Source organism: Spodoptera frugiperda, chromosome 11, assembly GCF_023101765.2.
Source record: "Spodoptera frugiperda isolate SF20-4 chromosome 11, AGI-APGP_CSIRO_Sfru_2.0, whole genome shotgun sequence".
Classification (NCBI taxonomy): Eukaryota; Metazoa; Arthropoda; class Insecta; order Lepidoptera; family Noctuidae; genus Spodoptera; species Spodoptera frugiperda.
In genome coordinates, this window is record NC_064222.1 from 5145964 (window position 1) to 5256345 (window position 110382).

Here is a 110382-nt window from a genome sequence, read left to right on the forward strand (position 1 = left end):
AGGTTGAATAAAACGAAATGTGGAAAACTGGAAATAAATTCAATTTTAACAGTTTATGGCTATAATTCTAGGCTTTTGTCTAAAAACTTTGTAACCTTACGTTACGGCTGACCGCGCTATAAATGCGAATTAGTTTTATAGACGTAAACATACGAACTCCACAAATTGAGTGCGCATACTGAATTAGTTTTTCTACGTCAAATCGACTACTAATTTGTAGTTCGATTACACCGCTATTAGTAATGTCCTTTTTAGTGCTAGTGTGTGCTGCGTAATCTGTCTTCAATTAAGTCAGACTATTTTTTCTGAGTTTATGTATTCACGCTCGGTCAATCGTCACAAAAATGTCTAATGGGAGTAATGGGTATTTACTTGTTTAAAATATTCTATGTACTTAGTAGGTACTATGTGTACCCTACCCGCAGAATCCCACAATCCAGAATACAGTCCCTACGCACTCAAACACCCATAACTCATACTCTCTATAGTAAACACTCACACAGGCGCAATGTACAGCTGATCTCGCCCGATCACTTTGAGACGGGTAGCGAAATATGGCTGTGCGGCGTTGCCAGACCGTGCGCGCGACGTTGCCGCTCCATACTCCACACAAGTAAATATTCGAAATTCGAACTTGGATGGCATTGCGAATTGGATAACGTGGAAACTGGTGTATGTACCTACGTGTATACTAAGTAGGTATTCAATAACGGTTCCCTGCCAATTAAATGGGCCGAAACTGGTTTTAATTTCGGCGTTTGTTAATTGGACGGTAAAGAGAAAAACATTGAACGTGAATGCGTTTTAATGAGGTTTTTTTATTCGGTTGCAGTATCTCTTGTAAGTCTGGTAAGAGATTCGGTACTTTCAAGTCTTAAAAAGTTAAAATGCAAGATCATTAAATTGTGATCAGTTTTATGGGAGAACAAGTTTACAAGTTTGGACCACCTCGACAGAATTTGGATTTTTTTAGCAATCTGTGGTTTTCAGTTTTGTTTATGGTCTTTTATTTTTTTAAATAGTGATTAAATAAAATGCTCTGTTACACGAAATTGAGCTTGTTTGCTTTGTCTATGCGAGTCTGGATTACGTAGTTACAGATTCAAACTCCGTTTGTTTAATGTTGTACCCTTGAGCATATCCAGTGTAGAGCTTCATGTTAGCTTTTAGAAACATCGTATTCTGCCAAAACTTTTGGCTTTAATGTCTGTTCGGATCGCTTTTACAATTTAACTTGGGATCTTAAAATTGATCCGTGGAACAGGTTCCGAAATTGTAAGCTTGTTACTACAAAGTTGGGGTTTTGATTCTATGTAACATGTATACTTAGCATGATTTCAAGGAAAATTTGAATTACCTACATTGATTTTAATTCTGAACAATTCTATCCGAGTTTATGATCACGTCAGGAGTATGACCATTGCGAAAATATTAAACAAAATCTCTTCTAAAATTGTATTTGCTGTGGAAAACTATTCGCACCTATCAGCCTACAAGATGGAGTAGATAGTTATTTGACATTACTATTGAAAGTGACATAAGTAGAATATAAATAGTACAAAATTGGTAATAAATTATTTATCCATAACCAAGAATGTTCTCGTCCTCTTTCAATCAAGAACATTAAAGTACTGAAGAACATTAAGGCAATTATAACTACATACACAAGTTAGTTTATGGAAACGGCTTGAATTCCTTCATTCTCGTTATTGACGACATAAATAGGTCTTTTAACGTTTAGAAAGTGCGCAGAACTTGGTTCAAGGTTGGTGTTAATTCGTAATAACAACCATTTTGGTCACGTGGTCTCCAGCAGCTGCGGATAATCGTGACTTTGAGGTTATAGCATTAGTAGTATTGTATTGTCCTTTATTATTAGCAAATTATACAAAAATCTAGTTTATTTCGTACAAAACTTTTCAAATGATACAAACTTTGATTTTATTAACATTTCTTTAAAATCTATTAATTAACGAATAGCTTACCAGATAAATTTTATTTTTTAGCTGGCAACCCTATTTTCTCAAGAAACTTTCAAATTTCGAAACAAAATTAAACTAAAATTAACCTACCCGTGATTATGCGTTTCACGCAAGTTTTCAAAATGGCTGCCTAACTACGCCTATTGTACTTTGTGCCTTGTTTGTACTGATTGCTAAGTAAATTGCCTACGTAGGAAATAATACTTAGGTATAATAGGTACATTAGGTAGAACTGAGTAGCTAACAATAATGATTTCGATGTTCAACGTGTTTAGCAGTCTCGTGTCGGTTTAGCTAGGCTACCTAAATAAATACATAAAAGTATCTGTCTATTATGTTTCTAACTTAGAACATTCTAGAATGTCCAAAATAGAAGTGGAACTAGCGATTGGAAAGATTCGTAGACCATAGACAAACTGATTTAGAAAGGCAACACGCATGCTCCACTCTCAGCAAAAAAAATATACAAAATAATTTCAGTCACGAATCTGGACGGTGTTTATTGTGAAAATAAAATTCAAGGCCGCAAGAGAAATAAACAAAATCTAGGTGTCCATAGTGCCTGAGCTATCTAAATCTAAAGTGTGTCTGTCTACAGATGCATTTAGAAATTAAATATAGAACGATTGTAAATAAGTAGGTAGTAAGTAGCTCACTCACTCACTCAACTCGTAAAAGTCGACGGAAATAAAATTGCTCGTTTACAATCACTATTTATTGCAATCGAATTAGAATGAAAATAGTCTACTTTCTCGTAACTGTCGCGTATTATGTTTGACTTAGTCTATTTTCTGCGAAACCACAAAAGATATTTGTTGTAAAAAGGAGTTGGAGGCTGGAGCGTGTGATAGTGTTCGCAGTCGGGCAGGCCGGGCCGGGGCCGACAAAACAAAGTTGGAGCCCGCCGATAAACGTGGCGCGGCATCGATCGGCGACGTTGCCGCTCCGCAGCGGGTCGCGCGTTGCCGCTCCGCGCGCCTATTATTATTTATTATGTTACGCGCGGCCGCTGCACGGCTTGCGTCACTCGTGCAATGCCCGGACTCGAGTGGTTTTATGCCAGAGTGTCTTCTGGTGGGATGAGGACTCTAGCTTTACTGTACCGTACTTTACTGTACAAGCGGGAAGGATTTACTAAAGGATATTTCTCCTCTCTGGCTTAATCGCGTTCCATAGTGTTTGAAATAAGATACAACAAAGCTGTAGCAGCCTAATGCTAATGAAGTGCGAGCAGGCAATCAAGCAACAAAATAAAAGAACCACTAAAATTAATTTAAATCTTATCTACCTTTTATACAAAAGCCGCAAGTTTATTTTTATGTTTAAAAGGCTATTTATAACATTATGTGTGTAGTGTGTACCTAAGTGCCACATTGAACGATGCCCCCAGACCAGACAAACCGCGAAACTGGTTTAGTTGGAAAAAAATTGCTAGTGTATCTGCAGTATTCAATAAAAGTAACACAAATTAATAATATTTCTATCCAGATACTAAACTAAAACAAAAGAATTCTGTAGATAAACCGTCAAAACTTAAAATACACATTTTAAATCGCGAATGTGATTCTCGATTTCACAAAATGATATTGCCATCCAGGTAAAACTATGTTTCAACTCAATGCAAAAAAGTAATAATAATAGCATCAGCTGGTAACATAAGGCACCCCATTCAATGCCTCTATTATTATAGGTACCTGCGATAAAAAAAACAACCCTCCTTTTGACGCAGACGAAAAAAAAGTGGAACTATAGGACTATTCATTGCTAAAGTTGCAAGGTGATATGTTAAAAGATAGGTAGAAATATGTATTGGCAAATATAATAAAAATATTCTTGGAAATAGTTCTCAATTTTCATCATTCAGTTTCATCTGGTGTATCATAAACCTGTCACACTTATGTCAGCGCAGCGTTTTTTTTTTTCTCGCTCGGAATTTGACAGTTCGGCTTTTTTAAGTGAAAAATATGGCAATTCAATGCGACCTTGCATACCACGGGTCCTAGCTTTTGTCTAATAATTTAATTTAGTAGCTATTCTGTGCGTGTACCTAGGTACCTAGATTTTTAGAGACGAAATTTTAAAATTACCTATCATTTTAGTTTTACTTTTGGGAGTAAAATTATAATATTCTGCGCACGTCTCTCAAGGTGAACTTGAAAATGTTGTTACGTTTAAAAAAGGAATCGAGGTTTCGTAGCCTTATTTCGACGTAAAAACCTACGACGGTTAAGACTTTTTGAATAAAAAGCTATAATTGATCTAGCGGTTTCACCCGCTCTACTCGGTTCCTACCGATAGCAGCGTAATGTTTTATAGCCTTATAGCTTTCCTCGATAAATGTCCAATCTACTAAACAAAAATAATTTTACAAATCGCACCCAGTAGTTCCAGAGATTAGCGCGTTCAAACATACATATCTATATATTAGTATATAAGTATGTAAAGTAAATAATTGAGTAAAGGATAAAGGTGGTTGTACTAAAAATAAATAAATGATCTCAACGCTTCATTGATAATTTGGCAATTTATAATACCTAGGCACTCCGCAATTACCTACAACATGGCGGCGGATCACATTTTTTGTATAAAAAACAAATATCAGACATAAACGTGAGTTCAGGTTTAAGTATTATTTTTCCCGTTACTTATAGGTAATCTAATCAAAACTGACATTTGATCCAAAAGATAAGAGGATAAACTTTGAATGAATTTTAATTCCGAATAGTTTTGTTTATCGCAAAAAAAACGATAATAGGAATCTGGCGGATAAAGCTAAATTGGAAATAATAAGAATAAACTTAAGCTGTATATAACATTAATCTTACTTTAGTTCCAATCCTAGCTGACACTAGTTCACTGGCATTAACGATTAGCAGTTGGTTATATTGATCCGGATAGATCCAGATCGTTAATTTAACTTAGATTACAATAGAACAAAAATAAATCAACAAAAACCCAGAACGAACATTCTAGATGTTTCTATAAAATCAGTTCCATTGAACATTTTCTTCAAAAGAGTAACGATGGAGTTTCTTGCTCGTTCTTCTACATTTCAAGCTACACTTTGGAACGAGCACCTAGCTTCAGTAACAGACAGACTGACAGACAATTCAATTTGACGTTTCAAAAGTGCCTAATTAAGGATTAATTGAAATAAATGCTTTGACTTTCATTTAGATTGATTCCTAAATCGGAGTCAAAACACAAATGAGAGAAATTAGCTTCAAAAAACGTCATAACTTTTCTTTCACCATTTTGCTGTAGACATAAATAATATAAAACCTACTTTGTTATAACATTTGCTACTTGTACACCAGTGTTTCCTTAATTATTCGGTTCACATATGGTTTGGAATTGCGCCCCAGACGTAGAACGAATCGACTACTTAAAATTCTCCATTGAAAACACATGACACGGGTATAAAATACTAATATGTAAATATGGCACTGACTCCCATTAGCTGTTAAGAAAATATTTGCATGTCGCCATGCATTTACCGGCGTTTGAAAAAATATACTACATTTATTCAGTAATAAGTGTTTAACTCCCGTATTCAGAGTCATTTAATGATTACTTAAACTATTCCTTAGTAACGATTTTGTATGGAAAGCAGTTGCTAAGGACTGGGTTAAGTGACCATTAAATGATTCTGAGTATGACGGTAAGAGCAGTAATGTAAGAAAACGAGAGCCCATAAGCAACCATTTTGCAAAAACTATGATATTTCTCTCAACTCATGTGGAACGGGTTAATTACGCCGCAGTATCTAGTCTCTAATCCCGCACTAGCCGCGGTAACTGTAAAGTCTTCCATCAGCTTCACCTGTTCGCAACGTTTCATTAGAGAACTCAGAAACCGGATGTTCTACTACTGCGGGTAAGCACAAAAAGTCTAGGGCGATCTCTGCACAAAAAATCCATGGTACTTATACCGCAGCTGTGCTGAACACCCTGCCGGGCCTGTTGTGAGCCGAACAAAGCGCTAAGTGGCAGGTACTGTCTCCGCAGAGGGTGACGGACGCCCAGCGTACTATAAACATTATAGATTTTCTGCCGAGAACTAGTTCAGGCGCACCCAGCTTGTTTCACTCGTGGCTCGACGCTCGGGGCTGCGTCCGTATCCGTACTCAGTGCAGCTCGAAATTTACTTTGTATTTCTATAAAATAGGTCTTGTTTACCGTATACAGTGAAATATAAGCTGCTCACTACTTTAACAAACAAAAACAAATGCAAACTCCAACATTTGCGAAGCGAGTAAAAAATCTATAGTAACTAACTATAATTTTATTAACATTTCGAACACCTGCGCCATATAGTCGTGTAATTAGCTGAACCCGTTAAAGCACGTACAGTGTAATCAGCTGTGCTGTGCAATGTTTCACGGGAAAATGCTTTATTAACTATAAGCAAACTTATTGATTGAGAACTGTCACGCGATACTGACATTAAGTTTTATGTGGCTCGTGGGCTACATTAGTCCATTGAAATGTTACATGAGCTTTACATTTTTTAGAGGACGCAATTTTATTTTTTGATCATGTAGGGGGGGTCAATAGAAGCTTAACTTGAAGTTTGTGGGGTCGCCGCCCTTGTCCCTCGGCCGCCATCTTGGAAAAAGGGATGGAAACACTTTTTTTGCTATATCTCGGAAACTATGCATCGTAATAAAATTTTTAAAATCATAATTTGTAGAAAATTATTTTGCCTACAAATATGTTTATATACCTTTTTGCCCTAAATTAACAATTAAAGAAGTTATAAGTAAAAAAGTGAAAAATTTTTAATAAAATTTTCTTTTTTGCTCTATAACTTTTTTTTTACATTTTATAAATAAATGACTTCAGACCAATCTTGTAGAATATTTTTCGAGAAAAATTTTTCCCTACAACTGTTTTCAATTTCATTCATTAGAAACTCAGTTACAGCGCTCCGAAGTTAACCGGGTTCGTCAAATTAGTCCAGTCAAATAAGCTTAAATTAGGTAAGAATCTCGGAATGCGAGATACCCAGCTGTAAGTTTGTATATACTTGTATATTGACCCCCTAAAGCTTGTCTCAAAACCATGGTACATATGGTAGGGTGTAAGCAACTCTTAAAATTCAGGGTCAAAGGTCCCAAAAATCGTTTTTTTGCGGTTTTTTGGAAATTCATTATTAATATTGTAGAATACAAAATTCTCTACAAATTTGACTAAGTTTTTTTTTATACGGTGAAGCGTTTTCGAGATAGAGGACGGAGAACGCGCGGTCACTGCATCACATCAGACATTTTTTTTTCAGCTAACCTATCCGTGATGGTTGGTTATGGATAGGACATTAAAAAAAACGTTATAGTTTCTAAAACCATTTTTCGTCAAAATCAATTCTTTGAAAGATAGACGCTTCCAAAGTGGAAAATTAACCGTGCGTTCTCCGCCCTCTAACTCGACAACGGTTCACCATATAAAAAATAAATTTAGACAAAAGTTGTAGAGAATTTTGTGTACTACAATATTGATAATGAATACAAATACCAAAAACCCATAGGAAATGAGTTATTTTCAAAAAACCGCAAAAAAACGATTTTTGGGACCTTTGACCCTGAATTTTAAGAGTTGCTTACACCCTACCATATATACCATGGTTTTGAGACAAGCTTTAGGGGTCAATATACAAGTATATACAAACTTACAGCTGGGTATCTCGCATTCCGAGATTCTTACCTAATTTAAGCTTATTTGACTGGACTAATTTGACGAACCCGGTTAACTTCGGAGCGCTGTAACTGAGTTTCTAATGAATGAAATTGAAAACAGTTGTAGGGAAAAATTTTTCTCGAAAAATATTCTACAAGATTGGTCTGAAGTCATTTATTTATAAAATGTAAAAAAAAGTTATAGAGCAAAAAAGAAAATTTTATTAAAAAGTTTTCACTTTTTTACTTATAACTTCTTTAATTGTTAATTTAGGGCAAAAAGGTATATAAACATATTTGTAGGCAAAATAATTTTCTACAAATTATGATTTTTAAAATTTTATTACGATGCATAGTTTCCGAGATATAGCAAAAAAAGTGTTTCCATCCCTTTTTCCAAGATGGCGGCCGAGGGACAAGGGTGGCGACCCCACAAACTTCAAGTTAAGCTTCTATTGACCCCCCCTATATGATCAAAAAATAAAATTGCGTCCTCTAAAAAATGCATTATTCGGCCCTCAAATTGTAACATTTCAATGGACTACATGGAGTTCTTTGGCACTGCAACACAGGCTAGGCCGCCTTGTCCCGGGAGTCTCACGTGGGTTAAGAACTAGATTAGCGTAAGGGCAAAATGACAACTTCTCAGGAGAGCCGAAAAACAACTCAAATTTACCTACCGTCAACTTGTAGGTCTTTTATGGCAAAATCTATAGTATCTGTATATCTGGTTTTTACTTAAAATAAAGCTTTATTTATTGGCTACAGAATACTGTAAATTTATGGTAAAAAAACGGTTAAATTTAAAAAATATATATATATTTTTCTAAAACTGGTTGACATACGTCATAATAACGGACTGCATTACTTTAATTATTTAGTGCCATAGTAGCGTAACCCACCCTTACGTTTTTTTGGCACGGAGAAAAATTACAGACGCGTACAAAACAAGGACCCATAAGCAGTAACGGCTCCTTACGTTTATTTGGCACGAAACAAATTAAGGCTACAACATCATAATTCGGTGTCCTATCCGCTCGTAAGTCAAGTTACGATCGTTGTGCTCATAATTTTATTGACAAAATAATGTCAAGATTATTGTAAGTAGAAACACTTCCTTTTGGCAATAAACAAACATCTCTTTTTTTTGTGCGCTATTATTGTACTAAGCAATCTACACACTACATCGTTCCAGTTTTTCGGCACATACAAATAATATGGGGATTGAAAAAGCGAATGGTGAAAAAAAAAATTTTTGAGATTTTGCCCTTACGCTACTCTAGTTCTTAACCCACGCTCATATAACGTCATTTGGGCTTTAATTTAATGTGTGTTTGTGTCACACGACCTTTTTAACAAACAAAACAATATTGTGTCTATCTCCATTGGCTTATATTCTGGCTACATCATTCTATCCGCGGCACTGATTGCTCTGATGAAACGAATTAGTAGTTAGTAGGGCAATTCATTAGCAGCTCTTAACCTGATTGGTGATTAGTTCACAGTTCCAACTAACTTCTGTACGACCGTCAAGTTTCCGGACGGTAGGTATACTCGGAATAATCCGTGATTACTCTCCTAATTGTCTCGTAAACTACGTCATTTAGTTCCTTACTTTTGTTCTCGTTTGTCTACCATTAAATACAATTCAACGATCATTAAGTTGGTATCAATTTCGAAGGAATAACGAAGTTTAGTTATACTGTATTTAAGATCTGTTTTGTATCTAACCCATCTGTATCCATCCCAAAACAAAAAGATTTAATTTAAAAAACTCAAAACGTAAGTCTTCTTTGTAGCATATCCAAAAATACGCATTTTGAATGTAAAATCGAACTGCTAAATGTTCCCATTAACAATAGAATACAGCGTTCTAAAACGTTTAATTCCACAAAAAACGTATTTTCCAAGTCTTTTTAAACAAAAATAAGAGGCGAGTAAGTAAAATTAATTATGTGTATTCAGATTAACTGTTGTTTCAAGTTTAGCGTACTTGGAAGCGATTCAGGCAGCCGTGACATTGGTAAAGTTTGCAAGTTAAACATTGCTACGCTACGTATAGTAGCAGCTAAGATTTGGAATCTTCCATCTTGTTAAAGAGAAAGTACCTGTATTTGAATAGATTGTAGAGTAATTTAGTGGACGATTTATTTGTTCTTTATAATTTATAAATACTGCAGTTTGTTTGTTGTGCTTTTATTGCACTGTGTTCTTTAGCAGAACAGTTTTTTGGACTAATTTCAGTGTGAGTCAAGACTTGGCTACCGATAAGCGGTATTGTTTTCACACATCTATCCAGATACTACAGAAAATTCGTCGGATAAACGAATTTATCTCTGAAAAAAAATGTAGCGTGAAATTCAAAATGTCGCATTTCGCTAGCATGATAACCCGTTGGCTGCACGTTCGGTGTCACCCAACACGTGCTTGAGTACGCTGAATGATATACGCAGTAGGTATACGTATAATATATGTGGCTGTCGGAAGGGTCAGCCGCCCCGCGCCACGCCGCTCCCCTCATTCTATCGATCGCGCCACGTTGCCGCCCCGCTACTTTCCCCGCGACGTTGCCAGCTCGCGGCTACTATTTAGACAGATTATTGTAACAAGAGTGACTGGTGTATCATTACTTGTTGCCTCTTGCCGACGCTCGATGTGATCCCAAGTTAGAACCGAGCCTGCTATTGCCAGCCCTCGGATGTTTACCATGTTCAAATTAGCTATACTTTGTAAGCTAGACTCCATCCTAACATTTTATCAGACCGTGTTTGTTTAAAATTCTCTCTAGACCTGGATGACTATGTTTTTCTTTTATACCAATTTATATCAAAAGGCGTGTTTAGTTTTGCAGCGTAAAAGCGACTAACGGCAACGTTATTTCAGTTGCTTTAAATATTTAGGTATCGTCAGTGCTCTATTTATAAATTGTGATGTTTATAAACTGGCTTCATTCATCTTTCTCTATACTTTCCTATTGGACTGTATACAGACATACGCGTGTATCTATTTTAGCATTTCTATTCGACGCTTTTTGTTCTGGGAAATTACAAGCAGTATCTTTTATTACGATCATTTTCATAAAATCATTTTTATAATTTCAAGGTGTAATTCTATGTTCTATGCAGTATTTCTAACTTTTAAATGTGAGTTCTTAGTACTTACGTGTCTTTTAGGTATATTATTTCGCAAGATAGTCTGAAGACTTGAGGTCCTAAGTCTCAGTGCGTAGCTAACTTACCAGACTAATATACTAGTGTTTTCAAAATCTATGTCTCATTTCAATAAGCAATTGGCATTAACAATTTAGGCATCTTTTGGGCATTAGAACATATCCTAACTTATCATTCTCTCCATATCTTCGTTAGCTAAAATGTCATAAATGAGATCATCATTTCAAGGAGTGGGACAATTACAATAAATACAACACGAAGTTCAAGTATCAAAAATTTATTACAAAAAATGGAATGGTCTGGCACAATGGTTGCGTTATGAGAAGTCACCTGTAGCCGGGTCTAACTTAATAAAGTTCCGTTTGCCGTTAGACGACCTTAAACCCTTAATTAAGCACAACACTTCACTTCTAAATTCTAATTTTTGGTCCATATTAAACTCCCTAACGGCTGGTAACAAGGACTCGAAGAACGATCTGTCTTCGTCCTCAGTCGGGGTCGTGTAACTAACTGAGGGGTCTGGGAATGGGGTCTCTACGTACTCTATGTCATTACTATCTTGCTTTGAAGTCCTTTTTCTTTTTAAATTGTCTATAGTTGAATGTGAGTCCTCCGCGTCACTACCCCAAAGACTAGAATCATTTAACAAATCGAACTTTTTACATTTTGAACCTATTTTTTTCAATTTGTTCTCATCTTCTTCGCTTTGGTCGTCGTTGTCGCATTCCAAGTCGCTCCCTGACTGACTGTTCTTAGTATTATACAAGTCGGTCAAAAACGTTAAATATTTCGCGTACACATATCCCCTTTTGCCGTATTTCCTTTTACGGTGACGCACGAATGAGTCCCTTATATTTCTCCATTTTCCGTGCAGTTTACGATCTGGAAATGCGTAATATTTGTTTTATATTAATCTTTATTCTTCTTTCAATCATGAAATCGAAGGTGGATTTTATAAGTCTACGTCTAATTCGCGTGGTATTTTATGCAAAGCTGCGTGAATCTTCTGTTGCATGAAGACTAAAGTAAAACTACATTTTTATCTGAAATTACCTATCTCCCACCTACCTACCTACCTCTCCTAACAAAACCCAAATATGCTGTTTATCCTATCCAATCCTTCGATGATAAAAATAAAATAAAATTTGGTTTAGTGAAATCGAGTAACAATCGATTTAAAACTACCTGCACAAATACCAAGTGCCTACCGTGCATTGAAGCTACAGAGTATCTTGGTTATAATGCATTCATGCGTCGATGTTGCACGGCGAAAGGCGAGCCGAGCCGCTGCCGCTGTGGTGCGACAGCTAGCCCGATCAGTCCGGCGACTGGTTGCCCAACCACGAGCCGCGACCTCTGGTTTCAAGGTGACGCATTTCGCAGGTATACGCGCGCCGGCCCGAGCACGTTGTTTTTATGTAAATAAAATATCGAGATTGCCTATTCACTGTACCTTTCCTGAGCTACATCGGTTGTTGATGATTTGTAAATGTTAGTTTTATGAATGTTACGTCAATCTGGAACGTTCTCGAATATAGTTTCTCCGTCCTAAGTTTCAAGTTCAAAGAAACTTACCTAACTTCCTACCTATTTGTTTACTTTGGAATCCAGTTTGGTACCAAGACCTAAACCTACATAGTGTAGCTTATCTTATCAGCCTGCTGGACATTTGTACCACTTCTTCAAGTGCCGATTGAACGCTGTATCTAATTTATATGCGCATGATTCGTGGAAAGTGTCGGCCATACTTACAAACATCGATTTTTTCCTTATTTGGTATTTCGTCAAAGTCTGTTATGAATACACGTGCTATCTCGGCCCACGCGTTCTGTTTCTTACTTTTGAACCGATGGTCTTCACAGTTAGTGTCCCATATTTCTGGATACTTCTTCACTTCACTTATAAAAGTTTCCACGTCGAGGCTATAAGAACTCATGGTAACGCACTTTGGAAACGCCGCGATTTCGCTGCGACAAACAAACACACGGCAGCCGGTACGGACGTTCGACGCGGAATGACGCAGCGGGGTCGCAGCGGCCCGCCGCCCCTCAGCTGCGTTTCGTGCACGGTCTGGCAACAGCGCATTCGCGTCGCACCGTGCACGCCGATCGCCGGCGCGGCGTCGCGTCGTGCCGTCACTTTTTGTTTTAATTTGTTGTAATACATTTGTTTACAGCATTGTCTAGTAGTAATCTGAATGACGTAGGTTGTTTCAATGCCTACACATTATTATTACATGATATAATCAAATGAATCAATTAGCTCGGAAGGGTTTATTTTTATCTCCTTGATTGTAATTCCGCGTGTGTCGGTCTTATGATTATCTGTTTCCATATTAGTAATGTTATGTACAGTTATTCTACTTCTACTGTCAATGCCGACACTGTCGTTAGGCTTGACTATATTTATTATGCGTACTGTTTATTTCATTGCATTCGTTCTACGTTTATGGAATCCACGAGTTGTTACAAACGCTCATATTCTTAAAAAATGTGAAAGGAGACTCGTCTCATGAACACATTTTGTCCTCAAAAGAAAACCTTATTTTTTAGGCTATTTTGCAAGACAGCAAAGTAGGCGTACCACAGGGATCTATTTTGGGGCTAATGTTATTTTCTTGTTGTATTTAAAGAGACCTTTGGGCATCACTCGACCTTATCTCCCTTACTTTGACGATACTGCTATTTTTTAGGTAGAATAGGGGTGTACAAGAATTCTGTTTTAGGTACCTATACAAAATATTTTTGCGTGGCTGCTATAAATCTGTATAAAATGGAAACTAAGATCGATAGGCATAGGGGTTGGAATTTAAATTTAACATTCCATAGCTTAGCAGCATATTATTTTTGTCTCACATCACAGATTTGACTCTTAAAACAGCACAGAAAACAGCACAGGGACAGATAATATGTTATTGAAAAGACGATAAAGACTGGAAACATGAAATTAAAGAATTGCTTTTACCCTTAACGGACGAGCATGCATGAAAAGACTGTTGATGAAACGAAAGAAGTATGTTAGATTCGTAGCAATTGACGTTTCATTGTCTCTGCCATTCTACCTCCATGGACGACAGCCGTGAGGTTATGTATGTATGTACTATGTATGCTTATTTATAACGCGAAGCGGTTTTGTCCCAATAAGTTATTTCTAAAGCATACTTCAATCTGTCCGTTAGACACAGGTGTTTTTAGCCAGTAAATCTTAAATTACCTAGGTTTAAATCTTAGTTAAAGATTTAAAGTTCGTGACTAGCATTTCTTAGGCCACTCCTAAATCCGTGGGTGGTCCTTTACAATTTAATAGGTGTGTGAATTATTGTAATACTGTTATTTATTTAACACTATTATTTAATGAAGGATTTATAGTTGACATGTCATATAAGATTAAACGTTGCAACGCAAATTAATATTCTTGTTTTTTTTCCTTGAAACCGGTTCAGACTCCATAGTCCACGGTCCTACGCAGTGTTCATTATTCATTCATTACATAAGCCATTTTGATTAAAATTTTGATGTTTAATAGTTCTACTGGGTAACTAATTTCACACTAAAATTGTATCTACTTAATATAGTTTTAATTTCAAAATTGATCGTTGTTGATGCTGTTGTTGTAAATAAGCGTTTTCTGGCTATCCGTATCGAAAAACATATATGTATGTGATAAAAGAAGAAAACAGAAAATAAACTATTGCACAATTTAAATGAACAGGTTAATTATAGTTATCTATTGTTATTATAATTTCTATATTAATCTATTTAACCTCTTTCGGAATTTGTTACCCTACCGCATGTGGCTATGTATGCAAAAACAGGGTAATTTAGCGGCCGAGTTAGCAATAACGTTAGCCGCAGATGTAGCGTGAAGGAAATGAGAATATCCCGCTAATGCATAAAGGCAAAGCGTGCAAACTCCCAAGAATTATTGCGAAACTTCAGAATAATCGCATAACTTTACAATTTAGGGCGCAAACTCCCCCCAACTGTGTTCCTAGCGCAGACTCTCAAGTTTTGCATTTCAACCAAAGATATGGCGGAAGCCAGAAAAATTCTGGCACGTTTTTATAACTTTTTCCTGCTTAAAAGTGCCAGCCAAGTTCGCATTGTTCGAAGGTTTTGTCCGACTTTTTCTTAGTTCCGTTTTGCATTTTTTAAATTGCCTTGAAATTGTCACCTTTAACTTGTAAGTAAGGTACCTATTCCAAAAACATTTGAATCGGTCGAGTCTTTCTCGAGTTGTGCGAGTTCCATCAATATCATCATTGATCTTTTTCGATGTCTTTGACTGAATATTGGTGTTACATTGTTTTCACATAGTTAATTGAACCTACGAAACAATTTAACTAAGAATTATATTGCGAATCTGATTGAAAAAGAACCTATGGAGTTTCTTGCTCGTTCTTCTCCATACGATCTACACTTTGAACGAGCAAATAGCTTCACTAGAGGATTGATCGACTGACCTTTTTTTATATTGCAATATTTGGTTTGAATTCAAAAGTGCCTTTCCGGTCTTTTCAAATAAATAACTTTGACTTTGATTTGATTCTTATAACACCAACTGTTAGTATACATTATTTGGGGTTTTCTAGTGTAAATCGTTTTCAAAAGCGAAGTAAATTAACCAATTCTAATTTTGTTACAGGTATAAATCATCACTTGAGATCCGTCAGTCATGTCGTGTGAGGTAAAATAATACAAAATGGAGTTAAAAAGGGAAGGAATAACATTTATTACCTTAAACAAACAGGAAACAATGACATTACAGAGTATAATGGTACTTATTGCAAATGTACCAACGTCTAATTTAACTGAAAACAAGGATTCTGTAACTGAAATGATAACAATTCTTCGAAATAGGTGATGAGGTGACAAGTCCACCAAAGAATAGGTATTATCCAATTTATATCTTAAAAGACTAATTAAAAAAAGAAGTAACAAGACATATAAGATTTATGACGGTAAAACACTAATATGGAAGGCATTTAAAGAGATCAAAATAACCAATGAGAAATAGGCTTGACTTTATGTTTTACTTTTTTACTACTCAATGATCGAAATCTGAAGACTCAAGCTAAGCAGTTGCACTTGCCACAACTGAATCAAAGAAACCATAAAATAACGCAATATCTTCCGTTTAAACGTTTTATAATAATTCAAATATACTATTTATATTTAATTACGCTTATCTAGACTAGAAAAATACAATAATCATCAAGTGATCAGAATTTTTGTAACAAAATCAATATTTATTTTAACGGCAACATTGGTAACACAGATTAAACAAAATATTTATTATCTATGTATTTACAAAACAAGATGGCGGTTGGTAAACTCGTAACAACAACTTATTTCAGTCAGCACTGTAATAGTCGAAATATTTAGAAATACCGCAGTACTAAATAAAGCAAAACAACTTTTTTTTCTTGTTTCTTGACCCCTTGCCAAAAACGGTTCTGATTATATTAGTGTAACTAATAACAAAACAAAAGTAACAATCGTAAACTCTGTTTTTGCCAACGGACTTGGATATAGTCCATATTTTAGATGTATTCTTTTATTTTGATCTTGGCGACTGTTATGGGAGTAAGTCATGTTGCTTACATAAAACATACTATGTATGATCTTACATAAGTTACCAAGAACACATATTCTTCTTGTATTTACTTGTACCATGCGTTTGTATAAAAGCAATCCCCATTTTGAAACGAACCGAACAAACATTTTTATCATCTTAACACAACACCAGGTCAATATTAAATCTTACTTAAAATAGGCTACATATCCGATCATTTATTATCTCCTACGAGTAAATCAACAACAAAATATAATTAATAATCTTTGAAACAAACATAAGTAAATCTTTCTTTCTAAGAGCACCAATAAAACTATATTGAAGTATTAGCTATCTTATTCAGTACTGTCATGCCTTTGTCGTTTGATGTCCATGCAGTTCTTGTCTCCTGAAGACCCTGGTCTTGTGTTATTGTAGTGGCAGGACACGGCCTCCTGCATCACATTAGCTATTTGTGCCCTAACCCACATCTTTATATTAATCGGCAACTGCCTCATTTCAGGGAGGAAAGAAAGAAGGAAGAGTCTATCACTGTCCGTCTCACTTTCCGCCATCTCTACTGGAAACATTGGCATTTCCAGTTCTTCTGGAGGCTGGTGACTGCCTTCACTGGACTCCTGTTTCCTCTTCTTCCGTTTATTTTTCTTTACTTTAATCGGTTCCATTTTGCATTGCATTTCTTCATCAGGATTGTGTGCCTCTAGCATCATATTATCTTCATCCATTTCCCTAGTGGAAAAAATAAACACTTTATAGTAATTTGCTATAAACATCTTGAATATAGTTTTAATATTCAATCATTTAAATACATACTCTTCTTCGCTGAGAGTGCCATCGAACCCTCCGAGGAAGCTCATCCTCTTGAAGTAGCGATACACTCGCCTGTTGATCCTGACCCCCGACCGGCGCGCGCGCAGCTCCCTGTTGTACGCGTCCCTCAACGACCGCCATTTCCTTTGCAACTGTAACACTTTATTGAAGAAAATTGACAGGATCAGTAGTCGTTCGTTTTTGAGAATCATTTCTTAAGATAAACTCTTTTAGAAGCTTTACGGACGAACTAATGTACATTTATTCAGATTGGTCCATTTTAACACAAACATTGTAAACGATACTCCAAAAATGAGATAATCGATAACCCATAACATAACTTTTCTACATCTGTGCTCTAAACCTAAGAAGCCTAAAATTTCAATAAATTCATCTAAAGACTGCGTCTCTGTGCTTGTCATATGACGCAGTGTGTCTGGCGCTTTGTCGCAAGTTCGTTCTGCGTGACTACAAAGACTAGTTCCCCTTGTTTTTAACTGGACTTGCTGACAAAGTTTTGTCGCTAGTTGCCACTTTGATGTGAACCAGTTCTTATGTATTATACAGTTTTGTATTGATATGTATGAAGATGCTCACAGGTTTATAAGTTGTACTTTGGCATTGTAAACTGGCTCTATACGTTCAAGTTCATTTATTGGTTGGACGACCTTATCTCACTAACTTCAATACCCATGCCTAATTAAACTTGTTTTTGAGAAGCTAAAAAATATGATTAAATCAGTGAACCGGCTATAACTAGAAATTACCGCCGTCATCTGGTTGTAATGAACGTTATGATTCATAGTAAATGGCATAACATACTGCGTTCATATTTAACGAACTTAGCTAGTTTCGCACACACGTTACGGTATGCAAATTACATTACACGTATGTTGTAGCACCCATTATTAAAATGTACGCCAGACTAATTTAATGCGGTCAAATACCTGCACATAAATAATGTTTAATTTTCCATTATGAAAATGGAAAAAATAAGCTTCACGGCGCGGCAGATAGGTACTTAAATGTCAAATGACTATGACTAATTGAATCTTGATTTTATTTGATGTCGCCATCAGCGTGCATAAATTACCTAGTTACCTACCTATTATTATATTTATTCTCATGAACCTCATCGCAACAGTGTTAACAGGAATTGTTTTTATAACGATGTCGGTATGTGCCGTTTCCTTACTGAGCTGTTATTAAATCGTAAACTATGTAGCCATGCCATAACCACGCGTCCAACATGGGCGCAAAAGGGCGGGAAACGGATAGCGCGCCACGTTTATCATCAATCGCACCGCTGCGCTGCATCCGAGTCGCAGGACCGACAGACCGACAGACTGACTACAAATCGAGCGCCAATGTTGTTGTGCGCAGTGCGAACTACACGACGAAGTTATTGTCAAAAATATAGTTGGATGAATATTATAAACATTACCTACGCATTCTACTGATTACTCAAATACAAAAGTTCGAGTTATAAGCGAATTAGAACATGTGGTAAGTTATGTGAGTCATGTACAGAAACAGAGGTTAGGTTCGTGTGATACTAACCTCTGTCGTAAGCTGTCGCCTTGTTGAAATTTTCCCAACCATGGTATATGACTGATCCTATTTCCTTCCATAACGCCAATTTCTCTTCCCGATCGGCAGGATGGTCAGGTGTGTACAGCCCGGGCCGTTTTTTTACTTCATCTATCAATTGAACTGGATTAAACATTGACATTTTGACAAATCACTTCAATCGACGACATAAAGGCGTAGTTATAATTGCGACGAAAAAAACGCCACCTCCGCAGCGGGGCGCGATGCGACTGACGCATTATCGCACGTTTGTGCGCACGCTCGACTCTCGTGATTGGTCGCGTTGCGACTCCGCTGACTGAATGCCCGCCCACTGCGACTGGCGTGTCGCCGTGTCGTAAACTTTATCGAATCGATTCATTTGAACACGATAAGAATGTACTTACATACCTGTGTTATTTTCGTTTATTGTTATTGACAAATTACTTGTAATATTGTTTCATACTTCGCATCGCAATCGACAGTCGACAACAAGTCGGAAAAACGTAAAAACGTCCTCAAAAACTCAAAAGCAACCTGTGAAATGACCTTTAGTTTTAATTTGCTATTTTGAGTTTGAACACTTGTGTTTTTATCCTATTTAAAAAACGTTACGAGAATTCGATATTTAACTATAAATCTAGGCCCAACTGCTCTGAATTTGATGTTGTAAACATGTTTACTACGACTAGAAAGTATTAAAATTATTTAAAGTGTTTTTGCGGCTCCGTACGACTGCGCCGTGCGACCGCAGCCACAGGGTAAAACGTAGACACCGCGAACCACGAATGTTCTGCGATCACTATCCTTTGATTAGTAAAAGTCACTTTTTAAAAAATAACATTAAAGTTTTCGGGAGCATCGTCTGTTCAAAGTTTTAAGTTTTTATCGATTTAAACGCCATTCCACGAGATTTTCGTTTTTATGTTCTACATTTTTGCAATCGCAATGCTGTAAAATAAACAACTTAGGTTTCGTTTAACTAAAATCTACTAGAACACTAGTAAATCTAGCTACATGAAGAGAGAGGAGAGGTCTGCCTGCCGCGTCTTGTATTTTGTAGCCAGCGAGCGTCGAGCGTGCGGCCAACCGCGCTCGGTCATGCGACGTTGCCAAACCGTGCACGCACAGACCGCTTTGACTTTTTTTTTAGTTTGATGCACTTTTCATGTTTTCACGCTAAACCTTCGTTGTGCTAAATTTTAATATTAAACACAAAAAGGTGTTTTGGAGCCTATAAATATTTATTAATTAAATAATCAGTGGTTTGGCGTCAGTAATTAAATTAAAAATTATTTTATTTTCCTTTGGCTTTACTTTCTTGTATTTTGAATCTAGCCACAATGTTTAATAGAAATGAAAGTTTATTATATTGAAAACCACTCTCAAATGTAACAATTTCTGTCTATATCAATAGATGTGGAGTGGAGATCTAAACTAAAAGCACTCAGCGTTGAAATTCTGTTCAGTTTGCGTAGCTGTCGAACCAACACTTCTCACCTACAAACTACTATCGATTCGGTCGACTTTGCCGACGCGCGAACGGACAAGCTGCAGACATTCCTTGCTTCTACCATTCTATTTATTACGTGTTCCTCTTTTAACACTTGAAAGAGTAATACGAAAATAGAATGTTTATGTGATGTAACGATACTATTCTTCTATGGATTTATATTCTGTGGAACGTGATTTCCATTTTTGAATCGTACCATAGAGATTTCGGAGATGCGGACTGCTATAGCGGGTTTACTGGGGTTCTGGATCGAAAAGCAGGAATAGGAACGGGGTGTTTTAGTCAGTAAGAATCTGACACTACAAACTACTATCTCGCCTCACCCTAGGCGGGAGAAGTCAATGGATGATTGTCTCCTCTTTTAACAAAAAAAACCATAGAGATTTATTGCACGGTTTAGTTTCTATCGAAGTAGATAGGTACGCCATTTTCATTGTACAGAGAAGATTGCGTTACATTTTCTGTACAAGACACAATGCCTCTTTGGCATAATTCAGGCTCCAATCAGTATGTTTTTTTTTCGAAAGACCGGGTTAAACCCCAGTTTTGAAAAATCGAAACCCAAAACCGAGTCGTTTCATTTACGAATCACATTCTACGTACAATGAAACGCTTTAGACACCTAAGTATTTTGACTACAAAGAATCTAAACCTTTGAATTATACGAGTATTCAAGTGTGATTTAGCATATCATTAAATAAGTACCACAAATATTACGTTCCTAAACGATAATCTGATGTTTGGTTGTACCAAATGTTTATTTGATCGTTTTTCATGCCAGTAGATGCATAACGGGCTTACATTCTAATGATTTGTGGCGACGTAAATCGCTCAAGTAATTTATAGGCTGTGTGTATTTGTTGAGCTGTATATCTATTATGCAGGCATACATTTATGCTTTGTATGTAGATATCTATACAAAATACTACATTTCGTTTCGATAATTCTTGTTGTTATCCATGGTAGGATTTCCAATTGACATTGAATCGATTGTATCGAATGTTCGATAAGAATTTGCAATATTGTTAATGAATGAGTCTTTCATTTCAATGTTTCGAGTCCGAATTTATTGAAGAGACATGTGGCAGGCTGGCTGCACCACGGCGCGGCGCGACGTTGCCGCTCCGCCACCGGTACCGCTATGCGACGTTGCCGCCTCGACCCACTTACAAGGCGGCGGCAACAGGCGCACTTTTTTCACTCGCCAAAATTGTGTACCTATTACATTATAGAGCTCCATCTTTAATTGCTTCCAATTTTTAGATATTCAAACTTCATTTTGGCAATAAACGCGTTGATATTCATGACCTTTACTTTTCCTTTTGTTGTTTACGTCGAGCGCTACATAGAGTGTGTATATGTAGAATAGTGGTTTAGATTTAAATTAAAATGCAGCACGAGTTTATGGTATAAAGATTGCTTCTAATAAAATGTATTTCTTAATAAAGACTCGCTACACTAACTACATTAAATTACAAGTCCTTTCAGTTTAAAACTGTAGGTACCTACTAGCACTTCAATGTAACACCGCATAGAGAAATAATGCAGTATGTATTTAGCATTAGTAGGTACTAGTTAGAAGTACGTATTTTCCCAAAGGAATTAACGCGAAATCTCGACCTAAAATTTTGTGATTTCAATAACGTCAGCAAAAACATGTTCTCAATTTTGAAGTGTTTATGCAAGCATGGGATAAATTACATAAAATCAGACAAGCATTTACCTATTACTTAATGAATAACTAATATAGTATTACAACCTCCCTAGTCTACCTACCCTTGTTCAATGTCTCAAAAATCTGTCTCGCTCGAGTCTCGGGATACCTTATAAAGTTTCAACATCCTTTGAAATGAATCTGACGTGATATGGATTCGAGTAGTAAGACAAGATGGCGTGGTCCCGTCATCGCCCGAGGACTGCCCCTCCTCGTATGACGTGCTAAAGATACAGGTACAACCTCCAAGCACATTAAAGTACCTCAAGCTATCCAATTTCTTTTTAACTTATTAGCATAAGTTTAAAATCTATTTTATTTTGGGAAGGTTTTCTTTCGTCTTTCTTTGATCTACTTGTTCCCTTTCTTTTAATTGTTCTTGTGGATTATTTTATGTAGACAGATACCTATTTTAAACCAAACACTAGTCTTAATTCTTCACACCTCATGCTTTTATTACTTAGTTCCCACTAACCAACGAGTACGATTGTCGGTTCTAGCATAAAATTTCAAGATTATATCTGAAATTAACGTCTGCAAAATCCCATAGTAAATTACGTACATTGCGCTGCGGAATAAATTGCCCGCTGCAAAAAAACTCGGCGGTGTCATTAGGCTAGGCAAATGATAAGCGTAACTGTTCATTACTGATTTAAGTATCCGCATGTACTGTGTAGTATGACATTATGATAAACTGGCCTCTGTCCGTGGTTTCACATGCCAGTGGCACTGTTAATGAGCCTACCAAAAAATAAGGCGTAGAAAGAATTAGCAAATACGACTCCTTGCTTCCTGTACACCACAACTTCTCCAAAACTGTAAACGAATTAATCAATACCAAGAAGAAAAACACAAAAAAGATACAAATATTAATGTAAAATCATTCTTTGAATCTAAATTTTTCTATTTTCCATGCAAACCTCGTATCGAAATCCCGGGAAATGGGCATAACTGACGCAAAGTGTAGTGGCACACAAGACCACAAGACTGTACACTATACAGCCGGATACGAATCGTTCCGAGAATCGATATGCAGATATTAACAGCTCAAGTATTTGTTCAGACAACTCGAGTTGAACTTTGATTCATGCCTGTCTAAATATACGTAACTATCGATAAAGATAAACAAATTAAATTGTGTATTAAGTTTTTATGTTGCTCTTTTTGGAAGGAAATTGAAATCTTAGTTATTGGGATCGTTTATTCTGTCTGTAACTATTCTGTTAATTTAAGTGTTGCTTTTGGCCAGATTATCATCAACGACGGTTAAGTTAAAGTAAAATGTTATTGTGATTTCTTGTCTACTTCGTTTTAAACAGCTAGGACTCTAGTCAATGTTTTTGTTCAAAATATCTGTCTACAATTTAATGCACACTTACATTACATGTATGCAAACGTTCACTAACGCAGCAAAGTGCATAATGGGCGTGTGTGCAATGTTTTTGTGAGCAGTTGCGACCACAATGCACATCCGGTGCATTGTCGGTACCTCATGGCTCTCAGATCTTGCATCTTTATGCTCCCCCACACGGACAGCGCGCCATGAAACAACGTTATTTTTAGAACTTAGATTTTATGGTCCTGTGAATACATTGTCTTTCGCTCTTAAATCTTACCACCTAAAGTTCTGTGAATAATCTGACTAAGTTACGTGAAGTTTCTCTTTGTCTGCCACTTTGAATACGTTTGAGGTATATAACAATCGTAAGATTATTGTGGAAAATTCTCAAACGACGAGAACATTCGAGAAACTCGAAAATCTTTTTCCGCCCACCTCTGGTTTGTCCGTCTTGAAAAATAGACGCAATAATCTTTATCTAGAAGTAAGCAGGCAGTAGCTAGCCACTAATCCTCGCCCATTTCCCCATAATCTTGGTCGTGTGTCGTGGCTGGACGCAGGTTAATGCGGTCGGCTGGCAGCGTCCTCATCACGCCTAGTAATTGGATTCGTGAACGTGCCGTAATTGGATTACGTAAGTCCACAGACTTTTAAAAAGCATTCGAGGACTTGTGAAGCTTCAGCTCGTCTAAATGCAAACTTTATTTCTGGATACGTCGTTAAATCGTGCATATAAGTGTTTATTTAAGAATAATTACGGTGAAATGCTTTTAAATTCATCCAATCTTTCATTACAACTTTGCAATGCATATTTCCATTTATTTAACCAAGCATTTCTTCTAAAAGTCTCACTTTGAAACTTGATTTTTGCATGCGATTGCATTTAGTTTGTTTCGTGTCGAAAAAACTTGTAATAACCGCGCCATTAATTGCTATCTCGGCTCTATCATAATTGTAGACGTCATTAATCAAATTTTATGACTTTTCTACGCCCAAAATATGTTATCTTTGAAGTTGGCGAGCGTGTTTACTCGTCAAACGACAATGACCTTGGATAGTTAAATGTCTGTCTTCCACCGTGTAGATAGATGATGATATTTTATGCATATTTTATCTGACCATTCATTAAATACCGATGATACTGATTTTATTGACTTTTTCATGCGTAGTTTGATCTTCTAAGGACACGCGGTGTAGGTTTTGGGTTACATGGTTTATCTATCATATCTGTAGGGAATTAAAAACGTCACTCCTGCAACATGGATGTGTTTACCAACGCTACTCAACAGACGTGATGAAAAGTAAAGAAATCTTACGAAAAGTGGCTGAAGTAAAACTGCCTATTGTAAGGAAATGTGAATGCTTTTTTAATGTACAATAATCATTACAAAATAGGTATAGGTAATGGCTATTTAAAGAAAACAACATCATTAGGTAACCGGCAATAACGCATGCCGGTGTAGAAATCAATGTTCCACGCGAATGTGACTCACATTGAGAACAATAGTTTAAAATTAAAAAGGAATTGCGATTACTAATAACTCGATAAACAAGTTATTGATAATGTCGCCTACTTTTATAATGCTACGCTAAATCAGAAGTCTCTATATTTATCGAATGATATTTTTAACATAACCTCAAAAGTGCCTACAGAGAACGTGGATGGCAAAAAACTGCTTTAGACTAGTATAATCCGCTTAAATCAGTGTACCGCATGCTTGGTTTGTCTATTTAGTCAACTGTGGTCACAAACACACCTAGGTTTCTCGTCGAATGGCTTCTAAATGTTTTCTTTTACGTAAATGGAGTTACCTACTCTACTACCGTATTACACACACAAAATAAGAACATCAATTACTCAGCTATCAATAACCTTCAATTCCCTTGAAATTAAAACAACAACTTCTATATAAATCGATGCTATCTCTCCGTTGAATGTTAACTGCTGAATCAGTGCGAGACGTTGCCGTTCCGTTCACAGCGACGTTGCCGCTCTGACGGATACGAGGCGCCATGTTGCCAGGTCGCGCGGTGCGGGCGGGCGCCACGCGCCGTTGCCGTTCAGCATAGTATAAACCGTAAAATACCATTCATTCAATTAGTGTGTAGCAACATCAAACTTTTAATGAATTCGCAAAACTTACATGCGAATGTCAGGACGCATTATGTTAATGTAATCAAATGCGTTTTATAACATTTAGTTGTGCGTACTGTTTGAAAAAAGTTAATTTCTTATTCGTCCTACAAGTTCAAGTGCAGGGCGAAGTCCATTGCAAATCATCGATAGCAGTAAACAAACATTACCATTTTAATAACACGCGATTTGTATCTCTGAATTAAGTTAGCTGAAAGAGTTAAATGCCTGACTGTGACTTTCGCTTCCATCAAATTGCCAACTGCATACGAAATACAGAACGCCAAGTGTTGAATACCAGTAGCAGGCTTGGTAGAGTTTAAAAACGCGACGTATCTTCGTGCAGAAAATATCGTCTTTCTCTGCTCTACCCGCGCCCGTATCGATTGGTACAATTCTAAAAACTTTTCAAGAGTATTTCCAGCTCTCGTGTAGCTAGCTGGCTGGTGATTGGAGAATCGGGACCGATCGCAGCGTTAATGGCCCGGAATTTCGTTGATTGTGCGATTTCCGTACCCCTTCGTCCCGTTTTATCTCCGCTCTAAATCCTTTCGTCGTTACATAGGACGCTAGCCGCTCAAAACCCGTTTTTAGCTGGATTATTCCTATTTGTGTCGGCGGAAGGGTTATGTCCATTCCCAAAATCCATTCACCCGACCCTCGGCGTTCCATATCGTCGCAAAATCATTTCACTACCGACTTGCAGTACATAAAACTTTATTTTTGGGCATCAAACCAAAATGGAATTATTTCGACATAGAATCGTACATTGTTCGAGTTTCCAAGAAGGACACCATACCTCCAGTGTTTTACGGCGTCACGGCATACATATTTCATTACTTGCGCTGATACACGATACAACTATGCGAGAGCGAGCATAAAATCTTAATAACGCTGGAGTACCCAGCGGTAGCAATTTATGGCGCAAATCTAAATATCCCTTGCCGCGCTGGCAGCAGGGGTTGAATTTATTCACATATTGCGGTATTTTTGCGTTGAATTCAGACTATTAGCCAAACTGAGGGCGCTGCAACTGCAGCAACACTCGCTAAACATAGCACGCAAGGCTTACACCCATCTATTTTAACCGGGCGAACGAAACCGACGCGCGCACTGAATACCTATTCTTTTTCAGGACAATGTCAAGGTAAAATATTTTCAAATCACCTCGATGCCTGTATGAGAGTCGATAACATAGTTTTTGTACAAATATTACCTAGAAAACGTTTTGTATTTACGATTACATGAAGTTTTTTAAACATATCTGTCTGCGCTATTATAAAATAAGGTCACATCTTCGATATCTGTGCTCCGTGAGCACGTGGTGTGTCCGTTATACATAACACTATGTACGTAGGTATACAATGTTTATTTCAGTTACTGCGGCTATGCCAGAATATATAAAGATCAGTTCAGATCGCTGTTGGCAGAGACTCGCATGTTTATAACAAATATCTGAAGCACTTATTCCTGGCACACATCCACCATGCGGCTTACTATGCCATGGCTTGTTACAATATTTCCGTTTCATTCATTTTTACTGAGTCTGCCTTTTTAAACGGGAGTTCTTTGCCAAAGGGAAGAAATGAAAGTATTCGTTCAGAACATAAAGCTTTTCCAACACACTTTTTGCGATTCTTTCTTTTTTTGTAGTGGCAATTTTCTGCCAGTACGTTCTTTTATTTCGTTCGCTCGTTCGTGGCTTATGCTTTGAATTTAAATTTCAATCGCTTCTAATAGCAGTTCTGGAATTGAATGGATGAGGAAATTGGTTTTATCGTTGCAAAATATGAATATGAAAAATTGTTACATAGCCAGCTACAGATGTGTGAATTTCGCATGGCTTCGTGAAAGTCTATACCTGCGTCCGTCGGGCAGAAACCTGATCTGATGGTGGCGACTAGAATGACATGGAACAAGTTGCTTGTATCTTGTCTTTAGACTGCATTACACCCATAGCAGACCTACCTACAATGTGAGAAAACATTTAAACATTTTTAATCAACAACAACGACTAGATAAAATAACCTAAGAACTAATGTTATTCATAAATCATAACGGATTTAATAACTTATAAATAACACATATTTCTTTGATTAAATAAACACAGAGTAGAGTAGATAGAAATATATAAATAAGTAATTCTGCCCTAGATAATGGAACAAATATTTAGACTTCTGTTACTGCGTAGTTAGGTATCTGGTTAGATCAAGAACTTGGCCTTGTTTCGCTGCCACGCCTCTTAAAATGGATACTTGGATAATAAACACAAGAATTTTAGTACGTTCCCAATCTGACATTTGAATAAGATTAAAAATAAAACCATATATTTAGATGACTAACACTAATTAATGGGATTTTAGCTAATAGAGTACCAGTATCAACCTAATTCATTAATGTTTTTGTCATTAAAAAAGTAGATGTTTATGATGATTTAAGTTTGGTAGTGCCCATCTTACGACAGGGCTGATAGTAGTTCTGCCTAACTAAATAATTAACGAACTACTTTCCTAATCTCCTCACAATGTCAACGAAACAGTTTATAAGTGTAGCATACGCTTATGTCGTTAGTACTCTGTAGGCATTAATTATTTCATTATTCAAACATGAGTGCAATGACGCGAAGCAGATGATATTAGCAACACACATTAGATCCGCCATAATTTATTACTAAAACAATGTTTTTATTTTGAGAGTGTGGCTGTGGCGTAACAAGTTAACAACTGACTAGCTCTCATCTGAATTGCAAATGGCCGCCAACGTGGAGATGCGGCAACGTCGCACGGGTGGTTGCGGAGCGGCAACGCTGTCTCGTGCGTATTTTTATCAAAGTAACAATCGTGGGGAACTTATCTGTTATCAAAAGGTATTGTGGTGTTCGTCTCGGTCGGATGGTGACTGCCTGAGCGTAGACTGGGTTCCTTTGTGACCATTATTCATCAGTACTTGCGAATAACTAGTCTTTTGGCTCTTAGTACAGTTGTATGTCATTTCATTTTAGTGGAAAATAACAACAAAGTAGCCGGGCCGAGCTGACTCAGTTACATAAATGATAAAACGGATGTCTGTAGATTTATGCGAGTTTTACGACCATGTTTAGGATTCAGAATAGAAAGTAGCCTAGCCTAGCGTCATGTGAATGTAGCTACAAACAGTCGCTGGTCCATTTGCTTAGTTTTTAATATGGGATTCAGTGGGATGACGTCTGATATGAAATTTATAACGTTTATAAATAAGAATCGCTGGCGAAAATCATAATCAATTACTAAGAGATTAGTCTCTACTTACTGGTTGCCTAGGTACCTAATTACCTATCAACTTGAATACCTACCAATTTCCTTTCATTACTACCTACTAAAACCAGGATTAGAAAGGTATTTAGATAGCTCGCTATCTCTACACACTCTACGTAGATATAAAAAGTATCTCTATATCTATAACGTGCTAACATCAAAACAAAATCCACACGCACACAGCTTCGAGTAGGTAGCTTTCCATCAGCGAAGTAGTGTTCATAACATTGATTTCTACAAAGTTTGTCGACGAACACGGTCGGTTTTGAGCGGGGGGTGAAGGGGCGGGGTGCGGGGTGCGAGGGAGCTAAATTAGATTTCTCCCGGGGGGTGCTGTCCCGGGACCTTGAGCCGGGCCACGCCGCAGAATCAGCTGTTCTCCCGGTTGTTTCACCTTATTGATAGTTAAATATCAACGTCGCACGTGTTTCGGATTGTGAACTTGTCAATATTTAGTTTGTTTACTTGTTCTACACTTGGAAACTGTTGCTCTTATGCGGTGTAGTGATGTGATCGTTTCACATCGATGTTTGAGATGCAAGGCTTTTTACTTCTACGCGGTAATTCAGCTAATTACCTTCAGTTCACAGATTAACATTGTTAGCACCTTGCTGCTTTGTAAAAGAAATAAAAAGAGAAGGTAGATTCCCAGCAACGAACGACTCATCTCAAACTAGATACAGAGTTATGATAAAACCATAATGAGATGCAAATTCACTCTACTTATCCAGTTTTTAGGTATTCGCCATTTAATTTGAATTAACCACGAAACAGGTTCGCATTGTATTCGAAACATTTTATTTCTCAACATTTATTTCATTGAATAACACGACCTATGTGTAGTCGCCTTTTAAAAAAATATAACCTATTCATAAAACATTAAAGGAATGAATAAAAATCCTCGCCTACGTTGGGTTCGCATTTATAAGTCCTAAATTATTGGCTGGCAACCGGCGTTGCTAGGCGACGGCCGCCCCCGGAGGACGCGCCCTCCCAACGCAATTAATTTCGAACCCTCCAGGAATATAGTCGACCTTGCTTGCCCTGCTGATTTCATTTCGACCGTTATTTTGCGTCCGAATGGCTGTAGATGAAGCATTTTTCATTATTTCGTGACTTAATTGTACATGGCGTGGCGTGTGTAGGTGTAAAAGCCTACAATGTTCGATTAGGGTTACAATGGAACAGAGAAAGGGTTACATAGCTCTTCGAAACCCTTTCTGAATACTTTTGTACTTTTTTTAAACCTTCAGGCTAATTGGTACATATAAATCGTGTATTATTTTATACAAATCAACCCTGAATGTTTTAAACATAATGAATGAAACCTTTGAATGAATCTGATTGTTAAGTATAAAAATAATTGGATACTTATGAACCCTCTTTCACAAAACATTAAAAGGAAATAAACCCACTCCAAACGAAACAAAATAGATAACAATTAAATATTTTGATTTTATCCTTTTACGAGCGTTTACGTAACTTGTTTTTACTCCACAGATACAAAAGAGAAAACGAGGAAATTATTACAATATTAATATTTCATTAAAATTGGTTCATTCTGGTAGAGCTACATAAATAACTCGAGGAGTTACCTTTAGGCAATTATTTCATAACCTTATATAATTTAGGGCGCGCCGTAATATACATATAGAGGTAGATATATAAGGACTTATGTTATATATGTGGTTACCTCTCCCTACTTTATGCGACCCAGGTTTCATCTTGTTGAAAATGTTGAAGTTGTTATACTCATTTTATACATTTGCGCAGTCTAGATGTTAAACATAGTGTCGTGCTAATAAGTCATTACAAACTCCAATTAGAGTTATAAGTAGAAAAAGCAGTAAAACAGAAAATGACGTTTTGTTTGTTGCAAGAAACACGTGCTTATAATATTTTTTTATGGCGCTGGACTCTTGTGTAATGGCGACCGCGTCCAGAAAGTTCTATATTCATAAAATCACAAATCCAAATCTAACGGCAGCATAAAAACTGTAGAGCTCGCATATTTACCGCAGCTAATATACCAGATATTGAATAATGCAAATGTGCCGCATAATTGCAGATAGCCAGCCGGCAAGGAAAACGTCATTAACTGAGAGCGATGCCTTAAACAGGAAAAGTTTGTTTTGCATCGTATACAGACTGATGCCCATGTGTGTGTGGTGCGCACTTTCGTTTTGCGCGTGTGTTCGTAAGTGCGCAACGCCCTCATGCGCCCGCGCTCGCCAGACGCTCACGTTATCTCGCATTCCACAGATACTATACACCTACATTGTAGCCACCCACACATGCATACATAATTGTAACCTAAATAGATATAGCCAGTCCGTTTTGACATTTATTCGTGTGTCGTGGTGTTGCTCGTCAAGGGCGTGCTTCGGAGTCTCGGAGGCTTGGTGCACGTACCAGATTAAAATGGTCATGCAATGCATGTTTTATCGTTTTCATCTCAACATATTCTGGCTAGATGCCAGCCCTTGCTTTGTTGAGGAACTGCGCTTATTAAAGCACATGGCTAGTTTGTTTTGCTAGCCAGATACTTACACTTTTAGTATATATTATGTATCTGGAGTATCTATATGCCTGCTTTACGTTATTGACTCTGAAATAAGATCATAATTATGTTCCTTGGGTTTGCTGTTAGTTATAGTTAATCGAAGGTTCTCTTAATGCTCTACATATCTCCCACAGAGTACCTTTTTGCGTTCTTTTCCACTGCAGTTTTAAATATCACCTATTTTTAACAAGAATCGCGATCACGACTTAAATGTTGTCAAGTGCATGATTATTTTGGCATTCAACCTGAAGAGTTTTTAATTCTTATTTTGGTAACTAACACTGCGAGACTGATTTGAAATGAGAAATTAAAACTAATTCGACGATTCTTAAATCATCGAATTAGTTTTAATGTCTCATTTTTTATTTGTTTGATACTCTTTGTCTGGTGATTGCATCACTTTCAGTGGCCGTCATACGTATTCAGTCAAATTAGTATAGATGGGATTTTTTTGTGACATCATTTTAGGGAATTTTACAAATTCTGGAATTTCTTTGTCAGATTTGCTGTTATTTACTCGTAGCTAGAGTCAGAGAAATATACATAGAATCTGAAGAGCAAAAGTTGTTTTTTTTTTCATAATTTCGAGGTGTTTCTCACTATGGATATTTTTAAGGTCTGATGTTATTGTCTTTATTTATTGTACACCTTACACAAAATTGGGGAAAACGTAATATTTATTGTAATTCTAAACACATTAAGATATAATTTGAGATACAATCGAACCTTTATGGCGGTCTAAATTGGTTATTTTTATATTTGGTGACGATAAGACTGTTTTAATAGATAACGGTATTCGAGTATCTTACGCAAGAGGACGGCGAATAGTTGTGGAAGATTTTCTAGAGCTTTGAGTGTCCAGTTTGTTTTTTTAAAACAATGTGTTCTTTAAAATATCTTTCATCTTTATAACTCTTTCTTGCTACTCTTATTATTGTTCTTTGGTGATAAAAAATATCTGATCTCGTCTTGTTAGGGACCTCTTTAGAGTTTGAGAGACCAGAACCAGAGAACAGATGTTTAATTTTTTTCCATTTCTCATATTTTATTGAGATCTTATGATTCATTACTGCAGTAACTGGTGTAGCAAGACGTTACGTTATCTAAAAGTTACGTCACCACGCCTCCTTTGTTCTCTAAAACATGAAAACAGTTCTTATTTCATTTCATAGGTTTTTTAGAAGTACCTATCATGTTATAAGACATGAGTCTATATTCCCATACATTCCAGATACGTTAAAACATATCTAAAGTAAAGCGTTGACTGAACACTAGAATCAAAAATCCATCCTAATCAAATAACTATGACGTCATCATGATACTCAAAACGATATTGGTCTTATATCTGAAAATATCTCAAGACGTAAGTAGATAGTATAAATTATTTTCGCACGTATCAACATCCGATGCTCATCAATCAGATAAAGATATACAGATAAAGAATTCAATGTTGCTATGCTAAAATATTGTCGTATAAAGTCTCACTAGAGTACATAATTTGCACATTGGCAACACCGTATAACTGGATATTAATTGTCTGCATTAAAACGTAAAATGCTGCATTGTATCTGATTTTCTAGTACCTATTAAATTAATCTATTAAGTCTAGTTTAAAATCGAAATTAAGTCTCGTTCTAAAGAAACATCGAATTTTCGTAAACGTGAAATGGCAAATGTGAAACGTTGGTAAACTTCTGGTACAAAGCATTGAGATGACACTGACAAAATAATTAGTATGCCACACCGGTTAGTCAGGAAAAATTGGTAAATTATTGCAATGTTTCAGTTTAAAATTCACTGTTGTTATATTGTATGCCAGCTCTAATGTTTTTGTTTAATTTGTTGCAGGTATAACGAGTTCAAAATCGCTCATGTCACTGATTCCTTGACGGAGAGGTAATTGCATGTTCACGTCAATCTTACGATTTACTAGACTTGTATTCTCGACAATTTCTACAATAAACATTGCTTACACACGTTACCAACACATGTAAACTCACTAATTATATATTTCATCTAATTTTCACCTTATTTTCTTGTATTTTTTAAACGCCATCTAAACTTTATTTTTATGTTACTTTTCGATTAGTTTTACCTAGAATAAGCACACTACATTATTCGTAGCGACTTCATCGATGCTATTGTACAGTTTAGCTTCAAGAGGTCACTGGACACTCCGAACACATTCTCGATAGCTTCAATCATTCTATTGTACAAGTTGAATCGAACACTTTCAACACGTTCGACATCCGCAGCACGACTGCCGCGAAATCCATTCAACAGGCCGACAGGATGTGGGCGGGGCGTGCGGGACGCGGCGTCATTGGGCGAACGCGCGACTCGCAGTGATGGCCGCCGTCACATTCAACCAATGAGCGGCGCGCGAGCCGAACGCGCGTCCGTCCGGCGAACGTGCGACGTTGCCAGCTTTTACCAGAAAAAAAAATACCAGATTCGACCTTCTTAGGACCCCCGGTTTTTTTTTGTTTGGCCGCGTTATCATTCGGGAACGTGTATTGAGGTCCTTATCCGTTTGTGAGATGGTTCTGCGCAGGTGGATGTGTTGTGTTGTGTTATAGTTTATTATGGTGTGGTCCACGCAAACTGGCGAAGTGTTGATTGACATCGTAACGAGGTACTGTACATAGAACATAGTATACATATTTCGTTATATTTTTATTGTGTACATAAAACACGGCTGAGTCATGTGACATTACAATTACCTCATTGAGTGAACTGCGTGAGCATTATCACGGCTAGTGACTGTTTATCGCTTAATTCGATGTTTTGAATAAATAAAGTTGGTGATATCGTGTATTCGGTGTGGTTACGTGTAGGTATCAAAGGTTATTGACGTGGTTTCACAACCGCATCTTGCGAGCTGGAGTTTGGTGCTGATGCATGCTTGCAACTACATAGAGGTCATTGACACTTGTCTGTGCATATGTCATAGTGTTACATGGACTATGAACCTTGCTTTCCTTGTTGGAACATGCCTAGGTACCTAGTTACAATCTAATTATCTCCTGTCTGTCTGTCTGAACCGTACTACTGAACCGTAATGGTATCACCATCAACTTGCACTGATTGTCTCTATTGCATTAGGTACATAGGTTACCTATACCTACGTGTCTCATATACCATACCAATGTAGGTATGGTGTACCTATATGTATACATATGTAGGTATGGTACCATAACATACCTTTACATAGGTAGACATTAAGTACTGTGACAGAACCTCAACTTACCTACATAATAGCTTTCATTCTGATTCCCACTTGTTTATTACCAACTCTGATTTAGTTTCAAATTAGTCTAACCGTACTCAGAATCATTTAATGGTTACTTAACTCACAGCTTAGCAATTGTTTTCAGAACAAAATCGTTACTAAGGAATAGTTTAAGTATACATTAAATGTCTCTGAGTAAGGCAGCAACTTAAAAGAAAACTTGATTTAAATTTAGATTGTATCAGATATGTTGATGGAAACCAATCAGAATGGCTGAAATAAGACCTTAAGATGTGGAGTCAGTATATACCTATGTTGTATGTTAGTATATTGTTGTACTTCATGATTATTGAAACAGAGACTAGCTAAAGTAACTCAAGGGTCAAGAGATACTTAGGTAGGTTACTAAGCTATACCTATACCTTTACATAGAGGTATATTTATGTAAAACAAACCTTTTACCCTTATATATAGACTTCAGACTTAAATCTGAAACACATGGTACGATGAAACACGCTCATAATACATTTTCCAAGTAAACCCAACTTGGGTTTACAAAGATAGAACTTCAAAGTAACAACTTAAATACACGGTTAACGTTAACTAACACGTTTACGTTCAACTAACGAGATCAAAGTTTCACTGAAACTTTACGTTTTAGACTAGCTTTTGTTTACCGTCTTCGCCTGTATTTTCTTGGGATAAAAGTAGCCTATGTCTTATTCCATACTCTAATCTACCACTGTTCCAAATTTCATCCTGATCCCTTCAGCCGTTTTGACGTGATTGAGTAACAAACATACACACAAACTCATAAACTTTCGCATTTATAATATTAGTAAGAAGTTAGGTTTACCAGCAACACTAGATGAATATATTTAACCGATCAGGAAATGGTGCTTAGTTTGACATGTATGTATGTTTGTCTGCGAATATCTCGCGATTAGCTGAATCGATTTTGATGCGGTTTTCAGAAAAAAAATGTTCTAATTTTAATCAATAATAATACTATCACATTGGTGACTTGTTATTATGATGTGAGCAGATTACTATCTAGTAGCTATGCTTAAGTAGGTAGGTAGATCGTGACCTACTATTGCGATATTTACGTGATATCACAGTGCAACAATTTTGACAGAATTCCAAGAATCACTTGATTAATTACTACATAGTCTTTCTAATATAACAAATCATATACAAGTCTGTCTGTAGATTTGCTTTCTAGAGACAGAATTTTAACATAAGCTAAGCGCCATACAAAATGTACCATAAAAAAACAAAACTTATCTATAGTAGTTACCTAGAAAATTTATCGAATCTAATATAGGTTATAGAATGTCTGTCCCTATAGAAAAAAAAAACTATTTCTAGTACCTAGAACATCTATCTACTAATATAGGTTATAGAATATCTAGCCTTATAGAAAATGCAAAATGCACACATAACAAATAAATATACCAACTTAGATCATCTTTGTATTATTTACTCTGTGACCAAATGGCTGGGACATTACACAAAAATATAGGTTACTGTATTACGTCACCACTTCAGTCTGCTCTCTAACGAGAGCAGACTGAAGTGGTGATTCACTTCGCATGCACAGAGAAGTCATTGTGTTGAGATGAGCAGAGGTCTATTTAAAGGTAGACCAAATTGTACCTATTTATAGTAAGTGAAGATATTTCTATGATACGCGTAAACATTTTTGCCCTATTTCGTTTTTGTGACATAAAATGCGATTAATTTGATGTGTGTTAAATGCATGATGTTACTCTACAACATCTTTTTTTGTTCATCCAATGGCTTCTCCCATCTTAGGTGTTGCGAGAGGGAGTATCAGACTCTTACTGACTAAAAACCACCCCGTTTCTACGCCTTTTCAACCAGAGCCCCGGTAACTAGCTAGGTAGTCCGCAGGCTCGGGTCGGCATCAGCACTACTGGGGCTCGTATGTGGTGGTGTGTTGGCACATTGATGCGATATGTTACAATATCTAGGTATATATGTACCTACATAATATCTAGGTTATATGTTTACGTATACATGTTTCTCATTGGTTTCTATTTACTCAGATGTTATTATGACCTCAAAATGTTTACATCCTTATTGTAATTCATGCTGTGTGCCAGTCTACTATGTTATGTAGGTACAGACATGATTAATAGACTTCTTGCTTTGCAAATTATGCGGGTTTTATACATTATCCAACCAAGTACCTAGATGGAAGTAATCATAACATCATAAATACTAAAAATCAGTTCTAGAACGAGACCTTGGCTTTTAACTTCGATTACCAGATTTTGTATTTATTATTATTATCCGTTATTTTAGTAGGTATCCGTGCCATCCACGCGAGATAACGCCACAATCAGCTAACTTACTTATCTGATAATTTCAACGAAAATATAAGATATGGATTAAGGTCTCATTAGACCAAACAATACTGGAGACTAAAGCATAATGACTCCGCTGTTAGATAATAGACTAGCTCTCAAACTTGCGACATAATGGCTTCATTAAATTCTCTCCCAGACTCGAGCAGATCGGTCATTAAATCGATGCATTGTGGAGTTTGAAACAAACACGAACCTAATTACGTATTGCATTAATTACCAATCTTTATTTACATAAATTACGACAGAAAAGTGAAAAACATTGTGTTGATAAATGAATGCTCGAGTGTTGTGTTCACTCGTAATCGCTAATCAGCATTTGGTCGTACTAATTAAAATATTGTTTCTTTCGATAAAAGGAAGGTGACCCCAGCCACTTCTACCTGTTTATGAAGTCTAGGCAGTCTGTGAAGGTTATTTCGGGCTGGTCGAATCGACCGTCACGTTACACGTTACACCGACATTACGCCCTTGGTAGAACGCGATAAACTAGCTGAATAAAATGTTATGTGCATTGCGCATGCACGTTTGCGCAGCACGGATTTAGCATAAATAAGGCCCATCTATTTTTAGTGTGGCACGTATTTCATATAGCATTTATATTATAACCTGGTTCCTTTAGGTTAGTCCACAGATTTTTAACGCCGTGGTGGTCACAGGTGACCGACGTTAGCGGAGGATTTGCCTTCAACAGTTTTCTATTAGCAGTCAAAGACATACTGCCACACTCAAAGACATTTAATGATTACTTAAAATATTCCTTAGTAACGATTTTGTATCGAAAACAATTGCTAAGGACTGGGTTAAGTAACCATTAAATAACTCTGAGTACGGCGGTTAATGCGTGGAATTAACCGGACACTTTAATATAACCATAGCTTATGGGGTTTTACAAAACCTATAGCACAGTTTTCCGCATGTCTACGTGACTTATGTTATTATTAACGACGCACCTGTTAGTCACACAAATATCCTTAACAATATATTATAGCAAGGAAGGAGTACGACTTTATATGATCCATCGTAGGCCGCATCATCACTTACCATCAGGTGAGATAGCGGCGAAACGTCGACCCATCAAACGTAAAACAAAATATACCCAATTGGAAATTCATTGTGTCTCGCATAGACCACTGGTTAAGTTTTGTATATAGAAAAGCCTAATAATTTCTTATTTGACCTTGTAAATTCTAGTCTTAATCTAATGAAATTAGGAGAATAACGTAGCAGAATAAACAAGTTTCTGAACGATAAAAACCTTTTTGGTGGGTAGCCATTTTAGAAGACTATAAGTCATAAGAACGTGTGTCTGATCTTTTGGAGATAATGCAGATAATAATATGTATATAATGTATTTGGGTATATTAAGGTTTTCCTTACGTGTACTTTTGAACTGGTTTTGATATATAAATGGATAGTTAATTATGTATTTATTTATTGTTGTACCTAATGATCGATTTATTCATTGAAATTTCCATTTAGTGGTTTACAGACAATAACTAGGTGTTAAGTCGAAAATGTTTAATTAGGTATTTAATTTGTAATACATATGATGCCGGCTCGAATAAACCAACCAATTAGAGTGAAGAACGCGCTCTCGTTTCGATTACTTTAAACGTAAAGCAAACTCACACTAAGGGTACTGATTGGCCGGCTCGAATAAACAAACCTCAAGTAAGGTCCTTATTTTGCTTTAATTTTAATAAGAAAAATACCATAAGTAGGTACTTTACACAACCTTTCATTGAGCTGTACACACACTCTTTCTCACACACACGCATGAGGTACACATTATTAAAATAATAATAATTTTCAGTCACCAACGAAAAATTTTAAAACCGCTTTCAACGAGTCCGGTCGAAAAGAGCCGTAATATTTTCGCAATTCGAAATGTCTCTGGAGAAATTTCTGGAAAATGGAATTGAATTGCGCTAGGCTATATGTGTCCTAGGCTGCATTTTATGGCCTTATAGCATACACGCGTGCTATATAATCTGAGTACTAAAAGGGGGGAGGGGGGAGATTACACCCTGTATAATATGTGGGGGAGGGAGCACCCTGTATAAGTGTGTATGTATAATATTTCTGCGTTGTAATTGGACGGGTAATGTGAGGCTGGAATGTTAGATGCGTCTCGTATTTCTCCGTAGGTAGGTAACACAATACGTAATATCAATATTTTTTCCTTTTAATTACGTATTAAAGGTTGTTTTTAATACGTATCTATTGGTAGTATAATAGTACAAACTCATTTTCCAAGATAATATGATAATTTTAATTAATCCTGCTCTTTCAGTGTCGTAATACCCGAAAAAAAAATCCTGATCTACTCATACCTTTAAACTACGGTGGCCTGGCTCTACCCCTTTTTTTGATGGGCAAAATCATCCAATGACTCACCTCGGGTGACTAAAAACAACCTCGTTCCTACCCATAAGCATAATATACCTAATGCAATTCTACCCTCTATATACATATAGGTTTAAGCTGTATACTTTATGTAATACGTAAGTAAAGTACATATAACTACGCAACGTGCATTTCACTGATAACGGCGTCTTCCAGACATTAGCGGATTGGAACTTGACACCATATTACCAAGACTGAGTGGTTGGTTGCTGTAGGTATACCTAGCTAGTAGCTACCTATGTTTGTACACTAGCATGCTATGGTATTATAGAAAGGGTAGGCAGCTTTAAACAGCAACTTAGGAAGTCACTATGATTTGCTATTAGGGTTCTGGCCCTAAAAAAAGTAAAGCATCATTATTATCCTCCAAAGGCCAAAAGAATCATTCAAAGTCTTCTCTCGCATTGAAGTAAGAGCACAATAAGAGCCTGAACTTTTATTGGCTAAAAATCACCGCATACCTGTTCCTTCTTTGAGCCGAAATCCATAAGGTTGCCCGGATAGTCCAAAATCTCTGAATTGCATAAAGCACTAATTTCCTATATATCCAACTATCTCTCATTGACTGCAAATACAAATCATGCTCCTAAATCTGAGGAAATTAGTTTTTTTCCAATCCCCAACTCCAATATCAAACCAGAATCGGCCATACCTTTTGATCCTCAATCTTTACCAACTAGAATATAAACTGCATCATAAATATTCATAAAAATGGACGATTAAAGAACAGTTACTATGTACTAATGGAGATATAATAAACCGATATAAAGTCTACACACGCGTGGTGTCGATGACACATCAATACTTATTGACCTGACCTCGTAAGCCACCTTTAGTGGGCAGGAGTCCATTTGTATCCTGGATAATAGGCGGTAGGATTGACGATGACCTTAATTTGGTCATGACATAACTATAAGTGGGGCCTTGAAAGAAACAACAATAAATAACTAGGAATGCTCTTAGTAAAAGAACTTTGTAAAAACTAACAGTCATCAGACCACCACAGATGGGGCCCAATAGGACTGATGCCTGATCCGGAACTGCGAACTGTCTAGTGGGTTTACCGGGACTTAGGAACGGAGTGGTTTTAGTCAGTAAGAAAGACTTCTCTCTCCTTGAGCAAAGCGAGAGGTAGTGTCAGACTCTTATTGACTAAAAACTACCCTGTTCCTACTCCCACCCACTAGGTAAACCCACTAGGTAGTCCGTAGCTACGGATCAAGTATTTCATAGGTAGAAGAGTCAACCACTCTTTAGTATTCCCAAAATACTATTCACTCCTTCGTTATAAGCCGTAATCTTACGCATATCTCTTTTAATTCCAGACCCTATAAAGTTTTTAAAGACTTTCCTTATGTCTTCCTGGAAATAAGTTGTTATAAAACGTCGTATTTCTCAGAATAAACGTAGTTTAGTTTCAAGAACTGTGTTATAGTAACGAGCGGATTAATTGACGTTTCGTTTCATGTTGAATCACCATCGTGAAGTTACGATTACTGTACCATGAAACTCTTTTACCTACTGGAAAATGAATCATATAGAGTACTACCTACTTTTGCGCGGTTTCACCTGCTCTTCTTGGCTCCTAATGTCGTGATGTTTTATAGCCTATAGTCTTCCTCGATAAATGCACTACCCAACACAAAAAGAATTATTCAAATCGGACCAGTGGTTCTTGAGATTAGCGCGTTTAAACAAACTCTTTAGCTTTATAATATTAGTATAGATTTAACCTACCTATTAACTTATAAATAGGGCCAAGCCTTTAAATTCTGATATATCACACACGTTTTCCTTATATAGAACACGAGAACGGCATAACCGGTTAATTTACATCAGCTAAAAATTTTACGATAGTAACTAATGGCAATAAAATGCTAAACTTCTGTTAGTTGCCACTCAATGTGACGTGTGTGATGAGATTGAATTATTTAGTCAACTATTGTATTGTTAACTGACTATGTTTTAGTTATCGTGCAATTTTATTGTATAATATAATAGGATCGATACAAAATATAAATAGTCTTTGATTGGACATGGAAAGGTATTTTAAATCTTTATGTACTTGTTTATTTATTTATTTGTTTGTTTGAACGTCTATATCTGAGGAACGACTGGTTCGATTTGGAAAGATCTTTCTATGTTGGATAGACAATTTATCAAAGAACGCTATAGGCTATAAAATGAAGCCAGGGATAGCTAGTATTAAGTAAGTTTCGAAAGTATCGTATGCTGTTAGTCTGGTGTACATGAACGAATTAAAATATACAGGTTGTATATAATCTGTATATATTTGTTATATGTGTGGGGTGCTTGATAAATAGTATAAACGAAAGTAAAATCAGTCAGGATGCGCCAACCACCGTTTCTCCGAACCGTTCAATATTGACCGGTCGGTCTTCCTGTAAACACCGGCTATGCGTTGCTATGCAACCACTATTAAATCTAGATATCAATAACGTAGTAAGTATGTATAGCTACGTCGATTGACTGAGAGTCTGTCTCGCGTCCAGGAATCATAATATTTACAAAAAACTCGTTATTGTTAAGAAGAATAGACTTTGTGACGTAGTGATGTGATGAACATTGTTATGAAAAAAAATACTGTTTTGTTTTTTTCTTCTTTGATTGTTTTGCAGTACATTATTGTCGGTATGATAGAAAAGGGATATTTTCCACGGTATACGCCCACGAATGTTTTGCTTACGCGTTACGTGTTTCCTGCGAAAGTTGATTAGTTGGTTAGATTATATCTATTGCAGACTGGCTACTTATCATATCTGTCACTTGACAAGCTTACTAGTTTTACCAGGAAACTCTGGACGTCAAAACATTGGCTTCTATTACAAATGCAAAGTTTATGATAACAGGACAAGTTGCGTAAAAACTAGAAATGGATTTCTGTAATCAGAATTTTCTATCTGTCCTTTCTTTTACGCCTTTTATCCCCTAACACGTAGGGAGAGGTGCACATTACGGCATTTATTACAGTCGGCTCGAAAAGCAAGAGTAGGAACGGGGAGATTTTTAGTCAGTAAGAGTTTAACACTCCCTCTCGCCTCGCCCAAGGCGGGAGAAATCAATGGATGATTATCCCCCCTCAAAAAAAAAGTATTCTAATTCGCAATAAAATGGCTGTTTAAACACGTTTAAAATACACCTCTACAGTGTGGGCCACGGATGTTATTGAAAGAACTGAAACGGCTATGAAAACCACGGTTACATGCCCCCAATACTGAACATTTTCGCATGCATTTGCATAGAACCGTTAACCACATGAAATCGGCACAAAACCTAAGCTATTGACTTTTAAAACGGTTTGTCAGGGTTGCCAATCCGGTTTAGCTCTTTAGCTATTGTTTGTGATTATTTTATTCGGTCTTACAACACTAGCTACTTTTTTTTGGTATAGCTTTTGATGTAACTAACGATGTTCTTTTTTTGTTTTTGATATTATTTAGACTTGACAAACTCACCGCACGAGTGGCAACGAAGTTTTTTTTTTATCTTAGATTACGTAGAAATTGTGCACTTTGCTATATGGATATTTTAAGACAGTAGGTAATTGACATTTGTAGAGATTGACTGGAAATATTTTTGTATGTAATAAACTGTTGAAAATACACCTATCATTTATTCTTTGAAACGCATCACTTAATGTATTCTGGAGTGGTTATTGTGATAAAAAACTGGTTTACAGGAATCTTCACATCTTTTACTTCAACCAACCCTGTACAAAACACAATTTTCAGGCAACAAAACAAACCAAAATATAAGAGCTCAGCTAACTGTCCAAGATGGCGGTACCGATAACCGTTTTGGCAGTTTTGGCAAGAAACACCAATTATATCGAACTCCGCAATAAAAGTAAAGGAAAACAGGTTTAATGAGAAAAGTAACGACTAACAAAAGGGGTCAAGATTATAACCAATAATATTGTACAAGGAACATAATGAAGGAGCATTCAATTCTGATATTGCGTTCCAATTTTTTCTTTTTTGATCTTAGGTCGTTTCCCTTCCCAGTCGTAACCGTTAGCGGTCCATAATAATTTCAAATTTTGTTCCCAATTCCAGACTTCGCACTCTGGAAGCATTTGTAAATGAAAAACAGTAAAACATTTTTGTAGACCCGAGGATTTAAAAGGAAAACTAATGCTTTCTTATCTAGGTATACCATGATCTCTTTCTATGTCAGATTAGCTGATGAGAAGACCCTTTTAAAATGCAAAAAACCCTCTAATTCTTCTGTAAAGATTCTCATAGCTTAGCTATTTAATCCGCCATCCTTCTTTAGATGTCTTGACTGCGATGCTTAAGGTTAAAATCCTCTTAATACCAGTTGGTATTTCTGCTGACAATTCCAACTAGAAATTGCTTGAATAATGCGCAAATACTCGAGACGTTTTTCATCTTGACTTTAGGGTTATGTTAAAAGTATTTCTGTCTTCTCAGTTAAATTAAAGAAGTAAAGGCGGAGACTTTATAGCAGTTAAAAATTTCGTAGGATTGCAGTGTTCTGGGTTAATAGCTCCAGTATGACTAAAAAATAGTAAATACTGCAGTACCTTCGTGTCTATCAGATTCTAAGTTAGGTTTGGCAATGTTTAAAACTTTAATGGGAGTTGCATATGTTGTTTTTTATCCGAAAACTAGCTTTTTGCGTAAAGGAAAAGCAGCCTGTTTAAAAATAGCTAGCTTTGGACAATCTCCTTTATCAGTAGTAGCAACGTTTGTTTGGGAAATGAGTCTAGAATTGTGTTCGGTATATTGCAATAGGATCATCTTATTACATGGGACTTATTGTAACACAAATGGTGAACATAGTAACACGATGACTTGTTTTTTACATAGGTACTAAATCAGGTTTTTTAGGTGCTGCTATTTTTCACTTCAGAAAGAATCGCCTAGCTGAAATCTCTTCTTTATAAGCAATTGTAAACATCATTGGTGGAAAATTTACTCGTACATTTAACAGTTAGAGCAATCTTTGCGTCACCAAATGAGTGGGCTGGTAAGAATTGATACGCCGTATGGGCTGCACATTTTTGTGGTGAATCACGGTAGCAAACATTTTTTGCATTAGGTACACGTCACTGGTTTCTGGGGAAGCTACAATCTACACGAGGACATGATGTGTTTATCTATTTAAAAAATGATACGATACAAGCAGAATTTTCGGGTTTGCTTTATAAATGATAAATGATATTGCAATAATCTTTTACAGGTCACTCTCTTAAATAACTAGATGAGGCCGATATTTCCTAACGGACTACTCTGAGAAGAATTGCCGAAACAAACTCAGAGGTCATAGTCTCTTTTAAAAGTCCAGACAAAATCAAATAAAGATGCTGACATCTTTATTTGATTTATCGGACTTTTTTGCCGAAACAAATCAGACAGAGTCCAGAGACATTTTTGTTACTATTGTATGTCATTAGTTAGTTTCCTATTTGCGAACTGCTACAAAAACACCCATAAAATTTGATGACTTTATGGGGCATTTTAACCGATAATGACTTTATGGTAACTCCAAAAAATCTATTTTCTATGTATTAGAGAAAAATATTATAATATCAATCTGTTTTATCACCATTATGAATAACTTATTGACAGTACGAGTATTGATTTAACACAAGGACAGGTCGTTATCTGTGGTTGTGACAGCAGTAGCAAACGGAGCTATATTTAGAAAAATCTATAACTATCCGGATTCCGCATTAGTAAGTAGGTAGTAGGTAGGTACACAACGATATAGAAATGATATCATCACACCACCAAGGACAAAAGTAGATTCTCAGAACCTATTTGTTTAACCATTAAATCGTAAACAAGAAAGACTGGGTGGATTAATAAATTCCATTATATGCTAATTAACGTTTCGTAATAGCATTTTAATTGACATGTTATTCAAATCAAGAGTCGAACGGAAGACATTTGCTCCATATTACTTAACAATTGATCAATGCGGGTTACAAATCGGTTTTTTTTTCTTTACAAAACTAAAACTTACGAATGTAGGGAAAGATTAATTGAGACATTTGGGCTTCCGTCGAGTAGATTTATTGATTACATTTTGTAGGGAATGGGGACATCATACGAAAATTCATGTGACAAGGGCCGTAAATTAATCGCAATTACTCGTTTAATCGGAGGTACACAGCTCACTGTGTCATTGGGTTTGGGCTTTATTTATAAATGCTTTGAAGAAAACTATACAACTCAGTTTTTTACGTATGAGAAGCGAATAATAACTGTGTAAGTAAGTACATATCTTTAAGATTTATACGTGGAAGATTCCATGTAATCGTAATCAAATTACAGTACGACCTAAAAAAGTTAAGAATTGTTCGAACTACGCTCGTTTAGTTCGAATCGCATTCGATAAATTCCAGCCTATCCTACAAATGGTACTTTAATTTGTAGCTACACGATAATTACGAGGACGACAGACGGCCAGCTGCATTTCGCAGCACTTCTAAACTCGAACCGGCAGTATCTGTTTTCGTTTACTCGGTACACTGCACTTGCGTTGCGCTGCTACAAAAATAAAAAATACTCAACGCTTTCCCGCCGCTTTGCACTTCAATTGCAACTTAACCTACAAACGGTGCCTATTCTAATATGAATCTTATGCCTTCGAGCTAAGATTGGATGTCTTTTATACGAGGGAGCAGTTGTGACCTTTCGTTGTGTGTGAATGCATGCGTCACACATTAAATGGCGGGCGCGCGGGCGGGCGGCGCGCAGGTCATCGCGCTTGTACGACTATATATAACCACTCTAACGTCCATGGATACTATAGTATCCAAAGTGACGATTTCTGTTTAACTCCCTCTAGTTTAAAATACGGTCTTGTTTGGTGAGTTTTGACTGATTATCTATACAGCTGAATAAATTGTTCGACGAAAAAATAAGACATGGCGTTGTAATATGCTTTGACAAACAAAATATAAATTTTTAAAGTTAGTTGACTCGTTTTAGAAGTGTTTTTGTGAGTTCCAACAATTATGTCGTAAATACTACAGTTTTGTTTAATTTATCTTGCAAGTGTTATACATCAAAATAAACTAGAAGATTTGTGCTTTACGATGATGTACAAATATCACAGTTTTAGCTGATAAATCTAGTCTAATTTTAACTTCAAACGATTGTTGTTTCGAAAAAAATGGCCGGTCTGGTGTTGGCCACTTTTAGTTTTGTTTATACATATTTTACATACTTTGCATTACAATAGTATATAAAATATCGAAATACATTTCGTAATAAGCAAAATAATACATTTTTCAAAGAGAAATATACTAAATTCATTGAAGATTCCATAATAATGTCAATGTGTTCCTCAGGTTTTTTGATATGTAAAATTACGAGTAGTGTTTTCTTTCGATTTAATTACAATACTTAGAGTTAACCGAATATAATCATATATACATCAAAAGAAAGGGTAATGAGTCTAGTTTGTTGTAAAAATATTTTATTGATAAAATATGCAATAGTTGTGCCGTATATTCTAAAAAGGTAGAAATAATTCTGTTTTTTTTTCTGTGTTTCATGTTTAACCCGTTTTATTGTATTTTAAAGATTAACTAAAGATTTTAAAAAATCGTTAAGATTGATCAGTATTCTTCAATCTTTTTTTTGGTATTCTTTTCTTTATTCTAGGCATTACGGTTCAGTAGCTATATAGGTTTTTTGTTACGACGAACTTGCGAGTCGCGCGCGGTTCGGATGCCGTGGCTGGTCGTTAGAGTGGTTATATACAGTGTATAGCGTTGTTTGATCCGATCTCTATACAATGTATATGTATGTGTACGGACGTCGGTTTTACGTTACGCTGCGTTGCCAGCCGGCTGTTTGTTAGCGAACGAAGGTCACTCGACTCGAGAGGTGATTTCGCTGTCTTGACATACACACAGACATGTCGGTGATGGCGGTACGGCCCGGACTTTTTTGTCGCCTCTTGATGATATTTCTTTTACGTGCAAGAATGAAGCTCGTCCTTTTGACTTAACTGGCTCATCGTTTTGAGAATTGTAAAAAGTTTAGTACTGCATACGCAGCACAGTAGCTCGAAAAATACTGGGGTTTTTGTTGATGTTTTCTAACATTAAATTGTTTAGTAAAAGTCGAATTTATTTAATAGTTTTATTTACGCAGTAAGAAATATGTACCCACATACAACATACTACGTATTCTACATTCACAATCGCGTATCACGCAGTTATTATTATGAAAGAGAAACAGCGACATGTGAGCATGTGACCATTTATTTGCATTTTCAGCATAGCAACATTGAATTGTTGAGTAAATACAATTGTTGTTTGTACATGAAATTGCATCAGTCATCAAGTGAGGCGGACGTATAATAACAGTGATTCAACTATAGTTATTTTCTGACTAATTCTACCTACGGCTACAGGCGATGGGCTCAGAAAACGAGGAAATAACAGACTTGCGTGTATCATACTTGAATATGTTCAAGTCATTATGTAAATAGATCCACAGCGGGCGTAATGTTTGACACTTGACATCAGGGTCCTTACAGCCAAGAATAGTTAGCTTCTAGCCTTTCTACATATGAAACTAGTCTCAAGATATCAAGTTAAACAACAATTACAACGTGTGAGAGTTCGAGATAAGACTTGAATACGCGTTGAAAATGCTCCCGCGCTCTGCGGAGACAAAAGTGTATACAACTTTAGGACCAAGTCTAGAGCTACACGATGTAAGCTAGACAACCTTTTGTTTGCACAAACAGACATAACATAGCAACGCTAATATATGTGCATGGTTAATTCAAATTCCGTTTCGTTTTAAAGGTTATTTCCCGTCGAAAACATTGCACAATGTAAATGTTATCATGTTATAAGTACCACGTGGCCCGTTGTTTATGAACGTCCGTTGTTAATTTACTGTTTATAGTATAGTTAAACCGCTAATTAACTCTTTCAGTCAGGCAACAAAGTGGCAATTTTTCCTTATCGATGTTATTTTGCCTCCCTGAATTAAAACTGCCATAAAATTACCTTGCCAAGTCGGTTCTCGAAAAGATTTCTTGCTTTCTTTCAGATTTTGAAATGTGTGCCAGTAGTTTTTAAAGTTAATTTTGGTCGGGAGTGTGCGTGATATGTCAAAAGGTGACAGTTGCAGCGTCAAGGTTAGGGCGACACGTGGGTGGCGCTCGCGCAGGTTTTGGCGTGCGGCGTGCGTGTGTGTGCGCACCAGGATGTCGGCAGTTAGCTCGTCGAGTTAATTGAGTTTTTGTACTTGAAGCACAATTATTATTCTTCAATATATCTGTAATTAGTTGGCCTTGACTTCTTTCCGATCTTTGAAGGGCGTGTCGGAGAGTCATTTATTTAGATTTCGTGTGTCAGAACACGAACAAAGTCTGGATTATTTCATAACTAGAAAAAATACTAAGCAACTCTAATATCGTGCTATTTTTCGCTTCGGAAAATATGTCTCTTGTTTGAAATACGTCATAAGTGCAAACCCTGCAACAATTATATCGACATGTGTGACACGACGAAAATATCGCAACCATCGAATAAAGCAGAATCTTACTGTACCTAATACAAATAGCAAAATTCGTTGAAACGAGCATCGTGCAAACGTTTCGTAATCGTTGGCAGGTTCCTCCACATTTAGGTGGAACTGTGGAAGTAAGTCTACGGCGAGGGATACGTACGTGTTCACAACCGATTTGCTAGTACTCGAGTCACGCGACACACCGCTTTGGCATTTCTCTTTCACAACACAATTGCAGAAGCCAATGACTGTCTATTTTATTACTGAACAATTATTACTATTTTTTCTCTTTTTTTTTCTTAAAAAAAAAACGTTGCCCCACACTAGGATTTTCTCCTGTGTCGTGGGTGCGTTTACAAATATACAAGTTCACATACACATGACACCCAGACCCGAAACAACCATTTGTGGATCACACAAAGAGTTGCTCCGTGCGGGAATTGAAACCGCTACACGTTGCACGGCAGCCAGTTGCCCAGCCACCGCGCCAACCGTGCATTATTATAACAAGGAATAAACACATTTATAAGGAAAAACACAGGTAATATCCCTTTGAAGTTTCAACTGAACGTTTCAAGCTAAATCCTTGCAATAATTACGTTGTACTTACTTGTGTAATCTAAGTGTGTCAGCCGCAAAAGTTAGTTCAATAGCATGCAATTACTAATTAGTAGGAATTAAGTGTATAACAAACATGCAACAACTGGGGCATAGTTTACGAGCCAACATGATAACCTTAACTGTCTCCCGTCTCACATAACAGCGATATAACTAAACAAACAAAAATACATAATATATGTAGATGAAATATAAAAAGTGAGGTTATGTTACCTACATCATATGAATTTGACAATCGCCGTTCTCCGATTTCGCGCGTAAATGGGATATGTGTGCGTTCCTTAAATTGCCCATAGATTTCACCTTTTTTCTTTTTTTTCTTAGAATTGGGCAACGACAACCATAAATATATTTTATTGGCGTGTTTGTGGATTGTTGTTCGGAACTATGCGCAGTATATTGTTTTTTTTTTTAGAAGGGCGTCTTAGATGCTGGAAAATTTTTAATATGGCAATAAATGTTTCTGTCTGCTATGCATTCGGTTTCTGATCATAGAAAATAGATTGTATTGAGTGTGTTCTTTACTTTTTAAATACAATATTATAGCAATCATATAATATTAGTTAGTTACAATGGAAAGTTCCCAGTGTTTGTTGAAGATCTCTTGTTACGAACTTTATCATTTGAAAATGAGTTAGGAAGAAACAGATATATATAGTTAATACTACATAATATATAAGTAAAACATAGCTAGAAGTTCGATATAACAAAAGGGCGTTGGATATCACGAGAAGCTCTTAGATTCCTTACACCTTACTTACTTTTATTGAATCATATTTTTAAACATAAAAGAGAAGGACGTATCGGGAGAATTCGCGGTATTTTTCGAAAGTGGAACCTTTTATGCCTATTCAATAGCGAGGTCAACGTTCTGAAATGTTTCATATTTCGTTTTATTGTTGAGTTTTTTTGTATTATTAAATTATTTTTCTTCTGAAGTTTTTGTCGTATCGTAACGTTTCCGAAGACTGATTGTGTGCGAAATCTTGTAAATTGTAAGATGTTTTTTGTGCTATTGTGTGTATCATACGTTTGGATTAAGATTAAAGGATTTATAATAAGTTTTGTAAAGGTTTCTTTTATATGTACGTGTATAGGGATCACAAGCGTGGAAGTTAAGCTGTGTTCAATTTCCTGACATAAGAGAAAGAAGATTTTTGCCCAATCTATGTTTGACTAAAAAAAGAATGCTGCTAATATAATCTTTGCCATATGAAAATCACTCATTTTTTTTAAACTTTAACAACCGCACTCATATACATTTAAACTATTCATTAGTAACAATTTTCTTCCTAAAACGATTGCCAAAGACTTTGTTAAGTAACCATTAAATTACTCTTAGTGCGGGCGGCGGTAAGTTTCGTTAAAAAACCTAATACAATGCTATCTAAAGTACCATTTATTTGTAGTCATCCGTGCCCCGTAAGGTGCATGAGTCAGTCACCTGGTAACCAGACCGATGAATCATCGCGGACATCTGTCCTCAGTCCGTATTTCTGCTCATCTGCATTCTACATTGTAACCACGTATTTATTCAGGCTATGACTGTTGACTGTTGCAACAGCAGGTAAACCTATTCGAAACTTTAATACTTATGTATTTGCAACTGTAACTTTTTTGTTTTAAGGTTGAAAATGTAATGCATATTTTTGGCTGGAGAGTAGCCTGATGTGCTGTCCGTCTGTTTTATTGTGGGTACGATTGGCAGTTGTCAGTAAGAGTCGTTTTCAAGCGCCGTGTGATCGTTTAGTTATTATTTTACTATTTTTGAAGGGGAGAATATCTTCCAACGGTAAATCAGCTAGGTAGTCCGCAGCTCCGGGTAAGAAGAGTTTTTCTGTTTGGAAGGAATTTCCTTAGCTTAATATGACTGCAGATAATGAGCATATAGGTTTCCGATAGGACAATTCTATTACAACAAACATCTACTATGGCATTTTCTGCCATAAAACCGAAATAACAAATCTAAAGTTGCTACCAAAATAGATTTTATTACACACTAAATAAGGTTAACAATTGACCAAACATCCATACATACAACTTTACATACTAAAACCTATTTCTATACCGCGAAGTACAAAACTTATGTCATAAACAACAGTATCATGGGCCACGGAACCATTGTCCTACATTCTAACATTGAATTCGGTTTTGCTGACACGCAAAACAATCATTTCTACGAACCACGATCGGTTACGGTTTCAGAAAAAAGTGGAGACATTCCGAACTAGTAATATGGAATAATGTTTTATTTTTTGCAATAAAACGAATGTCTGTTGTCTAGTTAGGTTAGCTAGTTTTCTCATGGATTCTCAGATAGGTTTATGTAAGAATCTATTCGTGAGTATAAGTATAGTTACGATATTTCTCACTTAATAACTTCGAATTGATTCATTATAATCAACTCCATCATTACCAAAAGTCCAGGACAATCCGCTGCTCTTTATAAGTGGGTTTGCCATGACGTCCACACTTCATAAGTGGGTTGAATATAGGAATTGGTTTTGGTATCATTTTGGTGCTTGACATACAGAATCGAGATAGCAATTTGAGAGAATCCAGAAAGTTATACCATACAGATGTGTTGGCAAATAAAAAATTATAGCAGATAGATTTTGAATTATTCCATCTTCTAACCGAACTAACGTTTCTAAAATAACTGCAGACTATCTTAGATAGGATAAATATCAAAGGAATGAAAGATACATATCCATCTTCATATTTGGCAATAACCACCATACAATCTGAAGATTTACAAATGGTCTGCCTAGTATCTGTTACAGGTAGACTCAACCGACAGTGACACATGAGCTATTGTTTCCGAAACAGTTCAGCGTTGCGTGCAACTCATTGTACTATCTTGTGGACTACTGTATTGTGCAAATGGTTTAAATACTCCATGGTAGGGTCTTATGTGTTTGTTTTAATCATACTTTGATTACTTTCCTTAAGACTTTGACTGCCAACAAAAATCTGTTGAAGGCAAATCCTCTGCTAGCGCCGGTCACTTTTGCCCCCCATGACGTTTAATGTGTTAAGCATAAGGAATTTCCTAGACCTTGAATGAATATTTGAGCCCAAATTAACTTCTTATAATAAGCACTCAGCAACACATTCTACACATTAACGTAAAAATAATGAGTTTAAAGCACTTTTAAGGAACCTGACCTCGGTACACGAATATTCATAATCAATGATTAAAACAAATAAGTAGCGCCTTGACCAATATTCTGTCAAAACGAGCCTTATAACGCGTAGAAATAAGGACTTAACTTCCGTGCATACCTTTCACCAAATCATTGACATCGATTTGTCGTTGACTGTTCATAATATTTGGGTAGTCAGCGCATAAATATTGATTCCAATAACTACTGCGTGACTTTTACCGATAAACATGGGTGTATGGTGTCATTATTGCCGTCAGCAGACTAATGATCATCCGTACAGTCAGTGGAATGAGGTGAGATTTTTTTATGACCATCATAGAACCACCATAAACGTCAGAATAGATGAGGATATAGAGGTAACGGAGCCATGAATTTCAAATTTGAACGTCATAGCTGAACTCCTTGTGTTATCCGAATTGATTTACTAATGGCGTCTATAACTCGACGGGAAGATACCGTTCGAGCGATCGGAAGCTAAAATAGGACGTCTTCTGACCTCATTCAAGGTCAAAGAGGGAGATGTGTATCGAATAGCGATCGCTCGTACTACAGGATGGAAACACTGCATCCTATACTGCATCCCATGAATCACACGATGCGTAAATCCGCATGAAATCTAAACCAACTTTTAAATAGAATTAATGTGTTAATCAAGCGTTTTTTATGCGTATCCGGCGTGCCCGCCATCCCGAGCCTGGGTGATTGACCCGTGCGTCATGTTTATTCGCGAACGGATATCGGTCACATTATTATTATTTATTACTATTAAACACGTAACGGAACGATGTTTATGGCTATTTTGTAATTTACATACGTTTTAGTCATTATGTTCTTTGCTATTTTGTAAATTGTAAGGTTATTGAAGTTTTTTTCTAAAGTCGAGAGTGAAATGCGTGAGAGCGAAAGGTCTCGTTAACCGTCTGTCGGTGTCTGATGTCTTGTGGTTTTATTTCAACGTTACCTATTGTATTTCGTTTACGCTCACAAAAAACCGATCAGCGGACAAAAGTGCTTTGTAGATTGATTCGCTGTTCCTGGTAATTTTCACCAAGTGTACCTATGTTATTAGACTTTCTTTTGGTAGCCTGAAATTAGCCTTCTTACGGCAGATTTCACGCTGAATGCACGTAGCCAGGTCGTCGTGTAACAATATTTGTGTGCGTACCTGGCGCACCCTGGGCACTGAACCTCAGCACTTCCATTGTTGATCAATCACGCTGTTTCTTTGTGCGAATTACTCATGTCAATATGAATCGTAACCGATTTCTCTTGACATAGCATTACCTGCTGTTCAGCGGCTGCAGTCAGATGTAAAAGACATGTTTGAAACTTTTGACCATTCTGTAGCCTGTCAGATTGGTCTGGTCTATACAAATCATGTATTTAGGATATCATGCTATCTTCAAGAGGTCTGTCTTTGTCTAGTCTATTTAAGTCTATCAGGATTGTTCTATTCTCAATGTTTTCGTATTTATTTTCGTTCTCTGTTCCTGTAGACTTATGTTTGTTTTCGTGTTGTTCCAGGCCCGGGCAGACGGATCACGGGCACGGCGGCGGCGCGCTGGCGTACGGCGGGAAGCCGGCGGCGGGGGGCGTGGTGGCGCCGCCGCAACCCAGACCACCACCCGCAGCACCCTACGCCCCACAGCCTTACGCCCCAGCACAGCTGCGCCTGCACCAGCCAGGATATGGATCAGCGCCATTATCATACAGGTGGGCTTCATTTATGCGAGCAACCGCAACGCGTAGAAAGGAAAACCACAATTTTCTGTTCACAAAAACGCCGTTAATAGTTACTATGGTGGTGTAAATGATGGCCCGTATTATCACGTCCATTCTTTAGAATTTGTATCTGAACTAGTTACATTCATAATGCCATAAAAACTCCTTTACATAACCCATTTAAAGATTTTACCCATGAAAAGGTCTATCTATCTCAAGTCTTAAGTTTAACAACATTAAAACAGTTCTTGCTGTATCACGATTGCATTCAGCGGCCAGTATGCGGCTCTCATCGCCCCTAATGGACGATGACCTCCCAATAGATTAACTGCGAACTAACGATCCTGGGAGATTCCCTTAATCTAAGCTTGGCAGGCTGATTGATGAGCACATTACCAGTGAGGACGCACTTAGGGATTGTTTGGATGATGAACTTTTATATTTATATCAAGACTAGCTGATCCGGCAAACGTTGCTTTGCCTTATAATGGAAAATTTAGCCGATTCTTATACCAAAATATATATTAGAAAGTATCAGTAAAAATCTTCAACTAAATAAGAAATCGTTTTCGTAAAGGGAAACAAATATCTTAAAAATGTTCACAGACCATAAAAAACGTGAAGGTACTAACGAGTTTGATGCAATCAGCTCATGAAACAACGGAAGCAACTTAGTTCAGACCAGCACATTAGGTTATACCAAACTGGCAATAGATTTTCAACTTTAAATCAAGTGTATAAAGATAAAAGTTACCTAAAGAATTTTGGCGGTTTCGTGTAACTTGATGGGCAGTCTTTTTAGAACAGTATACTACAGTAAATAAAAGAGTTAACTATGACCCGTTAACAAGATGTGAGCGTTCCAAATTGGTAGTACGTTCAACCTGTTAGCGTTTATTTAAACTGATTGAATTGTTACCTTCAAACATGAGAGTCTTATTACGACCTACTTTTAACAAGTCTATGATATATTTAAACACTATTTATTGAAACGTACCTACTAGGTAGCCCGGAGGTTTAAGACACTTCTTACGCATGAGAGTGCGGTTTCAAAACCTACCAACGGCAAGTACCAATGTGACTTTTTCCGAGTTATATATACTTTCTATGATTATTTAGACACTGGCAAACTGTGAAGGAAACCTTTGTGAGGAAACCTGGGCTTATAATTATGAATTTGAAATCGCCAACCCGCATAGAACAAGCGTGGTGAATAATTCACAAACGTTCTCCGTGTGAGAAGAGGCCTTTGGTCAGCAGTGGCCACTTGTAGGCCGATGATGTGATGATATTATGACCTACTTGTTTATACAAGTGAAGAACCTTTAGCTTCATTGGTTTATCTATGATAAAACACTGCATACTTATAATAATTTATGCTTAATTAATGAAGTACAGCTACTAAACCTTCATATTAACCAGTTTTGGGACGGAAAGAGGAAGTGTTACAACGTAATAATTAAATTAACATCCAACCGAATATTGTCAATAGCCATAAAACGTAAGATGTTCGTTAATTTAAGATATTGAACGGTTTTATGAAATAGACACTAATGATTGACTTGAATACGTGACCAGAGACGTGCGGTTTATTTTGATAATTAACCAGATAAACAGGTTTCTGGTAGGGTACAGACCCTTACTGCCGTACAGTCGTTTAATGTTTACTTAATCCAGTCCTTAGCAATTGTTTTCGGAACAATTTCGTTACTAAGGAATAGTTAAGTAATCATTAAATGTCTCTGAGTGAGACGGTAAGTATGGGTTTGCTTTACACTGAACAAATCGAAACAAGAGTACCTTCGGTCCTCTGATTGGTCGGCTCGAATAAATCAACCAACCAACGTAAAGCAAATTCGTACTAAGGATATTGGATTTGGTACTGGTTTGGTAGTTAACCACGTATTAGTGTTTTTCTCTACACGATTTCAACTCACGTAATTTGTACAAAGACACGCTAGAAAGATGACTCCTTCGTTCTTTTATGACGCAGACCAAGTTAAAAAAAAAGTTGAAATAAAATAAAAATTTCATTCAATTCAGTTTTTCTTTTGAAAGTTACTGAATAAAGGAGGTCGTTATTCTCAGTCTGTTTCATTGCAGGATTCTTTGCTCCGTGAGATACTTTCTGAATGGACTTATTTGCGAAATAAAAGGGTTTCTCGAGGATAGAGACGTACAGCATCCAAATAGTAATGTATTCCGTAAAAACCCTTGCGAGTATGATTCATTAACATATTTAATACATCAAAGGGTTGGGGATCCATCTTTTAAAAGGTTTACTTTATGATCAGAGACCCCCAAAAATGGTCTTATAAAAGTAAATAAACTACTTTTATATAATGCTTGATAAATTGGTCCAATGTTGACAAAAGCTATAAACATTTGCCGTTTTTGCCGTTTCGGGGATTCCCAGAAGGCAAAGATTAAGGAAGGAAAGTCTCGTTGAAATGAGAAACTGTTGTTATTTAATTCTTTAAATACCAACTTTCATAAAGTAATAACCTTAAACTTGCGTTGTGTTTCGTTTTGTCTGTGAGGTTACCAAAGGCCCAATAACATCCTTCCAAATCTTCCCAATCCCCGATTACCCAAGAACCCTTAATTTTATAACCCAGTAAAGGCCAGCAACGCACTTTTAACGTCTCTGAAGTTTGACTACCCACTGATAGTTTAGAAATTGGTGCCACAAGTAGGTACTAAACAAAATTATATTAAAACCTAAATATGTAGGTACAATATAGGTACGGTATAGGTAGTATCGGTAAGTTATATTTTTATGGGACCAAATCTCACCTAATCCGCGTCGAATAAAAAAAAAGAATCAAGCGAATCGGTCCATAAACAAAAACATACCACACCTTCTCCTTTTTGCGAAGTCGGTAAAAAAAAAAGTATTTGTATTTCGTCATATTGTATCATCAAGCTTTCTCACCTCTTGGGCGGACGTGACCCGCGCCATGTAGCCCAGTCAGTAAGTCTGGTCACAAACCTAGGTCTCCAATCTATACACGTGTAAAGACTTGGATATTTACTGACTCAGGTATTGTTTAGTTTTCCTAGCTTTATCTGGGTCTATATACATAGGTTTCTTCTTATTTTGTTTACACTTATTTTTTTGGGATACTTTGTACTTATTGATTTGTATTAGACTGCCTCGTTGCCGAGTGGTCGCAACTGCGACTGCCGGACAAGATGTCTTAGTTTCGATTCCCCGGTCGGGTAAAGCATTACTAGGCTTTTTTCGGTTTTTCGAAAATGTCTCAGTAGTAGCACGGAGTAATGTGCACCTCTGCGTACCCCTTCGGAGATAAAAAGTGTGACGTTGTTTTTGAATTACATCATCAGTTTCTTCATTTGTTTTGACAGTTACCTCGAATGTTGCCACATAAAAAAAAGGTATTATTATTTACCATCATACTATAGTTCATGAATATGTATGTTTATGTACCCACTGTACCTGTTCACTTGGTAAATAATTTGGCAAAACTACCACTATAGAGCTAGAATTCTCGTAACTTTTCGTTGCCAAGGATATATTAATGGTCTGGTCACGTCTCCGCGGTGGGGGGAGGGAGGGGTCGTCACGTGCGGTCCCGTTGCGAATACCTAATGTCCTTGTTGTCATTCATAACCATTATCTGCACACTAGCATGGGAAACATTACTCTTTGTGAGTTCAAAGGTACAAGTCTGAAGGAAAACAGAGAACAGTAAACATAAAATACGGACGGACGGACAGACAGACATGACGAATCTCTAAAGGTTCCGTTTATTGCTTGGCTATGGAACCCTAAAAATTTAAATTGTTAATAACTAGTTATTAACCGTTTTTGTTATAAGTTACTAGCAAACCCAGCGAACTCCGTTTCACCACCAATGATTTTCCCTGTCTTCCTGCTTTTCTCTTTAATTTTTCCAAAATTGCTATAAACCTCACGGAGTCCGAGACCTTTCTAACGAATGCAAAACCGTGGAAATCGGTTCGTGGGTTCTGGAGTTATAGCGTCTGGAAGGACTTATTTTTATATTATATACGAAAATAGTTAATAACTAGTTATTAACCGTTTTCGTTATAAGTTATAACTGCTTTACGAAATGTCGAATATAAATGTTTTGTATGAAGTAGTAAGTTGACGTCATCGTTTGTTTACGTCATAAATTAAACGTTTCATTGTTAGTAATAGTACATTGGTATAATGTATTCAATTAAACAGTTAGGTACGATAAGTTTTGTTGAATAAGTAATTACATAATAATAATACAATGAAATGAAATAAATAAGGAGAATTATTTGCATATAGAGTTACCTAATTTTTTTAAGTAAAGTGTAGTGGAAGCCATGTTTCGGCACGAATGGGCCGGCTCGACTGCTGATCGGCACAGAAAACCGACGTGAAACAACGCTTGCGTTGTATTTCGTTGTGTGAGTGAGGTTACCGGAGGATCAATTACCCCCTTCCTAATCTTCCCAATCCCCGATTCCCCAACAACCATTAAAAAGCCGGCAACACACTTGTAACGCCTCTGGTGTTTCAAGTGTCCATGTCACCATCAGGTGATACGTCTGCTCGATTACCGGCGTGTTTCATAAAAAAAAGTAAGCATTTGTTACTAAAGTGTGTCAAAGAATTGGACTTCAAAAGAAAACTGATATTACGAAATATGGCGAAATAAATCACTACGTGAGTAAAACCATGCCTCACTAATATTGCAAGAATTGTATCAGATATCTTTCGATATGAAATTTTGTTTAAAAACATTTAAGTAGTTAAGTAACTCGGTATTTTGTTTATCTACGCGAACTTACCATTATCTGTCATTGGTTTCCAAAGAAATCGGTAACAACTGGCCTTGATTTATAACTGATAACTATTTATTGCGTTTTAAAAATAAACTGTTATTTTAGGGAAATTAATCATAATACCTAATATCATTAGAACTTGAGACGGGATATTGACCATGTTTGTTTATGTCTATGAGTCAAGTGTCTATAGGCGGCGGCGATTGCTTACCATCAGGTGATACGTCTGCTCATTTACCGGTGTGTTCCATAAAAAAATTCTTTCTGATATTTCGGCATTGTTGCAAGCGGCATGATCACGGTTGAACTATTCATTTGTCTCATCCACATGGTAAATATCCCGTCTCAAGTTCTAATGATAGTGTTAGTGACCATGTTAGTTTAAAAAAATAATCATAAATGGTTATAAGCGGATATTTATTTGAAAATGTTTATAAACTAGTATTATTTATTTATACAGTTTTATGATATATTTATTACAGTACTTATTATTTAAAATGGAGTGCTTTTTAATTATTTTTCATTAACGTCAACGTATTTTCATTATACAGAGCACTAAACTTAACTGGATAGTGCTCTAATGACAGCCTAGACGCAGTAAAATCTAAATTACTAGACTCTGGACAGGCTTCTAGTAATGGCTTCACGTTGGCTTAGGAAAAAAGTACTCTTTAATATATTATAACAAATACGGAAGGATCGATAAAAAATATTGCATTTTTTTCAATAATTTTATTCATGACCATAGTCACTGGATCTTTCAGTCGAGTACATAGTAAAATAAAAAAATAGTATTAGTTCAGTGTTACTTGAAGCAAAAAAAATAATTGTTGTCTCATAAGGTACACATACATACATAACTTCACGCCTGTCTCCCATGGGGGAAGGCAGAGGCAATGGACCGCCAATTGCAACGACTCTTACATACCTCTTTCGCTTCATCAACAGTCATCAAAATATATGATGTTTTCAATCGTATTAAAATTATTTCGAAACTTATCACAAACACTAACCGTGTATTATAATCCTAGGTATCAACTCCAGATAATTATTATTTTTCTTTATCCAAGGGTTGTCTCGCTACTTTTACGCCGATTATACCATAGACAAAACAATGTGAACCCGGCATTGTGCAGAGATAAGGAAACAAGACTATTGTACCGCCTAGGGCTGTTCAATAACAAGGGCCTTTTGTAAATATTTTGATAAAAATTATTTTAGAAGCATCCCTTAGCGTTGGGCGCCGCGGGTGTACAAATACTACGCCGAACGAACGCGGTAATTTACGAAAACACAGCCATGTTTTTCATATTTATTTTTTCTCTACCATCTATTATAAATACCATGACGTCAGACCTAATTTATGTTCTGCGCTCCGCAAGATTAAAATTTCATATAATTATTATTATACGAATCGTTAAAATTCAACATAACTTTTTTTATATCAAAATTGTTAGGTTATATAACTTTATTTAGTTAAAGTTGGGCCTTGAACTGAAGATGATGGTTTGTGGTTACATAACACACAATATATACAGTTCTTTATCTTGTCTTGAAGATTGATATTCGTCACGAGATGATCTATATGTATAGTCTTAATGATAATAGTCTAGTATTATACTTTGAGAACCACAAATAGTGTGTTTAAATACTGGTACCACAGATTTATTATATCTATGGCTGCTACAAATTATGGAGGCAAATTTAAAATAAGAACGGCGTCCATCTTTAAAATAAGTTCGTGCAACCCTGAGGTTAATGCAGTGTTCAGAGATGTAATGCCCGTCTGGCAACAATACGCGCCATGGGAAGCGATTACAATGTTTTTGCACAATACATACTCTTAATAATTGAGATTTCTTCAAGCAAAAATAAGCTAAAACACAACAATAATGAGGTACATTATTCTTCATTACAAGAAAGCGGATTCAGGTTTCACCGTGCGAACAAGAATAATTGTTTTATTTCACAAAATACCTGGTTCTGTAATCTGATTAAGTAGCGAATAAAGAATAAAGCTTAATTTCGCCTTAATCCTCCATATTAGCATTCCCCATTTGCATAGTTGTTTGTGAAAAAAAACCCACTTTTTCGTCTTTTTATTATATTTGCTTCTTTCTGTACCATGTATAACTATGATGTATGAATTAGCATTTACTTTTAAGTTTTTGTAAGAATTTTAAATAAAATAAATTGTACATTAACACTGTAATTAAAAAATAATAATTAAAAAGTCAAATACGTTCTTCTATTGTTTGTATGAACAACTTAATAAAACTTAAGTTTTTTTTCTTTACTTTTTTTTTCGAAGTAGCTAGCAGCTGATCTGTCAAAAGCAGATTTTGTTGTTCATTATTTTTGAAAACAAAACGTCTGGAGCGGGTCCAAGCAGCCTGTTATGAAAGGAGTTAGAAATAGCCCCGACAGCCGACGAGTATCATTCGATGCATTTCGTTTTACCCGGCTGTATTTTTAGCGATTCCACCTGCATTAGTCATGCAGAGGAAAATAAAACTGCGAACTTATTTTTTGGCTTCTGATTTAGTTACGGTGCTTTGGTCTGCTCCACTTTTTGTTATTTTATTTTTGTTGATGCTAAACGTAGGTATCAACAACTAAAATACCGACATGCAAATATAAATACAATGTCCTATATCCCAGTTTACGGTAAAATATAAACCAGTAACGATGAAACGTATGACACATGTTTTAACAGGAATTACCTACATCTGTTATTTGCTCGGCTGTATTGAAAATAGGATAAACATGACACTTCATGTGTGCCGATGATTAATTCGTATAAATTCATAATAAAATATCGTTTTAACGACCTGCCAATAAAACATGTTACTGTTTCATCGATACTTCCAATTTAAACAATAAAAACGTGAGAATATCTGCATTAGTTCCACCTCCTGCGAATTTTTCGTTCGCGAAACTGTAAAAATAAAATCACGCGATAGTCGAGTCGAGCTCAATCACCTTAGTCCGTGGACGTCGCCAGGCACGTGTGTGTGTGTTTTTTAATAAAATATCGTTTCTGCTTAATTTTATTGCCATTTTAGTAGCGCAGGGTACGACCCCGACCGTGCACCGTGTTGCCATGTAATCTCCGACGGAAAAATTCTTCGTCTGTTATTATTTTCGTACAAATTGCACAATAGGGTATATGCATGTATTTTTTAAATGTTTTTAAATGGTAATTTACATCATTATATAAATGTTAAAAAAACCAGCACCAAAAAAAAAGGAATTCGGGTAAAAAAAGCAGTTTTAAAATAATAGATTCGTAACAGCATTTTAAACGACCGTCATTTTGGCGCGCTCGCGTGACGTCAAAGTCTATAATAACAGTTGAAACTGCAAAGTGTTTTGGGTCATAATTTGTATATATTTCGTGTTTTACGTGAATTCACTTCAATTACATAATGCAACAGGATAGTAAACCGACTTTTAAATATTGTATCGTGCCCAAGTGTAAAAATACAAATAGAAATGCACCAAATAAAGTATTTTTTCTTGTCCCGAGAGGTGAGGACGTAAGGAGAAAGTGGTGCAAAATCATGAAAAGGGACATAAATAACAATACATAAATAAATAATAAATAATAAATAACAATAAATAAATAATAATACAATAAATAACCTTAAAATGTTCTCCCATTCGCATTTTAAGGTTATGTTATTTCCAGGCTATTTCTATTTACTTATAGGTAAAAATTATCCAAAGAAGGCGTCGAAAACCAAATAAATATAATATTTATTGTGTAATTACCTTGCTGCTTTCACTCCTTTTATTTCAGTAGACGTAAAATCCGAATTTGATGTGAAATACGCGGTCATCATAAACACATCAATTTTTGGAAGATTGTCCGATTGTGCCTTTTGTATCTGCCGTAGTCTTATCTCTCATTATGTAGTTTACTTTATAATAAGTTTTCGAATGACAACTAGAATTCGAACAAATGTTTCAAATATTTGCTAACTTAGTATACTTTATCAGGAATAACCTTGTGCAGGTCTATGTTTAACGAGATAACTCGATAAATATGCGATACAAGCGTATGAATATGACTGAGAAACAAATCTCGAAAGTCATTGGAACCTGCGGCCGGTACCTGTATTTATGTGTAGAGTACAAAGTCGTATCGTCATTTGGAATACGTGACATTCTCGTGATGTTGGCAGCCCTGTTGGCGGGCGCGTTCGGTTCAATGTTTATTTTTTATTATTATTCAGCGCGCGTCGCGGCCCGGCCACCACGTGGTGCCCAACGTGGCGCGCTAAATACAGACTCGGCCGTATTGTCGCGTATCGCCATCACTCTTACGTCATACTGTCTGTCTATAGCACAATAAAATAACTAAGCATTCCACAAGGATTTCTATAATACTTTCCAATTCAAAATAACAAATTCCAACATCCATACTAAGATCTTGTTTCTAGATTGAATACCGCAAAGTTTACGAACTAGAATATTCTCGTGTTGTAATCTAAATAAACGATTTGCGCAAATCCTTTGATCAAAGGCTAACTTGTTATGTAGAGCCAGTTGCCCACGTATTGGGAACACGAGAGCTATACTTACACTCCTTATCGTTTGTTTAATCTTTGCGATAAAACTAGTTCAAGTTCATTTTCAATTACTTTATCAAGAGTCTTAAAAACAGTATCTAGTAAAGTACTGCCACGTTTTCATGCAACAAAGTTCTTATATCGTTAAATAGGCATTTGATTGAAGAACAGTATCAAATTATGAGTGGAAATTCCATTTAGTAACTGATGACTCAAATTACTTGATACTTTTAAATATGACCCCTAGAACACGTGTTGAAAGATAGTGAATAACGGCCCATCATTGGCGCTAGTATCAAGTCATAATCGCAATACACATTGACAGCTTTATAAAGTAAAAATAGTTACAAAGTGAAGACCTAAGAAGTCACATGGTAAAATAAATGAATCGTATTTGTGTATCGGCGCGACCCTGCCACGGCTACATCACAACGCCCCCCCGCGGCCAACCTTGGCCTTCTCGCCGCGGCATGCGATCGGACGAGGATTACTAACAATACACATTATTTTCACAACTCGCCATATTTATTACGTCACCGCTTGTTTAAGGAGAAAGTTTATAAGAATTCATCTGTTTTAAATGCGTGTTCGCATATTTTTAGTTTTTGTTGTTTTGACACAGATTCTTTAGTTTTATTTTTTTAGACTTGAAGATTTTATTATCAACAGATAAACAACGATTTCTTAGCCAGTACATTAGCTGTTGACCCAAATAATGTGTATTTTTAATTTTTATTTAAAGTTTCTAACAAGGCTGTATACTTATACGATCATTGATCTTTGTCCGACAGTTTAAAAATAATGACTGTCAAATTGACTGACAATGTCAAACGCTCCAACGAAAATTTACAAAATATTTTAATAATTTTATACCAACATGTAACAGGTATTAATAATAGTGAGCTATTTTATAGTTACTTGTAATTCGGTTGTAAGCGTGTAATTGGTACCTAGATGGTAGCAATTACTGAAATGGTGAAACTGCGTCCATATTTTTGGGCAGGCGACTAACTGAGAAATAATTCAGGCAACTAACATTTACATGTGAGTATAGCCGTAACGGCTACAAAAACTGATATAGTATAATGATATAAAAATTCATGACTGGCCATGAAAGGCGATGGAGTCTAAAAATGGCGTTACGCCTGCCATCTGTTGAGCTCAGCGTGAAATAATTTCGGATTGAGGTCGTTGACGGTTGACATTTAAAGGCATCCCAACAAGGAGGTATTATTACCACACGAAAGCAGAGACGCGAAAACGGGACATGTAGATTGTGAATGCAGTCGTTGTTTCATCGAAACACATTTGTTTGTCACTACCTGCGTACCTTTAAATTATGTAGTTCATATTTCAAGGGTTCCATTCTGAAATATGGAAATTGGGCCTTTTATTTAGTAAATAACTTATACTAAACTGACACAAATTGATTATAAAACCTTCTTTGAAAATCTAGATAGAATAATATATCTACTTCTTTATAGAGGTGAAAGGAATTCTTGCTGCAACTTGTGCTATTCATCACTGAGCCCATTGTCCTAATGTACTGGATGATCACTAGTCCATTCCTTTGTGGCTCCCCCTGTAAAGGACCCCTCTTTACGCTCCCCAAGCAACACAAGGTGTGACAACAGCTGTTATTGTAACCGCTGCTCTGTGTCGTTAGAATAATTACGAAATGCAACGAAAGTTACTAGATAGGTAGGAAATATAAGAGTTTATGTTTAGGAGAAAAATGTATTAGAAAGTGACGTCATGAACCTTCCAACAAAGTTACCACAATTCTTGTGAGCTGAAGATTCACCATCCTAACCCCAAAAGACCGCCAACAATGTTTCGGTCCTCCATGAGTGGCGATAGAGATCCTCCGGTGATCCGTCAGCTCGTTTGTCATGTTAAACCCTTTTAATATTTTTAGCCAAAATTGCGAATAGAATTTGAAAAATTGCTGCAGCGTTCTCTCTCTATTGCCTTTGACTTGACTACAACCTTCAAGACAGTGCCGAGCTTAGGCAAACCTTACTTCCTTCTTGAAAGATCTTTGTTCTGATGATGATGACTAACCAGTTGCTGTATGTTTCCAGGGACAGTAGTTACGTCCGCGGCGGCGGTGCGGTGGGCTCGGTGGGGGGAGTGGGGGCGGTGGGCGCGGGCGCGGTGGGTGCGGGCGAGTACCGCGGCGGGCGAGTGTCCCTGCTCGGCGCGGCCTACCTCCCCCCGCCCGCGCCCGCAGCGCACCACCCGCCCCCCGCTGACCCACCGCCTTTCAAGAAGATCAGGCTCACAGCTGAACGGACACCGCTGCCACACCACCAACCGCTTAGGGTTGATACTAGGGTCAGTATCTTCAACATATACTGCACAATCTATAGTCACCCAAGCGTGGTCAATGTCCCTAATTTATGAGCTCAAACAAGCCCAAGTCTTATATGGAGTAAGCACTGTTAGCTTAACGCTGCCAGTTATGATAAATGAGAACAGTTCCATCAGAAAGACTTTAAGTTAACTTTGGTAAAGTTGACCCCTTATATTACTGATATCACCTTATTTTTAACATTTAAGACTGAATTAACCATCACTAACCGCATGTGATGCTGAAAGAACTATAAAACTCTGTATTTATATATGGGCAGAGTCACTAAAAGGCCTATAGTAAGAGCAGACAGGAGAATTTCATATTGTCTTCTATTAATAAAGCTATGATTGATATGATTCTTCTGTTCTCTGTTCTCCAAATATCTCAACCCTGCAGAGGAGATGGAGAATGATGAATGATGAGTTTGAACCTTCAGCCCACAGTATAGTTTAATGTGACATTAATAATAATATTTTTCTAACAATATGTCGTATAATTTCCAGGAGCCGGTGAACCAGTATAGCACAGTAGAAGTACTATCTCCAAATCCACCATCGGACACCACGATGGAAGACCAGAGCTTCAGAACCACTAAGGATGACTTATTACAACAAATATCCAAGGTAATGTCACAATAACCATTTGGAAGTACTTAAAAAGATGGTAACAGTAAAGAAATGGTACTTGAACGCTCCGAGAGCTTAGTACGAGTTTGTTTTATGTTTAACGTGATCAAAACGAGAAGAAAGCTTTCGTTGCACTAATTGGTTCTTTTATTCGCACCGTCCAGTGCCCCGAACGAGCCTTAAACGTAAAGCAAACTCGTACTAAGGGTACTAGGCACAGATTTATTGCGATTTCATAGAAAAATGATCGTGCTACTTCTTTTACAAAAGAATCTAAACATTAAGGACTAGTTTATAGATTACTATTGAGTAACAGATTTTGCATTGAAAAAGTAAATCGATCATCTGTCATGAATCTAATTCAATAGAAAATAATCGCTATGCTAAATCTGCAACATTTGACTAAACAACAGAAAGGCTATCTATAACTCTATGTTGCACATCTACAAAGCTAAAACAGCACAGCAACTAATTCATCTACTTCTCTAATTCACAGGTGGACAGAGAAATGGCGCTATCAGAGTCAACATTATCAAAATTAAAGAAGAAACAAGAAGAATTAGAACAGACAGCCTCGAAGCCAGCACGGGCGGAGGAGCCAGAAGAAACTGTACCACGACACAGAAGTTTAGCACAATGCGTATACGCAGAAAATAGGAAAAAGGTTCTTATCAATTTATTTATTAAGTAACATCTCTGTATAAAGTTTTCATAATAACCCGCCATGGAGTTTGACACCAGAATTGACCCCCATTTGTGTACAACTAACCAAAGTAACAAATTCATCGCCAGATTTAGTTTTGCGAAGGTTTTTGCTGTGTTCTTTTACTTTTTGAGAGGAAATACCATGTAATTATTGTAAGAATCCCGTTAATAGTTAATCTTTGCACTTATTAACCGATATTAGAAAGTTTACTCTGCAAAAAAGCTAAGCCGTATGGTTCCTTCTTTGAATTTCTCCACTTAAATTCTATTTCTCCTTCTAGAACTTAAAAGAACCCTAGAACACTAGTAGCTAAAGGTGACCCAGACCTACACTTCCAATATGAACTCTCTATAAATTCAGAGCAACGTATTTTTAATCCATTCAATACGTTTTTATATTGAACTTTGTCAAGCTTCCAATGTACCACCAATTTCCTTTTGTACATAATAAACAAGTGTAAAGAACTTTCTAGATAGATAAATTACTGGCTTCCAAAACAAAAAGTAAAAGAATAGCGAAATAATCCGTAGAACTGCTAGGCTATTCTGTAACTGTCAATTCAAACTATCAAAGTAAACTCGATCGCATTCTCGCACGTCATTGGTTGAGATTATTCTCACAACCAATGACATGTTGGCTACGATGAGTTCACTTCGATCTTTCAAATTGTAAGTTAAGGAATAGCCTAGCTGTAATCAAAGTATACCTCACTACTAGATCTGTTGTAAATAGCTGTTCCCATTCCATGCTCATAAAGGGATGTAAAAACTACATAGTGTATCAGTTATTCAAGAAATATATACTTTATAGTACATAGGATGAAGGATCTTAGACATTTTCTGTTGACACTGATCCTGGTAGAAAATATCTACGAGCTACGGCTCATATGGCATACTATATACGATACCGTAGGCATTATGTTGCGAAACGTGGATTTTAGTAAATTATACTACTATTTTTGAAGAATTTAGGATTGTTCGTAATAATAATTAGAAGTCTAAAAATCTATATTGATGTCCACAGGACATCCTTTTAAATCTTGACATTGAATTTTGATCAAAAGATTTAGAATGCGTAGAGGACAAACATACGATCTAGATTGATTTTTATGATAATACGCCGCAGATGTGGATTCACCTCATAGGCGCCGGTAAATTTTTTGGTGCCTCTGCCTCTCTACGAGCATTTAAATATTTCTTGCGGCGCCCTAGGTGCCTTAGGCACTTGTCTAGTTTGCCTTAATGATAATACAGCTCTGATAGCCAATAGGAGACGGCCAATTTAGTAGTATTTCGTCTATCTGCTAAATAAATGTTCTAAATCATTTGTGAATGTAATTTTCCCCACTTTTACATACATTTCGGCGGGAGAACGTCTGATACATTGTATGTTTTTTTTCTTCCCAGATCAGCATGGATAATAAGCGGCAAATGGTATTTATAATTTGTTTTATAAACTATTATAAGTACTGAGAGTTTTTCGTTTATGTAGACAATACATTTTTCATTATTTTGTAGACAATGTCTTTATATAAGTATGTAATTTGTTTCGGTGTTAGATATTGTAATATTTGGCATGCGGATTACATAGTTTCTTTATGTATAAGTATACTATTTATTTGTCTATATGTTTAGGTAGTACTCATCTAATATAACCTTAGATTATATATGTAAGTATATAGATTATAGCTCTGCAGGAATATATGTGGTTGCTACCAATAACCGACCTCTTTTTAGATTAGAAAAAAATGGTGATAGCGTGATTATTTATTCGCATGAATTAGAGATTTTAAATTTACTTTATATCAATGTTTATTATGTAGTAGACGTGATATCCATGTACCTGTATCACCCATTAGTATAAGCGGCCTTAATAAATGTAGATTTTGTTTATAATAAATATAGTATTATGTGTTTTTATTATAATATATGATATGATCACGTTAACACCAGTTTCTTATGTCAGGAAATAAATAAGCATCGCGTATATTCCTGCAGAGTTATATTTTATTATCATTTTCAATGTATTTGTAGTTGTTTTTATTTTATTTTGTGTATGCGGAATTAAAGGGTTGGTTTTAAGGCTAGTTCCAAAATGTACGCGAATTCAATATTAACATTTTTGAAACAGCCAACTGTAAAACAAAGTAAATTTGGTATTACTCGTATCTACCTACATAAAATGATCTTTGTTTAAAATTAATAATCTCAAAAGCAATAACTAGTTACTGAGCGCGAGTACTAGTTAGTAGCGTACTTTAAAATATACTAAAATCATAATTACAACATTCTTACTATGCCTCTATCTCACAAAAAAAACTTTAAACTCTTCCAAAAACCCTTTAATTCCGCCATCTTGTTTTAAAACCGTCAACAAGGCCGTCAGTTTTTGAATAATATACGTTAATTTGTATCAGCAGGCTTCGTCAGCTCACGCAGTGCTGTCCCACCTGGGCCCGCCCGTCCTATACCCACTGTACAACCAGCCCCAGGACACAGAAATATACCACGAAAACATCAGAAGACATCGAACGTTTAGGAAGCGACTAGCTGAACATATTAGGAAACTAAAACTAGAAGCTGAAAAGGTAATTTTAACTAATAATTATATCAAGTTTAATACCGTAAAACGGGGTGAATAGATATAGCAACGGGGTATAAATTTTGGCAAAATGTTCTAACATCTATTCACCCTAGTCTTATTTCTTGACGGTTCTTCTTTATTAACGGTAAAACGGAGTGAATAGATACAGATCTATTCACCCCGTTTTACCGTTATATCAAGTATGTATTAGTAAATAATTTTCTAACTACTCATCTTAATCTTGATATAAATCAAGAATCTTGATATAAATCAAGATTAAGTTCAATTATATGAGTAGTTTATATTCTAGTGTATGTAAAATACTGGCATTTTCACTCTCATGATGACTTCCTAACAGATCGCAGTGTCGACGGTCGACTCTTTCACAAGAATAGACCTCATGCTTGCAATAAGGTTTTAACTCCTGTTAACAAATAAACAAGTAACCTTTTAAGATTAGGTTAGGTTAGGTTAGTTATGTTATTTGTCCCAAGACTTAGCGAATCGAAGTCATATAACAAATCCACCAAGAAATACTGCCAAAAAATTCTGAAAATAAATAAAATAAGGTGGACCGAAAATAATTATCTAATTAAAATCTTTATTGTAATAGTTGGAGAATAGCACCCATGATAAAAACAGGGTATAAATCTAAAGTATCTTATACGTAAAGCGCTAGCCATCAGGGATACTTTCCATCTTGTGAAATTTACTTTCAATAGTCTTCTAACGTCAGTCAAATGTCCAAACAGACTTTTATGTCCCGTGATCCTATGATCCTATGATCACGGGACATAAAAGAGTATCTATATACTCTATTACCTATCCCAGAGCGTCTAAAATCTAAAAGAGTGTACAATTATTTGTCTTTAACACCATTTTCGTTTTGTATTACAGCGTGAAGATGCATTAGCGGAGGCGTACAGCAGAAGAGCAGCGGACTGGTTGAGACGAGTGGAGAGGATAGAGCAGGGACAGAAGAGGAAAGCTAAGGACGCGAGGAACAGAGAGTTCTTTGAGAAGGTTCGTTTTGGCTACACTACATATTACTTTAAGTCCTTGAGACGAGGTTCACTTTGGATATATGGGGATTCATGCCTTAAGGTGCAAGAATCTCGTATTAAAGCAGTTAAAAATCTTAATTGAATTTGCGGTTTGCAAAACTTACAAGATTTTGATTTAAATAGCCAATCCGCCTTGAGCAACTGTGGTGATCAACGCCAATTCCTTCTCCGTATGAGAACATACTTTTTCTCAGCAAAGATTGATAGTTATAAGCTGATGATTATTAACAAAATGTTTTGGTTTTAAAATGCGTAAAAATGCAAAGAATATTTCTTTTAAAAAGTCTTTGAGTTTTTATAATCTTAACAAATATATTAATATATCTTTAAGACTTTGACTGCCAATAAAAATCTGTTGAAGGCAAAACCTCCGCTAGCGCCGGGCACTTTTGCCTTCCATAGCGTGTGTTAATCAGAGCTAGCTTTACCTTGTAACCTTCAATATGCAAGTTACTTTTCTAACCTAACATCTCTATCCTCTTCCCACAGGTATTCCCCGAATTAAGAAAGCAGAGAGAAGAAAGAGAAAGGTTCAACCGGCTAGGTGCCCGAGTGAAGTCTGAGGCGGAGCTGGAGGAGATAGCTGACGGGCTGCACGAGCAGGAACACGAGGATAAGAAGATGAGGTCGTTGACCGTGGTGCCGCCGCTACTCCGGGACCCCAGCGACACCACGCCCGTCTATATTGATACTAACCGTATGTATTCGGTTTTGGATATGTATTTTTTTGGCCTCATCTAGCTATTTGAAATATTGACGTGTAAAAGTGTTATTTTATAATCTATTTACAGAAATAAATATCATTTATCATTTATTTATCATTTGTGTTTTATGCCCGAATACTCAAGCGCAATTTTAAGACGCTCTCAAATGTAGTTCTTCACTATCAATTCTTTATAAAATTACAGAGATAGCACAATATTGTGTCGAACGCTTCTCTTGCATGAGGGTGCGGGTGCGAATCCTACTAACGGCAATGTATCAATGTGACTCTTGCCGAGTTATATGTACTTTCTAAGATTATTTGGACACCACTGACTAATGGTGAGGGAAAATGTCTTGAGGAATATAACCTAATGATGATTTGATTCACTCCTTTATAACAGAAGGTGCTATAAACAGCCGTTGGTCTACCTTACAGTCATATGGTTTCTCTAACATTTCTTAATCAAAAGCTAGGGAGGCACTATTACTATGAAATCATTATTATCTTAACTTCAAACATTTAAAGATTGGACTTTTTGACTACTATTTGTAGTACATTTTCTTTGTAAATACTAATTTTACCTATATCCACAGGACGATGTATGGACATGGAGGCGGAACACAAAGAGTTACAACTACGGAACGTTTGGTCACAAGCAGAGAGGGAGCTGTTTCGTGAGAAGTATCTACAGCATCCGAAGAACTTCGGGCAGATCGCGTCGTTTCTACCGAGGAAGAGCGTCAGGGATTGTGTCAGGTATAGACGCGTTGTTTGTTGTTCATAAACATCTTATTTACCTGCTTTTCCACTAGAGATGTGCTATGTAGCTATGCTACGAAGATGTAATCTTATAGCTAAGCTGTGAAACTATGTGATACTAAGCTTTGTAGCTGTGCGAGGAACATACGCAGCTCGAGTAAGCGATGTATCAATAATAGACATTCATAGCACACATCCATAGGACCATTTCCACCAGTGCTAAGCTATGTGTACCAATGAATAACGTAGCATAGCACATTCTGGTGGAAAAGCACCCTCAAAGATGTCTAAGATGTTGCGTAAACTAGTGTAATAATTTAAAAATGAATACCATCAAAAGCTTGCATTATCTAGTATACCACAATACTTACGATCCACCTGATGGTACGCGTATATTGCCTAGTGCATCGGAGGTAATCACAGGTATCAAATGCATTACGGAATACGTAGAACATCGAAAATTTGTTTGATATCTAGATGATGAATGATTGAAGAAGAAAAAGTACTAAAGCACACATCTTCCACAGATTCTACTACCTGTCGAAAAAGGCGGAGAATTACAAACAGTTGCTAAGGAAGCCGAGACAACGGCGGTCGACGAGGAATCCCCCGCGGGCGCAGCCAGAGCCCGAACTCCCGGCTGGAGTCACCACCAGGCTACAGCGGAGTCAGGGTTAGTTTACCATCAGGTTTATATTAACCTTAGTATTAGTGTGCTAAGGGTGCTGTACCCTTAACCCGTTGTCTGTCGGAACGCAGATCTACGCGAGACACAATGTGTTTTCTATTGTGTCTCATATACCGACAGACAAGGGGTTAAGCCTTGTTCGCACAACGCTAGTATTTTAGTCAAGTAGCGAGTATTTAGTAGCTCTCGCTCGCTTAGATTTTGGGACAGAAGCGAGAGAGAGTTACTATGTACATTGATACTGGACTATAATACTAGCGTAATGCGAACAAGGCATTAGTATGAGTTTGCTTTCGAAATCGAAACGAGAGTGCATTCGGCGCTCTGATTGGTGATTGGTCGGTTCGAATGAACCAGCCAATCAGATCGCCGAACGCGCTCTCGTTAAGCGTAAAACAAACTCGTACTAAGCCCTCTGATTGAGATAGGTGCATTTATCAGATACATCTCGTTTTTATATCTTGGACAAGCCATGTATCAAAAGGCCTCAGTATTGCACCTAGCTTTACCTATATATCATGTAGAAAGAAATAAACGTTATTAAAAATAAAGAAACAAGTACAACCTGTAAAAACAAAGAAATAATTTACTATCAGTGTACTTAGTCCTAAACAGACTCTATATAAAAATTGCTTATACAACCAATGCATCGTTAGTCGAGTAGGCACGAGTACGACTGCCGGGTTGGGTAAAATATTATTGGACTTTTACCGGTTTTACGAAAAATGTGTCAGTAGTAGCACGGAGTCCGAAATAATACCCAGTTATGGCAATAGACTCACCTCCCATTACATGGGACTTAACACATTTGGTAAAAAGTGGGTGTACACTATACAGTGGCATTACATGCCGTAATGTACACCTCGACCTACCCCTTTGGGGACAAAATACTATGATATGATACTTAATATACAATCAAACAAAAATCCCTTATATTTCACAATTTCTCACTTAACATAATGTAACTGATGAATGCAGCTGTCTTTAGCTATACTGCGAATTACAGTGCTATCGATTGCTTGGCTTTCAATGTCCCCGGACCGCTGTGACCTTGGGTTGGATGCTCGCCAGGCAAATAGCATGTCTCACATTTAGTCCTGGGGCCTTAGTCTGCTATTACAATTGTGTCAGAATGGTCGATCACGGAGCAGTGCGAGAGGGACGGAGCTATGTAGGTTGTATAGCTCCATCCCTCTTTCCCAATTGTAATAGCAGACTAAGGCCCCTGGTCGAAGCTTTTGCATGATTTTAAACCCCAAGGTTCAGACGAACTCCCCCATAAATATTGTCGTAACTATGTAGTTGATTTTAGTATTTTTAATTGTTAATGAATTATGCGTGTTTTTGATTAGTTTTAAAGTGATTATTGTTGTTAATTGATTGTTTTTATAGCCTTTTTGAACACAGAATTTGTGTTAATTATAATAATAATAATACAACAATCAAAAACACGCCCCTAACTTAATAATTCAACAAACAATCACCGACGCTAGCGACATCTGGTACTTGATTCCAGAACTATAACACTAACAAAAACTTAACTTTAGTTTTAATGGCATAATGTGTGGGAATGGTATATTAATATGAACGTAAAACTATTTAGCCGTCTCCCTAGGAACGACAGCGAGGACGGAGAACAAGGAACAGAATATGGAAGAGAGTATGCCGCAGGTCACTGACCCCGTCACCTGCATACCTATACCTCCTGCAGCCCCTGCACAGCCGCCCAGGTTAGTAAACCTATTCATTTATTTAACCTATTGTCTGAATAATATTCTAATAAAATTATAAGTTTGACATCGCCAACCCGAATTGAGCAAGCGTGGTGATTAAAGCGCAAAACCTTATCCGTGGGAGAAGAGACCTTTTGTCAGCAGTGTCTTATTCAATGGTCAATAATATATTTTTGTTAATACTTAGGAAATATTACAAAGTTATATTTTGTAAATCACTACAGTACAGCTAGGCTATTCTATAAGTAACTTTCAATTCGACTATTATATAAATATATACATACATAACCTTACGCCTGTCTCCCATGGGGGTAGGCAGAGACAATGAAAATTATAAGTCCAGGTTTCCTCACTATGTTTTCCCTCACCGTTTCTTAGTGGTGTCTAGATAATCTCAGAAAGTGCATAGGTATAACTCGGAAAAGTATTTGTACTTGCCGTTGGTAGGTTTCGAACCCGCACTCTCACCTGTGAGAAGCGGGGTTCTTAAAACTCTAACATCACATTTGTTTAGTTTGTTGTTAATTGTAAATGTTAGGTTATCAAAATTGCTTTTTCCGTTTCTTTGGCGGTATAAATATGGTCTGTGTAAAAGTTTTGCTCAATATAATATCTGTTTTGTTCGTATTCTAAACAGTTTTATTTTATCATCCACCTCTTAAAATCATCATACATTATTGTCTATTTATCGCCCTACAATAATAGTTGAACAAGAATGATAACTATATCTCTAGCACGATCAAATATCAGTATTGACTATCATAGGGAAATGTACTGAAAAGTGACGTGTTTCAAACATGTTCTCGGAACACATTAAACTCTCTAACGTATGGTAAATAATAGAATGATACGCCAACATGTACTGTTTAATCTCATTCCCTTTGAACCACTTTATTTCTAGGAATTTGGTAATTTTAGTTAAATTAGCCTGTTCCCTTAGTATGAGTTTGCTTTACGTTTAAAGTAATCGAAACGAGAGGGCGTTCGGCGCTCTGATTGGTTGGCTCGAATAAACTAACCAATCAGAACGCCGAACGCGCTCTCGTTTAGCAAACTCATACTGATTAAGTTGGTACCGTATATTGAGATTGATATAACTGTTAGAAATTGGTAGATAATAATCGACTTATGATATAGGTATAGAGTCATGTCGGGAATAAAAGAGGTTATACCAAATTCATACTTTTACCAAACGGCCTAAATAGATATTTAATTAGCAGAAGTATCTATGTCGGATTAATTCATTAGAAGATAAAGTAATATTTATTAAGTGTAAATAAGACTTTGATACGAAGTCTTGATTGAAGAATAATTCGTAATCAAATTAAAATCAACCGCCTATTCTACCGTAGCAACACATAACCAATCACATTACATTTACAACACACAAAAGCCCGCGAAAGCCGCCATCTTTAAAACAAAAAACGAAATACAAAAAAAGAACGGTAGAACAAACAGCCAGCCATCATAATTTTTCCTTCAATATCTGTGGTACAGAAATTCTGTACGATTCGGTTGGAGTCGGGTCGGGCTTTTTAATTACATCGTGTCAACATTGAGCGGTTTCCCGGCCAATGAATTATTCACCGATAGCTCGGGAGAGACGGCCCAGGGTTTTTTTGCACTCGGTTAAGGCTTTTTTATTCCTTGTTTGTACTTCTAATGTGCTCTTCACGAGATGAGGAGGTTGCGCTGTGGTCCATTGTCTTGAAGTGTTTGCGATTTCATGTAGTTACTAGCTTCCGTGATACGCTGTTTGAGTCTGAACACTTTTTGGGAATAGTTGTAGTAGTAGGTAAAGATTTATGAATGTGAAATCTATTGTATTTTTTACAGTATAAATGCTCAAATAGGGTCGATTAACACATAAGCTCTACTTACGTCACATTACTATAAATAGCAGCCAAGTTTGTAAAAGAAAAGATGAGGTTACTTATTTTTTCGTTTGAATATGTTTTTCGTGGTAGTAATAGTAACATTAAAAATTCAATTTCTCCAAGTTACTTAATTCCCAAATCTAATTTTCATAAAACGATTCAAAAATTTCTTCCAAAAAGACGTATTGTTTAACCAAAGGTTCGCTTGCGATCCTCTACTCTACTCAGTACAGGGCCGGAGTTTGGTATTGGGATAAAACGGAATAACATATTTTTGGTAAGTTTTTAAAGTATTATATGGCTTAAAATGTAATTTTAAAATGTATTAAACACTTGGTGATTTGACATTTGTACATATTGAAGATAACGTAGGTCTTAAATCGTCGAAAATTCAAAAGTCGAAACAAGCTACCTGTTAAGTAGATCTACTTCCCTGTTCCCAAAACTTCCCCGATAACAAAAATCCGACAAAATTCCACCAAAAGAGCCTGCTTAACGAAAACTTCGAATCTCCTTCATTAATATATTTCCTCATATTCTCTCGGGTAGTCCGTCCCTGTGGACGTATGTTTGCACGACCACTCACTTTTATGAGCTTCAGACAATGAGAATAAGCCAATTTTTCATCGACCAGATTAATCGTTTAAAATTCATGTATTTTTATTTCAATCGAGCCGAGGGAAGAGATTTATTTTATTGCTGCTACAAACTTCGGAAGCCGGAGTTAGTTTTAAAGTGACTTCATTAGTAGTTCCAGTCTTTTATGGCACTTTGTGTTGCTTTTTATCTCGCTTAAGTATTCAAGACGAAGTTGGTCTTTGAGAAATGGGCTGAGAAACACATTTAAACAAGTATAAAGGCTCAAAATTGTTAAATGTTTTTAATTTGGTATGTTATTTTGGGCGATAGAAAGTTCAGGAATATTCCATTTTGGAAGCAGTTGTTATTTGATTTATAATTCTGATCTCAACCTCAATCGAACGAGAAAGGAAAGGGGAGTTTCGTAGAATTAATAAAAGAGAAATATGTAATAATAATGGGTGTGTGTTGTGAGTGTGTTGACAATCACTTCGGTGATTATTTGCACAAGACTCCCGCGGGAATCATGGCGGTTTCAATCAGCATACGTGACGCGATCGCGCGACTCGATTGTCGATAAACTTTTTAAGTAGGTGATTGGTGAAATTACGATTTTTATTGTTAGATTTTGTCTTTCTTGGTTGTTTAATTGTATTTTCAAAAAATGGGCGATGTTTGAGAATGGTTTTGGATTAAGTAATACTAATAAATGCCCCAACATTTAAGTGTCATTGAAAACAAAAAGTATTTTTTTATTAAACAACACATTTTTACCGAACTACACACAAATTAATCCATGTCTCTTACATTTACACTTTTTACACTTCTCGATACTCGTAACACTCGATTGTATAAATCGCTTCGATATCGATGAACAGACATCACTACCGCCACCGTTTCTCCCGACACGGTTTGTTTAGATTTTTACGCAAACACAGGGCCGACCCATCTTTCTAATTGCCTTAATTAAAAGCATCTACCAATCGAGAAAGCTAAATACAAGGGAAGAGGAGCTATGAAAAAAATAAGACAGTTTTGACTATCGTTTGATTTTGTCATATTTACACATCGATGAGATGGAAGCTTCAATTTATGAAACACTGCGCAAACATACGAGGCTTTCTCGTTTATAAGTGTACTTTGAATTTTATGTAATGAGATACTCTCTGTATCTATCGTTTTAGAGGCTAGGTTTATGTGAAGCGAAACAGATTGATTTATTAAGATAAGTGTCCACAGGCCCGCATCGTACGCATTGCCGATGATGCGGTCCGTACGATGCGGATCAGTGGAAGCAGCTGTATGAGTTTCTATACAAGACAAACTAAAATCCGTTGCGTGCGATGCGTACGATACAGTCCTGTGGACGCGTACCTTTAATGGGTTTCCATTACGAAAACACTGCAACACAGTTACAGATGAAAGTTTGCACGCGCTAAATCATCTACTGTAAACTATTGGATATTTTTTGCGGGCGTCCCAAAAATTTGTTCAAATATTGAATAAAAACGTTACCTACACATGAAAAATAGTCGCGTATCCGCACTAGTACTCGTAAAGGGATGAGATTAATTTGATTGTTAGGTTTACCGACGTCGAGCCGCTGTTTGTCCAACGGGGCGCTTCGCCCGCGGATAATTACCACCCCGCCGACTATTAATTGGGCAAAATTTAATGATGTTCAAATACCGACGAACCGTGTTAGTTGGTGTCGGCGCCGCCATGTTTTAACGATACGGATTTTTGTTTAGGTTTTAAAATTTTACTGTTGGTACTGTGAACGGTGGTGATTTTTTCTTTTTTTTTAGCTTTTAGTTGTGTTGACTGTTGATGGTTAAATTTTTATAGCGTTTGTTTAGAGACTGCGTTCTATGCTCAAGCAACAATCATGGAGTTTTCTTATATTTTCTTTATGTTATTTTCCATACTTCATTGCGTGCTATCGAGCCTGTCTCTCTCTCTCTCTTATACTTGACACAATGCGTAATAGACCTACACACCTACAGCTTACAATACATTTTAGCTTAACTTATTAATGAAGAAAATCACTCGATCAAAACTAACCCAAATCTATCCCATACAACAAAACAATAATCCGACATCATACACGGACCGATGAATTGAATTCTTCATTGGCTACGGTCACAAATACGCCCAGCCTCCCCGTGCCGCGGGGTAACCGCTGGTAATTAAAAGAGAGGCGAATTGAGCTAATTATGTTTGCCATAACTCCCCGATGCACCCCGCCCTGCCTACAACACGGTCTGATTGTGTTTTGCTTTTATAATTACTTGGTATTTTTAATTAATGATGTTAAATGTGAGATTAAAGAGGTATACCTAGTAGGGAGTTGGTTATAAGCAAAGTATTGTAAAAAAAATCAGTTTTCTGTAAGAGCAAGGTGTTTAAAATAGTGTTAGTAATCTTAAGGCGCGGTGGCGCAGTTGGCAGCGCATGAGCGACACGCTCAGGGTCGCAGGTTCAAATCCTGCCCGCGTCGATTGCTTCTTCGAGAATTCTCAAGTTAACAGTTACTCAAATGTGGTGTAGAGATCAGTTATCAGATAGTTGTTTATTCGGCATTAGCTCGTAACTAGTTACTCAACGTATCGTGATTATTTATTCCTCTTCTGACTTTAGCAAGAATCCTAGTAGACTCACCAAATATTTGCTATCCTCCATCACATTCCTAATTGTCAATAATTGAGACATTAAACATTGGATTTTAAAGGGTCTATACCTATATTAGACTTCATTTTTATGAGATTTTCAACATCTTAACATCCTTATTTCCCCACAGGTCGGAGTTAACGCGAACGCCGCCGTTACCGCCGTCCCCGCCGCCGGCGTCGTCCGCGCCGGCGCCGGTGACGTCGACTCCCACGCCGCTGTCCGTGGCCGGGAGTCCGGCGGCCGCGCCGACGCCGCCCGCCGTCGACGTGCCGCTACCGCCCGCGACAACGGCAGAAGTCACGCTTACTATTACGCCTGTTTCGGTAAGTTGAGAAGATAGAAGATAGGAGTTTAAGGCAGTTGTCCCACCGGCAACGATGAACGAGTAACGAGTAGAGCTAGAACTAGAAACGAGTGAAAACGAGTGAAAACAAAAACAAACAAGTGAAGCGAGCACTCGCCGGCAGTGTGAACAGTCAGCGATCAACTATTTGTACATATATGCATCTCTTTTGTTTACACGGAAAGTATATCTATTGTACGTTTCTTGAGCGAGAAAATAGCCGATAGTTAGTCGTTCACTCGCCGTTGGTGGGACAACTGCCTTAATAAACCATTTATATTTCCTTTTAACCAAAAAGAATAATCTACGCTTCTGTAGTAATCTTCTTCTATATTGTCTATCATGTAGTATTTGACTGTTGTTCAATTAAAAGGTTCAGTCTGAAGTGTTGAAATGAATAGCGTCTTTTCCTAAATGAAGACACGCCGTTAAACTTGCAATAAAGAAGACAGAGTAATATCATCTTGTAATAAATCAGTCCCAATCTAACTTCACAATGAATGAACATGTTTTTCATATAATAATACCTAAATAATCTTTATTGCACACCTTTACATTTGAAAACATAGCTAGATACATATAAAATTGAAGAATGGTAGGAGCAAGCGTGGTGATTATTGCTCAAACCTTCTTCGTGTGAGAAGAGGCCTTTGGTAAGCATTGGCCACCTATAGGCTGTGGATATAGGGTACAAAGGCGGCCTTATCGCTTACAACGATGTCTTCCAGGCAACCTTTTCATTTCTTATGTTCCTTTCTTAACCATATACTTTTCCTACAGACACCAATAACAACGAGTGCATCAAGCGCAGTGAGTGCAGCATCGTCTCCGGCGCCGGTGACGTGTATAACGTCGACGGCGGCGGTGGCGGCCACGCTGTCGGCGCCGGCGGTGTCCGGCGTTGCCAGTGGGACCGGCAGTGCCAGTGGTAGTGGCAGTGGTAGTGCACCACCCACGCCGCAGCCCGCGCAACCACCCACTCCTACACAACCTCCGCCCACGCCAGAGACTGGTAAGTTTTTTATGACTAAGTACATTGTAACTTTATCTTCATGTTGGTTAACACATTCACTGCCAACGCGGTCAATACTGACCGATACTAGTGGAGGATTTGCCTTTAACAGTATTCAGTTGGCAGTTAAAGACTTTATGCGTTTACTGTTTCCTAAAGCGTCAGTTACTGCTCTCGGTTACTGAAGCTGTCTACATTTTTACGCTTTTTAGAGATAAATATAACAATTGAATAATAATGTTATCTATAGTTTGTTAAGATTCTATAAAACATCGCAAACATGTGAAAATATTTTTAATTTCATTTTAGAAATTGTTAGTAATGTTTGTGTCGTGAAGTCTAGTAGGTCACTTTCTTAAGTATCCAGCATCTTGTGTGTCTATCTTTCCAGATCAAGTATTAAGCGTAAAGTTATGACCTAATTTCTTTTTACATGTGTTCCTGTAGTATTGTTAATTTCAAAAACACTGTTTTGCAATCACTTTGCCCTAAAGCCATGCATGATTATCAAGAATAAACGGTTTTAGTTGTAATTTTCTTTAAACACAACAACTCTAATACTTTGTATCTCGGTTGAAATCTTTCAAACTAAACACTGCCACATAGATTAGGGGTTGATACGATTTAAGTAATTCTCATTGATCACTAAAAATGTCTGTTTGCTATTTCAAATAAGTTAGGTGCGGACATTTCTATCCCATTTTCGTATTTAATATTCACAACGTATTCACAACAAATTAAAAGTTTTCAAATAGAAAGTGCTTTTATAAAACTTTATCACATTAAAGTAAAACTTGTATCATAGAATATTATCGCCAAATATTACGCCTGGGTATCACATTCGTAATTCCTTTAAAAACTTTGTCTTTTGAAAAGTTGAATTCATTCGGGACGTGAAATGAAACACTCGAGCGACGTACCTTTAAACATTTATTATAACAATAGTACATTTAAACCGAAACATGGTATAACCAAGTTGGTAAGCTCGCTTGAGATCACTCCATAATACTGATATGTACGGATTCACTGCGCGGGTGGTTCACTTGGCGGTGGAGGTGGAGGGCTCGGGCTCCGGCTCCGCGGCGGCGGGCTCCTCGGCGTGGCAGCGCTTGCGGTGCTTGTGCACGAAGTAGTAGGACGGGAACTTGCAGCCGCACGTCTTGCACGGGTAGTAGTGCAGCGTGGCGCGCGCCGCCTTGCGCGCCCGGCACGGCCAGCCGCGCTCCGGCGAGCTCTCGCGCCACGCCACGTTCAGCACGCGGCTGAACTGCACCGGCCCGTCGCACGACGCGATGTCCAGCACTGTGTTGCTTTGGCGCTTCGGAGGCTCCGGAGCTTCGATGCGCTCCACGTCCAACTCGCTGGATGTAGTGGAGGATGGTGATGGTGGCGGTGGTGACGCCGGTGGCGAGGGCACCCTGGCCCGGCGCGGCACGGGGCGGTGTGCCCCCGGGGGCGGCGCAGGCCTGGCGACGCAGGGGCTCGGCCCCAGCCACGCGCGGTACAGAGACAACATACTCGCTCGCGGCCGCTCGACGACTGCGAGCCGCCGCCACGCGACTCTCTTTATATACACCGCGATACGGTACAACTTCGCGTACAAAGTTTGATGTTCAGCAGCGAATATTCAATCATTTCACGGGATTATAGGATTTATAGGAAGGTTTGGAGGATTGATATTTCAACATTTGATTCAAAATGGCAATAAAGCAGTAGTTAATACACATTGTAACGTTACTTCTTATAACTACAACTTTAAAGAAAAACACAATTCCTAGAATTAGCATATACCTTAGCCAGACCACATTTCAATCCCTTACCCATCTTTTGGGAGTATTATTTACACAAAGTGAAATATGAAGCGTACCAGAGACGTTCCCAAGACGATAGTGACTATCCAGGCGAGTGTCTGTGACTTTACAAACAGTTAATCCACTTACAACTCCCTTGACGTAGCCATTGACTTTGTAAAACGTCATCTTTTCAAAAATATTAACTGACAAGACGAGCGTTCATAGGATTTTTTGAGGAGAGACGTTATGTCTTTGTGTTAATATATTTAAAATTCAAAATGGTTTGCTTTAAACTAATTAAGATTGCGTTGGAATATGATTTTCGTAAATAAATTCTACAATACAAACGTACTTGAGATAAGTTTCAGTATTTAAAAGATAGTTAAATACGAAAACCCGTATCTAAAATTATATCTACGACTGGCTACAATCGTCAATTTACGAAATCTCGTTCGGTAGCTAATTTACCAACACATTTGAAGGAGTGAGTTCAAACATTGAGGTACCGTGTCTTAGCAGAGGGGAAGCTTTAAACCACGATTCCCAAGTGACCGACATCAGGTTTAATTTCAATGATGCTATCGCTTTGTGAGCTGCGACAAAAACTCCTTTATTCCAATACCTTTGTATTACTACAGCGGTTAATTAAAAATAAATGACTTTAAAAATTTACGAATTTTCGTAAAGATGAGTTGATTATGTAAATATCGTGCATCTTTGATAAACTTAATCCTTTTAGAATGCGATCTCTAACTTGATTGTACGGCGTAGGGGATTATAGCAAATCTCTCATTAGTATAGGAGACCTGTCTCCCAAAACTTGTCAATGATGTACAAAACAGTGACATTGCAAAGCAATTATGCAAATGAAGATTGAATATTCAATAACACTAACTCATTACATTATTTTTAATCCCTGAAATTCCCGATCGAAACGTAAGTTAATCCGTGGTACATTAGTATATGACGGCTGTAATCCTCGGCACGGTTGACAGTGTAAACCGTAGCAGCTCACCACACACGGAATACTAAATGTAACATCAGCCAATGTCGCCCGTGCGGCCGTACCGCCTTTTGTAAGATTAACAGATTAAACGGTCCATGAGACTGTGAACATCGCTTTGTCTTCACACCAATCATTTTCATAATTACACACATCACATAATTTGACGAGCAATCTAGTTGAAAGTTTTATTATAATTTTCGTGAGATATACTAAGTTAATTATTATGTTATCGGCTTACTCACGTAACTGTTTGACGAGGAAGTCGACTAGTTTCAAGCCATGCTAGAGGAGCCATATTCATGTGTCGTGGAATGTTGTTCATGAATCTGAGCTTGAGTCACCTATCTTAGTTTAGGGGTTACTTAAGATTTAAGAGAGGTTCCTGAAAATTAATATATATGCTGGTATTTAATATAGTTTTCTAATATAACTTCAAAGAGAAATGAAACAGTATATAGTTATTTTTTGTGTTATTAAAGAGAATTGACAAATTGTATAATAAAATCAACACACAGCATACAGAAGGCATTTAATCTACAAAATGTCTGCCGCTGTTTGCGCTGTAAATAAACAGATAGCCGGACTCGTTAAATTCTCGCGCTTCACGGAACATCGGTGCGCAAACAGAGGTGACATCCCGCTCCACAGTTTGCCCACCCGTGGGATATCGAGTGTAGGAAAATTGTGTATACACATGTCTCGTTGTGTACAAATGAATAGGGGCTTAAAAATTTTCCGTTGGCGTTGGTCCCTGTTGGGCGCCAATAATTTTCACTGTATTTATACTTGCATTTCCAACATCAATTATTATATCATTGGTTCTAGGAATAACACACGATTAACATCAATATAGTTTACATGGTAATCAGTATATAAAACAGTACGTAATTGGTAATTATGTTAGTACCACGTTGGGCGCCATTCAATCAAAACGCTGAGTTAGCTTTGAGTTGAATAAAACGTTGAATCGAGATCCAATTAGCGCTTGTGCAAATATCAGTAATTGGTGAGATACTGAGATTAATTGACGGTGCTCGACGCGGGTTTTGTGTCTCTAGGGTAACTTTGTGTAGCTTTATCGGTGGTTTATTAAAAGGTTAGTAGATATTATTTAATAATAACCTCTTTTTTATGGTATAAGCCGGTAAACGAGCAGACGGATCACCTGATTTTAAGCAATCGGCGCCGCCCATGGACGCTCGAAACACCAGAGGCGTTACAAGGGCGTTGCCGGCCTTTTGGTGGTTAGGAATTTAAGGGTTATTGGAGAAACGGGGATTGGGAAGATTGGAAAGGACTGAAAGCTGAAAGATCGTATACATATTATTTAAAATTTTAATCGAATCATGGGACAACCTATTAAACTAGCTTCATACATATACTATTATTTAATGACAATCTGTACATAGATTAGCTCATTAAACCCCCTTACCTTAGCCTAACCTTACAATTTTCAAGTCGTTTCTAGCACTATCAATTCTATGCCCTATTCACTTAGTAATAGTCTGGTGGTAGCAAGACAAACGTCGTTCGTTTGCTCAGGGATCGCAGACACTAATTAGCACTCCGAGCCATGGATGTACAGACAGGCGAACTGATCGTGTATTTATGTATCTGTTGTATTTACGGTACCTATGTTTAATTCGTTTTGGTTAGATTCGTCTTTAGGGAATTTGGGGTTGGCCATTATAGTATAAATGAGGTGTTCGATACAGATTTAAGAAATAAAGCATTTTTGGTTTATGCTAGTGTTTTGTGGTTTGAATATTTTATTGATATAAAAAATATTAGCTATCGTTCTGCTCGGCTCCTAACGCTATAACGTTCCTCGAATTTATCATCCCGTCCATTGGTCCATTTCTACTATCTAACACAAAAATAATTATTCTATTTGGACATATACTGGAGATTAGTGCGTTCAAACAAACAAACTCTTCAGGTTATAATATACAAGTATATATTTAGATTAGATTACAACACATTGATCAAAACGTTTAAGACTGAATTCATATATTTTTAATCTAGAAGAGTTATGAGGAATATATGTACGTATACCAAGGACCCTAAAATGGGCTATAGCCACAAGCAGTTAGCAAAACCTATCCAAAAAATATGAATTCACGAATCCTTACTCCGAATACTCAAACAAGAGCTCGCCTCTGTTCACAACTAAACTGCACAAATGTAATTAGCCAGCAGTTGGCGAGTTAATACGAGCGAGCACAAATCTGTTCGTCTAATAGTTAATTATTTAACTTGCACCGATGCAGTTTAACCGCCTCCGCTGCTGTGTAAACTTGCTAAACTGTTTCCATGTCCGTTCTTATTTGGTGGCTAATAATAATAATTATTATAGAGAACGTTTAAAGGTTTTAATCGTTTGTGCAGAAATCTATGTTTTTTATTTCTTATACTAAGCGTCCACAGACCCGCATCGTACGCAACGGGTTTTAGTTTGTCTTGTATAGAAACTCATACTACTGCGTCGACGGCAATGCCTACATGCGATGCGTACTGATGACGTCATACGGAATGCGTACGGTGCGTGTGTTGCGTACGATGCGGCCCTGTGGCCGCTTACATTAAAACAGTAAAAGGATAGATATTTGTTATTTCTACTAATAAAAGTGCTATTTGTATATCTAAAAGCGTTACTCAAACATGTCGGCAAACGTTTCATTTTATCAAATTCACACACGAAACAAACTAAATAATAAATTCGCATAGATATTAATTGGAACGCACGCGTGTATGACTCGACTGTAATTCAATTTGTATAACAAACAGCGATAAATAATTAAACAAACAGTGCATCGGTATCGGAACTAAATTGACGCTAATCTGCTTTTGCTACAAATTGGCGCCCAACGCGGGCCCGCTGAATATTGCACGAGACCCGTTCCACTGTGCCGTGATTTACGGATCATCTCGCGTTGTTCTGAATAAACTTGTTAATATGCAACTGAAGCTTGAATAATGAACTATATGGAAACTAGATTCGCGTTTGTTGTTCCCTAAATGCTTTTAACTGTTTTGATTTTGGCTGGTTTCGTTTGTAGGTGAGGTGGAGTTTGGTTTACGTGATTTATTTTTTTATTATTATAGACCATTTGTATATTAGGTATTTGTCACAAACGTATATTTTCTGTCGTCGTCTTAGATCCTATCTTATTCATACTTGTATAGACAAACATTCAAAAATTCACACTTTTTAGCCTAAAAGAGAAAGTTCTACAATGCTTACATGATCAAACCACCTCAGCACACATTTCAGACAACCACCATTGTACTAACAACAAGAAATTTGTCTACAGCCGTAACAGAACGCATCGGAACACCATCATCCACAGCCACGATCACCACAACGACGATAACCACAACATCATCCAATTGTGCCGTCTGCAATAACTCCGGAGCCAACCACCTGGTTTCAAGGTCACAGGCTGTCCACTACGGTCTCAAGGAAGAGGCCGTAGGGGCCAGGGTCTGTGAGCCCTGCCACAGTAGGTGCGTTAGGTCCCGATACACCAGGTGTCCGGTCCCAACGTGCCCTGGCCCGAAGGTCAGCCCCAAAAGACTGAGGCATCTACCTCCGCGGTGGCACGACTTGAGTTTAGAACAGAAAAGGCCACTTATGGAAGAGTTCGGTGAGTTTGTTTTTTGGTTTTGCCTTTTTAACTAGTCAATTGTTTATTAAATCTGTTGTCTTGTATTTTGAGATAATTGATACTTATATTCTTATAGAAGACCCGGCAGATTCTAATAAAAAGACGTTGATGATTTTTACGACTAAGACATTTTCAATAGCAACTAAAGTTTGAGTCAGAGAGTGGAGTCAGATTAGTTTTTTTGTCTGTCTTGGGAGAATTTGAAACCTAATGATTAATGTTTTCCTTTGAACTAATCATCACCTTCTTTCACAGAAATCCCGAGCGAGTTAAGCAAGTGTTGTTTCGTTTGCCACAAGACTATAACGAAGAGGTTAGAAGCGTTAGTGGAGGGAGGGTCGGCGCCTGAACCTACGGAGGAGGAGGCGGCGCGGTTCCGGGCGCTACTGAGGGAACACGGCACCGCATGGGACCGGATAGCTGCCGTCAGCGGCAGGACTCCGGCCAGTTTGAAGGCGTTCTACTTTACTTATAGGTATGATGATGGATTTTGTTGTGATTTGGTGATAATGTGTTTTGTTGTATCGTGTGTGCCGGTTGTTCGTAATTTAATGATCTAAAATGTATTATAATAACATGCAGCGTTAGGTTTTAAAATTTATTTATCAGGAATATACCAAATAAACTAAGTTCAGAATGGAACCGTGTGACAACAATGTTTTACTAATTTCGCTTGCTGATAAAGGGTTAGCTTATTGAAAACGCCTATAGATAGTGGTACTGCGATAATAAGATTATGATAAATCATGCTATGTTTAGTAACTTTACTAATCATTGTCAACAGGAGAAAGTTACAACTAGACACGTTAGTGGCGGACCGTCCGGCGTCGGCGCGGTGTAGCTCGAGCGAGGACAGCGCGCTGTCGTCGGCCGACACGGACACGGCCAGCGGCGGGTCCCCGGCGCGCGCCCCGCCCGCGCAGCCCGCGCCCGCGCCGCGCACCGACGCCGTCGCCCCCGCCGCCCGCGCCGCGACGAGTACGACTCCTCCGCCACCGAAACTGCCGACGAGGAGAACGATGCGCCAAGCGCTAAGGTACGTTCAATATCATTATTCTTACCAATTTTCTGTACCCTTAGGCCGCGAACGCACAGGCAGGTGGCTTGCTTAGCGCCTAGTGTCTAGCGCGTCACCTAGCGAGTAGCCCAGTAAAACGAACGTTCTAAAATGAACATGGATGCACGCCAAGCGACTAGCTAGGCGCTAAGCGCGCAGTGCAGCCGGTCGCGTTTATTTTAGAACGTTCGTTTTACTGGGCTACTCGCTAGGTGACGCGCTAGACACTAGGCGCTAAGCAAGCCACCTGCCTGTGCGTTCGCGGCCTTAGTACGAGTTTGCTTTACGTTTAAAGTAATCGAAACGAAACGTTCGGCGCTCTGATTGGTTGATTTATTTCAGCTGGCCAATCAAAGCGCCGAACGCGCTCTCATTTCGATTACGTTTAACGTTAAGCAAACTCATACTAAGGGTACTGTTCACGACTTTAATCCAGATCTCCCCTCTTTAATAATGTCATCTTTTAAATTCTTACTCGTTCATAAAGACTTGACCATTTTATATGTTTTGTTTTTGAAACAATTTCATTCATATCAAGCTTGGTTATAAACTTCTCAAGTAAAGATCCAGTTCGTTCATTTGTATCGAATTTAATCGACTTCTGATATAATTGTTTGGTTCGTTAATTGGTATTAAACACTTTTACTTCAATTATTGCTGTATGCAGCAGATCTTCTGAATAACGACTTTTTGTACGTTCTAACCTGCTTTAATTATATGTATTGCGGCACATTGCGTGCAATAATCTTTACACAAGGGGCTAAAATGTCTAACAGCTTTATAATCTTTCCTTCTAGCTTTGCATAGCTTACTATATTCAATATATATGTGTGTAAACTATAATAATTTGACCTTCAAACAATCGCCTTCTTATGTGTCAAAAATACTCCTAATAGGAGGAGATCAGGATTACATCCAGTCGTTTATTACTATATTATTTTATTAACAAAATTCACTTTTATGTTCCTAAACAATTGGCAAATTTCATTTCATTTCTTTTCATTTATTTATTTATACTAACACTATATGCATGTAACATTTCATATTTCGAGAAGGCTTCCTACTATTCATACCATCATTTCATCTCTGCATCACCCTAAATTCTAAATTTGTTAGGCAATGCTTACTAAGCTAATACAAGTCTACCTTTATAATACAAAATATGTGTCTGAAGTGTGCGAATTGTATATAAAACATATATTTTTATATATTCAATGTGTAATTAAGTTTATTTGGGGAAACAAAACTGATATAAACAGTTTGGACCCCATCAGGGGTTAATTTAGAGCAGGGAGGCCGATATTATGTAGTTCAGCGTCTCCGGTCACCAACCGCTACCAAGTGGGCGACCTATGGGAAAAAGTCCACACAAAAGCCCTTCTTATAGTCGGGTGAAAATAGCCTAAAATAGTTCCTGAAGGCTCTAATAGAGGTCGTGATGACGACGGGGCCGAGAAGGAGATGACAACCAACAATCACTTTATCTACCAATAAAATTATCAAAATAATGTGTTAAGTGGAACACAAAGTCCAAACCTTTGTCTGAGACTCTTGAAGTATCCATGTGTTCGATTTCGTCAGAACTTCGATCTCTGAACAAGCTGGTAAAGAAGATAGATATGCCCTGCACTGTTCATACGCTGGCGATATACCTAAGCACTGCTATGATCAAAAGGGTCTAATGTCTTCATACAGCTTGGGAGAAGTTCTTTGACGAAATTGCAGTATCATGTGGATGCTAACCGGTAAACTAGAGTTAAAACCAAAATGATATAATACCGAACTACATCTCTTTAAAAAAAATTACCGACTAACAGAACTGAGCGGTCTTCTTCGAGTCTTCTTGTTGTCTAAAGCAGAGGGGCAGATAAAACAAATGTTTTGTAATAATAAACGTTTTCAAAGCATAATCGACAATAGTCAACAACAAAACAACAGCGAGCTATGAACGTACTTCTAAAGATTCTAAATTAGAGAATCTTAAAGAGAACTAAAGTTACCGACATAGCTCAGAATCAGTAAGCTGATAGCATGGCCCATATCTACCAAAGGATCCATTCGGAGTCCATGACATCAGTAACTTGGTGCGCCCATGCTATTGATGTATCAACGACTTTATAAGGGTGGCCGGAGATAGCTAGATACGAAACATGGGGGATCGGGCGTTGTACGCCAATGAAGAGGCTTAAGTCCAAAGGACCTAAAGCTGATACGATACGATGATGACGATGATGCTAGCTAGGATCATACATTAAAAGGATCACTCCTCGAGCCATTTGTAACATCATCGTATCATCTCGCAGATCGTTCCCCCCACGTCGCTCCCGACGGCGGTGTCCGCGGCCGCGTCCTGTAGCCCGGTGACCGTGGTCTCCTCCGGCACGACCACGGTCGTCAACCGCATGACGGGCGCGCCGCAGACCGTGCGGGACGTGGTCCTCAACCTCATAGAGATCAGCCTCACCAAGGACATGCCGAGCCAGCACCCCAGTATCAAGCATCAGATCAAGGTAGGAACTCTATATAGTAACACACGGACACATGCACGCACGGTAACAAGGTGGATGTACTGCGGACGCGAGGCAGTAGGCAGCCTTAGTTGTTTGTTAATGATGATGCATAAGCAACGTCCGAACAAGAGGCCTCAGGTTCGATTCCTGTATCGAGCAGAGTGTTATTGGGTTTCTCTATTGAATAGAAGTGTATCCGTTAGGGAGGTAAAAGGTGTGATGTTAGGTGATGTTATGATGATGGAATTAAAAGAATCGTACACTCGAAGTGAACCTTCTCGTCATGTTGATGTGTACGGCGGAATGTATAAGTGTTATGTTGAGTTGTCGCATTCAGTATATTAATTAACGTGTGTATAACAGTCCCGTATCCAACAGGTGACGTCGGCGTGCGCCAGCGGGCGCGAGGCGCTGGCGACCTTGAGCGTGGTGAACAGTTCCCACGTGGGGGCCGCGGGCGCCGCCGGGGCCGCCAGCCCGCAGCGCGCCGCCACCATCACGCCCGTCGCGCACGTCGCGCCCTCCAACGACAAGGACGTCATGCTCCTCCACATAGAACCGCGCCCGGAGCGACCCGAGCGGCCCGAACGACCCGATCGGCCCGAGCGACACGAACAGCTCCTTATACGGCATGAAAGACATGAGCCCTTACTTGATCTTAGCGTCAAACGGCCGAGGCATGATCAGCCGTTCTCACATCCTAATAAGTCGGTTAGTATACGATATTGATTTACTTACTCAGAAAGTATTAAGTTGCGCAACGGTTTGTAGTTACTTGCGCAAAAAATATGATCTTTTATTATTGTATATTGTTCTCCCGCAGGTATATCGAAACTCAACAGAATACCGGCCACAGCAGGAAAGGGAATCTCCTAATCAGTACAATTCCAAGCCTAAAACGGTCGGAGCGCCGCCAAGACCTCAAGTTAAGGCGTCACCCAACCCCAAAGGTTCAATAACTCTTGGGACCCCAGTAGAAACGAGGTTTGAGCCTCACAGAAACCCTCCCGAGCCCAAAACGGGGTCAATTACAGCCGGGACCCCGGTACATCCTCATCACTTACCTGACAAGCGAACCCTGGAGTTCTACAAGAGAAGAAGTCCAGGTGGACCTGCGGCGTACTACGCGGCCGCCAGTAGTCAGCCCAGGCCGCAATCCCCTTCGTTTTCACCTGTGAGTATTTTTGTAGAAAGTTGTTAAACTGTTTTTATTACGTCGACCAAGATCTGACCTAAAAATATCTCTTAGGAGGATGTAAAGGGCAGATGACAGCCTCACAAGATCACTATGGTGTTAAAGTGAACGACATTAATGTCTGATAAGAAATCCCCAAAAGCCCGACAACGCACTTGTAATTTTCTTCTGGTTTTTGCGTTTACCATCAGGTGATCCATATCGTTTACCGACCCTAGAAGATAACAATTATAATTTTCATTTATTTGTTCACAGACCGGCTACACTCGTAACCCTTACGGGCCGGAACAGCGTCAGATAATCATGGCGGACTTCATAACGTCGCAGCAGATGCATGGCGGGGCGCGACGCGAGCGGGAGCGGGCCGCCAGTCCTCAGTACCGCAGGGATGCGAGGGATGCACGGGATGCAAGGGATGCAAGGGACGCCAGGGATGCCTCCGTCATACAGAGGCATACACCCCATGCATACCACGCGCATCCACATCCACCACCTGGTAAGTTTGCAATTCCTTTACACAAGGGTAGCTTTATATTGTGTTAAAGACAAGATAGTTAATTATGTAGGCGGTTTTTCAGTGTTTCTATAATAATAAACATAAAAAAGAAGATATTCACTTTGCGTGTACTACATAACGTAAGAAAGTCAATTTACCACGCATGTTTGGTACAAATCATGAGCCAGTTCTAAACTGAATATGTTTGTGTTTATACAGAAGAACGTGCAGCATCCCCGCAGTACCGACAACGAGACGCTTTATCCGTAATACAGCGCCACTCCCCGCAACACGTCTATCCTCACCAGCATCCGCAGCCGCCGCCAGGTAACAAACAAACAAACATACAGATACATAACATATATACAAGAAAATATCATGATTAACTTGTAATTGCCTCACTGTAGGGTAAACACCTCTTCTCATTCAGAGAAGGGATGAACATTAATCGCTACGCTTAACATATAGTCGTATCATATAATATTTCCACCAAAAGAAACAAAAGAAAACATTTATTTAACACAGATACACCTTAACTTTAATTTTACAATTTTCGAGCACGCTCGATTAGTTTCGAGCAACGTCTATGTAAGGCTCCGGTGAGGCTCGAAACCAATCAAACATTTTTTATCTTTTATTCATGAGTTAAATGTAAACTCTATTTATATCGTAGGTCACGAAGCATTCACCTCGCTAGTGGACGTGGCGTCGGCGGCGACAGCTCTGCCGGTCCCCCGAGGGTCACAGGCTGACGGTAAGCAGGACAACAAGCAACAACAGCAACAACAACAACAGCAACAGCAGCAACAGCAACAACATCATGACCTCAGGTGAGAGGAGATTTGATTAAATATTGCAAGAGTTAACAACACTTTTTGTGTAACAAATGTTTCTTTACATAGATTTCAAATACATATTTGATAGTATAAGAATATGTCATTACATCATTAATTTACAAAAAATATTTTCTTTCTACAGGTTTATGCCGCAAAAATTCCCTATCGGCTCTCAATTCACGGTGAGTTACTTTAATAATACACGTTTCTAAACAATATTTATTTTTATCTATCCTTAAGATATTAAAAATACTTTTAATATGATCGGATAAAAAAACGTCATGCCTTTTATCCCCAAAGGGGTAGGCAGAGGTGCAATATTACGGCTTGTAATGCTACTGTATAATGTACATTGTACACCCACTTTTCACCATTTGTGTTATAAGTCCCATGTAATAGGGGGTGAGTCTATTGCCACATACTGGACACAATTCCAGACTCCGTGCTACGACTGAGAAATTTTCAAAAAACCGAAAAAAGCCCAGTAATACTTTGCCCGACCCGGGAAATTATCGGATATTTACAATCCTATGAAAAATAAACTCGATTCATAAAACTAAACGATGATTGTAATATTTCAGCAGATGATGGACAGAAGAGTACAATCCCAGCCGCAGTACATAGAGCGAGACAGACAGCTACAGATGCAGAGACGAGACGCGTAAGTATACCATCTATACATGTCTAAAAGCGTTCTGCATCTGCCGTACCCAGAGACATTCAATGATTACTTAAACCGTTCCTTAGTAACGATTTTGTTTCAAAAACAATGGCTAAGGACGAGTACGGCAGTTTGTGACTAGGGCAGCCCTGTGTATTTGACCCGGAGCTGCGGACTTTTCAAGCGGGTTATCGGGGCTCCGGCTCTAAAAGCAGGAGTAAGAACGGAGTGATTTTTAGTCAGTAACAGTCTGATACTCACTCTCGCCTTACACAAGGCGGAAGAAGTCATTGGATATATTTTTTTTAAATATTGAACAATAAACTAATTTCCCCTTTATCTTTACCAGCGAAAGGGCAATACACGCGATACAGGAGCGACAACACGCGCTGGAGCAACAACACCAACAACACCAACAGCACCAACAACACCAGCAACACCAGCAACACCAGCAGAGCCAGCACCAGTCCCACCAGCAACACCACCAACCCCACCACTCCTCGCCCGCGCAGATACTGCACGACAGACATCACATGCAACACTCCATCGTAAGTACTCGATTTTACTTAGCTAGCACTCTGCGAGAATCTACTTTATAGGTTTTCCTGTCTCAATAAAATGAAGAATGTTTTTGGGAAAGTTGTTTGTAATCATGAGTACAATCACGTGTTTAAATATCGTTCACTATACCTAATGCGCTGTAACAAGGTGCGGCTGACAGATTCAGTAACGTTTCGTATCACTCTTGAAAGTTGCTGCGATTTAAAAATTATGCCTTAGTATTTTAGCTGTATCACATTCGTATTATGTTAAATCATTCGGATGCGTAGTTAATTAAATTAAAACCAACCGGAATGTTCTAGTATTCAATTAAAATCTAATGAAATGAAAAATAAAGTAAAGTGTTATGCGTATAACGTAAAGCCATAGTCGTGTTTAGTGATGGGAGTACGGCTACGATGGATAGGTAGTCGATGTTTTTTTAGAATAAAAAACGAAAATCGTGCGTCGTTCAATTATCATTCTTAAAAACCCTTTAATTATGTGGGTAAATCCACTGTAGACGCGGCTCTCTCTGCCCAAACCACAGTGACATTATCTGAGCAGAAATATGTAGTAGGCATTTTTCTAGACATTTCCGGCGCCATTGATAATGCGTGGTGGTACTTAATCTAACATATACAAACTAATATACCCTTGTTTACTTCACGGTTCTGTAAAACTGAAACCCTGAAACACCTCAGGGCTCGGTCATAAAATATTTATTTTGACAGGTGTAACCTTTACTGATGATCTACTTACCTTTTTTCTCAATAAAATGAAGAATGTTTTTAGGAAAGTTGTTAGTGATAATGAGTATAATCACGTGTTTAAATATCGTTCACTAATTACCAGTCATGCTATATATACATGACATGCATTCAGTTTATCGATTTCGACTTTTATTAGTTTTGTGAAGATGTTATTGTCTACTTTTTTTGTACTATAATTAAATGTAAATTATAGACAAAGTTGATTAAAATAATATAAGTTTCAACTACTAAACGTACAAACAAATAAGACATGATAGACAATGTTTAGGCTTGACAATAGTAAATGAACGTTTCATTTGATTAAATTCTTAACTATAAATTGCTCAGCGATTTCCAAAAAATCTACGCTTTTAATACATGCGTCGTACGTTACACCGTATAGCACGCGATGCAGGAGCGACAAGCCGAGCAACAGCAACAGCAACAGAAGCAACAACAAATGATACAGGACAGGCATCAACACATTATGGTCAGTTTACTTTACTGACTATATTCGCTTATTTTATTTTAATATTGTTTTTTTTTTTGATGTTGTAAAAGCAACTTTATGTTGAATGTCTTAAGAGCAACAGAAGCAACAATATGTGATACATCAACATTATTAGGTTACTTTACTGACTAAACTAGCTTGTTTTCTTTAATTATTGCTGTTGTAAATGCAATTCTGTGTGTACTGTCTTATGATTTAGATTGTTTCGATGACTCTACGGACGAGTTCTAATAATTATGTTTAAGCCGGTGCATTAAAGAAAGAAATCTTAAATGGTGACATGTCTCTGGGTTGACAGATAGACTTTTTTTTAATTATAAATAGTCACAACTAAACTGGATCCTCTCTTTAACGAATCGAGCTATAGTCAGATTGAGACCTTCTTAAAAGTCAGATGTTAAAATTAGTAAGAGTTATGCGAAGCAACAGAAAATGATATAGCGCATATTATGGCCTGATACCAACTATTTAATATTGGTGTTGTAAAAATTCGAATTTGAATGTTTTTAAAGTTGATTTGAATAGGTACTCTATTGACGAGTATGTAGTCATATGTTTTTATTTAAGTTAATTCCGTTTGAGCTTCTAGCTTATGTTATGGTTCCGTTGAATAATCAACGGAGCAAGCGCAATTATAGGACCTTAGCTACAATTAATGCTCATAAAATTTGGGTTTCTAAGATGTACGTCCTCCTAAAAGTCTAAGATTTTTTTACGTAAGCTAATATTTGTTGGTGGCATTGTCAAGCTGCTTACTTACTGCCTAACTACATAGTACATATACTTCGTTTACTAATGTTATCGTTATGTATTGTTGCAGAGCGTATCGTCGCAGGACGGAGAGCGTCGCATGATCCAGTCGGTGACGTACAGCACGCCGGGCAAGCCCAGGGCGCAGACACCGCACCATATCGACAGGAAAGATGCGTGAGTATTTTTTATCTAGTTGTTTTTGGTATTGAAAATCTAAAGTGGGTTACAGGGGTATAAAATCCTCCTCTAAACTGGTTTCCTATCAAGTTTTTGCTTGTAATAGTTACAATAGGTACATGCTTTTCTTATTTCAAAATCCAATTTATTAAACTTGGATATAAATTGAGTACCGATTTAATACATATTAACCCACATTGTGTCGGTTAAAGTAGTTATGCCATATTATATTACTGGTGGTAAAAGAGAACGAAAGAAGATTTTCTATCCTTTGCATTCGCATATTGACATGTACGCAGTACGTCTAATACGTACTTCTTCTATTCTATTGTATATTCCTTGAAAAACGTAGATTTCAGAAATTATTTTTGAATAATCTTAATAATAACTTTCGTATTCTTCCCCCAGCCGTACAGTGGTATCGACAGTCCCGGTGGGCGGCGCGGCGCCGGGGGCGGCGGCGGGCGCGGCCCCGGCTGACGGCCGGCCGAGGCCGGCCGAGGGGACGCTCACTGCCGCCTCGCTCATTGACGCCATCATCACGCATCAGATCAGCCAGAGCTCGGATCAGAGGTTCCCGGTGAGTTACACTTCGTAATACAATTAAAATTTTTGTAATTGGGGTATAATATGTATCCAGATAACATATTTTGAAAATTAAGATACACATATAATCCATATTTACTTCTATTACGAATTAAGATAATTATATTATATGCAAGCCCAATTACCCCCTCTTCCCAAATTTCCCAATCCCCGATTCTCCAATTAACCTTAAATTTCTAACCCCCAAAAGGCCGGCAACGCACATGTAACGCCTCTGGTGTTTCAAGTGTTCATGGGCGGCGGTGATTACTTACTATCATGATCGGTGTGCTCGTTTACCGTCATTTAAATAAAAAAAATGTTGATTTCACTGAGTGGTTCAATTTTTACTCTAGTGTATCTTGAGTTTTATGTTGTACTAACATGTTTTAATATAATTCCAGCAACAACAGGAGCGCGTAGAGCGTCCAGTAGGTGTGGGCGGTGTAGGAGTATCAGTGACCGGGGGCCCGGGCGGGGGCGCGGGCGGGGGCGGGGGCGCGAGCGTGGAGGACGCGGCGCACACCACGTCCATCAAGCTCGGAGACCTCGCCTCCAACATCATCACTCGAGACTTCTGCAGCCCCACCACCTCCGTCATGCATCACAAGTATGTAGCACCAACAGACTATGTCTTACTCTTTCTTTTAATCAATAGGGCTGTTTAGAAGTCCCTACCTCTACTACTATACGAGATTGAGACACAATGAAAACATTCTGGCTTAGATCTATTTAGCAAACTTTGGTTATACTAAAATCGTCATCCTCAGATTAATATTAAGCTTCTTAACATTTTTTTTTATTTATATTTATTCATTTGAGGTCTTTTGAACATACGAAGACCCCGTCTTCTTACATTCTATTCAAAATGTAGGTTCTTATTAAAATATATTTTCTAACACGTAGTAATGTTTCCAGTAACAGATTCAATGTGGGTAACTCCGAGGGCTACGTGGCTGGCGCGCCGGACGAGTGGAAGCGCCGCGACGCGCCCAAACACGCGCCCTACCTCGAACCTGTCAGCCCGCCTGACAACCATCCTGCCAACAGGTATTTATGCTTACTACTATCATGATGATTTGGTGTACGTTCATAAGCTTACCTTTTTTGCCTAAATCACAACTAAAAGTTGAGCAGAAATCAATAAAATCTGTTGCTTGTTGTCTTTGATAGTAAAAATAATTGCTTGCTTCCTGACATTCTCATTCTCAAATTCTTAGGTGAAAATAGTATCATAATCCGTTCAATCGTTTTTGAGATTATCACGAACAGACGCGGTAGGAGTAGGAGGGGAGGATTATACTTTGGTATAATTTGTAAGGATCATCACAAAATAAGATTTGATTTGATTTTTCAAGTAATGATTTATGTCTAGTTTATTGACTTCATACTTATCATATACCATTTGTTCCAGAAACAACAGCAACCGTCGCTACAGTTGCGTGGGCTCGTCCTCAGTGGGCGTGGGCGTGGGCAGTGGGGTGGGGGGCAGCGGCGCGGGAGGGGGAGTACTGACGGCGTTTGATTACGTCACGAACCGTATCGTGGAGGTGATGCGCTCGGACGCGGACGAGCGAGCCAAGCCCCTCGCATTCCCTACCACTGCATACGCGTACCCGTACTCAGCGCTCAACGTACAGGCTGCAGGGGATGGTGAGTATTGTTACATTGTGTTTTTTTTTTTATATTTTGCTTTGAAATTTCGATGGTCAAATGTCTTGTTTTGTGCACCATCTTCTTCATTCTTCAAGATAAATGTAGACAGAATGTGACTTTGATCAGTGTTGAGAAAATACCTATGATTTGTAATTGTTGTGTACTAATATAATGTTTCTTTCCCCCCTACAGCGGCGGCCAACAGTACGGCCCCGAGTACGTCGGTGTCGACGCCGGCGCCCCCGCCGCCCGTGGAGCCGGCGCCGCTGATGTCGGCGCAGTACGAGCCGCTGTCGGACGAGGACTGACGCCCCGCGCCCCCCGCGCCCCCGCCCCGCGCGCCCCCGCGCCCCCGCGCACACCCCGCCCCCGCCTAGCAGCGGCGCTGCTCCGTCATCACGCGCACTCACTCCACGGAGTAACGTACACCATCATATATCCCACGAGTGGCATTGTGGCAGTGTAACAAACTGTACCAGCGCAGTGACAGTACAGCGACAGTGCAGTAACAGTGCAGTAACAGTGCAGTGACAGTGCAGTGACCGTGCGCCGTACGGAGCGGCCTCGACCGAGCCAGGACATGCCGGGCACTCGTGGTGGTGCCCGGCCCATACTTTCCATGTTATTGTTTATGTAAACTCATGTAAATACGTACGAAGTTTTTTTACAAACGGATTCTTATAGTGACGTGTAGTATTCTGACAAAAGACATTGAACACAAAGTATCGATACCGTACTGGGTGCATTTCGTGTGATCTCGGAGTACGTGGGAGTGCAGACCTCGATGTAATCGTGTAGAGACGATGGTACTAAATTGTATATTTATATCTTGTTTTGTAATGCAGGGATTAAATACCGTTCATGTGTTGTGGGAGAGCTTTAAATGTCCGGTAGTAAGCGATTTGATTGACGATCACGTCGGCGGCACGTCGCGTCACGTCCGCGCCACGTCCGCGTCACGTCCGCGCCACGCACGTGGCACTCGATACGCTTATGAACATTATGCTGTCGATTAGTGAGAATACGATTATGAATTGTTATTTATTTAGTTATGAAGATGTTTCTGTATTTGGTCGAGCAACAGAGCGGGTCCCCCGCGTCCAGCACTGCCGCTAGTGACTAGTGTCCGTGGTACTAGTTTGTAATCCAGTCTTCCATCGCCGCTCCGATGTAGGCGCCGCGCTCGCGACTCGTCCATGTGTGTGTAGCTCCACTAGCCCACTCGGCCTGTACATTGTACAGAATGTACAGTGCGACGACCACTATATACCTTTTGTATTGCTTCGCTTCGGATTTCGCTGTCGCCTCATCCACTAGGTTAGAGTGCGCGTAGTTGAATTGATCATTTGTTACTTTCGTATTGTAAATACCATTATGTCGTTCGTTTCATGTAAACTTTGTGTATATCGGCCCGCCACAGCGAAGTCCGGAACGGTCTCCGAGCTGATTGAAATCGAACTAGCCTCGACTCGGGAACTGTGTACACCCTACTATATGTATAGCGTAACGTTAACGGAGTAGCGTAAGTTATATAAATTATATACATATGTAAAAGTGTATGGTTATTATGTATATGCATTTGTAATTATACAGGTTAGCTAAGAGTTGAATTAGAGATTTGATTTGGTTTTTTAGTTAGGAGGGCCCCCGAGGCCGGTATAAATATAGCGGGAGAGGAGAGCGCCGCCGCCGCCGCTCCACGAGCCGCGCCCGTGCGGGGGCTGCGCCCTGCGGGGCTCCGCCACCCACCGCCGGAGCCTGTCCGTCAGTTTTATGACTACCTCCCTGTTGTATAAAGCCTACCCTCCCGACTTCACTATAGTATTAATGTAGGCGGGTACTGAGCAGCGCGCGGTGTTTTTGTAAATGTTTTCGAGTTATGTGTAAAAAACGACTGATTAAATTTACTTTGAGCGAGTGTATGGGTGGCGCGGCGGCGGTGGCGGTCGCGAACACATTGTGATTTCTTTATAAAACGTTGTAATGTACTGTAAGTAGCCCAAGAAAAAAAAATAATCCTGTAAGTCCGAACATAAGCGAAAAAACAACTTTTGGGAGGACAAATCAATAAAATAAGATGCAAATCTAACGCCTGAGTTTTATTTATATCGTCCGAAGTGTGCGCTGCAGCAATGTAAATATCTGACGAGGTGTGTCTCAGGACTCCTCGACCTCCCGCTCATATAATAACAATAATAATCTAAAATAGTGAAAGTACATCGACCTCCATATCCGCGGAGTGGCGGCCAGACAGTCGCTGTACTAATAATGTACCTGTTACCTACTATACTATACATGAAAATGATTTTATACATACATATACAAAAATAAAAGATTTTTTACGTTTTCTATATTTTTATTACCTGCTTCTACGTCTAAGTTTCTAAATTACAATGGCTACAGGTTCAAGCAAAGCATTATGTCTGAATACATATATATAACAGGACGCTGGCTATTTCCCAAAGGGGTATGAAGAGGTGCAGTACTGCCATTATATTTTATCAGTTATGTTTTAGTTCCCTGAAGAAATTGTATGTATGAGACTTTATAAATGTGGTCCAAGGCCACTTCCATCCACCCCCTATCCCTTAATTTGGAAATATATTTTTATCACGGGTGTAGGTACACCCCCTCCTATAGATGAAGGGACTTACGAAAATTTCGTTACTTTTTAACAAGGACCGATAGTTTTTGATCAGATCAGATATTGTAAGAGATTTACTAACGAGGGACCTCGAGGTGTTTATAACTTGGACCATACTTAGGTACTTTTGTTTTATTACTTTTCTGGGAAGCGTAAGGGGTTGCATCTTGCTGCCAGCATCCATGTTCTAGATTTCAAAATACATATAAGCGTTTCCTTATCTAATATCAGTAAGCAGCTACTAATTAACACTTTTCTCTTTGAAGAAGTTGAGAAGCAGAGTGAAGTAGGACCATGCTGTTTTTATAATCTGGAAAACAACGAAAAATAAGATTATTTGGCAATAGGTATTGTTGAGATATATATGTATTTCTATATAAAATATAGGTAAGTAAGTAGTCATATGTATTACCGTGCTGTAACTGGCGAGAGAGATCACTGAAAATCCATGCGTTGTCACGTAAATACCCTTTTGGGCCCTGAAAGTTATAGAAAAAATTTAAGTACTACAACATCTTACATTCAAGAGTAATTGCAATTTACTACAACATCAAAAATCCAAGAGTAGTTGCTAAAAGCTTTACTAAGACGCCATAGTGATGTAAGCGTCAACGCCTGGCTACTTCTGGCAACTGAAAGTCAACAAGTCGACTGGCTATGGCATAGTACGGCGTGATTTTACACAAAAAAATAATAATAAGGAAACTACTTCTGGCACTTGAAAGTAGCCATATCGAATGGCCATGGCGTCGATGTTACACAAAAACTGAATAAGCATGAACGTCACCACGGTGGCCAGAGTCCATTTCCAGGATCTTATGAACAGAAACATTCTTGGCGTTTGAGTACAAAATCATGAGTGCTTGGTGATAATTACCTGTGTAACATGATCAGCACCGCACTCCTCGCCCTCTTCGAAGAGTTGTACCAACCGCAGCCGTACAGGGCATCGGATAATCGCTGGCTCTGCCGTGTTTAGAAACAAATAGTATTTTTAACTACTAGATTAACTAACTGATAGTTTTCTCACAGCTAAAATTCGTCTACATAAGTAACCCACATCTAAATCCGTCTATCAGCTAAATGATAAAACTCGTTTATACGTAAGTAACCAACATCTTAAGTCATAATAAGCCAATACCTTAGTTTTTTCACAAAACTGAGTTACTTTTTCAACTTCACATGTTTATTAGGTTAGCAATTTTTTTACATTTGATTGATCGAAGTTTGGCCGCTATCTCGCCTGATATGATGTGATAAGTGATGATGCGGCCTATGATGGAGCACGTTAATTAACGTTATATTAATAAGAAATACGACTCACAGAATCGATGAGCTTCTGTCCGTACCAGCAGAGCAGCCAGGTCTGTGACAGTGCAGTCACTAGGAACGACTTGTACGCCACCTCGTTCCACTTCTCGATCAACTGTAGCAAAATTAAACATTAAATTATTATTAAGGCGATTACGACGATGACTTCAACAGAAACTAACTAACCACACATTTTTTTTAATAAATATGTTGCGGTAGGATTTTCTGCTGTCGGGTGGCTCATCACTCACATAGACATGGCACTCAGACCCGAAACAACAATTTGTCGTTCACACAAAGAGTTGCTCCGTGCGGGAATCCGCTACACGTTACGCGGCAGCCCGTTGTCCAGCCATCACGCCAACTGTGCAGTCATTAAATGGATAGATACCTAGTAGATTATTATTACCTACTTGTTAAGGATCTACTCACAACGCAACAGAACCCGCAAAAGCAGATGATGATGGAGCTGTTCATGAAGTTGATCAGCAACGCCAGACTGAACATGTTCTCCACGTCATTCGTCAACCTGGGAAGTTTTCAATCAACAGCCAGGTCAGGCAGTAACCACAGAATAATGCATTCTGTGTGCAAAAGAAGTGTGTTTTCTAGGATTTAATACAATTTCAATTGTCAAAAGATTAGTGGCGGCAAAAGACTCGCCTTGATTCTGGAGACCTATGAGTAGTGGCGAGTGTTTTTAGGTATATTACGATTGCCACCTACCTTGTTATTTTATTTACCTTGTTATTAAGGGGGGAAAATCATCCAATGACTTCTCCCGCTTTGGGCGAGGTGAGAGGGAGTGTTAGACTCTTACTGATTAAAAACCACCCCGTTTCTACTTCTGCTGTTCAAACCAGAGCCCTGGTAACCCACGAGACAGTCTGCAGCTCCGGATTGCCACCTACCTGATCAAGGAATGATGTCGGAGAACAATCTCGGTGATCTCCTTCTGGTATCTGGCCTCCCAGTACTGAGCGCCGTACGAGTTCACTCGGTCTCCTTCGGTTTCGAGAAACTCTTTGCTCACAGATGCTACAAATTCCACATAAGACAATGAGGATACTAGGTATTTGTAGAGCATGAAAAATATCTATATTTCATTAAGTAAAGCTCATGTTCAGCAATGAACGTCTTGCTTGTGGCCGATATAATGACGATACACAACGTCACGCCTTTTATCCCCGAAAGAATAGGCAGATGTGCACATTAGAGCACGTAATCCCGCTATACAATGTACGCTCAGTTTTCACCATTTGTGCTATGATGACGATAATTATGACAATTTGAACAGGCACTGCTATGGAGTGTAATTCTTTGCCGGATTCTGTGTTTCTTGATGCGTATAACCTGGATGTCTTCAAGGCCCTACGAGTGAATAGGTTACTTATGGGCAGACGTGCTCTATCGTAAGCCGCATCTTCGCTTACCACCAGGTGAGATAGCGGCCAAATGTCAAACCATCAAATATAAAAATGCATTATTAAGTAAGTCAAAACAATGCATTTTTGTCTGGACTTTAAACTATACTATACCTCTGAGTTTGTTTCGGCATTTCTTCTCAGAGTAGTCCGATAGGAAATGCCGACCTCATCTAGTTATTTAAGAGATTGACGTGTAAAAGAGTTACATTGTAATCTATTTGCAAAAATAAATATTATTTATCATTTATAAAAAGGTTAATAAATATCTAGGCAAGAATTAATCAAGCGTATCAGTTTTAGTCATTTCTAAAATTATTTCAAGATGTCTATAGTGACAGTGAAATGATAATTGACTTACCCATAGGATAAGAGCTGACGAGTTGTTTGTCGACCTGAACGTAGAACAGTCTCCGCACCCGCCTGGCGAGCAGGTCGAACTGCGTGGTGATGTGGCAGAGGAACAGACAGAACAACATGTCCCACGCCACGTTGAACCAGATCACCACCAGTGCTAGTGATAACCAAAGGAGTAATAAATAATGAAATGGTGATTATTCATCACACCATGTTTTCAATTAATTTAAGTGGCAAATATTTTCCTTTTTTTTTGAGGTGGGATAATCATCCAATAGCTTCTCTTTCTCTCGCTTTGCGCGAGGCGAGAGTGAGTGTCACTCTTACTGACTAAAACCACCCCGTTCCTACTCCTGCTTTTCGAGCCGGAGCCCCAGTAATCCGCTAGGTAGTCCCCATCTCTGGGTGCTAATATTTTCCATAGATTGTAATTTTTTAGTAGTGTAGTATCACCTGGTTAGCGATTAACACCCGCAACATCAGAGGAGTCACCGATGCATTTCCGTCCTTAAAGCAAGAAATACGCTCTGTTCTTCCAAATCAGTTATCCAAAATTTATCTAAATAACAGCTTACCATGCCAGGTTTGTAAGACAAGCGTGATCTCATAGTAGACCGGCTGGTAAGGGTCAAAGGGCAGCCAGTACAAGAAGTGGAGCCCCATGGGAGAGTCGTACCCGAAGTAGCGCGCGATGGTGATGAAGTAGGGGGGCGAGAGGAAGCTGATCAGTAGCGCGTTGTTGCACCAGTAGTAGCCTACGAATAAGAGATAGAAGAGAATAAATAGATTTTGAAGGTTTTTATCGGAATCTTTCAGTGTTTTTGCTATTTCCAACGGAATTAATATCAAAAAGAACGCTGCTGGTCGGAGAAGATTTGATAAGTGATGACATATTTGACAGAGATAGAACAGTAGCTCTCTCTAATAAGTCTAAACCTACTAAATTGCGATTTCCTATCAGCTTTTGTGGAGATTATGGCAAACTGTGTAAAATATAGGAGGCTTAACAATTCAATGGGCTGTAACAGGCCGTTGATTCAGTATTAAAAATGGTGGCCTACCTAATACCTACCTAGCCTACATTACATTAAAATTAAATATCCCACCTTTAACAATAAAATTGAGCTGTTTGAGCGCGGAGCTGATGATGTGGTGCTCCTCCTCAGAGACCTCGCCCTCCGGCCACATCTCCCGGAGCTCGTTCGCCAGGTTCTCGTACACAGGCCGGTGGACCACCATCTTGATGGACTTGAACATCGCTGGTACATCATTTAGTAGTTAGGATCGACAACGAAAAGGACATGGCTAAATGGAAATATGAACGACTGATCCCGCACGAATAAGTACAGTACCTAGCACTAAATAATGCTGCATAACTATAAATTGGTATTTTGTAATTAAGAAGGTCCAGAAACTTGTCATATCTGCACAATCCTGAAAATAAAATCGCCTAACTCGTAAAGTTATGTCAAGATTCAAAATCAAATGACTATGCCATTTAGTTAGGCATGTTGTTTTTTTGCAGCGTTTACGAGTGTTAAGTTCACTGCCTCACAATTTAAAGATTCTTAGTAAACTCTAAAACCGAAAAAGAGTCGTTTAATGTACCTACCTATTAAATGATAGAAGGAACAAGACTTTCCTCAAAAATATCTAATAGCTAATTCAATAACTACTTACATAGTACAACGCAACCGAAGCAGGGCATGGTGCGGAACACCTTGATGGAGTCCCGGAAGGTCTTGGCCTCGTAGGCAGTAGTCAGCATGCTGACGAGCTCCGAGGGACCCACCAGGAACAGGTTCGCCATCTCGAACCAGTAGAACATGTCCCACAACATACTGGCATATAGAAATACACACGTCACTTAAGTCACGTTTAAAGTTTCTGACGAAATTAATTATTTAGGCAATAGGTAAATGATTTCAGTCTTAGGACTTGTTTCAGAATTTCTGGATAGCCGCTTTGTATCATATAACTTTGAATTGAGAACGAAATTGTATGCACTATCTGTTACATAAGTTTATTAGGCACTTATATGAAGGTGGTGAAACAGGCGCTTAGATGCCTAATTCATCCAGGAGTGGATGTATCAGACTAGAATGTTCCCCGAAAAGTATTGCGCCATCATTTTCTTGGAGGACGACTCGGCGAAAATTATGCACCAACAGTTGTTGGTCTGCAACGCATTTGTGTTGCCTTAGGTGTTGGGAGATTGCAGTTTAAAATGTTCAGAGAAAGTTGCTGTCAGACCTTTTTTTATGAAATAGGGGCGAACGAGCAGACGGGTCACCTTATGGTAAGCGATAAGCGCCGCCCATGGACACCCGCAACACCAGAGGAGTCACAGGTGCGTTGTCAGCCTTTTAAAAAGGAATACGCTCTTTTCTTGAACGTCAATCTTTAATTGTTGACTTCCTTTGACAAGATCTTTGTCAAATGTGTAGATCTTCCTTAGTCGCCTCTTACTATTAGTTTAATTGGTGTCTGTTGGTACTTGCGTGGTTTTCTCAGAGATGTTGTGTGTCATCCGGATGGCCACCCATCCCAGGACTTTCTTCGTCGGCGCATACGACGTGTCGTAGTCGCTCTTATCGTATATCTACACAGTTGTTTAGATATGATTTACTATAAGATATCTATTAGTGATGTCTACCTAGAGTATCTGTTCATATATTAGATACTAACTACTACTGGACGACTTAAATGTTATCTATACAATATTGACAGCATGCTAAGCATAAACTTATTATTTTCTGCTTTAAATTCTTGCTAATTATTCACGATTAATATACTTAATAGATTTTAGAATGTAATTCTGTGCTATAAATATAAATAAATAATAATATAATTATAAATCTCGATCCACGATTGATATTGGTACATAGGTAATAGGTTTTATAACGTCGCAAATTCGAAATAATGTCTGACCCTACGTAAGGTTACGGTTACGCTTAAGTCCTAAGAAATCGAACGCAGAACTCATAGGTCTAGAAATGCAAAGATGATGACGAACTTGAGTATTCACTTATAATGAGCATTGTTTAATGTTAAATTACAGAAATCGCGTTGTGGATAGCATGTTCCAGTGTTCTGGCGAGCATTCCCTCGAGTGTTTTAGCGAGTTGTAGCGAATAACAGGAACGTTTTTTCAAGTCCGATAATGACTAGAGCATTCGTAGCGATGTTTAGCTCGCTCGCTCTACTATGCTCGAATCTGCTCATTGCTCAGTTCAACAAAAGGGCGAAATCTCGATGTTCTATAAGACAAGTGAATGCTCAGATCCATTAGCACCTCGACGCAAAAGATTTCTTCGCCAAAAACTCAGTCTTTCGGTACAAAAAGTTATCTTACTCGTTCATTAAATCGTTGCTTCGATTTTTTCTTGAAAAAATATCTTCTATAAAGCGACGTCATGTTGCAACGACTCGAGATTTCTTTGTGTTTGTATCGAAACACTGTCAAGTAATAATTATGTATTGTGTATAATTAAGTTAATTACATAAAAGTGTGTGAAAAAATACAAACCTTTCTTTTAAATTATAGTCTTATTACTTTGCGTTAGAGTCGGTGTACACTGTCGTAGTGGGGTAAAGTGAAACTACTTACCTACAGGTAGTATACTTATACTCTTTGAAGGTAGCCCAGGTAGGGCTGTAAAAGCTGTATTTGGGTAGGTACTTAGATAGCTAGCTAACATATTAAGTTTTATATGACTTGACTTAAGGTCCCATGTCCCCTAGATGGGACAGAGGGCGCGCCAGATCATGCCGATTGCCCGCCGCTTCCACTACAGTACGTCGTCAATTTGTCGAGGACGGCCATGCTTTCTTTTCGCAAGTTTTTGATGAGTCCCATGTAAAAGGGAGCGAATTAATTGCCATACATCGTGTCACCGTGACAGTATTAGTCATTCTTTACTAAAAACAAATAATGCTTTGCCCCATTCAGAAATCAAACTAGCTTACTTTCTTACGAGCACTCAACCAACGAGACAGATTAGGTACACATTACAATGTGCTTACACAAAAACTTACTCTACATATGCAGTCATTGTGCGCCTATTCTTAAAAAAAAGTTGTTATGCACACGTGTTATTATTGTGTCACCTTAGAAACTGTAATATTTGATGTTTTTATCTGTGTATATCATTAAACCCCGGCGCCATAATTAAACAGTTTCTTATAATTAGGTACACAACCCCTTCACTTTGTGGAAGACATTTAATATTTATGACATACAGATAGCAATTGTTGCTTTAAAAATTAATTTAGGAAAAATAACGAATGTTAGATATGAATTATTCAAGCTGTTTGTTTTGCCTAATACTTTATTAAATCTCTATATAAGAACATTTATTATTGTACGTTAGTCCCGCTAAAACTCGAGAACGGCTGGAACGATTTGACTAATTTTGGTCTTGAATTATTTGTGGAAATTAAGGTTGTTGAGGAATCGGAGATTGCATAACTTCATTCACACAACGAAACACAACCGGTCCCAGGTCCAGACCGCGTACGGCCGATCGTGCTGTCTGCACCGTCGTGCAAAACATGCCAAACTCGAACGCAGTGCGACCACATTTTATTTTTGTAATCTACTAAAATATGTGAAATTTCAGTCATGTAAATAGTGATAAATTATTAAGGATGTGGCTTATTTGTTTAATCATCTTTTAAATTTTCGCCGCCGACGCGCCGCCCCCAACTTTACCTCCCCTCAATTTCGCCGCTTTTCCCCAGTTTACTCCTTCCCCCCTCCTGGATCGGCCCTGGCTGGTTGTCCTCTGGATCGATCCCTGGCTGCTGCATGTCGAAACGTCGCACGAAGTTGTGCAACGCTACTAAACATGTTGAGCGTCACGTGTCGTGGACAAATATTGCCACTAACGATAAAGATCTGCTCAAAATAAACAAAGCCAAATTGATCGTGTGCCAAAACGGCTGCAGTACGTAACATAC

General features: G+C 38.0%; 4 protein-coding genes and 1 non-coding gene across 5 annotated transcripts; 2 read left to right on the plus strand and 3 right to left on the minus strand.

Annotated features, from left to right (window-relative positions):
- Positions 1-11087: 11087 nt before the first annotated feature.
- On the minus strand, positions 11088-12978 carry LOC118275049 (uncharacterized). The gene is made up of 2 exons (XM_035592894.2): positions 12579-12978; positions 11088-11708 (listed from the first exon to the last, which is right to left on the minus strand). Exons 1-2 carry the CDS (start codon positions 12760-12762, stop codon positions 11143-11145), a joined length of 750 nt encoding a protein of 249 aa, XP_035448787.1. The 5' UTR covers positions 12763-12978; the 3' UTR covers positions 11088-11142.
- A 2555-nt stretch (positions 12979-15533) lies between these two features.
- Positions 15534-19245, minus strand: LOC118275050 (uncharacterized). The gene is made up of 3 exons (XM_035592896.2): positions 18771-19245; positions 17214-17370; positions 15534-17129 (listed from the first exon to the last, which is right to left on the minus strand). Exons 1-3 carry the CDS (start codon positions 18940-18942, stop codon positions 16736-16738), a joined length of 723 nt encoding a protein of 240 aa, XP_035448789.2. The 5' UTR covers positions 18943-19245; the 3' UTR covers positions 15534-16735.
- A 14448-nt stretch (positions 19246-33693) lies between these two features.
- LOC118275051 (uncharacterized) lies at positions 33694-101773 on the plus strand. Its single transcript, XM_050696670.1, is given in 34 exon segments — positions 33694-33970; positions 54209-54397; positions 65868-66120; positions 66643-66762; positions 67262-67429; positions 68878-68904; positions 69888-70058; positions 70952-71077; positions 71608-71815; positions 72418-72580; positions 73111-73256; positions 74887-75001; positions 80261-80456; positions 81257-81488; positions 87602-87934; positions 88211-88430; positions 88740-88906; positions 88909-88991; positions 91316-91522; positions 91901-92233; positions 92346-92696; positions 92973-93213; positions 93433-93540; positions 93887-94043; positions 94192-94231; positions 94631-94710; positions 95060-95258; positions 96406-96492; positions 97334-97440; positions 97852-98023; positions 98433-98638; positions 98947-99078; positions 99443-99681; positions 99877-101773. Coding segments are annotated over 34 exon segments (5742 nt in total). The 5' UTR covers positions 33694-33920; the 3' UTR covers positions 99993-101773.
- Positions 79890-79960, plus strand: Trnac-aca (transfer RNA cysteine (anticodon ACA)). The gene has a single exon. It is a non-coding gene; the product is annotated as a tRNA-Cys (tRNA).
- Positions 101774-102472: 699 nt separating the features above from the next.
- LOC118274985 (odorant receptor 85c) lies at positions 102473-109017 on the minus strand. Its single transcript, XM_050696672.1, has 12 exons — positions 108776-109017; positions 107922-108022; positions 107101-107261; positions 106527-106679; positions 105996-106175; positions 105425-105577; positions 104551-104677; positions 104072-104168; positions 103653-103754; positions 103206-103294; positions 102741-102807; positions 102473-102638 (listed from the first exon to the last, which is right to left on the minus strand). The coding sequence occupies exons 1-12, from the start codon at positions 108836-108838 to the stop codon at positions 102570-102572; spliced, it is 1362 nt and encodes a 453-aa protein (XP_050552629.1). The 5' UTR covers positions 108839-109017; the 3' UTR covers positions 102473-102569.
- Between the last annotated feature and the right edge of the window lie 1365 nt (positions 109018-110382).

Excerpts from the sequence above, each read along its gene's own strand:
- LOC118275050 (XM_035592896.2), bottom strand. The coding sequence starts at position 18,942 with ATGTCAATGTTTAATCCAGTTCAATTGATAGATGAAGTAAAAAAACGG. Across the intron at positions 17,371-18,770 it reads GGCGACAGCTTACGACAGAG|TGTTACAGTTGCAAAGGAAA; the intron begins GTTAGTATCACA and ends TCTTCAATAAAG. Across the intron at positions 17,130-17,213 it reads GGCACTCTCAGCGAAGAAGA|GGAAATGGATGAAGATAATA; the intron begins GTATGTATTTAA and ends TTTTTCCACTAG.
- LOC118275049 (XM_035592894.2), bottom strand. The coding sequence starts at position 12,762 with ATGAGTTCTTATAGCCTCGACGTGGAAACTTTTATAAGTGAAGTGAAG. Across the intron at positions 11,709-12,578 it reads TAAGGAAAAAATCGATGTTT|ATCGTAAACTGCACGGAAAA; the intron begins GTAAGTATGGCC and ends ACGCATTTCCAG.
- LOC118274985 (XM_050696672.1), bottom strand. The coding sequence starts at position 108,838 with ATGACGTCGCTTTATAGAAGATATTTTTTCAAGAAAAAATCGAAGCAA. Across the intron at positions 108,023-108,775 it reads AGCAACGATTTAATGAACGA|ATATACGATAAGAGCGACTA; the intron begins GTAAGATAACTT and ends ACAACTGTGTAG. Across the intron at positions 103,295-103,652 it reads GACAGAAGCTCATCGATTCT|AGCCAGCGATTATCCGATGC; the intron begins GTGAGTCGTATT and ends TAAACACGGCAG.